The 136638-nt window shown below is 41.3% G+C and overlaps 2 protein-coding genes across 2 annotated transcripts; one reads left to right on the top strand and one right to left on the bottom strand.

Annotated features, from left to right (window-relative positions):
* Positions 1-61436: 61436 nt before the first annotated feature.
* NEMP2 (nuclear envelope integral membrane protein 2) lies at positions 61437-74908 on the top strand. Its single transcript, XM_063318064.1, has 9 exons — positions 61437-61651; positions 62411-62526; positions 64144-64372; positions 64492-64564; positions 65553-65646; positions 67394-67508; positions 69633-69858; positions 72843-73019; positions 73906-74908. The coding sequence occupies exons 1-9, from the start codon at positions 61510-61512 to the stop codon at positions 74138-74140; spliced, it is 1407 nt and encodes a 468-aa protein (XP_063174134.1). The 5' UTR covers positions 61437-61509; the 3' UTR covers positions 74141-74908.
* Positions 74909-76831: 1923 nt separating this feature from the next.
* On the bottom strand, positions 76832-118727 carry MFSD6 (major facilitator superfamily domain containing 6). The gene is made up of 6 exons (XM_063318073.1): positions 116871-118727; positions 92074-92171; positions 85662-85823; positions 82391-82489; positions 80800-81077; positions 76832-79181 (listed from the first exon to the last, which is right to left on the bottom strand). Exons 1-6 carry the CDS (start codon positions 118421-118423, stop codon positions 79011-79013), a joined length of 2361 nt encoding a protein of 786 aa, XP_063174143.1. The 5' UTR covers positions 118424-118727; the 3' UTR covers positions 76832-79010.
* Positions 118728-136638: the final 17911 nt, after the last annotated feature.

Genomic DNA, 136638 nt, shown 5'->3' on the forward strand with positions numbered 1-136638 from the left:
ACAGAATGAAGAACTCATACATGCATATACTGGTAATGTGCTATTTCTATGCTTTCTAGTTGAATGACTATAATAGACCTGATACTGAACCACCTTCTATAAAGCTCCTCCTCCTCGGCTGTAAAGAAATAGTCTTGAGGCTGTAAGTTCTCCCCTCTCCATGTTCCCATGAGAAAATGTGGTAATAGGCTGCTCTACAAACCATCATGCCCTTGTTATTTCCCATATAGACTACTGCAATGCGCTCTACATGGGGCTACCCTTGAAGAGTATCCGGAAGCTTCAGCTGGTCCAGAATGCGGGCGCGTGGGCTATTTTTGGTGCCCCTAGAAGGGCACCTGTAACACTGCTGCTGCGCGAGCTGCATTGGATACCAGTTTGCTTCCAGGTCCAATTCAAGGTGTTGGTTATCACCTTTAAAGCCCTACATGGCATGGGACCGGGTTACCTGAGGGACTGCCTCTTCCCCACATCATTAACCCATCCCACCCAATCATGCAGAGAGGGCATGCTACAGACCCTGTCGATAAGAGAATTCCATCTGGCGGGGTCCAGGAGGCGGGCCTTCTCTGCAGTAGCGCCCACCCTTTGGAACATCTTGCCCTGAGGTGAGATTAGCCCCATCACTCCTCGCCTTCCAGAGGGAGTTGAAGACCTGGCTCTGCCACCGGGCTCGGGGCAGGGAGGAGAATAGTCATACTTGGGGTTGGCTAGTGCCTTGGTGCCCCTCCTACATAATGACTGAATGAGACCACAGCCATCTGGATTTTATTATATTTAGTAGTTGATAAATTGTTTTAGAGTGTATTTTGTTGGAATTTTAATATATATTTATTGTTCTATATTGTAAACCTCCCAGAGTCCCTCGGGTCGGAGGAGATGGGCGGTGACAAATTTGATAAAAATAAATAAAATAAATAAGGCTGCTCAAGGGCTGTCTTCTCTTCTTCCACTCAATGCCCACCCCCTCACCTCAGATAGTACTGGTTATCTGTGTGTTTCTGGGTGTAATGCAAAGTGTTGATTGTCACCTTTGAGGCCTTTTGTGGTTCAGGATCTGAGGATCTATGGGAAAGCCCTCTTAGAGCTGGAAGAGAGGGCTCTCTCCTGAGCCTGTTCCTCAGGCAGTGTCATCTTCAGAGATCACAGAGTTGGCCCTCTTCTCTGGAAGAACACCAAGGATCTCCCTGGGTGACTTTGGTCTAGCTGTTCTCTTATAACCCAACCAACTTCATAGAGTTGTGTGGGGATAAAATGAGGGGAGATCTCCAATGTAAACTGCCTTGAATTTGCTGGATATAATTGCAAAAAATAAAATTATTATCATCAGCAACAATAACAATAAATGCAACATCCAGAAATCACAGGGGCATCAAGAGGGGAAAGGGAAGCACTGATTCAAAATTCTCCACGATCATCCAATAGATTAAAACATTAATTCAGAACCAGTTATTATTACAGTCAGAGAAAAGTAACCTATTTGAGCCAGTTAAAAGTATTGTAGGTTATGAGCGTTTAGACAAGGTAACTGCCAGAGGGCTAGGTAACCATGACTAACTACAAACCATCCATTGACCAGAAGGCAAAGTGGTAAGGTTGTGCCTTATCACTTCCCAGACCCACACCCAGAATACTTTTTATGGGCAGATGAGTACATTCCCAACAAAGTTATGGATTAAGTCCCCATAACCTAATGTGGACCCCAGAGACATTCTTGTAAAAGAATATGATGTTGGAGGCTAGCTCTTGGCTTGGCAACAGGCCAGTTTCCCATTTAATTGTTTTAAAAATACTGACTTATTTAAAGCCAGATAGGTGCCAAGGATGTATCTGCAGGTATTTTACACCATCTGCTCCTAATTATTGCATTTTCCAAAGAATGACCATTACAACCCCTAAAGAGACATTTTCCAAAGAGTTTTTTTCCATTTGATCCTGGAAAAATGGAAAAATTCCATATCCTCCTACCTATATCTGTGCCATTCCCACTGGAAGTGTTCTCTAGCCATGTTTGATTCAGACAAAAACCCTATCCTGCATGACATTTGCTGCCCATATTGCTAATTCCTATCCTACTTCTACCACATCTCTTCAAACTCCCTCCTGGAGATGCTGACCTGATTTTATGCACACAGCACATGATAAGTAAAGCAATTGATTGATTCCTCCAGCTTTGCTGTCCTCTCTCTTTTTGTTACCAGCCAGTGAGAGAAACATCTGCCAGTCTTGGCAACGTACCAGGAATGGGCAGAGCTGGCCACAGGACTTTGCCCATCATCCCTAGGCAGCTTCTTATTCCCCACCTCTTGTACCTCATTCTGTTGTAATCTGGGCTGAATAAAGAGAAAAGATGAGAAAAATCAGATTGGAGTCATGAGCAGAGTTGAGTCACAAGCAGCATTTCCTACTTAGGATTTCTTTTCCTCTTCATTCCTTTATATAGGCAATAAATGCCAACTTATTCTTCCCTGCTCTGTTCAGGAGGCTGGGGGGTGGGGTGGGGGAATGTTTCCATCATTTCACTGTTTTGCTAATAGGTAAGTCTGGTGGCCCACTGCCGCACCACTGCCGCATCCAACCCTTTGGAAGCCGACACTCGTGGTTATGTGGTGACAGCTGTAGATGGTGACAGTTGTTGACCAAGGGCCAGAAGGGAGATGATGTGCCCACATCAGACTGAAACGGACAATAAGCAATGTTCTGATCCCACCCACTACCAGTCACCTGACTTCACCTCTGAGCACAGGTAGCAAAGCATAACAGATTTCACACACTTTGCAACTGCCACAGAGTGCTGTTGGCTTATAGGGGAAAAAACTGCTTTAAACTGATTCAACTGAGGATGATTTATACCCACCTCAGTCGCGATGAAGGCAATGTCATGAGGACATGACAGAAAAAAGATGTTGCTGGGTATTGTTATGTCCTAGTTAAGTGAAAGTGGGGAATGACCCTGAGGTAGCACAGTACCTAAAGAATCTACTTTGAATTGAAAGAGCAGAATTTGCTGGAAGTTCTACAAATAGAAGACATGGTAGATTGGAATGCTTATCTATTATTTCCAAGGTTATTCAAAATTTGGAGTTACACTGACTACAAAGGAAATAGATTGTCCTGTGGTTTAAATTGTGAGCCAGCCATGCCCTAAAGGGCTTAAGAATATGTCTTATTTTCAAAAAAAGACATACATATGCACAAATGCAATTTATCTTCTTTTCCATTCCAACTGAGCATTCCTTGGTGCCTGGAGGCCACTAAGAATGTTGAATCTTCAATGTATTATTTCTTTGAGAGGGAGGAAGTTGTCCTCTTTTCTGTATAAGAACTTTATTGTTTTTCAAAGTATAGTTAAAATGCAAAGTATAGAATATAGAAAAGCTAGAATACAGAACTAAAGAAAAAGGAAAGACTATAAAAGTGCAGAATAGAGAGAAAATAGAAACACGGGATGACTTCCAACCTTCTCCAGTACAGGTATGAATACATTTACAAATATAATCTCTTGTTGTTGTTTATTCGTTCAGCCGCTTCCGACTCTTCGTGACTTCATGGACCAGCCCATGCCAGAGCTTCCTGTCAGTCGTCAACACCCCCAGCTCCCCCAGAGATGAGTCCGTCACCTCTAGAATATCATCCATCCACCTTGCCCTTGGTCGGCCCCTCTTCCTTTTGCCCTCCACTCTCCCTAGCATCAGCATCTTCTCCAGGGTGTCCTGTCTTCTCATTATGTGGCCAAAGTATTTCAGTTTTGCCTTTAATATCATTCCCTCAAGTGAGCAGTCTGGCTTTATTTCCTGGAGGATGGACTGGTTGGATCTTCTTGCAGTCCAAGGCACTCTCAGAATTTTCCTCCAACACCACAGTTCAAAAGCATCGATCTTCCTTCGCTCAGCCTTCCTTATGGTCCAGCTCTCGCAGCCATATGTTACTATGGGGAACACCATTGCTTTAACTATGCAGACCTTTGTTGTCAGTGTGATGTCTCTGCTCTTAACTATTTTTTTGAGATTGGTCATTGCTCTTCTCCCAAGGATTAAGCGTCTTCTGATTTCCTGACTGCAGTCAGCATCTGCAATAATCTTCACACCTAGAAATACAAAGTCTTTCACTGATTCTACATTTTCTCCCTCTATTTACCAGTTATCAATCAAGCTGGTTGCCATAATCTTGGTTTTTTTGAGGTTTAGCTGCAAGCCAGCTTTTGCACTTTCTTCTTTCACCTTCATCATAAGGCTCCTCAGTTCCTCTTCGCTCTCAGCCATCAAAGTGGTATCATCTGCATATCTGAGATTGTTAATGTTTCTTCCAGCGATTTTAATTCCAGCCTTGGATTCCTCAAACCCAGCATGTCGCATGATGTGTTCTGCATACAAGTTGAATAGGTAGGGTGAGAGTATACAGCCCTGCCATACTCCTTTCCCAATCTTAAACCAGTCCGTTGTTCCGTGGTCTGTTCTTACTGTTGCTGCTTGGTTGTTATACAGATACTTCAGGAGGCAGACAAGATGACTTGGTATCCCCATACCACTAAGAACTTGCCACAATTTGTTATGGTCCACACAGTCAAAGGCTTTAGAATAGTCAATAAAACAGAAATAGATGTTTTTCTGAAACTCCCTGGCCTTTTCCATTATCCAGCGGATATTGGCAATTTGGTCCCTAGTTCCTCTGCCTTTTCTAAACCCAGCTTGTACATCTGGCAATTCTCACTCCATCAATTGCTGAAGTCTACCTTGCAGGATCTTGAGCATTACCTTACTGGCATGTGAAATGAGTGCCACTGTTCGATAGTTTGAACATTCTTTAGTGTTTCCCTTTTTTGGTATGGGGATATAAGTTGATTTTTTCCAATCTGATGGCCATTCTTGTGTTTTCCAAATTTGCTGGCATATAGCATGCATTACCTTGACCGCATCATCTCGCAAGATTTTGAACAGTTCAGCTGGGATGCCGTTGTCTCCTGCTGCCTTGTTATTAGCAATGCTTCTTAAGGCCCATTCAACCTCACTCTTCAGGATGTCTGGCTCTAGCTCACTGACCACACCATCAAAGCTATCCCCGATATTGTTATCCTTCCTATACAGGTCTTCTGTATATTCTTGCCACCTTTTCTTGATCTCTTCTTCTTCTGTTAGGTCCTTGCCATCTTTGTTTTTGATCATACCCATTTTGGCCTGGAATTTACCTCCGATGTTTCTAATTTTCTGGAAGAGGTCTCTCGTCCTTCCTATTCTATTGTCTTCTTCCACTTCCGCACATTGCTTGTTTAAAAATAATTCCTTATCTCTTCTGGCTAACCTCTGGAATTTTGCATTTAATTGGGCATATCTCCCCCTATCACTGTTGCCTTTTACTTTCCTTCTTTCTTGGGCTACATCTAGTGTCTCAGCAGACAGCCATTTTGCCTTCTTGGTTTTCTCTTTCTTTGGGATGTATTTTGTTGCCGCCTCCTGAACAATGTTGCAGACTTCTGTCCAGAGTTCTTCCGGGACCCTGTCTACTAAGTCCAATCCCTTAAATCGATTCTTCACCTCCACTGCATATTCCTTAGGAATATTAGTGAGCTCATATCTAGTTGATCTGTGGGTCTTCCCTAATCTCTTTAGTCTGATCCTAATTGTGCAAGAAGAAGTTCGTGATCGGAACTACAGTCAACTCCAGGCTTTGTTTTTACCGACTGTACAGATGTCCACCACTGTCATGAGTGCCGTTGAGCTGAAGACATCAGCGCAATGGCACACATGACAATAACAAGGAAACAGGGGAAGGGGCTCAAGATAAGTAGCCATCAACTTACAAAGACTAAAGAACAAGATACAATGGATAAGCGGATTGCGAGGCACACCCAAGCTGTTAGCGCTAGCGCAACGGAGATCGCCCAGCTGACAGCAATCACCGGAGGAATAGGGAAACTGATGATGGGCGATCCCGGAGCGCCAGCGGGGCCTCGCAACCCCTCACCTACCGGCAAGACAGCATGTTGGACAAAGGGGGGGGGTGACGTAACCGCGAGTGAGGGGGCGCTGACCGGCGCGGGGTATTTAAACCCCGCACCGGCGCGCTCCTGTCACTCTCAGCTTTTTTCTACCACTGTATCTACACTACGAATAAACCAGAGCCTGCTTCAACGGAATCAGTGTCTGTGTGTTACTCGGAGGTAGGCAGTGCATGACAACCACCTTTGGCTGTAAAGGATGTAGTCAATCTGATTTAGGTGTTGTCCATCTGGTGAAGTCCATGTATAAAGCCGTCTCTTAGGTTGCTGGAAGAGGGTGTTTGTTATGCACATTGAGTTGTCTTGGCAAAATTCTATCAGCCTGTGTCCTACTTCGTTTTGTTCTCCCAGGCCATGCTTACCTCTAATTCCAGGTGTCATTTGACTGCCCACCTTAGCATTCCAGTCTCCCGTGATGAAAATAACATCTCTTTTAGGCATGTCATCCAGTAGGTGCTGCAGATCCTCATAGAACTGCTCTACTTCAGCTTCTTCAGCATCTGTGGTTGGGGCGTATATTTGGATCACTGTGATGTTAGATGGCTTGCCCTGAATTCGAATTGAGATCATTCTATCATTTTTTGGATTGTATCCAAGCACTGCTTTAGCCACTTTACTATTAATTATGAAGGCTACTCCATTTCTTCTGTGGTCCTCTTGTCCACAGTAGTAGATCTGGTGGTCATTTGATGTGAAGTGGCCCATTCCAGTCCATTTCAGTTCACTGACGCCCAAAATGTCTATCTTTAATCTTGACATCTCACCAATAACCACATCCAATTTGCCCTGGTTCATAGATCTTACATTCCAGGTTCCAATGGTGTGTTGATCCTTAGAACATCGGATTTGCCATTCACTACCAGCACCGTCGGCCGCTAGCCATCCTTTTGGCTTTGAGCTAGCTGCGTCATCACGTCTGGGGCTAGTTGAACTCATCCTCTGTTCCTCCCCAGTAGCATTTTGACCATCTTCCGACCTGGGGGTCTCATCTTCCGATGGTATACCGACATATCTCTGGTTGTACTGATCCATTTAGTTTTCACGGCAAGAATACTGGGGTGGGTTGCCATTACCTTCCCCAGGGATCGCGTTTAGTCTGACCTCTCTGTCATGACCTTCCCGTCTTGGGTGTCCCTTCACGGTTTAGCTCATGGCATCATTGAGGTGCTCCAGCACCACGACAAGGTTACGATCCTTTGCTGAAGATAATTGTAAGATAATCTCTTACAATTAGTTAAACCTTAATAACATGATTTCTATGTAAAAAAAAACATTTAATCACTAAAACCCAAAATCAAAGCTTCATTTTTTTCTAACACAAGCAAGTAATCTGAAACTGGTTGCCAAGTAAAAATAAATCCAGAAGCAGTATTTTCTCTTATTAACACTGTTAACTTAGCCATTTGGGCAAAGTTGTCCTCTTTTCTGGATGAGTAAAAATTACTGATTTTGGTTCAGGTAAGCATCCTGATAATGGCGTTCCTATTTCTCAGTGCCCCTGTTTAGCTACTGTGGTGTTGGCTCTCAACCACTTTAGTTTACTATAAGAATGCATGGGGACAATAGTCATTGCTAGGATGGGGAGCTTGATCCCATTGCCATCGGTGTTAACTGGCTCTTAGGCTGCAAGCTGAACACACTTCTACATAGACACAACGTGGGGTTTTCTTTCTAGTAGTCTTCTTTTGTCTATATTCCAGATTCAGTCAGTTCACCTGAAGATGACTAAAGACAGACAGTCATACAAATTCAAAGGTCTTTTCTAATTATTGTGAAGGTTTTGTAATCTTGAAAAAAAATGTAATAATGTATGTGAGAGGTTAGCACTTCTCCATTGGTGTCACCAAACATTTCCTAAAAATACTGATGATTCCTTAGAAGTTGAAATGCTAGGGGTTAATTTGGGGGATCGCTATTTGGCAAATAATGTGCTGTCAAATTGTAAGCAGTGAAGTTGGTGCTGTTTATTGTTCTTATTAATTTTTTGTTGCTGGTCATTGACCGAATAAACTATCTATCTATAGCAGTGAAGTTGGACATCCAAAACCCTACCTTGGACTCAAAGCAGGTCTCCCAAACCCAGTGAAGAGGCTTCCTTCCCCATCACTACAAGACCCATATGTGCCAAATGCTTGAAGGAGAGGAGGAGGAGGCAATGCTGTCCGTGTGCTATCCTCTACCTCATATCTGCATTCTCTTTGCCGGTTGTCATCCTTACTTTGCATACAACTCTCCTCAATCTGAACAAATGCCTCTGGCAGTTGCAGTTGTTCTTAAAATATAAGCTTGTGTCTAAAGTGTTCAGAATTTACACTAATTTAAAGAGAAGGGAAGGTGATTAAATTGTAATCAAGCAAAACATTGTAGTGGGGGAAGAAAAAAAGAAAGTTAATGACAAGAACCATGGTGGGAGCAAAGCAAGAACCATGGTGGGAGCAAAGCAATACTGAATATTTAAGGAGGCAATACTGAAAACATTCCAAGATGTAGGAAGGGACATTTAAATCTACCTAGTCCACTATTAATCTTTGTGATATTCAAGATCATTCAAAACAGCAATCTGCTTCTACTTCGAGCATGGCTGATGGCAATTTATGTTCGACTAGAAAAAGAATTTAAGAGAGTTGAATATGGTACATTAGAAGCAATATTCTCTCCAATACACACACACACACACATACATTCATTTCTTCCCATTAGTGAGTTCACTCAAATCTCCTTGTGTTAAAAGAATGTATGAAGCAGAGTCAGATTGCCTATTATTAATATTATAATTATTATTAATAATGCATACTATTATTATACATTTTTAAAAAGAAAGAAGCCTAGTATATAATTATTACAATAGAAAATGAACAGTAAGAAAATAATAATCAGGAAATTCTCTAGAATTAAACACATACCCAGCGCTCGTTAGATTTATAGAACACTTTTGTGGCAGACAAAGCATTTGATTTTCTGATTTTTTTTTATTTTTATTAAACTACATTAATGCAGTTAAGCAAAACATGTTTTCTGGGCTGCTGACAGAAGTAAAAAGAGCAAAATAATAAAATATCATGTCAAAACATTAAAAAGTGGCATAAAAATTGTTCTTCCTGACAGGGAAATCACACGATGCATATTGGTATATAATTAAATCCAAATAAACAGAGAAGGCCATGTTGCAGATATGAGTTCATTGAAGAACTTTTTTCTAACACTTAAAAGATGGTTCCAAGGAAAACTTTCTAAGGAAATTATTCCACTGTGTGAAATACATCCATAGCCTCTCTCCTTTTCCTTCTTTGGAAAAGACCTCACAACAGAACCTCTGAAGAAGATGTTAGGCATTAGGGAAGCATATAAGGGAGAAATAAAGACAGAAGGGCAGAAAAGGTTAAAAACGAATCCTTTAAATAGGGCCCAGAGGAAGAGCAACTCAATCAGAAGGGAGACTTGAGAAGGAATGAAGCTGTCAAGTTAAGTCCAGAAAGAACCATTGTATTACCACTGAACAGTTGTCAGTCTTCAAGACTGGGAAAAGAAGGGCTAAAATCTGTTAAGCAGTAAAGGGTGGAGGAAAAGGCTTAACATTTAAACCCTGGGTCTATCACACACACATATACATATACATATACACACACACAGTATATATATCTTTATTTCTTTTTTAATAGTAATTTTATAGTAATTCCTTTTTAATAGTAATTTTAATCAAACCGCTGAGCTGCCGATCGGAAGGTCGGCGGTTCAAAACCGTGCGGCGGGGTGAGCTCCCATTGCTAGTCCCAGTTCCTGCTCACCTAGCAGTTCGAAAACATGCAAATGTGAGTAGATCAATAGGTACCGCTTCGGCGGGAAGGTAACGGCGTTCCGAGTCGTCATGCTGGCCACATGACCCGGAAGTGTCTACGGACAACGCCGGCTCTAAGGCTTAGAAACGGAGATGAGCACCGCCCCCTAGAGTCGGACACGACTGGACTTTATGTCAAGGGAAACCTTTACCTTTACCTTACAATAAAGAACTAATACAAACTAAAAATATATAAAAGAATAAAAAGAAAAATAGAAGGTGCATAAAAAAAGAAGATAGAAAAGAAAGAAAAAAATAATATAGTAAAGAAAAAGAAAAGAAATATATAAAGAAATGACTTCCCCTTCATCACAACAAGTATAAACAATTTAGTAACTTATCACCATCTCTTCAAATACAACAAACAATCTCTTTTTTGTTAATATGTTTTCTACTACAGATTAAGGTTACTATGGTAACTAATCGTTTTGGCCGGGTGAAGAGGTTGAATTTAATTGTCCTCTTTTCGGATGTTAATTTTTGCACCTGGGGAGAAGAACTTGCCTGGACTTGTTTTAGTTTGTTTCCCTTCTGTGTAGGCATGTAGAGAGTTAAGTAGCTCTCACTGAGAGCCTGTAAATATGTTTGCTTTCTGTAAATAAAATTATTTTTATAGAAATGCCTGGTGTGTGACTTTTCTGATCTCTCCTGGGCCAAATGCTTTCCTAGCACTCTGCCAACAGGTTATAGGCCCAGTAAGCAGCCCAGTAAACCCACTAAGCCCAGTAAAACCCAGAGAGAATAGAGAGATCAGCTCTACACCACATACACAATTTAAAGGCAGGTAGCAAAGACCTGTGAAGATTTTCTTTGGAGCTGCCTGGAGATTTTCCAGCAACTGCCGGTCTACAGGACAACGAAGCCAGCTGAGGTGACTTGCAAAAGAAGGAAGAAGCCATGGCTACCTCCCAGCCCTCAGCGATGCCTCTAGAGCACCTATCAGAGACCAACTATTTGAATTGGGCCCTGAAGATGGAGATGTATCTTCGCAGAGGGAATCTTTGGCTGCCAATTGGTGAGCAACCCCCACAAAATCCCAGTGCTGAATGGCTTAGACAGGATGAGTAGGCTAGAGCCACCATTATCCTGGGAGTTGAGGACAATCAGCTAGTCCATGTGCGAGGTATGCAGTCTGCAAAGCAACTTTGGGATGCTTTGAGAGACTTGTATGTAAAGGCAACAGCAGGGAGTAAAATTACCCTGACAAAAAAGCTGTACAAAGCCTACCTTGCAGAAGGAGATAGCCTTCCTGAGCACCTGCATTATATTCAGCAGCTGTTTGTTGAGTTGCAGGAGAGAGGAATGGAATTTACACCTCTCACAAAATCCTATATCCTCCTGTCCTCACTGAATGAAACGTGGGACACACTGATTTGTACCCTGGAGGCTATGCCTGAAGCAGACCTCACCCCATCGTATGTTACACAGCGCTTACTCACTGAATGGGAGAAGAGAGAGGAAAGATCCCCCCCACATCTTTTCTGGAAAGCTGCAGTACCAGAAAACAAGGGAAAAGAAGGGAAAGGAAGCTGAGGCCACAGCACTAGCCAGCCAGTGATGCTTCACTTGTGGTTCAGCTGGACATTTGCAGAAAGACTGTGCCTTGAGACCCAAGAATAGAAAGACAGAGAAGAAAAACACAAGGACAACACAGAAGAAGGCTCTTCAGACAACCCAAATTGCACAGGTTGCTGAGAAGGGTAATTCTGATGTATGGGTGTTAGATTCTGGGGCCAATTGTCATTTATGTAATTGTAAAAGCTCTTTTGTGTCACTGTCTAAAACTGACAAAGTGTATCTTTGGCTGATGGGTCTGTGACCAAAAATTATGGGACAAGGTGACTTGTATTTATCCTGCTTGGGAGAAACTGTAAAAGGTGTGTTGTATGTGCCAAATTTACAATCAAACCTTTTATCTGTGGCACAATTGGCTGCAACAGGGTATGTCATAACATTTAAGAAAAATGGTTGTGAGATACGTAAAAATGGGAAATTGTGTGCTACTGGTATATTAAAAGACTCCTTGTACATTGTGCAAAATGCAAGGAAGCCAAGCTGCAAGGCTGCAGTTGGCAACACTCCATATCATGACCAATGTGTATGCCTGTTGCACAGGAGATTTGGTCATGCTAATTTCAAGTATATAGCACAAATGCCACAGCTGTGTGCTGACCTAAAGATAAAACCCTGTGACAAATACCTAGATTGTGTAGTTTGCAAAGAATGCAAAACACTAAAAGCTCCTTTGAATAAGCACAGTGACAGAGTTACAACTAGACCTTTGGAAATTGTACACTCTGACATTATTGGTCCTTTTGCTCCAAGTCTTGGACAAGCAAGGTATGCAATGACCATCACTGATGATTTCTCAAGATACACATTTATCTACATCTTAAAACATAAAGATGAGGCACTTGAGAAATTTAAAGGTTTTGTGACATGGGCAAATGGAAAATTCCCTAGGCCTGTATCTGCACTCCAACGTGATAGAGGAGGAGAGTACCTTTCTCATAAATTCAAAAAGTGCCTAGTGGAAAAGGGGATAGAACAAATTCTTTCTAACCCTTACACCCCTCAGCAAAATGGTGTTGCTGAAAGAAAGGGCAGAACCTTGCAAAATGCGATGGAATGCATGCTTAAAGTTTCACATTTATCTTTTAAGTATTGGGGAGAGGCAATATCTACTGCCTGTTATGTACAAAACAAATTGTATAACTCTGTGATTCAGGACACTCCATTCCATTTGTTTTATGGTGTGAAACCAAAGGTAAACCATCTTAGAGTGTTTGGTAGCACTGCATGGGTTCATATACAGAGAAGGAAAGGAGGCCCCACAACAAAGAAAGCCATCTTTGTTGGCTATGAACAAAGCCAAAGGAGCTACAGGTTCATAATGGGAGAGAAATTAATAATTAGCAAAAGCGCTTCTTTTGCTGAACAGAACCGGGGGAGATTAAATTCTAGCTCTCCAGTTGATCTGACCACCACAAGAGAACAGCAAGGACTTGCTGATGGTGATCTTTTGCCTGAGGAGGACATTAAATCAGAAAAGCAAACTGAAGATCTGTCTGATGAGACAGATGCTTCTCAGGAAAGTGATAGGAGTCAAAATTTAAGCCCAGTATTACCTCGCAGATCTCAGAGAAGTAATAAAGGCGTTCCTCCATCACATTTTCAGGCTGAAACAATAAAGGCATTTCACATATTCACAGAACCTGAGTCTTTAGAACAAGTGAATGCTTTACCACCTGAGATTGCACAAAATTGGCATTCTGCCATGCAACAGGAGTTAGCATCCTTGAAAGAAAATAAAACATGGAAACTGGTAAATCTACCTCCCAATGAACGCTGTCTAGGTTGCAGGTGGGTTTTCAAACTGAAAAGGGATGCTGATGGCAAAATCCAAAAATATAAAGCAAAGTTGGTTGCAAAAGGGTTCACTCAGAGGAAAGATTTAGACTTTGACAAGACTTTTGCACCAGTTATTAAAGGTGAATCAATTAGATTACTGTTAAAAATTGCTGCACTCGAAGGAATGTCAGTTCACCACTATGACATTCAAACTGCATTTCTCTATGGTGATTTAGACCACAAATTATACATGCAGCAACCCCCTGGCTATGAAAAAGGGGAGAATCTAGTCTGTGAACTGCAGAAGTCAATCTATGGGTTAAAACAAGCTGCTAGATCCTGGAACCAAAAATTAGTTGAAAAACTGCAGAATTTTGGTTTTGAAAAAGGAAAAGCAGATCCATGTGTATATATGAAGAAAGACAAACAAGGCTGTATATATCTGTGCATTTATGTTGATGATTTGCTGCTGTTTACATCAACAGAAAAACAAAGGCTTGATTTTGAAGTCTGCATGAAAAGCCATTTCACATTAAAAAGCCTTGGAACTGTAACAAATTACCTAGGTTTGGAAATACACAGGAAGAAGGATGGTAGCTTTCTGTTAAACCAAAGGGGAGATAATGTTAAAATAATATGAATGGAAAGACAGAGTTGTCAAAGAAAATTGGTTTGTGTCTTATTCTGTAGTATAAAAAGGAGAGTGTTAATATGTTTTCTACTACAGATTAAGGTTACTATGGTAACTAATCATTTTGGCCGGGTGAAGAGGTTGAATTTAATTGTCCTCTTTCGGATGTTAATTTTTGCACCTGGGGAGAAGAACTTGCCTGGACTTGTTTTAGTTTCAGTTTCCCTTCTGTGTAGGCATGTAGAGAGTTAAGCAGCTCTCACTGAGAGCCTGTAAGAATGCAGAAGCTTTTAAATATGTTTGCTTTCTGTAAATAAAATTATTTTTATAGAAATGCCTGGTGTGTGACTTTTCTGATCTCTCCTGGGCCAAATGCTTTCCTAGCACTCTGCCAACATTTTTCCCATATCCCATCTCTTTATAAACAAATCCTTAAAACCTTGTCATTTCAGTCCTGATCAGCAAAAGTTTTTATTTTTTATTTTTCTTTATATTATTTTTACTGTATTTTACTTTTTGTATTTATTGTGATGGTTTTAAATGATTGATGTAAACTGCCCAGAGTCCTCCGACAGGAGGAGATGGGCGGGGATAAATTAGATAAATAAATAAAATAAATAAAAGTGCATTAAGGGTTACCAGAGATAACAACTATCTATTTTAATTTTGATCAAATAAACCAACTTTATAATCCTTCCTTTTACTTCTAATAATCTTGATCTTAAGTCCCTTCAAATGATGTCCTAGAACTTGATTTCTTTTCATTTTTCTCTTGTCCCTTCTCACAAAATTCTTCAAAGCTTTAACAAGCCTCTGTTGTAAATCCAATATAGGAAAATTACCCAAGTCACTCTCTTGGTTTGTTATTTGTATATCCCTTTTAATTATTAAGACAGCCAGTTTCTTTTGTATGTCCAGTATAGCATTTTTTTCCGTATCATTCTTGTAGCCTGTCATTTTTAAATCCACTTTCAGATCAGTCTCAGTCTTTCCCAGTAAAACTTGTTCTTTTTCCATAACATCTTTTAGACACAGTCTATCTATAGAGGCAGATGCTCTTAAAATTAACTTCTGGGTCCATTGTTCAAAAATATCCTTCAATATGTCCAATGTTAAAATATTTTGCTTCATTCCATATTAGTAAGTTGAGTTTGAGTGTTCTTCTCCTTTAATTGTAATCTTTAGTTCCTTCTAGTTCCATCTAGTGTCCAACCTTCATAGTCCCATCCTATCATTTTTTCTTAAGAATTCAAAACAAAAGCATTTTCCCATGGGAAGGATTCTTATCATTAATTCCAAAATCTTATTTCAAATCCATCTGGACCCTTAGTCCATTTGTAAATTTCCAAAATCAAAGTTCTAATCACCCTTCTGCTGTTTATTCTTCCTCTCTCTCTCTCTCTCTCTCTCTCTCTCTAACTTGTATTTAAAACTTCTTTCACTAAGGATTTAAGGAAACACCCCCCCAGTGTTTTCAGATTTATTGATCCAAAGTTTCCTAATAGCTAAAAAGCAGTTAACCAGCAATTTCCTAAAGTGATTAGAAAAGGAATTATGTGAACCCAGTGTCCTTTTAAAGCTGCCGACTATGGTTTGAGCAAGATGGCTATTTCCTTGTCTCCCAGAACTCAAAACCCCCCAGACCTCTGTCTTGCAGTCTCCTCACAAGGAACAACTGTCTGGAGCACTTGTGGGTGATCTCAAGTCCTCTCCTTGTCCAGAGAGGAATTACAAAGTGCCGGTCTACTTGCTGGCTCTTCATTCCACCATGGTTGTAGTCTCCACTTTAGTAGAGCTGTCTTCAGTTCTCCATTTCTTCCCCAGAAGTCACATATATAATTTTATTCCTATGTTCTACTGTAGGCTGATCTTCTGTCCCTTCAGTATCTGAATTCTTTTGTATCAGCTGTAAAAACTATCTAGCTAACTGTGCCATGTCCTTGAAGTTTCTACAGTTAGCTACTGAATGCAGGTCAAATTTCTGGAGTGAGATTTATTGCTGGACCTGGAGTGAAGTCTGACAGAACATATTGATTATAGTTTCAAAGTGACTTTATCTGACCGTGCTGTAGCAGCATCTCTCCGATGTAGCCCAAGAGGCACTTCCAATTCAAGAAACCAAAGGAGGGTGTAGATGTCAATAGCATCTGAATTCCAAGAGGATGTTTCTGATGGGGAGAGAGGGAGATGAGGGAGGAGTGCAACAGGTGATCAGTTGATGTTCATGCTTTAGCTCCTCCATATCACCACCTCTGTCCTTAACCCAAGTGTGGACAATTAAGTCTCTTAGGTCAGACTTCTGGATTCTTCCCCAGGCCATTTCTCTTCAGCATTCTTTTCCATTTATTCCAGATTTGTACAATCTTGTGCCTTCCAGACTGGTTGAACTTCAGCTCCCATAGTCTCTAGCAATTATCCATGCTGGCCAAGGATTTGGGAAGCTGAAGTTAAACGTTAACTAGAAGGCACCAGGCTGGGAAGATGATTTGATCTGTTCCCCAATTGCACAGCTGATGCACCAATCAGGACAGGAGAATGTTTGGAAACAAAAGTCTTCTCCCTCCCCATCCCCATACTGACCTTGCCTGCCCTTTTGGGCATTTACCTTGACTGCAGTTGTTCATGACATGAAAATCCTCCCCATTCCTACAGTATTCACAAAACCCATTAGAATTCAATGGGCCTTACTTCTGAATATACATGTACTGTAGAACATTTCCCTGCCCAGAGTAGTAATGCTGGGGATGCAATGGCAATGCCAATTGATTTTGCACACATCTGGAGGGATTGTTTAAAATGATGGTTCCTGGATGAGGTTGAACAAGTTTAAAAGTTGTACGGCATTTGTTTCATTGCAGCAAGCATTCAGTTGGCAAACAAAACTATTATTTAATAGGATATAGATTGGTAATTGCAAACAGTTTGTTGCAACCAAGTGGAAATCTGCATTCCTGTTGCATTGTGTATTATTTTATCATTATTTTATCACTGTTTAAGTTGTATTGCCTTAAGTGCTCTCAGTTCTACTTCAAATAATCATAAATATTCTGCTGTACAAAGCATAACACAAGCCAATTAACTACATACAGTACAAAAGAGACAAAAATTGTTATTAACAGCAATCCTGTGGGGTCCTGCTTTTGGGGATAGATATATATTTATTCGGTCAATGACCAGCAAAATTTAAAAGAAAAAAAAGTACAATCAAGAAATATAATAATAAACCACAAACTAACAAAATATATCACATAATAATACAGCATTCACTCTGCCATTACTGTATTAATACATTTGTTACCTTATGGGGTGAGCCTAAAACATTAGAAATTATATGGTACGAAATTATAAAATGAAAGTAAAAATATATATCCCCTGACAATTTATCTATTAAAATATTTCAAATTTAAAAGTACTTTTGAGAATAGGGAGTTATTTCTTTGTCTGGATTTGTCTTATTTTCATTGCAGCAATGAATTGGCCTTTTGGCTAAGATCAAGTGTAGTACCTGCTTTCGGGGAGAATATGAATCATCATATTTTTAAAGCAAAATAGAGAGACCTTGCATTTGGACACTGTTCCTTTTTTATTATAATTTCCCAAGTATGGGTAGTCTACAGATCACCTACACAGCAATGCTTGAATTTTTAATCAGTAAACTGAAAATGACGCTGAAATATTTAATTTTTCAAGACTGTAGCAGCTGGCATTGTTTAGTGTCTGGTCTGTACACGGGTCTTAGAAATCATCAGGATGGGCTCAACGGAAGCAACAGGTAAATGAGTTCTCAGGGATTGTGCCTCCTGCAAGGTGTGTGAAATTAAACTACCAGGAATGCAGTCAGCATCAAGAAAGCTCCAGAGGCTGTTCCAAGACTGCAAACATAACAGCTGGTGTAGCTCCCTGTTGAGATTCTTTAAGCACATCTCCCACGACTTGCTCCTCGGTGTTTTTGACAGACGCCAGAAGTGGAGGAGGAGGAGGAAAAGGAGGAGGACGAGGAGATGGCAGTGAACAAGTAGATAGTGCCTCATCCACTCCGTACAGTCTGTTTAATTGTGCAGGCTTTTGACTACTGCATAAGGTTGCAACACAAACAGAATTATTACTTTAAAATATATGTTTAACCACATTTTCCAAAGATGCTACTGACATTTGTGAAGAAAACACTCCAAACTGTTTGTTTTTTGATGCAGAAGGTTGATGATTCTTTGCATATGTACGATATGTTCTCAGTATAGCACAGACATCTTATAATAGTTCCCAAGTTATTTTGCAGTTTATACAGTCTCATGGAATGATGGAAGCTGCTCAGGGGGAAGGCTTTCTCCCAGGGTAAATATATGCATGTTTGCAAGGGGCTTAGAAATGTCCTGGTTTGGAGACTACCAGGACTACAAAAAGGAAACTTCTACTTAGCAGCTGGTCAGTTGCAAGCCTGGCACTGTACGCTTCTGGGATCATGGAGCAGCTACAGAAGATCACTAGCCCAAAGAGGGTTGCAAGGACTGATATTACTGTCACCTTATTTTGGTTTTAAAATTAATGTTTTGTTTTTGGCGATGGTGTTCTGCTGCAGACACTGCCATCTTTCTTAATTCAAAATGCTTTTTGGTTCCAGCTGTGCCTCAAGGTTCAGATGCATTTAAGGGTAATAAAGAAAATGGAAATGCTGCCAGTTCGCTGAGCTCTTCTCCACTTTAGCCAGCCCTTGCCCAGGAAACTGCAAACTTGTTGCTTAGTAGAGGAGAGAAGTGCCAAGTAAAATGTTCGCGGCTTTCACCATAATCTACATTTCCCAGAGTGGACCATAGGATAATGGACAACATATCCTGAACTTACTGAAATCTGGCACTGGTCCCGATAGATTAGGACTAATTTATCAGCTGGGTGGATCACAATTTGTACAGGTCACATAGCAAATCATGAAGTTAAGCTCTATTTTTAGGGCTACCAAATTAGTGGATGGATGAATGCCTTGCTTAGCAGTAAGAAAAAGGATCTCAGAAGAAAACAGCAGCATAAAATGATATTGCTCATGGAAGGAAGCATGATGAACAGCAAAAGAGAAGCTCTTTGGTGGAGCTCAGGAATGTGGGAATCATTACATAGGCTAGTCAGGCCACTTCAGCATAAAATAGCCTTCCTGACACAGGTTTTCTCCAGATACTGGCTGGAGATAATGGGAGGTACTGTATAATCCAATATCTAGAGGGCAATGAATTAAAAAAGGCTGGTACAGATCATCCCATCCCAAATTAACCAGAGCACTGTTTTCCATACCAAAAAAGTAATGGTGCTTGCATATAGAAATTGCTGGGAATCTGACCTCAGCTCCACAAAATTCCCTTTAACAAGAGCTATGCTAGATCAGAGGAGAGGCCCATCTAGTCCAGCATCTGCTTCTTTGGTGGTCAACAGAATCTTTAGAAAGCCCAGAAATGGGTTGTCAAAGATGTTACTTTATCAGGTGGTATTGAGCAACAAACTGCTCTTGAACTTGAAGGCTTCCTACAGCTTTCTTACATTATATTATATATTGGAACTGGCATGCCGCAAAACAAAGCATCTGTTTTATGCCAAATTAGCTCCAGAAGCTTTCTTAGAAGATAAATGCAATGGGCAGTTGGAGTCATGTTTTGAAGTGTGCCCACATGCCTAGAAAAAAGACAGATGAACAAGGGTAGCAGGGTATATACTGGGGAGGGTATTGGACAGATGTAGTCAGACAGCATCCTGATAAATCAGTGCTTGACACTGGTTATATCCCCAAGGCAGCCATGTTATGAATGGGCAGTCCAGCAGCCATGTTGTGACAATGTCAACAACATATTATCAACACTGCAAATGACTCTACAGCCCTCAAAGGTTGGCTATAAACAATTCCAGTTAAGATAATGTGGAATCATTTATGGAAGAGATCCTTATGGGATTGTGCTCTACTTTCTATATTTACAAACTAATGGCTGATTCAAATAGCCAAAATTAGCTATAAAATACTTTCTCCAGTCTACTCACCCCTTTGGTAAGCAATCATACTCAATTATGCAAGGAAAGTCAGTTTTGGATCGTCCCAATTGCTCTAAGATGCCATCAGCTGTTGGCCAGTCTTAGCACTTCCGGTCATGCTTTTCAGTCATAAAGCAGGAGAAGATTTCTGCAACTGAGAGTGGGTGTGACATCGCAAGTGCAGTATTGGAGTGAGATTGGGGAGAATCAGGTTCAGGTCCTCACTCAGCCATGGATTCACAAAGTGCTTTGGGAGAATCCCTCTCTCTCAGCTCAATCCATTTCATAGTGTCACAGTGGGGACAAAATAAAGGGAGACCTCCCATGTCAGTTGACCTGAGATCCTAGAATAAGAGTAGATTTAAATGTAATAAAGGAGTATAGCTTTAGATTTCTACAGGCATCCTTTTGGTCACTCCTCCCCATTGAGTCACACTGGCCAAAATGTATGTTTGTCTGGCAAGGCAGTTGGTCTTCCTGTCATTCATGTTACCATTAAACATACACATTTCGCAACCTCAGCAATTGTGAGATGTGTGGACTTCAACTCCCAGAACTCCCCAGCCAGCCAAGAGGTTGAGAAACACTGCTTTAAGGTCTCTCATTCCACATATCATCAGGCTTATATGTGAATGGTTGTTTCCAGAGGAGGAGAATGGTAGATCTGGATCTATTTTTTAATTTTTTTAATTTTTTTAATTTATCTAATTTATCCCCGCCCATCTCATCCCGTCGGAGGCCTCTGGGCGGTTTACAACAACTCTATTGCTAGACTACTCAAGATTTGAAATAGTTAAGCAGAATTTCTGACTCCCAACTGTTTAACTGCAACAACAAAATGATTTCTTATTCCACTTCAAACCATAAAAGGAAGAAAATCTGGGGTCACTGGGGGTGTCTATTTGTATGAAGGGACTGCATCCATTTTCAGAAGAAATTCGTGGGTTCAGAAGTCTATTATTATAAGTGTCTATCTTGTAATAGGTACTGGTTTCTAATTTTTTTTTCCATGAGATTTTGCAAGGCTTAGGAGAGAATATGTAAGGTTTTATGGACTTGTGGAGGCTTTGATGGTGAGATCACTGAAATTTCATGAGATGTAAAGTTTTTTGGGAGATTTGGGCATTTTTTCAACTTTTGGAGAGGGTCACCCACCCCATGACCGTACCTGGTGCCTGAGAACACTGCCAAGGCCTGTTCTACTTAATGTTGGTGCTGACCCCGAAGGTGCCTTGCAGGCAAAGAGCCCCAGGCAGTTCCAATCCTTACCATTTTATAGGAAGAGCTATAAAAACATATTTAGAGAAGCTAAACTGTAGGTTAATGACGACAATCTGAATGCAACATGAGACAACTCCGAATCAAATGAAGTGTTAATTAACTGAATCCCACACATCCCTACCAATGCATTGCAGTTGGAATCTGCTCCACACCTTCCCACCTCCCTTTAGCACCCTGTGCCATTCTCACATGAAGAAAGGCAGGAACTCAAGGAGGTTGCAAAAGTAACACATTAATACAATATCTAACAGAAATGCCAGACTAATACGTGTGATGAGCAGATCCAGGAATGAAATTCAGTTATCTGCAGCAGTAAAACAGGAAATTCCAGGTCCACACCTGCATCTAAGTATGATGGATGCATTCTATGGGGATGCCCTTTTTCTGACCATCCCCAAACTGTAAGTAAGACAGCTATAAGTTCATCATTAGCAAAGTAGCATTTCTCCCCTTATACTGACACCACCCAAGGGCAGCCTCCAGATGTATAAATATGTTGGGCTGTGTCGCCTGTGGCCTGGGAGGGATGTCAGGGGATTGGGAACAGAGGCAATGGAGGCATAATAGGGATCAGCAACGGGGACGGCCAACTTCATGCCAATCTAGTTTTCGGATGCCTTAAGGATGATTTGGGAGCAGCACATCGTGGTACTGGGGGAAAATGCTCTGATCTTTAGAAATAGTGAAGGAGAAACGGAAACCAGTTTGACTGACAGCAAGTGTGACTTGGAGCCCAGAAGTAGGTGTTTGGCTTAACATCCAGTCACTGAGATCTCATCAGTACCCTGAGGATATTTTTTTTCAGTTTACAAGTTTAATCTTTTAATTGTTCTCTCCTCAAATGTGTGGGAGAGCATGTGAAATTTCTGTATCCTTTCCCCTGCCTGTTCCTTGTGTGTGTGTGTGCGTGCACCTGCAGAGTATACAATGTCTGTTAACTACTTAAAGATACCCTGAGAATACAAGGCCACATTGAAAATACAAAGCAAGATTCACACCTCCTTATGGAAGGCTGAGACAAAGCCTCTGAAATACTTTTGAGGATCTAAAATAAACTGATCAAAACTCCGAGGTAAACCAATTGACACAACCCTGGACACAGACGCAGACACACAGACACACACACATTATTTTAATTGTGTTCTTTTTTTAACGTGCTTCTGCCTGCTTGGAACATAGGGAACATCATATTTCCATAAAAACTAAATAAAATAATATAAAAATAACATAAAAACACACTATTTCAAGGACCTTGATACCTTCAGAAAGTTGCAGTTGTGAAGCCACTTGATATTTTATTTTTATTTACTGGTGTATTTATTGTAATTTATATTTTATGATTTTAATCTTGGTTTTATTGTAAACCACCCAAAGTCCCCCTTTCTTGGGGGAGATGGGCGGTAATAGAAGTTTGAAGAATAAATAAAATAAAGTATTATTTTAAGCCCCTCTTTTAAGCAAAGAGAAGGCATCTTGGATTCCAGCTTCTTCTCCCTTGGCAACCTTTTCAGTTTAGGCATTGGCCATGATCAGGAGGGGCCTCCTCCAGGTTACAGCTGGTAAGACCACCTGTGCTTATCGGATTCCAGCCAAGACAGCCAGCCCGGTAGGCCCACTTCTGAAGGACAGAGTATCCTAAAAATACACCACCAGGCCAAAGGAAAACTGGCAAAGACTGCAGGCTTATGCAAACTTCTCTGGGAATCAGGATGTTTCCAGATAGAGCTCTAGGAGTGCTCAAAAAACATATAGTTCTTCCAACTTTTTTCCCCTAATATTTTGGTGGTGGTGGGTGTATACAGAGAAAAATAAAACAACAGAGAAGAAAGGGAGCAGGGGCTTCTGCAGAGGGGTCAAAAAAATCAAGATGGTGACCACCACCATTTGATCAAAGCCCCACCCTTTTTTACATGCATCCTTAGCTTTAGAACTGGCATTGCACAGCTTAAAACATGTGGTGGATTTTTAAATTACTACTTAAAAGCTGTTTCTTGTTATAAAAAAATTGCATCATCCAGAGTGGCTTTGTGACTAAGTGATTGACCTTTATCCATATACATGCCATGAGGAGTTGGGAGAGAACAGAAATATGGTACAAGACCCAGGAATAACAAGAAAGGAGTCCATACATTTTTAAAGAGAAAACCAAGCTGCTAATAATGATCACACTGAAACTTTTTGAATGGCAGGCATAACAGCATGCTCAGATGAATGTGAGCGGAGAAGGCAATCTTTTTCTCTTATCGGATTTGTAGTATGCAAATCCAATCATTCAGGGCAAAAATGGCAATCACGTGACCCTGGGACACTGCGACAATCATAACTGTGAACTGGTTGCCAAGTGCCCAAATTGTGATCATGTGACTGCGGGAACACTGTGATGGTCGTAAGTGTAAGGACTGGTAGTAAGTCAGTTTTTCAGCACTGTCATAAGTCCAAACTGTCATTAAACGAACGGTTTTTAAACGAGGACTATCTGTAGTGGAAGAGAAGTCCAAAGAAAAATGCATTAATTATACAAGAATTCTGCGCTCCAACTTATGAAACATACATATTTTTAAGCAAGCCCTATTGTTTTTCTCCTTTTTTCCAGAAAGTGAAAGAAACTGTCAAATACTTTTAAACAGACTTATTGGCAGAACAGCACTATTTTACATATATATATGTTTTTATTAAAGAGCAGTGTCTTTTCCACTGCATTATGAAAAAGACTAGCAATCACAACTGTAATTTCTTTTTTCAGCTAAGTGCAAATTTTGGTGGGGAAACACAGGTGCCTTTAGAATCTGTCAAACCAGGAACATTAATGAAAAACTGACATTTGTTTCTATATATGGATTAATTCAAAAAGCATCCTTCAAAGTGCAGGAAAATGAAAACGTTACAACACTACATTGACTGATTTTTGCATCTAAAAAAAGCAACCAGATGTTTTGTGTCTTTGCTATTGTCTAGTTGGTTGGTTGGTTGGTTTCCTTGCAATATTAAATAACCTACAGAGGAATCCAGCCGTTATTATCATAGCCAATGACATTTCCCACATGTCAAACTGGCTAAGCAGAAACTTCTACCCCTCTGGATTATAGCCAAAAGTCAAGATGAAGTAGCATTCAGGAAGTAAAAGAGAGTTGTTGTTAAGAAGGCAAATTTGTCATGTATAATTCCCCACGACTGCTATATTCTAGGTCTGGAAAGAATTTGCTATACATCAAGATGAGGACCGAATCCGACCAAACACAGGTCAGAGCCGCTATCAAGGCCTGCCTTGTGGCGATAAGAGTGGCGAAGCATCAATACTTCTCCGCTCTTACCGCATCCGCAGAATGCCACCCAACAGCCCTGTTTAAAATTACTCAATCTCTTTTGGGGAAGGTGGGCCCAGTGACCCACCTACAGGGCCATGCAGAGGAGTTTGCTGAGCATCTGCAGGATAAAATCACTCGGATTCGCTCTAAGTTAGACTCTGTGAGGCACAGTCTGGGGAGATACCGGGGGAATGTACTTACCTAGCTGTCTGGGAACAGTTTGATCTGGGCCTGAGGAAGTAGACAGGATCCTCTGAGCTGTAAATGCCACCACCTGCCATCTAGATCTATGTCCATCCTGGCTGGTAAAAGCTGCTCAGGAGGTGACATGTGGTTGGGTCCAGGCAATGGTTAAAGCATCCTTGAGAGAGGGGGTGTTTCTGACTGCCTTTAAGGAGGTGTTGGTGCACCTCCTCTTCAAGAAAACATTGCTGGACCCTACTGTTCTGGACAATTTTTGTCCAGTCTCCCACCTCCCCTTTTTGGGGAAGGTGGTTGAGAAAGTGGTGGCGTTGCAACTCCAGAGGGTTCTGGATGAAATGGATTATCTAGACACCTTTCAGTCAGGTTTCAGACCCAGATATGGGACAGAAATGGCATTGGTTGCACTTATGGATGATCTCTGGCAGGAGTGGGATGGAGGCAGTGCATCCATCCTTGCTCTTCTTGATCTCTCAGTGGCTTTCGATACCATCGACCATGGTATCCTTTTGGGGCGGCTCAGGGAGTTGGGGGTGGGTGGCATGGTCTTACACTGGTTCACCTCCTTCCTCCAGGGCTGGTCCCAACTGGTGGTAATAGGGAGTGAGAGGTCTGACCCTCAGCCCCTTCTTTGTGGGGTGCCACAGGGTTCGGTTCTCTCTCCACTTCTTTTCAACATCTACATGAAACCACTGGGTGAGATCATCCATCACCATGGGATGAGGTATCATCAGTATGCTGATGATACTTACACATTTCCATCCTGGGTGAGGTAAGTGATGCCGTGACTGCCCTCTCTTGGTGTCTGGGGGCTGTAGGGGTCTAGTTGGGGAACAACGGGGTTCAGCTGAATCCTGGTAAGATGGAGTGGCTGTGGGTTAACAGCTCTTCCATATCTGGGACTTTGTCATCTTTAGTTCTGGATGGGGTTGCGCTGCCCCAGACAGACCTGGTGAGTAATCTGGGGGTCCTCCTAGACTCATGGCTCCTGCTCAAAGAGCAGGTGGCAGCCATGGCCAGGAGGGCCTTTGCACAACTTCACATTGTGCGCCAGTTATGCCCTTTCCTGGATCGGGAGGCCCTTTGAACAGTCACTCATGCCCTTGTTATCTCCCACATAGATTATTGCAATGTGCTGTACATGGGGCTACCCTTGAAGAGTATCTGGAAGCTTCAGCTGGTCCAGAATGCAGCCATGCAGGTTATTTTTGGTGCCCCTAGATTGGCACACGTAACACCTCTACTACGCAAGCTGCACTGGGTACCAGTCTGCTTCCAGGTCCAATTCAAGGTGTTGGTTATCACCATTAAAGCCCTACATGGCATGGGGCCAGGTTACCTGAGGGACCACCTCTTCCCCATCACATGAACCTGTCCCACCTGGTCATGCAGGGAGGGCATGCTGCAGACCCCATCTACAAGAGAATTCCATTTGGCGGGGTCCAGGAAGCAGGCCTTCTCTGAAGTAGCTCCCGCCCTCTGGAACACGCTGCCCCTAGAGGTGAGGTTAGCCCCATCCGGAGGAACCTAAAGATTTGGCTCTGCCATTTTGCTTGGGGCAGAGAAGGGAGTAGCTCCGCTTGGGGATGGCTAGCACCCTAGAGCGCTCCTCACGTACATGGCCTGTGTTAGATCTTGCCACTTGGACTTGTTTATGTGTTATGTTGCAAATTTATAGAGAGCCCTGCCCCCCCAAAATTACTCTGGCTCTGGTTTTCATGTGATGACTTCAATTTCTTTTTGAAACCATCTCCTTTAATTCTTAATTCAGTGTAAATTAAATAGCAAATCATATTTGCAAGTTAATGTAGAAAGAACAGTTTGGTGCGATAAGCAACCAATTTAACCAAATTTCAGACTGTTTCACATGACATGTTTTTTCAGTGCTGAAAATGTAAGACTGAATCTGTTTAAAATAACATATCAACACCATACCTTCATTATTTCCCCAGCTTTGTTAACTACAGCCTGCAGCTCAGGTCCAAACATCACAATCTAACCTTTGATGGAGTGCGAACAAGAACACAGTGTGACATGCTTCTATATTTACTGAGAGTTAATTGCTAATTGAGATTTATATTGGCCCAAATAGTCAGTGTTAAAAATGTCATGAGGAAAAGGTCACATGTGTGTTTCAGTAATCAGTGGAAACCAACTTGATCATGCAAAGAACTTAACATGCATAAAAGACTGCTACTAGATTTAGAGATCAACAAAAAATATTTCTACAGTCTTTCAGCTGAATTTGAAGTTGTTCCAGAACAGCTTTTCCCTGTAGAAAAGTAGCTTTCTACAGAAGTAGATGTCCTCCAGGATGTGCTGAGTTGCAATTCCTAAGATTCTTTGCTGATTCTAGAAATTATGGGAATGTTACTCTTACTATATTAGTCCCAAATCTAAAGCAGTTCCATCTTTGATCCTGATAGGAATTGCACTCTCCACTTCTGGACTGGTGGCAATTTGGGGGTCTTCTTGGGCTCATAAGTCCAGCTCAAGCATCAGGTGAAAGCTATGGCCAGAAGGTGTTTGGACAAATTCATCTAGTGCACCTGTTGCACCTATACCTAGAGCAGAAAACTCTTAAGACAATCACTTGTGTTTTGGTCACCTTGCATTTGGACTAATGCAATGTGCTCTACATGGGACCTGTCCTTGAAGACTACTCCAAAGCTGCAGCTGATCAAGAATGCAGCGGCATAGGCAGTCAAGGGCATGCCCCAGAATGTCTGTCACACTTCTGCTTGTGAGCTGCTTTGCTTGCCACTAGGCTTCCAGGTGCAATTCAAGGTGCTGGTTATCACCTATAAAGTCCCTCATGGCATAGAGGCTGGTTATTTGAGTGGCCACCTATATCCAGTATTTTCTGCCCTTCTCACATATTCTGACAGAGCTGGCATGCTCCAGGTCCCAGTGTCACAACTGGACTCAGGAAGTGGGTCTCCTCTATCATGGCACCTGCCCTCTGGAACATCATTCCCCCCAAGATGCATATGATCTCCACCCTGGCCCTGTTCAGAAGAACTCTTAAAACCTGGCTCTATCTCCTGGCCCAGGATCAGAGTGGATGATGGAGCTTTTTGTGATGTTTTGATCTTTTGAATAGTTGTTGGCCTTTTTCCAGACTTTCTTCTTTCAGTGATGTATTTCTTTTTGGTAAGCCACCCAAAGTCATAACAGATTGGGGCAGCCTATAAATTTCATAAACAAACAAACAAGTAGTATCTTGCTTGTTAGGAACATCTGTTTTGCAGTCTATATACAGGGTGTATCAAAAGTCAGATCCCATAGGCCAATCACAGTATGTTTTATTAATATTTTCTTTCAAAGAAAATGGTACTGCTCTTAAGAATGCTCAAGAGTCATGCATCAAGAAGAAAATGGCAACCAGTTTGAACATTTAATGTAATTTATACAATAAATTGCCTATGGGGCCTGACTTTTAGTACACCAAGTATATTCCATAGAGAAAATGGTAATTTTAGTGTCTGTGTAAAGAATGGCTTTGATGCTGAACTCAGATGAAATTGTCTCTCCAAACCAGCTTTCCATATATAGCACATCCTTCATCGTGATGTGGGAAAGTGTCCATATTTCTAATTTTGGAGAACATGAGACACCAATCATCATAACAGGAGCTCCAGAATGAGTTTTCCTGTGAACTCTGGTGTCAAGCTAATGAGACTTCATGTCCCCTTCTTTCTATGACAACCTTTATGATTACAGACCAAAGAAATACTTGACAGAAGAATTGAGGAAAGAATCCAGGATCCTGAGTTTTGTATATTCTGTCCTCTGAATCACCCAGGGATCATTTCTAGAGAATTTTTAAAGAAGAATTCTATTCCAATGTTGATTGCATCTTGTGTGAGACTAGTCCTTGTTCTCTTTGGGATTTGTGCACTTGGTAACTAGAGCCATGCATCCAAAGATGTGGCTGGTTATTTGAAATCAGCTTGTGAATTGCAATTTCCCCTGCGCTTTCCACCTAAGACGTTGTTGTTGTTGTTGTTGTTGTTGTTTTGTTGTTGTTCTGTATTTTCACTTACTTCCTATTTGCCTCTGGCAGCAATAGTGACATTGGCAAAGAATTTGAAGGCTTTCTTCCTTCGGACTTTTGCTACTGCAGCAATACAGAAAATGACGACAACAGGGAACGGGAAACTGATCTGGTAGCCTGAAGTCAGATTTTTGCTGCCACTGTTGAAGCAAAGGGGCAGGGGGTGAGGGGTGGAGCAGCAAAGGAATGAAGGTCCCCTGGAGCATGCTGTGCCACTCTGTTGGTAAAGGCACTGTAGTAATCAATGAAGTTTTTTTTTTTAAAAATGGCTAAATTTTAAACAGTGAGTTTTATTTATTTTATTTTATTTATTCAATTTCGATAGCTGCCCATCTCAGCAAGTGACTCTGGGCAGCTATAGAAGTAGACTGCTGGAACACTGGATCCTCAACATCTGCTTGAAGATGCCAGATGGTGTTGCTGACCTTGATCTTGACACTGCCTGGTGATCACTGCATCCTATAGATCGACATTAGTTGTTATAAGGAGATTTAGGCAAAATGCTTAGCTTTTCATGTGGAAAGTCATCTAAAAGGTTTGAGCGAAATCATGGGCTCCATCTGATAAAAGCCTGATAAAAAACATTAAATGCTATATGTGTTTATTCTAACTGAAGCTGAACATGATTAGTTCTTTTGTGATTCAGACGAAGATTACCACACAGCTTGCTCCACACAGAGGAATTCAACAGCTTCCTCTTCGCTTATGATCTTCACATTCTCCGCCTACAGAATGAATGCCCCTTGGAAAATGTTCTTCAGCATTACTTTTGGAGAGAGAGAGAGAGAGAGAGAGTAAAAGGCCAAGAAGAATTCTACTTCAAGCAAGTTTCATTCCACAAGCAGCGGACTACTGTGCAAATAGTTCTTAAAAGAAGTTGTGCTAACTAAACCAAATGAGCCACTTGACATATCTTATTGCTCCTGTACAGAAGATGATATTCATCTCTATCAGGTTTTAAATGAACCCCAGATTACTTATATTACATAGGGTATAATCAGCATACTTTGGAAACATAGTATAGGAATATCAACAACAATTAAATTACAGATTTTTATGTCTCATCCCTCTGTACTCATCTAGACATGGTCTTCCAGATGTTGCTGAACTCCAGTTCCCTGCAGCTGCAATCATTAAAGGAAACAGATTCTCATGATTCCTTCTGCCTTTAGAACAATATGCCAAAGTTGATCAAAAAGCTATTGTAGTGACATTATGGCTCCCAATAGCAAATCTGCCATTAAATTGTTTCCCTACTTGTTGCTTTCTTTAGTAACTTTCTGGATGCATGTCTGTTTCAGCAACTCCTATTATCTCCAGAGCAGGGTTAGAGATATTAGGATGGCAATCTCATCCACACAGACCTACACATAGCTCAGATCAGCTAAAGCAGGGGTGGAGAATGTTTGAGGGGTCTTGAGTTGCCTTGTAGACAGCCTGGGAACTGCAGTTAATTTCAAATTACAGGAGGTAGGCTGTTGAATGGGACCAAGCACTGAATGTATGCCTTGCCAGTGATTTAAGTAGCTACACTGATTTGTTTTGTTAGATTTCTCTATTCCACCTTTTATGTTCAGGAGGCCAAGGCGCTGTACACTGGGTTCCCTTCTCTACGTGGGGCTGCCCTTTTAAAGTACCTGGAAGCTTCAGTTGGTTCAAAATGCAGTGGCCCACATGGTTTTGCACAAGTCTAGATTTGTGCACGTGTCACTTCTTTTGTGGGAGCTGCATTGGTTGCCAATTTGCTTCTGGGTCCAGTTCAAGGTGCTGGTTATCCCCTTTAAAGTCCTACATGGCTTGGGGCCTGGCTAGTTGAAGGACCGCCCTTCCCCAGTTGCATCTATCTGGCCCACCAGAGCAGGGAGGCAGGGTATGTTGCAGGTCCCATCTATGAGGGAAGTTCATCTAATGGGACCACAAAAAAGGGCCTTCTGCATGGTGGCTCCCTCCCTGTGGAACATCATTCCCCCGGAGATTAGATTGGTCCCCACCTCAATGCTTTTCCAAAAGACCCTGAAGAAATGGTTCTGTCAGTGGGCCTGGGGACCCCAGGTTGAGACGGAGCCAATCAAGTGGCTGATCTGATCATGTTTGTAGCCACCGTGGGGGATGGGGGGTTGACAGGTTTTTATATTGTGGATTTTAATTTTATAAGCCGTCCAGAGTCACTGTGTGTTAGTTGGGTGGCCATATAAATTTGTTTAATAAATAAGTAAATAAATAAAAATAAACTCTACAGCTAAGGCATTATATTAACCTACCATAGAAATTACCAGAGAGATGCTCTTTCTATCTCACTGTTGGTGTGTTACAATTACAACTGATGAAGGAGAAGAGAGTCGTGCCAGAGAAGCTACTTAGACCTCCAAAGACAAAAATGAATCACTGAGCATCTTGTAGCTGCAAATGTCATCATTCAAGAGGATTGCAATTCTTCTGGAACTGCACCTACCACGACACATGAACCATTCTCTGGCATATTTATTGGGTCTCATTACCAAGCAAATATATTATTTTAAAGACAGATACATCTGGTGCTCTACTGCCCTGCAGGTCATATTATACTAAAAAACAGAGAGGAAGGAACAATCTAGTCTGCTTATAAAACTTAAATACAGCTTCCAATTGACCAGTGGGAAGGGAGACCCATGACAGTTAAATGGGGTTTTAGTGATTTTGAAAAAGCCATTAATCATTGCAGTCTGACGAAGGGCAAAGCTGCTAAGCCAGTTCATTCAAAGTTTTAGTGTGGATGTGTGATGACTGGAATACTCAACTTCCCATTAAATCCGACTCATAAGTAATTACGTAGAATTCTTTTTAATGGTGGTAGCATTCAGTACAGAAGAAAAAGTTGCGAATGAAAAAGCCCACACTTTTTCTCCATTAAACATCCTTAGTGACTTCAAACTTCCCCCCAACTCCCCTCTCAGGTATGCCCCCTCCCTCTCATGCCAGTTAGTGAAAGCATGTGCAGCTGCCTCCAACGTTCCTTATAGATGACCTTGGGAGTTCAACGATAGTCCAGACAAGATGATTCCCACTCCAAGATGTTTTCCCCTCCTTCTTTTCCACTCGCAAGAAGAAGACACATGTTGAATGAAATATGCCATGCGAGTCCAATCAAGTGTTCTGAGAACGTTTGAGATGAGAGCATGACAGGATGTGAAGCCAGAATTTGAAACAAAATGTGGTTAAGGAAATCTGATTGATTTATGGATCAGTGGGTTGTCTATACCCAAGCAAGTAAGTTGAATTACCAAACTGTGGGTTCCTTAACCATCACAAAACAGAAGGCTATTCTGTACAAAACTGCTGTGATTTTTAAAAGTATGTGTAATACAGCCACTCTGTCCTTCAGAACTGAAACAATGCTTGTTAAATAACATCGCTTCTCAAACGTTGTCACAACAGAACAATGGGTTTTCTGAACAAGATTCCATTGCCAAGAACCTGTTATACAATCAAGAATACATAGAGGCAGGGATGGATATTCAGAAATTGTTTTTTTAAAGGAATATTAAAGTTAACCACATTTGATACGGTAGATGGGCAAATAAGCTGTAAATCTGAAAAATTCCTGGTTCAAATTGTACCTTGGTTACAGTTTCAGTGGATGGCTTTCAGCGCAGCACTTCTTTCTCCTGATCTGCAGTTTCAGAATCCTAACACAGGTACAGATGTGTAGTTATGAGTATATTGCATTCTATATCAACAAAGTAATCCTATACATGTTCATAAATACCTAAAAATAACTGCCTAAACGTAATGGAGCTTGCTCCTATCTAAAATTGGGTTCACAAATTGTGTTATGCCATAACATGGTTTGGCTTAGTATGATTTACAAATCCCAATGGTGAAGTTTATAAACTGTGATTTATGGCATTATGCTACAGGTGAATATACCTAATTGTGATTTGTTCAATAAATCATGTTTCAGCAAACTTTTCTATGTGTGTGCCTTTGAGTCAATCTTCTCCTGACAACTACAAGTCCAGATGGTTTTCGAGGCCCTATTTTTGAAGAAGTTTGCCACTGCCTTCTTCCTAAGACAGAGAGACAGGTCTGAGGCCACCCAACTGGCTTCTGTACCTAAGGCAGGGCTAAAACTCAGCTTTCCCATTTCTAGCCCAGTGCCTTAACCACTAAATCAAACTGACTCTGGTTTACTTGATGTGCAAAGCCAGTCAGTAAGACTAACTTCTCAGTAAATATACATAAGAGTGCATTCTTAGTATTTCTAAATATTGTTAACTCCATAGACATACTCATAATATTGGCAGAGCCAGTACATTCAGCAGAGAAGCTAAAGTACAGAAGGCTATGTTCTGTATCTAATGATGCTAGTGTGCTTCTTACCACAAATACATCACTTGCAATTGATGTTACCATGAGACAAACTGGAGGTGAAATTCATGATAATGATGGCAATGACAGTCAGGGAATCAATGGTCATGATACTTTCAAAGCAGCAAGAAAAAGGAACAGATTCCTGTCTCAAGAAGCCAATAGCTTATGTGTTAACAACAGGGGAAATGTTTGTACGAAGGGGAAAAATATAGATGAATATATGATGACACAAACACAAGCTTAATTGTCATTGGCAGGTTTTGAAAATCAAGTACACATTCTGGTTAATTTAGATTGTCCATTCAATTCACAGATGTAAAAAAAAAAAGGCTCCCTTTGTGAAAATGCTGTTAAGCCTTGGTGAACAACAGTTAAATACAGCAATTAGAATCAGCGGCTAGCCTGTAGCATATTACTAGCTGGGTTCAGATATAACACAAAACCTTTGTTTATTTTAAGGTTTTCTCATAAGGCTGCCTACACACCAGGGTTCATACTTTTCATTCAGTTATAACATAGTTCATTGGGTTTTGGCATAGATATTCTGTGAACTCAGCCATTGCACTTGTAAATCATGGTTGATGACTTAATACATTGTGTGAACTTTGGCAGCAAATTTGCTTTCAGATTAGCCTGAACCTGGCCACTGCCTTGCCCAGCCTTGAAACTAAACCACAAAAATGTCTCTACCTGTCTCTACCCACTGGTTCCAGTGTCTACTGCCTCTGAAAAGAAATTCCTTTTTTTCTATGGCAAGCTAAGATACAAGGCTGGATTAACCAGAGTTGCCGGGTTCCTGGCAGTGTGGAAACAGAAGATTTCAAAGAAATCAGCAGATATTCAGTGGCATTGCTGCCAATTGAAAGGAAGTTGGGGAAATGGGTCCCTTCTCTTCTGCCATTGGCATAGGCACAACATTCCAGCAGTAATCCAATCTAAGGTGGTAATACCTGTTGGAGGCACTGCATGCAGATCACTGAAAGAGTACATGGAAAACTTTTTATGTCACAAACCATGAAATGCCAAAGAACCGATGCTGAAAATGAAATTCAGCATTTCTTTCCACTTCAACTGGAAGACAGCCAGATCTCACAAAAGAGGAAGAGAAGGTTGCAAATGCCAACATTACTCCTACTCGAGAAGACACCCAGCTTTGCAATGGCTTTATAATAAATCTTGTTTTATCCCATTTTTTTAAAAAAATGATGCTGATGCTTTGATAATTACAGACAGTATAAGGGTGGAATAAAGATCAGACTGAAGGCACACCGTCTTGCCATTGCAATAAATACATTTTCACACTGGTCAGTTCCAAAGTCTGGTGCACAGCTCATTTCCCTGCAAATCAAAAGAAACGGGAATGTGTTCATGGAGCACAGAGTTCCATAGGATGCCATCTAGTGAGGGAACAAAAACTACCCATAGAGTGCATGGCTGTGTCAGAACTTGGTTTTAGTTTTCCAAAGCTGTGACAAGAAGAAGTCTGTGCCGGAGTCTTCCTTTATTATATGCTGTGTGTCTGGTACATGAGTGAAGAAGAGCTGTTGTAGATTCCCCTAAATCAGCCCTTGCTGATCTGACGTTAGAGAGACAGAGACAGGAGCCAGTGTGGTGTAGGGGTTAAGGCACCAGGCTTAGACATGAAGCCAGCTGGTTGACCTTGGGCCGGTCAGTCTCTCTCAGCCCTGGAAAGGAGGAGGCAATGGCAAACCACTTCTGAAAAACCTTGCCAAGAAAACTGCAGGGGCTAGTCCAGGCAGTCGCCAGGAGTCAAGTCTGACTTTAAGGATGGAGAGATGGAGATGGAGATGGAGAGAGAGAGATGATAGCAAGAGAGAGGTATAATGTAGATGCAAATTTGAGGTGAGCAAGGACTGTACATCTTGTAGATAAGTCAGTTTGTTGTTAAGAAGCCCCAGCATGGACATAACATATTCCAGACATACCAATTTTTTTCCATGCATAATATTCTTTAGGAGAAAGGGGAAAAGTAGTAGCCTTCTCTTAAAACACTAAGATTAATACTTGTTTTTTTATTTGTCTCAGATCCTCTTTAAAGAATTTGGAGATGTGCTGGCATGGATATATGCATTCCCTCTAAAGAACTATTAGCAATTTTTCTTTTCTGCTCTATTAAATTGCCAGGAAATAATGATTTTCTTTGTGATTCTACAGATGAAGTGTGCTAATAGCATTAATACAATTTGCTTTAGGCTTACATACCTCTAACTTGGGTAATATGTAACAGATCTCAGATTTGGAGCTTTTCAAACAGTCCAAAATGATTTCAGAAAACCTCTTACTGAATGCCAGGAAAAATCCCATCCATCAGCAAAATAATCTAATGCCAGATAATGGGGGGGAAAAACCCTGAATTTTAATTTGTTTGCAATCTGTGTATGTGTCATGTATACACACAAACATATATATTTTAAAGCCTAGGCAACAGGAGTTTAAAGTGTGAAAATATTGTAGTCAAAATTATTACTACTATATAAGTAAAATGTCTGAGATTTGGGGGGAAATATATGAAAATAGAAAAGACCATCAGGAAGCTATTGACTGCTAGTTTCACCCATTACACTACACTTTGCTTTGCATTAACTATTGTTTGCTTTGTGGTGGTTTGTTTTACTCTATACATGCTTAATTTAATAAAAATGTATTTCAATTTTTCATACACTGAGGTGTGAACAAGTGACATGGCTCTCCAGCCTTTTTTCCCCCCGATTCCTATCTCCTTGTCTGAAGGGAAAATCTTAAATATGATGCAGAACTTTCTTCTGGCTTCACCCTGATCTTGCTGTTGGTCTGTAAGGTCCTCCTTGAATGACCCTACCTATTCTCAACAGAACAAGATCATTACAGGATAAAAAGTTAATTAAAATGTCTGTTTTGAAATATAGAAGAAGTGGTTTTATCTTCCCATCAAGACTGAACAAGCCATAAGCCATGATTTACAGACTACAGTGGCAAACATCACCACTGACCAAAGCCAAACAAACCATATTACAACTTAGGGCAATGGGTAAACCCAGCATGCAGTTTGAAATGAAGGGTTGGTTAGTATTAGAAGAATCTTCCCCCATCTGGTGCACTCAAGATTCCTAGAAGTCTCACTCAGTGTGGCACATCTGGAGGTCGTCAGGTCTGGGAAGGATGGATTACATATACTTGCCTCATTCAGTCTTATCCCCACATATAGTTTATCACAGCACTGTTATGCCCCAGCACCTCCAATTTTCCTTGATCACATGACATTGTCTTTTAGTGTGTCTCTAGCTCAAGTGTGAAAGTCACTGCTAAGGATACTGGAATAAAAACAGTAGTTTTTCCCTGTAGCTGATACCATCCCAGCACAGGTTGAAGAGGTGGGAAATCTGTGACATTTTGCCACCCCTTAACTTGGATTCAAGGTAAGAGGTCTTACTGTGGGCATGTATTGAGAGGCTGTGGAGAAGTGTGTTTGGGGAGCATTGGAAGGCATGGGTACTGCAGGAATTCTGTTGGGAGCTAGAGTTTGAAAAGCAGAAGTTGAGCTGTGGGAAAAAGAAAGGCCACAATTAACTCCCATGTGTATAAAAAGAGTCTCCCGGTTAACAGAGGGCAGTCAACTCATTAAAGTGACTTTATCCTAGAATGCAATGAAGATTCTTATCTAGCCTGCCATGTTATGTGTCTGGAAAGATATGAGTTTGCTAGCTTGACAGTACAGGTAGTCCTCACTTAACAACCATTCATTTAGTGATGGTTTGGACTTACGATGGTGCTGGAAAAAACGACTTACGACATATCCTCACACATATGAGCACTGCAACGTCCCCACAGTCACATGATCACAATTTGGGTGCTTGTCAACTGGTTCGCATTTATGACCATCACAGCGTCCCATGGTCACATGATTGCCATTTTCGACCTTCCCAGCCAGCTTCTGGCAAGCAAAATCATGGGGAACTGTGTAATTTGCTTAAAACCACATGGTTTGCTTAATGCCCAGGGCAATTCACTTAATGACCGCCACAAAAAAGGTCATAAAATTGGGTCAGATTCGCTTAACAACTGCTTCACTCAGCAACTGAAATTCTGGTCCCAATTGTGGTTGTTAAGTGAGGACTACCTGTATGCCCCCTCCCCTCTGGTCATTAGCCACCCTCAACTGCAACCATTTCTCTCTCAGTATTTGCCCTGTCTGTCAGACCTTTGTGTTCTGGATTTCTTTCATTCCAGGTATCTCCTTTCCTCCCCTTGATTTATGCCAGTTTTTTATGTTTATGTTTATGTTTATATTTTATGTTTTTTATGTTTTTATGTTTTTTAACATTATTTTTTAACGTTTTTATGCCAGTTTTTTATGTTTATGTTTTATGTTTTTTATGCTTCTATGCCAGCTTCTAACAAGATAGCAGAAAGGAGAAGAGAGCACCACCTTTATATTTAGAGAAGAAGAGGAAGCATATGGTGCTACTCTCTTTGGGCAGTACTCTAAAATGGCATTAGTAACCATCTTTAGATTTAGCAGTTTGAGCTGAATGGATATTCCATGCTGAAGGAGACCTGCAAACGTTAAAAGGCACAGATTCCACAGTGAGTCTTGGAAATGAGACCAGACCAGATTCCAAGGACTGAACAACCCCCACGAGCACTCATTCAAGTTAAGATCTGTGCAGCCCCTCAACTGAAGGCCAAGCCTCCCATTTGCTCCTACAGATCAGTTAGTCAGACGGCTTGTGACTCATCCCCACGCAGAAAGGGGATTTTTGCTTTCACCTGAAAAGTTCAATCTTCCATGCATGTCTCAGTTGCAAAGCTGGAACATTTAATAAGAGAACTGGAAAATTTTGTATATGCACCATAGAATAATTTTGGACCCAAATCCTTATTTTTTTCCTTATGATTGTGACTGAACCTCCAATGCCTAACTGTTACCTTTTCTTCTCAGTTTATCTAATGGCAGTGAAAATGTCATAGCTAGCTATCTCATAGCTGAGCAGGGTCTAATCTACACAAGCCATCTGAAAATACTTCAAAGGCTTCTGTATGGCAATTGTGCCATGTCCAATCTGAAACAGTGCCAATTACTTCCCAGGTAGATCACTGGTAGGAGACCCAGTTTTGTGTAGTGGTTAAGGCACCTGGTGGGAGACCATGAGTTCTAATCCTGCCTTAGGCATGAAGCCAGCTTGGTGACTTTGGGCCAGTCACTCTCTCTCAGCCCTAGGAAGAAGGCAATGGCAAACCACTTCTGAAATTTTGCCAAGAACAATAACTCAAAGGTGTGCACGCATGCACGCACACACACACACACACACACATCATTGGTACCATGTCATCACAAGCATTCACATCCCTAAAAGAACCCACACAAAACGTTTGAGTGTGGTAGGAAGATTCCATGTCAGCTGGCAATCCATGAGGTGAGCCATTGTATGTTTCATAGACACCGGCTTGGAGATTATCTTGCAAAAGCCATTTGAAGTGGCTTTCCCAGAAAATGGGATGGTGAAGGTCAAGGAGGAAATTAGCTTGCCAGCACTGCTACTCCTTTTTTTCTCTTGAAGTAATGTTTCCTAATAGGTCTCAAAATGACCAGTGTGCAGATTAAGCTGGCCTTTGAGGGTAGTGTGAGGCTGGACAATCAACCCATTCAAAGGAATTTAGGATGGTTCTCAGATATATTTAGCTGTGATTTGCCACAGACCTCATAAATATATATATACATATATACATATATAAATAAATATGACATTTTTAATTGAAGGAAAAGGTCTGTTTGTTGCAATACAGTCTTAGTTTGTTTATCTTAGCCTTGACAACTGTTCAAATTGATTTTGACAGCTTGTGTCTCGACTGGTGTATTCCATATTCATTTACTGAATAAACTGAAATAATTAGTTTGTTAATCAACAACACAGAGTTTGGTTTACTACCAAACTTCTTTCCTTGTTTGTTGCCATATCTGGTCATTCTCTCTCATTCTCCATCTCTCTCTTCCTCTCCTTTTATTGCTGCTTTAAAAATTTCATATAAATAAAATCGTTTATCAGTCAGATATAATGAACAATTACCTCTTTCAGGTTCCTTAACAGCACACTCCTGAGGCTTTTAATTTTTTTAGTTGCTTAAGAACTTAATGCACTATACATAAAAGATTTGATATCTTCTTTCTCAATAGCTTCCCTAAAGCAAATTTCCATTTTAATAAGCATCTTATTTTCAAACTCAGTCCCCCATCTTCCTATTTTTGTACCAGGTCAAAACTGGATCCCACACAAAGTTCCTAATGTGAAGCTAGAAATACAAAATAGTTTTGCATACTGATGATGGAATGGCTTATTCTCCCCACTGCCTATGCTTGCTAAAGTGAGATGTGTCATGATCACATCCTTAGACTTCTTTTTGTGGATGTGTCAGTTTCTTGATTTATATTAGGTAAATGTTTCTTGATTTAAGCAAGAGAAAATATTTCCACACACAAGTTCACACTCAATTCCACATACAAATGTTAACTCGACAGGCTGTCGATTCTCACTTTAACACTGGGGTCGCAGAACTAACCTGGGAATTGTGTGTTACCACTTCCTCCATCTTCCTCTAGGACAGTGTTTTCCAACCTAGGCAACGTGTGGACTTCAACTCCCAGAATTCCCCCCCTCCAGCATGCTTTGCCAAGGTTGGGAAATGCTGCTCTAGGACTTAGTTACCAATCTAGGTCCACAGCATTCCTGCCTTGAGCTATCTCCCTCTTCTTTCTGGTTGGTCAAATTCTGCATTTCAGAAGCTAAAGTTATAAAGCTACAAGCTTAACCTTTGAGAGAGGCCATGAACATTCCCCACTGAAGCCAGTTCAGTGGCCTGCTAGAACCACTGAAATGGAGCAGAGCTTATAACACAGCTGAGAAGCTGGCACAGAAAAAGAATATTATCTTAGATAACTTCAATGAGCATGTCAGGGAAACACAGGTTATTAATCTTACACACTCAGCCCTCCCAAGCATAAAGAATCACATGCTTAGACAAACTAGGTTAAGATAAGTAAAAAAGAGTTTTACTGACTTTATTGTTGCTTCTGTTACGTCCATCTTGGTGAAAAGATGACGTTTATTTATTTATTTATTTATAATATTTTTATCACTGCCCATCTCCCTCATATGGGGGACTCTGGGTGATTCCTTTGTCCTTCTTTTCTTTCTAAATAGTTTGCCCTAAACCCTCAGCCCTATTTTGCTGCCAAGGGCTGCGTGGAAGAAAGGGGCAGAATTCTTCATCAGGGCCCAAGCACATGGCCCTGATAAAGAGAGCAGCATCCATGCTGCCTGCTTGATCGGTGGAAGAAAGAAGGAACAGAGTGAAAGGAAGTGGGAGTGGAAACAAAACAGCTTCCTCAGAGTTGCATCGTGGGACAACTCAATTTACATGCTAATTCACATGCTAATGAGGCATGCTGGATTTGCCAGGACTTCCAACACCCACAACCCTGCTGCTCAAGTCTGGGGGTTCTAGTGGCAATGCTTATTCATGATTTAAATATTTATGTATGAATGGGGAACATTAGGCAGGAAATGTGGGTCTAATTGAGTATTCCTCCAGACAAAACAAGATTACAACCCTCCCTATAGAAAGAGTCCTTTGCCAGATAGTTGTTGGTATGGAAGGGATTTAGTATGTAGACGAATGTGTGAATGATTGAGTTATGAGAATCTCTGCCCAAGCTCTGAAAGGTTCAGAGAGAAAAAAAAACAGCACTGCCCATTTCTCTCATTTTTGGGGGTTCAGGGATGGGGATGGTTGAACTCCTTGAATGAAATCTCTCTTTGGTTGCATGCTGGTGGTGGGTGGGGCTGAAGCCAGCAGTGGGCAGGGCAGAAGTATCTGCAAACTCCACCCCTTTTGAGTAAGCACATGACGTAGCTGCACATGTAGAAATGGGGTGGGGCTTGTGTTATGATGCTGCAATGCTGCTTTCATTATTCTGACCCTGCCCCTTGACCATCTGCATGGGCAGGCTAAGATTTTCCTTCCTTCCTCCCTCCCAACTTCTAACAAGGTTGAATGGTGAGATAGTTTCCCATTATCGGCTTTTGAAATAAGACCAAGGTTGTGTTCGCCTTTCTTGGTCAAGCTGAATATTACTGGCTTGTGCTCACAGTGAGCAAAAATTATGTTTCCACAGTGGCTGTGCTGGCACAACATGCTTAACCATGGTTAACAACAATGGCTTATGGAATTAATCCACTTGAGGGATTTACATGATACCCTGAACCATCAACTAACCATATGGACTGCATTTTCAGAGCACAGTAAACCATAGATTGACCAATGACACTTAGGTTAATGTTTTGTGTTACCCTAGCCAGTCAGATACTCTCAAGAAATCAACTTGCTTTACTTTTCCATTTCATTCTATGTTATAGTATTACAACACACCCCCATCTGTCATTAAAATATATAATCTGCCTTTCCAATGCAAAATGTCACCAAAAGGTGGCTAACACATCTGAAAATACAGTACTCAAAACAAATTAAAGACAGAGGAAAAGAACCATAAGTACAAAAAGATCAGCAGAATCTGTTGAAAAGCTTAGCTGAAAAGGAACTTGCACTTAACATTAAGTTGTAGTGGCTGACTTCATACATGTTTATCACAACATGGCTTGATTGATTGTGATTAATGAGGTGCCATCAAATCAGTGTAAACTCTTAGCAGCCACATACATAGACCTTCTCCAAGATCATTTGTCCTCAACCTGAACATTATAGCTTAAGGTTATGCTATAGATTGAGCCTACAGGTATGAACTACAGGCTATAGCTTATATTCTCCTTTTCAAGAGACCTAGTCCTTCTGTTATTCTTAATTACAATATTTAATATTATTTTGTTTTAATCCATTCAATCATGTCTGATTCTCGGAGACTGCCTGGACAAGTCCCTGCAGTTTTCTTGGCAAGGTTTTTCAGAAGTGGTTTGCCCTTGCCTCCTTCCTAGGGAGGGAGGGACTGGCCCAAGGTCACTTGGGCTTCGTGCCCAAGGCAGGACTAGAACTCACGGTCTCCCCGTTTCTAGACCGATGCCTTAACCACTACACCAAACTGACTCTCAATTAATTAATAATACAATATTAATTAAATATTCTTCTTCACATGTTTAATTATACCTTTTTCAGACAAATTGTGGGTTAAGCCACAATATGGCCACTTTGCGTGTGTATTTATGGATGTTTCTTGTGCTCAGTCACATCACTGAGTCAGACCATTGGTTCATCTAAAGCAGTACTGTCGAAAAGGTAACATCTCTTTTGAGTTGAACTGACTTCTGGGAATTTTATGGACCTGGCCATGTAGTTTGCTTCTCAAAGATGGAAGTGGTTTGCCATTATGTTCTTCTCATATGTTTTTCTGGCTTCTTAGTCTAGCCTATAGTCCAGTTATTTTCTGGTGGTCTTTAACTCAAGTACTAACCAGTCTGAATCTCTTTTGCTGTTTGAGAACAGACAAGATTGGCTAGGTCTTGCCACTATTTAGGCCAATGCTACTTTGACTAAGTCAAATATGCAACAGAAAGCTAAACATTATTCTATAGTTCAGGTAAAAGCAGATCATTAGAAACAAAGCTGCAAGTGAAATTGGAAAGTGAAAGGAAGTCTCTGTCTTCGAGAATAACTCTTTGGAATAGTTGGGAATAAAATTAGAGAAAGAATTCCTTTGCTACCTACCAGCATTATCTATTGCTTTTCATAATTTTTGTCATCATTTCTATTGTTTATGACTTCGTTACCATGGCTCCCTTGGGTCTTCTCCACCAGAGTGTATCTTGATGAACCGACAACCCTAGTGATAATTATAAACTATTATTTTAAAATAATAGAAAATCATTATTGGAATTTTAAGAGCACAAAATAATAAAGAAGGCCTCCTTTCATCATAGAAAACTTGACAACCTCCTTTGATCACGCAGAGTTTAATTGTTAAGTTTCCTAAATGCTTTAGGGCTAAATTATAATTCTAAAAAATACAGGTGTTTTGAAAAAGAGTGATCTTCCCCACTTTTAAACAGAAACTGAATTCCTAAGTGTATAATTCCAAGTCCCTGAATTATCAATTGATTCTGCAGACATGACAATAGTAAGTACATGAACCTTTATGCAAATGCGAATCTGAAAGTGCCATGCTGGATAAAAGGCAGATTGATGTTGAGAAAAACAAAGTTAATGAATGACATTGATCCCACTAACAAGCAGATTTATTCTTTCATAACACTGCTTTTCATCTCATTGGGGTTATAGCTGGACCTGCCTGATCTCACAACCTTGTGTGGTTTTAGGAGCTAAATTGATTTATGTTTGATTCTATCCAATTCATTGGAAACCACAGCAACGTTGGTGTTTTCCTTTGAACTACTTCTCTAGTCCATGTGGGTGGTCTGTTTTTCCTTGGTGGACACTCTGGCCTCACCTTGTATCTTGACACCTGGACCCAAGCCAGCCATTACATCCTCCTGCCCACCCACCCACCCCATCCCTACACAGAGATTCAGTATCCTGTTCCTGGAGTTCATCTGGTATTCACTTTTTCGAACTTCTCTCCCCACTGCTCCAGTTCAGCCAGCTATAGCAACATGAAACCATCACTGGAATTATTGAAAAAAGGATTTGGTTGACAAATTGCCAACATGTTATCCTTTCACTTTACAAGACATAGTTTGTGTGTGTGTTTGTGTGTGTGTGTGTGTTTCTGTTGTTCAGTACAAGTGTCTTGGCAGCTTTATCTTTTTGCTCTATGCATTTCTTCACATTATTTACATTTGTCCTTCCCATCAACTATTCCCCCATAGCAAACACTCAGAATTTTTGGCAAAGCATCAGACAACATCTACTCTTTCTCTTTCCCTCTCCCTATCGGAGGGGGATGATGTAGGCAGTGCTAATGAGGGAGTTTTGTTATTCCATCATTGGACAGGACTCAGGGACAGGATGTTGATTGGATTATATTCTTTGCACTCTTCTATTGATCAGCGGAAAGGAATGGGGCCTCTTCCCTGTTGTGCCTAACTATGGTACAAACTTATTGTACTGTGGCAACATGCTATATATTTTGTCCTGCTCTGCCCTGTGAACTTGCCTTCATCTTGTCCCCAGGATCATGAGTGAGGTGAGCGTAAATCCCCCACAGCTGCATCAGCTTTACAGCAGTGTTTTCCTCTATAAGCCAACTGCATTCTGTGGCAGCTGAGAAGTGTGCAAAAACTGTTACGCTTTGCTACCTGCAATCAGAGGTGAAGTCAGGTGACTGGTGGTGGGTGGGATCAGAACATTGCTTATTGACTGTTTCAGTCTGAGGTGGGCACACTGCCCACCCTCTGGTCCCTGGTCAGCAGCTGACACCATCCTTGGTCTTGTCTCTTGAAGACCTGGATGAGTAAGCCAGGTCAGGTAACAGATACCACGACAATTCCAGGAATGTTATTTTATTGTTGTAGGGTATAATAATAGAAACTTGAAAGCTGCCAGAGGTTTCCCTTTTCCCCCTCTTACACCAAAGAATAAAGGCATGGTTATTTGAATTTCATTTTCACATTTCCCTTTTCCAGAACCAAGTTGTTGCTTCTACTTCCCTCAGGGTTCCTGAATTCCTTCGTCAAGGTTATCTCCACATTCCTCTATGCGGTGGGATTAGTGAGGGACATGGAGTGATAAATGTTACGCATACTTTGTTAGCTCCAAATGTTTTGTTGAATTCTGAATTTTACTTCATTAGAGCACCTTTTTAAAGATGTTTTTCAAATAAAATGTTAATTTTGTTATATTAGAACACTGTATATTATATTAGAATATTGTATATTCTAAACCAGAATATAGTTTATTTGGCTTAGCACATTGTGTGAACCAAGTCACTCTGGTCTGTAAATCATACTTTTGCTTTCCTCTGTGCACCTAAATCAGGCTTCACCAATCCAGGGTCCACCTGGTATGTTAGACTACAACTCCCAAAAGTCTATCAACAAAGGAGTACAGCATGCTGTGGCTGGAGATTATGAGGCAGTAATCCATCACATCTAGAAGGGCTCTGTTGATGGAGAGATTCTAAGATGAATGGCTATTTTAAGCTGCTCTCACTTTGGCTCAGTTCAAAGATGAGTAAGATAGAAGAAGCCAAATGGTTTATCCCATGCCCTTGCAGTGAGGGCACAGATATACAGGATATTTTCTGCAAATGGCTCCCAAGTATTAACATTATGCCCCAGTAACCACTCCTTTTATGCAGAGCTGCAACTAGGGTCTGTGTCACCTGGGGCAAACATGGATTCCACGCCCATTTTGGTGCCCCCCATGCCCATTTTGGCGCCCCCCCCAGCGCGGTGCCCAGGGCACATGCCCCGCCTCCCCTCCCCTAGTTGTGGCCCTGCTTTTATGTCATCTGCTCATAAAGTTGCCTTTTCTCATCTCTTGGGGAAGTGACCTTGAGCTGCTCCAGTTTTAAAGCAGCATTTTCTCTTTTCTCCTAACACAATTTTTTTGCTGTAGATGTGGTCTAGCTTGCTTCGGTGAAAGTGTACCTATGCCTCTTCTGCTTCACCATGCCACCCACTCAACACCTGTCAGAGGGTATTCGGGCTACTTTTAAACACAGGTTCAATGTTTAAGAACAGTTTGAATAGCCAGAGATAGATATGAGAGAAACAACAGTTGCAGGAAGAATTGGAAAGGAGGTCTTCCACTGCACTGAGAAACCTCATCAGCTGTTAGTTGGGCCACACTGAAACATGGATCCAGTGCTCTTCTGGAAAACTGCCAAACCCCTACTCAGAAACAACCAGAACCTGGGTCTAGCACTCTTTCAGAAGACAACTAAACCCAAGCTTAAGAGTAGCAAGAGTGTGTTGGTTGTTTTTCTTGCTGGCAAGCTGGTGCTCAGTAGAAGAGAAAGGACAACATGACTTGCTGGCCTTGTCGTGCTCAGTTATTCAGCTGCTTTTCTCTCTGTGATAGATATCACAAATATCATGTTGCCTGTCTGTGACTTCTTCTTTGTGTTGTTGTCAGCTCATGCTTGTACCACTGCTGATAAGTACAATTGTCTTGTGTTGGCCTTTTTATTGTCTTTGACTTTTCTAAGCATCAGGACCTCCTCCAATGACTTTTTGCTTTCATGTTATGCATTTAACATCCCCCACCCTCCAATACCTATGCACGAGTCACACTTTAAAACCAGCAAAAGGAGATTCAGTTCATAACAAAAGTACTTTAAACACATTTTGGCTGCTGTCTTTCCAGGATCTCTCTGCATTTCAGTGTGAACAGAGGAATCTGTAAGGCCCAAATTCTGAATTTTAAAAAAAACCTCGTCTTTGCACCTCTTCCTCTGATATTGGAAGTGTATGTGAATCCATGAAATATACAAATATCAGTTTTGAAATGTGGTAAATAAGTTCCTTGGGAATTGTTTCTGACAGATTTGGAGTTGCCCCAGGCACTTTCACACAATGTCCATGATGGTCTGTCAAAGCTCTCTGGCATGCCACATTGATACAATGGTTTCAAATGAGGGAAGCACTTACCTGTGTATAATTAAAGTGGCCTCTGAAGCCTGACCTCTGTCTCAGGGGAACAGCTGCCTCCAGTTTGTCAAATGGAAGTGCAAGTCCTGATGAGGCCCCAGGAGTCTGGAATTAGTGGTTTTGGTAGCTTCTTGCAATACTACTATAGATTGTTATAGGAAGCAGTTCTAGACTTGGGGACTATTTCAACACCTGCATCCTAATGTACAAAGGCTGGTGCTGCATCTCCTGGTGTGGCTGACACAAGATATATCAGTGAGGGATAGGTTTCCATCTAGCCCTGTAAAACTGTTGAGTTCAGCACCAGCTAGGGTAATTCAGAATGCCTGTTTGCTTTTTGTCTTGGCCTGCTCCACCTTAGAGACACAGAAAGCTATGAGTCACACCCAGCTACTCAGGATTTCAGGCACAAAGCTTCCCTAGATCTTTGTGGAGACATCATGGATTGAATTTGGCACCTTTAGGATAACACATAACTTGTTTTAACTTTATTTTATTTTATTTTGTTATTTTCTATCCCACCTTTATTATTTTTATAAATAACGCAAGGTAGGCAAACATATACCAAATACTCCTTCCTCCTCCTATTTTCCCCACAACAACCACCCTGTGAGGTGAGTGGGGCTGAGTGAGAGTGACTGGCCCAAGGTCACCCAGCTGGCTTTCAGGCCTAAGGCAGGACTAGAACTCTCCTACTATGCCTGACTGGCTCTTGGGCTGAGAGAGAGCGAATGGCCCAAGGTCACCCAGCCAGCTTTCATGCCTAAGGTGGGACTAGAACTCATAGACTCCTGGTTTCTAGCATACATGTTGAACTCATCAGCCACAGTTTTTTTTTAAAAAAAACAGGCAGTTACCAATCAGTTTACAGATTAGTTTAACTTTACTAATACTTAAATATTAATGCTTTCATTAGCTAAAATTTGGCACTGAGCTGACATTACAAAACTGAACCAATGACTAGGTTTTATTTTGCCACCGATCTAAAAAAATATGTTTTGGTTGACTTACTTTCCCAAAGCCCGTTTCATTGCTAGTATTAGATAAAAATACAACTGTTAGTCTAATCAGTTTATTTATTTTCTATCCCGCCTTTATTATTTTTACAAATAACTCAAGGCAGTAAACATAACTAATACTCCTGCCTCCTACGTTCCCCACAACAACCACCCTGTGAGCTGGGTTGGACTAAGAGAGAGGGACTGGCCCAGGGTCACCCAGCCGGCTTTCATGCCTAAGGCGGGACTAGAACTCCCGGTCTCCTGGTCTCTAGCCCATAGTCATCTCTTCGGTAGGCTAAGCATGCTCCCCATGCTTTTCAAGAAAAGCAGTTCCAAGAAGCTTTTGAAGCTGAATTTTACTGACATGTTTTGTTTCAAAATCTGGACAAATGCTGATTCTGAAAGTTCTGGAGCCAATTTGCTTGCTTCAAGAATAGATTACCTACCTGGAAAGCCAGGACTGATGGAAGTCACACACCTACGCCCTCAGCACAAAATCCACTAAGACCTCCCATCCAGGTTTTCTGAACCACTCTTGCACTGCATTGTTCAGATGTCTTCAGGCAAAACTACCAAAGAGAGAATTCTTTCCCTGTTTCTTGCTGCTATTGGTGGTCATCCAGATATTTCAGCCCAGGTATGGTAACCTCACTTTAGGATCCTTGAATGGTGGAGAACCCTTAAGAGCAGGCTGGCCCTGAGTGCAACTGTTGCGCGCATAACCAGGAAGCATTAACTTGGGGCCACCATCGCTCCTGGACATGTTTACCAGAAGCGGAAGTGGTGTCATTCATCCTTAGGAGCTGTTGGCAAATAGCAGGCTGGTCCATTCGCCATGAGAAAGCTGCTGCCACAGGCTGAAGGAAAAGAGTGAGCATCAGGGTCATGTGAAACAGTTTCCAGAATCAGCAAAAGAAAAGGAAAACGAACAATTACAAAAGCATTTCATGCATCAGGCTCCATTTCCATACAATTGCCACCAGCCTGAATAGAAGCTCCTTAAGCATATTGCTTCATGGGTTGCATTCACCATCAAAAAAGTCCTATGGCTAGGCTTTCACAAAGCCTCTGATTATTTTGCTCCAGGCATTCACCACAAAAGTGCAATACAAGCCCAGCATAGGTTGAGAATAAGTATTCGTATCAGTAGAGGAGGCTCTGTCATTTTTCAGTGTCAAGCAAAGCTTAACGTTAACGCATACAAGTATTATAATAATAAGCAATAATGCTGGTTTTCTTGCCTTTTTCCCCATTAGAAATACAACAATAAGCCCCACGTCGTTTTGTCAGCAAAATATTTCCTAGTAATGTCAGCAAGAAATGAACAATATCTGCTCAGATTCAACATGAAACATTTATAAAAACTGTATGTCCATGTATTTGTGTGTGTTCAACAGTGTATTCATAACATGAATATATTTGTATCCTTTTCTATCAATATGAATGAGCAAAGAAACACACACACAGAAATACACTTACTTTTTGGGAAGTACATTGTTAAAATGAGGAACTTCCAAAATGGAAGATTGTTGAGAGAAAGTTGCTTTTTGGAGAAAATAATTAAAACAAAAGAAACCCCAAAACAATGAAGCTTGATTAAGGGCATGCTAATACTATCTCATTTCCATTCTGTGGGCCAAGCTAAAAAGAGGCCTTCTGCAGCTGCCCACTGTTTTTTCTTTTTCAGGAAATCAAAGACAAAATACCTGGATGGCAACATTTCTCAGAAAGTCAAGCCCACTTCCTTCGACTTTGGCCTTGACTTAGGCATGAGAGACACACAATCCAACCTCCAGCCTGGAAGAAAAGAACAGCTGTGGGTGATCAACTTGCAAACTACATGCATTGTGTAGCGAGGTAGGAAAGGAAAAGGGAAGGGAAAGGGTAGAGGGGGAATTTTCAAAGCACAGTTCAGATCTTCCCAGGTCCTTCCAGCTGAAGCCCCCTGACGCACCTTGGCATTCAGCATGAGAATCATTGACCTCCAGACAACATCCTTGTAATGGCAAATATATTTGTGCCAAATCTGCTGCTTCCATTTAGGAGGAACCTATTTGTATAATGCGGGTTTGGTATTTTTAAATATGATTAAGTGGTGTGTGACTTGATTAAAGAAATCTCTGGTGTGGAGACATTTTACCCAGGAATCAGATGACACAGAATTATTTTGGTAGACCAACCAGTTGCAGGGCTCTTTAGTCCTAGATGCCAATTTATTAAGGCAGGCTTGCAGAGGCAAAGCAGTATTAAGCAGATATTCTAACCAGCTTGAAGAATTGACCCCCTTCAAAAGCTTTTTCTAGTTACTCTACCTTGTAATACAGAGAAGCAAGCTGCAGGCTACAGTGGTCATTGCAGAGGGGTTAAAAAGTAACTGAAACGTTTTACCGAACAGGACACATCCAAATAATGAAAGCATTGCATTGTCAAGACACAAGATCAACATTATGATATGCACACCAAAGAGGCAGAGCTTGCAGTGTGACTGTGTTTTGCGCCCTCTTGACATCCCCCCCCATATGGGTGCCTTGGTTACCAACTACCTCATAAATTATTAAAAAGATACAAAACCTATTACGGGTAGTCCTCAACTTACGGCCATTCGTTTAGTGATGGTTCAAAGTTACAATGGCACTGAAAAAAGTGACTTGTAACCATTGCAGCGTCCCTGCGATCACATGTATTTACGATGGTTGCAGCATCCTGGGGTCACATGATCACCATTTGTGACATTCCCAGCCAGCTTCTGACAAGCAAAGTAAATGGGGGAAGCCAGATTCACTTAACAACCATGTGATTCACTTAACAACTGTGGTGATTCACTTAACAACCACAGCAAAAAGGTCATAAAATGAGGTGTGACTCACTTAATTACTGCCTTGCTTAGTGATGGAAGTTCCGGTCCCAATTGTGGTTGTAAGTCGAGGCCTACCTGTAAATTAAACACAAAAGGCTTCAGAATGATATTTGTCCTGGAATAGCAGCTGACCTACACAAATGAAAAATTAAGCATTCTTGGAAATAAAGTTGATGCTGATGTGCAACACCCACAAGAAAAGGGCAGGATTTCAGCTGGGTGCTCATAGCTGCCATCTTGATAGTCTTGACCTCTCTACGCAGACACCCCTGCATCCTTGACCCTAAGCAGAAAAGAACCTGGCTTCTTGCTGAATTTTCCAATGTTAGAGGAACAGGGGCAGGCCTTCCAGCATCAGTCCTAAGATTTGAGGAGGTGGGTTCACATGGAAGAGAGATGACTGCAAAGGCCATTATATTTTCATGGGGATGCACAGATGAGCTGGAGGAGAGACCAGCATCCTGATCCCAGAGGCCAAGCTGGTGCCGGGGGGCAACCTAGGACATGAGTGCACGACTGTGAGTTAATCAGAATCCTATTTTATTACTGGGAGCTACCGTGATGCCATTTTTGTCAGAAATGCAGGAGTGGAACTCCATCAGTCAAAAGCATCTGCCAGCTCACTCCCCCAAGCGTTTGGAATTGTGAGATGCCCTGCCTCAGAAACTGGAGGCAATATATCACCATTATGATTAACAGCCATTAAGAAACTTTCATCTGTGAATGTCTCTCATTTCCTTTTAAACATCCTTTCAGCAGCCGTCATTGTTTCCTGAATAGAGTCCGGAAGCAATTTTATTGCTGATGAAAGTGGCCTAATGCAATTGGCCCAGTGTAAGTACTTCTCCTATTGGATTTGCCTGAATATGTGAACCTTGGCAGCAGGGCAAACCAAGCCTCCCTTCCCTCAACACTCCCCCCACCGCCCCACACACACAGGGTGCCTCTGCTATACCCACCAGCCCCACATTCACAAGAACACAGGTTTACCTGGTGGTTGTAATAGGTCATCTGCAAGCAGCTGTTTGGCTGCAACTAGAGCTTGATAAAATAGGGCAGCTACCTGGGCATTAGCAGAACTACAAGATTTGGGCTGAAAATAATCAGGATGACAACCAGATGGCAGCAATGAACTACATTTTTCTGCAAAGAAGTTCCTGCAGAGTTTCGGTTTTCTGTATTGCTTTACTGCCATCTGATGGTCAAATAGATTTTTGCAGCTTAGATCTCATAGCCCTAGCACTGCTCCATTATTCTGTTGTTACCACCAGTAACAAACCTAACAGGAAGTGGAAAGCTGATTAGTGGGCAGATGCTGAAAGGTAAGGCAAGCTTCTCAGGATCCATTAAACCCCACCTTGATATAAAGTTCCAGTCAACTGAAGAAGGCTGAAAATTGGAGAATCAAATCAAAACCGCTGAGAGACTCAGAACAAAGATGCTACTCTCTGATGCTACAACATCATTGCTTCTCTCACAGCTGCAGGAATACAGATGTTGCTACAAAGTGAATATGCTGAACAAGAGGACAATCCCTAGTTGATGTTCCAACCACTGTACAGTGTCAGCTATAAGAATCCAGCCTTCTAAAGCAATTTGGTTCAAGCTGGCTGGTGTTCTGAAATCTATCCAGTAGAGTTGGTCCATAATGCAAGAGAAACTAAAGAGCCAAAAATGAATAACTGCACAATTTTAAAAAATAATAAAAAGCAAAGCTTGTCTCTTCTCTGTGATTCTGACCTGGCTTTGTCAGCAGCAGAACATTTTTACTGTCCATAAAGCCAGCTTTCATTCAACACATCCTAAAATAAGCATTATTTTTTTGTGTGGCAGTATCAAATCTAGATATGTCCAACCATTTACTCATTAGAAGGTTTAAAAAAAAAATTATACAGCATATAAAAGCTCAGGGGAGTCATGTTTTTGCCATTTTATAATTGCACATTTAGCAAAAAGCTCTTGATCACCCTCAGCTGATCATGGAGGAACGATGCTGAGGCTCCCCCATTGCACTCTTCAGAGAGATGGCCAAAGGCAAAAATACAGGTTGGCTTCACATATTTATCATCATTTCATGCGACTTTCCCTGTACAGATATCCTTCAGGTACCTCATTCATAGATCCACAATTTGCCATCAACAATGGTGAAATTACTCCAATCTTATAAAAGGCCACAACTTGGCAAGATTATATCTATAATATCCATGCAGGTATAGTTTATGTCACACTGATTAATCTTCCTCAGTCAATTTGTTGGAACACTCTGTCTTATAAACTTTCTAACATTTATTATTTAGACATTCAGTGTCTCCATTTTAGAGAAGCTCTACCAAGGCTTGGTTTATAGAGTAAATTAATTCTGCACTGCTGAGTGTATCGAATTGATGAGGGCCTTGTGCTTATTTGCATTCATCCAAAGCACAATTGTCATCATTCTGAATTTTTGCATCCCTGGCATTTTTGTCCACTATTGAGTTAAAGTGCCATCCAATTCACCCTGAGACAGAACAAAACCATGTTGGCATAAAAGTCACTGTCCCCATTGCAAGTCCCTATTCTGCCTCTGTCGAATCTGTTCCAAGCCATTGCAGAAGGACACCGTCCTGATTTGTGAACGTGCCAAACAGTATAGGCATGGTGATTGACTTGCTCCTCTGGCTTTGCTTCAACATCTTCCTTCAACAGGTCATTAGCCAGTTGGGGAAATACCTAACAATGGAACAAGGAAGCATGACAGGGGAGGGTCTGGCAGGGCTCTGCTTGAGTTTGTCTAGCCTGGTTTGCCTATCCCTTGGCTGACACTCCATTTGGGCAGCTTCCAAGTTAAACTAATCAAAAGTAAGAAAAAAAGAAAGCCAGCGGGAGAGAAATACGGTACAGTAGCCCCAGAGAAGATAGAAGCAATGGTTCTTCTTTAATGGTTGTGCTACTAGCTAGAACTTACAGAGTGAGAGAACTGAAACTGGCTATCTGTTGGACAATCAGTTCTCTTAATTCAAGGGGAAAGGGACAGGGAAACTGAGAAATACACAGATGTGCAAAAAAGCAGCACAAGATCAGTTGGACATCTCTCCTTATTTTCAAGGACATCACAGTGAGGAAGAGCAGGGCTACTGCATTTACAGGGAAAGATCCCCAAAGGTAATTCAGATTACAGTAAACCCTTAATTTAATGGATTAACGGGGGGGGGGGGGGAAGGGGTGTCCATTAAAGTGGAATGTCTGTTAAATACCAATGGGCTTTTACATATGTATATATGTAAAATGCTGAACAGGATATGTCCTCCATTCAAATATTTAAGGATAGTTCCAGGACATTGTAGACATAATCAGGCTTTGTTGTTTGTCAATCATTCAAAAGCAAAGCAAGGTTTACCAAAGAGGGGAATTTCTAAAGCAAATCTCTCGTACTATTTTGGGCCCCAATTTTGGAAGCAAAACCAATATAATCTGCTGTTTCACAGGTCTGTTTTGAGAGTAAGAGAGAGATGGGAACATTATCAACTAAAAGCATTACAGATAGAGAGGTGAAGAAACAATTTCACCAACCAAATTTGTGAGTGTGAGAAGACAGAAAAACAACTTGAATATTTGGGGAATAAGTTATTGCCTGACTCATATAATGTACACCATTATGCTTTACGCAGATCAGATGCATAGAAGAATTTAGGGTAGCAAAGAAGCTTTTTCCACCAAAAGGAGCAGTCAACATTACTAAATCTACTTTGGGTTGAAGGTCGAGATAACGGATAGCTTCAAGCATCAAGTTAAGCCATAATGACTTCTGACTCGGCAGGTATGTCAACCCAGCCATGTTATGTGAAACTGGACAATAGTGGCTCATTAAGCAAATTATTGTTAAGGAAACCCAAGCTCTGCATGTTGTGTGATCCCAGTCCATGACATCAAATGCTCACTTAAAAACCTCAAGTGCACCATACCATAATTTCAATTTCCTTCCCTCTGAATTTGGCTCTTTAACTGTTTTTTCAGATTTACCATGTTGTGAAGGCCCAAAATGGCCACCATCCTGGCTTATCAGAAACAAGGTGCTATACCTTACCACAACGTCAGATACAGCACCTAGTTTATAATGAGCCAAGATGCAGGGAGTTGGGGGTCTGCGTGACACAATAAGCTATAGTCTCAGTTAAAGAGTTGGGCTTGGTGCATATGCAGAAAGGGGGTAAAATGATGCCAATGCACACTCATGGAGCCTTGTAGCTGAGCATGTTATGTGAAACCTCACAGCCACTATGCTTGACAATGGCAGAATGCAGTTTGCTGGGTTCATACAGTATAACACATTAAGCTTCCAATCACACTATAGCTTATCATGTGTAGTGCCAGATGCTGTGGCTGACAGCCCATGGTTTATACCTCCCAGAGTTGTGCAAACCTAGCCAACTATAGTTATCTAATAGAACAAAACATGGTTAAAGGAACTGAATCAGAAACCAGGAAACAGTGTGTTCTAAGCCTACCTTAAGTATAGAAGCCAGCTGGGCCAGTCACTCTTTCTCAGCCCTAGGAAGAAGGCAAGGGCAAACACTTCTGAAAACATTGTCCAGAAAACTGTGGACTCATCCATGTAGTTGCTAGAAGTCAAGGCTGACTTGGAGGCACACAAAAAAAGCAAGCCACAGCTTAGCTGTTACAGTATGTGAACTCAGTATCTGTCTCAGTCATTCAGTGAGTTCCACAGTCAAATATGGAACTGAACCTGAATTTCACAACCCAACATCCAAACTGCCAGACCTCATCATCCCCCAGTGATGAGAATCCAGTCTTCCCAAAGTTAAAGCAGTTTATGCAGCCAGGGGGGTTGGGCTAGGAGCCAAAGGCTTACAGCAGTTATTGTCATATGCCCTGCCCAAAAGAACTGAAAGAGTGAGAGTGGGCCAGCCAGGCACGTACAAGCTTGTTTCTGGGAATGGGGGGATGGTAACATTGGGTATCATATTCCATCATATCGTATCATTTGTTTGTTTGTTTGTTTTAATAATTTTTATTTAAAAATTTTGTTGTTGTTTATTCGTTTAGTCGCTTCCGACTCTTCGTGACTTCATGGACCAGCCCACGCCAGAGCTTCCTGTCGGTCGTTAACATCCCCAGCTCCCCCAGGGACGAGTCCGTCACCTCTAGAATATCATCCATCCATCTTGCCCTTGGTCGGCCCCTCTTCCTTTTGCCTTCCACTCTCCCTAGCATCAGCATCTTCTCCAGGGTGTCCTGTCTTCTCATTATGTGGCCAAAGTATTTCAGTTTTGCCTTTAATATCATTCCCTCAAGTGAGCAGTCTGGCTTTATTTCCTGGAGGATGGACTGGTTTGATCTTCTTGCAGTCCAAGGCACTCTCAGAATTTTCCTCCAACACCACAGTTCAAAAGCATCGATCTTCCTTCGCTCAGCCTTCCTTATGGTCCAGCTCTCGCAGCCATATGTTACTACAGGGAACACCATTGCTTTAACTATGCGGGCCTTTGTTGTCAGTGTGATGTCTCTGCTCTTAACTATTTTATCGAGATTTGTCATTGCTCTTCTCCCAAGGATTAAGCGTCTTCTGATTTCCTGACTGCAGTCAGCATCTGCAGTAATCTTTGCACCTAGGAATACAAAGTCTTTCACTGCTTCTACATTTTCTCCCTCTATTTGCCAGTTATCAATCAAGCTGGTTGCCATAATCTTGGTTTTTTTGAGGTTTAGCTGCAAGCCAGCTTTTGCACTTTCTTCTTTCACCTTCATCATAAGGCTCCTCAATTCCTCTTCACTTTCAGCCATCAAAGTGGTATCATCTGCATATCTGAGATTGTTAATGTTTCTTCCAGAGATTTTAACTCCAGCCTTGGATTCCTCAAGACCAGCTTGTCGCATGATGTGTTCTGCATACAAGTTGAATAGGTAGGGTGAGAGTATACAGCCCTGCCGTACTCCTTTCCCAATCTTAAACCAGTCCGTTGTTCCGTGGTCTGTTCTTACTGTTGCTACTTGGTTGTTATACAGATTCTTCAGGAGGCATACAAGATGACTCGGTATCCCCATACCACTAAGAACTTGCCACAATTTGTTATGGTCCACACAGTCAAAGGCTTTAGAATAGTCAATAAAACAGAAATAGATATTTTTCTGAAACTCCCTGGCTTTTTCCATTATCCAGCGGATATTGGCAATTTGGTCTCTAGTTCCTCTGCCTTTTCTAAACCCAGCCTGTACATCTGGCAATTCTCGCTCCATGAACTGCTGAAGTCTACCTTGCAGGATCTTGAGCATTACCTTACTGGCATGTGAAATGAGTGCCACTGTTCGATAGTTTGAACATTCTTTAGTGTTTCCCTTTTTTGGTATGGGGATATAAGTTGATTTTTTCCAATCTGATGGCCATTCTTGTGTTTTCCAAATTTGCTGGCATATAGCATGCATTACCTTGACAGCATCATCTTGCAAGATTTTGAACAGTTCAGCTGGGATGCCGTCTTCTCCTGCTGCCTTGTTATTAGCAATGCTTCTTAAGGCCCACTCAACCTCACTCTTCAGGATGTCTGGCTCTAGCTCACTGACCACACCGTCAAAGCTATCCCCGATATTCTTATCCTTCCTATACAGGTCTTCTGTATATTCTTGCCACCTTTTCTTGATCTCTTCTTCTTCTGTTAGGTCCTTGCCATCTTTGTTTTTGATCATACCCATTTTTGCCTGGAATTTACCTCCAATGTTTCTAATTTTCTGGAAGAGGTCTCTTGTCCTTCCTATTCTATTGTCTTCTTCCACTTCCGCGCATTGCTTGTTTAAAAATAATTCCTTATCTCTTCTGGCTAACCTCTGGAATTTTGCATTTAATTGGGCATATCTCCCCCTATCGCTGTTGCCTTTTGCTTTCCTTCTTTCTTGGGCTACTTCTAGTGTCTCAGCAGACAGCCATTTTACCTTCTTGGTTTTCTCTTTCTTTGGGATGTATTTTGTTGCCGCCTCTTGAACAATGTTGCAGACTTCTGTCCAGAGTTCTTCTGGGACCCTATCTACTAAGTCCAGTCCCTTAAATCTATTCTTCACCTCCACTGCATATTCCTTAGGAATATTAATGAGCTCATATCTAGCTGATCTGTGGGTCTTCCCTAATCTCTTTAGTCTGATCCTAAATTGTGCAAGAAGTAGTTCATGGTCTGAACTACAGTCAGCTCCAGGCCTAGTTTTTACCGACTGTACAGATGTCCGCCACCTTTGGCTGCAAAGGATGTAATCAATCTGATTTCGGTGTTGTCCATCTGGTGAAGTCCATGTGTAAAGCCGTCTCTTAGGTTGTTGGAAGAGAGTGTTTGTTATGCAGAGTGAATTGTCTTGGCAAAATTCTATTAGCCTATGTCCTGCTTCGTTTTGTTCTCCCAGGCCATACTTACCTGTAATTCGAGGTGTCATTTGACTGCCCACCTTAGCATTCCAGTCTCCTGTGATGAAAATAACATCTCTTTTAGGCGTGTTGTCCAGTAGGTGCTGCAGATCCTCATAGAACCGCTCTACTTCAGCTTCTTCAGCATTTGTGGTTGGGGCGTATATTTGGATCACTGTGATGTTAGATGGCTTGCCCTGAATTCGAATTGAGATCATTCTGTCGTTTTTTGGGTTGTATCCAAGCACTGCTTTAGCCACTTTACTATTAATTATGAAGGCTACTCCATTTCTTCTGTGGTCCTCTTGTCCACAGTAGTAGATCTGGTGGTCATTTGATGTGAAGTGGCCCATTCCAGTCCATTTCAGTTCACTGACGCCCAGAATGTCTATCTTTAATCTTGACATCTCACCAATAACTACATCCAATTTGCCCTGGCTCATAGATCTTACATTCCAGGTTCCAATGGTGTGTTGATCCTTAGAACATCGGATTCGCCGTTCACCACCAGCACCGTCGGCCGCTAACCGTCCTTTCGGCTTTGAGCTAGCTGCGTCATCACGACTGGGGCTAGTTGAGCTCATCCTCTGTTCCTCCCCAGTAGCATTTTGACCATCTTCCGACCTGGGGGTCTCATCTTCCGATGGTATACCGACATATCTCTGGTTGTACTGATCCATTTAGTTTTCACGGCAAGAATACTGGGGTGGGTTGCCATTACCTTCCCCAGGGATCGCATTTAGTCTGACCTCTCTGTCATGACCTTCCCGTCTTGGGTGGCCCTTCACGGTTTAGCTCATGGCATCATTGAGGTGCTCAAGCTCCAGCACCACGACAAGGTAACGATCCTTTGCGGAGATTTAAAAATTTAAAAAGACAATAATAAAAAACAATACAAACTAAACTCAGAAAAGAAAAGAAAAAAGAAAGACAGAATAGAAAATGCAAGAAAAAGAAAGAGCGAGAGAGAAATGAGAAAGGAAAAAAATAAGAAAAAGAGAAAAGAAATATTTAAAGGAGTGACTTCCAATCTTCATCACAAGTGCAAAGTTAGTAACTCTTCACCCCCCCCGTAAGGTTACATGCATCTTCTTCCCATAACCCATCCCTTATCGTCCCTTATCATAGTTGACCTGACAAAATTTGAGAAGTATGTTTCCCAGCCATGTATCTGGGAATACTGAATCAATGCCCAACTTGTCTGCTAATTCTTGAACATCTGAAAGAATTTCCTTGAAATGCTCCTCCTCCTTTTTCTCTGTGGCTGTGAAAGATGCTTAGGGGTCCTGGACGTGATTAAATGCTTTCATAATATCAAGCTGAATAGTCTGCAGAGCTTGAGTCCCAATTCCAACATTTCAGATAGGCTGAAGTTATAAGACAGAAAAAAGAAAGCTTGTGTACTCCAAGCAGATTGCAACTGATATGCATTCTGGTGTGTTTCACTGAGAAACTCTAATGGCCAGTATGCTTAACTGATTAAAAATCTTGTCAAAGTTGTTGAAAAAACTTGGGGGTGCACTTGTATTTTGCAACCTAATGTATTTCACATAGTAATAGCACAGTTGAAATAAGACCTACCTGCTCTTTCAATTAGCTTGCACATCACATTATTTTCCTAGAGCACTCGTCACTTCCTAAGCCATGTAATTTTTTTAGAGTTCAGCCAATTGTACACACTCGTCAATAACTGTATTGGCAATGGAAGTAGCATCCAAGTTAGTGTTATAAAGCCAAGGAGCTCCTCTTGAGTAACTATTTCACAATCAGCTGTATGAGCAAAATTGAGCAAAAGTGACCATTGCTCCTTTCAAGATACATCAACAGTTTTATGAGCACTAACTGAAACGTTGACCATAAAACTGTATCTTCACCAATGGCTTCTTCATGCTGCTTGAGCAGTTCATTTTCCATTTGGAGTGATATATAGCACTAATTGAAGAATTTTCCAAATGTTTCCCTAATATCTCTTCCTTCAGTATGAAACTCATGGAAGTTTTGTACATTTCCAATTGTACTGCTTTTTCTGTGTAAGGCAATGTTGTATGTCATAAAATAGCAGACAATATTGAATATGTTAATGATTTTCATTATTTAGATGTTTCCCAGCACCCACAGACCTTGCCTGTTTTATTCCTGGTGGATATGAATTTAGCTGCACCTGTATGAGGGGTTCTGTGCCAAGCATTTGAAATATGATTCCTTGAACTTTGGATGATGAAGGCAGTTTCCGAAAATGAACAGGCTGTGGGAAAATTGTACAATAGCTACAGATTGCTCCTTTCAAGTGAGTGGAGTTACTAAGCCATGATAAATACTGACTTAACTCTTAATAATGAAAAACAGCCTGGCCCCTTTGAATTTTTCTTGAAATCATACTTTGCTGCAGGTGTGCAGGCATTTTCAGATTATTTCTGATCATCTGTGATATGCATCTGTGAATACACATACAATCTAGTGTCATTAAGTGTTATTAACATTAGACACCATGGCATATGTAGATTCAGCTCTTGGTGTTGAACCTGAATAGGGGCAGCTACTGCTTTCTTCCTCATTTCTTATTGTCTTCTCTGATCTTTCCTCTTTATTTAATTTGCACTTTGTTAAAAGCTTCCCTATATTGATTCCTGGGGAGGGGGGAAGTGTGTGTGTCTGTAGTGGCAGGTACTTAGCTCATATTCCAAACCAACCATCCTTAGCTTGGGTTGATGGGCAGACCAACAGATAGATAGTGGCTGGATATTTTCATTGCTGAACACAAATTCCTGTTGTTTTAATTACTACTTAATATTACTAATAGTTTTATTAATTGACAGTATGAGTACAGATTGGCAACCACTAAAGATCTTCACATAAGGGAGTTTCAATCCTCCAAAGAAAAACAAACTTTATTTCAGTTTTAGATAAACTGGACTGACTCAGTAAAGTACTTTCCAATGCTGGGTCACAAGGAATCTTTACAGCATCACGTGCATAAACCACCCAGAGTCCCTCTTTTGAGGGAGATGGGAGGTGACGAAATTTGAAATATAAATACATAAATGAGTGAAAGTAACAGAAAAGACACAAACGTTTTGCACCTTTCCCACCACTATTTATTTATACCATTTTAATACCACCGATTCCTAAGATTCTGGACAATACAAAATAAACCAACATAAAAGCCATTAAAATCCAATCAGCAACTTCCCAACAAAATCCAATTCATATTAAATGACTTTTTTTCCAAAACATGCGGACATTTAGCTGGCGTGAGAAGTGGCAGTGCAATAAAGAGGGTTATTTCAGACCATCGTGAGACAGGCAGCGGCGGGGATGAGAACCGAGGCCTAAGAACCGAGGAAGGAAGGAGGCATCCACCTTTTCTGAGCTGCAAAGAGACACCGGCGGTGGGTGTCCTTCCGAGCTAGCCCCTGCCTTTCAACATACGCGGCGGCGCTTCCTTCTCCAGCGCGCTCCCTCCCACCTGCACCGCGACCCCGGCTTCTGACTCCAGCGCGCGCCTGATCGGACCGCCTCCTCGCTCCGCGCGGAGCTGGGCAGGTTCTAATTCTCCTCCTCCTCCAGCCCCAACTAGCCGATCCCGATTGCCGGTCCTGGCCGTCCAGGCTTCCTCGCAGCACGCATCGAAGCTCGACTCCCGCGCCTTCCTCCTCGAAGGAGCTGTTTCGTTCAAACAGTTGCCGGCGGCGCGTGGGGAAAATGTCTCCGCGCAGGGATTCACAAGGCTCCCGCCTGTTTGTGCAACTTCGGGGACAGTCTTTGGCAGTTCTCCTACGGCAACTGCTCGCCATAGCGCTAATCCAGGCCGTGAGGGGTGACAAAGCTTTGACTTTATTAGCAGGTAACTGGCTCGAAGATGCCATCTGAAATCAGTTATACTAGCCAGCGGTTGCCATTGGAAACAGCGACTTCTGAGTCCTGCAAGGGCAAGCGGTCAGTTGCCTGTCGGTTCTTTCGGGCTTCTCCCCCTAATAGTCCCTTGCCGCTGTTTCCCCGAAATATTTGGACGGCACCAGTTTGCCAACCCGTTCGCCTGCCTGCCCTTTGGCGCTCCAGACGGGTCAGATGGCAGCGCCTAGCAGCGGAGCCCCTGTCTGTCTTGGTTGTTAGGAAGGCAGAAGGTGTGCTAGGACCGCACACACGTTTGCAAACTAGTGTATGAAATCTCTGGCTCGGATTGCTTAGAGCAGTTTTTCTCAATCCTGGCAACTTTTAAGATGTGTGGACTGGCTGGCTGGGGAATTCTGGGAGTTGAAGTCCACACATCTTAAAGTTGCTAAGGTTGAGAAACACAGGCTTAGAGTAAAGAGGGAGCAAGCAAGAAAGTTATGCCACCAAACTGTTGCAGATGGGACAACAATAGCCCCAGGTATATATGGGGTGTGTTTTCCATAGGAAGAATTGGGGATTGTAGTGGTGGATTGCAGGGCTGATACACCAAATCCATCAAAGCAGGCCACAGGGAAAGGCATAGAAGGCAGGCATATTTCAATGTGACAGCTTGATTTGTTTTGTGACTGCAGTTGTAAATATAAATAGCGGAAAGACAAATTGCATATATCTCATGATGCTGTGATTAACTCTTTTCCTTTCTGTGTAGATGGTAACTGTGAACTGTTGAAGGCAACAAAGATAATGCATAGTTCAGAATCAGCTTGTTTCTGCTATATTCCAAATGGAGCAATACACTTACAAAATACTTGGTCCACTATTCAGGTATAGTCATGCTGTTGATACACTCATAAATAAAGTGACTAAGGTTTTTCTCAGCAAAAAAAGAAAAGAAATACTTATGATGAAAAATTGTATTGAAGGTTTGGGATTATGTGGCAGTATTAAAAAATGTCAAATGGAACGTTGCATAGGAGAACCCTGGAGAGATCAAGACATCTCTCCAGGTGGCATGCCTTCATTTCTGTTGGGTGTTGAAGCTTTTGTGGCATTTCTCAGACACCTCTTTGGTGTGGCCTCCTTTGCAAAGAAACAAACAAAGTCTGTGTGCTACCCAAACCCCACAAAACACCCACAGAGTAGACTTTATGTATACTGAAATAATTATAGGTATTTCTGCAACAAAATCAAGAATACCTCTAATATCTATAATCCAGGATTTTGGAAGAAACAGAGTTGTTTCTGTAAACTTACAGAAACTATAAGCTCCACTCACTGGGCAATTTCCAATGGAAATTTAGGAATCCTTTAAGCAACTCTAATATATAATCTTGACAAAAGTCGCAACTAAACACACAGGTTTGCTTCAGAGTAAATTTGCAGAGGATTGCATTGTATCTACAATAAAAGCCTACATGAATTTTGTGCTCAGTTAGGTCCCAAGGTGTTCTCCAAATACAAATCTCTCAGGGATCCCTAGATGGGCCACAAAGAGGAAAGGTGCCCACAGTTTTGTCAAGTAAGAGAATGACCAATAACTCAGCCTAAGCATATTTGTGCCCATCGGGAAAGCATTAGAGAGCTTTCTATGTAAATACCTTTTGGTCAAATATTGGAAAACATAAATGTCTGTTAACCAAAGGGATTTTTGTTCGATGTTCACTTCTGCCATTGGATTAAAAAGTCAGGTCAATTAAGATTAAGATTAAGAGGTCAGGAGTAAGCAGTTTGGAGCCTCTCAGATATTTGGGACTATAGTTCCATAAATCTTTGCCATGAGGTTGCTTACTTCCTATTGTAAGCAAAAATGGAAACTATTCTTCCTAAATCGAGAATGGCTAATGTATGGCCTTCCAGATCTTGAACTCCAGTTCTCATTGGCTCTTGTCAGCACTGATGCTCGTTAGGATCATAGATGTAGTTCTGGAGAGCTACACTCATCCTTGTTCTAAATAAACCATGTGGCCTTACACAGAATCTGACAGAAGTCCTGGTACTACATGTAGAGTTATTTTTGGGAAAGCAGTCTTAGGACTTTTCAGACAAACATCCAGTATTTGCCTCCTGCTTTTTCTTCCCACTCATATGACTGAGTAAATAAACCAGAATAAATAATTTGTGTTAATTGGAACCTGAGGTCTTAGTTTGTAGCTTACAATCAAGGCAAGTTATCAAGCCAGGAATTATTGATGGCTTGCAGGCTCTGCTTGACTTTGGAGCAACAGATCTGAGTTCCAAGTTCAAATGTGATAAGCTATTTATTTCTAGTTTGTTCACCTACTTGTGCAAATGGCCTGTGTCTGTGTGCCTCAGGATTCCTGACTGAAAGTGTTATGTAAACACAGCCAAACTTTAATGATGGAAGAAGTGCCATTGTTACTTATTTCATAGTTCTTTTTATTGTTTGAATATATAATTATGAATTATTACAATTTTTTTCAGGTGTCAATAAACAGCACCGGAATATTTAAAGTAGTATCTATCCCGGATGAACATGATTGCCAAAATTCAGAATATTTTTTTGATTTTTTGAAGTGCCTGATTAACAATATTTGGCAGCCTAGTGTGTCTAATCAAACTATCATAACAGTGGACCAGTATGTTGGCAAAACATGTTTCAGGATCCAGCCAACAAATAAATTGCTCTACACTGTGAATGTAGAACAAAACAGTGAGTAATATTAAGAGAAATCCATTTATAAAATATTTTTGTATTATTAGAAGGGTGCATATTAAATAAGTACATAAGTGAAACAAGTTTGGATTTCCCATCTTTTTGTTTTGTTCCAGTGTTGGATAGCAAACTCGTTCTTTTATTTGTTGCTGGTGGACTTCTTTTTCATTTTGCCTATAACTTGAGTAGGTAAGTGCTAGCTTTATGGAATCTGTCACTTACATGAACTTGCTAATTTTGAAAATAAAAATGGGCTGCAAGTCTGCAAACTTAAGAAATCACATTGATTTCAGCAAGACCTGAGGCAAGTTACCATGGGTAGAGCCGCCTTTCCTTCCAATCTTTAAAGAGTGTATTTATTCAGACATACTGTCTAAATCAGTGATCAGTAAGTTAATGGAATAAATAAACTAAAGACACATACTGAGGAATAAATTGAGTGACTATAGTGGGGCGGAGTAAACATGCATGGGATGGCACTATAAAACTGCAACGCCATGGCCTCTGGAATGTGTCATCAGGGCTGTAGAAGTTTTAGACCCTTCTCCGAATGGGAAGAGAAACATGTACTTTGAGAAGGGAGATCTGTCTTGGATGTCCTGTCCTGTATCTGTCATGAAAACTTCCATTGCCCTTAACTCTCTGACACTGATTGAAGCAGAAAAGGGTTGAGGGAGTGGTTATTCTCTGGGCATGCCCAGAACCCCAGCCACAGAACAAATTTTGCATGGCTTGGAACACACCCCTATGGATAGGTTTTGCATATACAGCCACTATACAATAAATGAGGTAACATGTATGAAGCCCTTAAAAAAACAATTGGATGGAGTTGGCAATAGCTGGCTTAGCCATGATGTATTTAGCAAACCATGACTGAATTCACCCATCACACTAAGCTATAAACCATGGTATAGAAACCAGAAAGGCTGGATTTACACATCAAGATAACCTAAAACTGAACCAACCACATTATAGCTTAACACAGTGTGTGAATCCAGGCAATATGAGGGCAGGGCATTCTCATGGTATGTTAACTGCAAGATAGAGGGGTTAGTGTTTAAGTAAATGAAGTGGTCTGTAGAATTTAAATAAAGCTGTATCTTTCCTTTTCTGCTTGCTTGAACCTGTTTTCCATGTGCAAAAGATTTACTAGCATTCATGTGTTCTTCCCAAACAGAAGTAATACCTTCTATTATTGTGCTGGGATAGCATTTGGTATTCTCACACCTCTAGTCTTCCTCGTTTTGATGCTTAAAAGGTTTATTCCCAAGGTAGGTTTATGACCATTAATATAAAGTAAGACAGCGAAGTATTTAATGCTTCCTCAGTGTTAATGACAAATTTCGATAAAATAGTTAAGAGCAGAGACATCACACTGACAACAAAGGTCCACATAGTTAAAGCAATGGTGTTCCCCGTAGTAACATATGGCTGCGAGAGCTGGACCATAAGGAAGGTTGAGCGAAGGAAGATCGATGCTTTTGAACTGTGGTGTTGGAGGAAAATTCTGAGAGTGCCTTGGGCTGCAAGAAGATCAAACCAGTCCATACTCCAGGAAATAAAGCCAGACTGCTCACTTGAGGGAATGATATTAAAGGCAAAACTGAAATACTTTGGCCACATAATGAGAAGACAGGACACCCTGGAGAAGATGCTGATGCTAGGGAGAGTGGAAGGCAAAAGGAAGAGGGGCCGACCAAGGGCAAGGCGGATGGATGATATTCTAGAGGTGACAGACCTGTCCCTGGGGGAGCTGGGGGTGTTGATGACCGACAGGAAGCTCTGGTATGGGCTGGTCCATGAAGTCACGAAGAGTCAGAAGCGACTAAACGAATAAACAACAACAACAGTGTTAACTGAGCTTTTAGTTCTGTGGGTGAATCAAAGGCAACTGAAGTGGTCTTATCATGGAATAAATAATTCAGCAGCAAGCCAGTAGTATGATCACTAACTAGTAAAGCAGAAGAATAAAACCTTAACATTACTGCAACTTGAGGTAAATAGTTTTGAATTCAACAATTTCTATAGAGACAGAGTCAACTGGGTATTGTATTTTTGGATAAGATTTCATTGTGGGAGGGACACCCAAAATCATAAGATAGGTAACAGGGTGGGCAAAGCATTACGGTATTTTCTGTCTCTAAAAACAGATTTTTTCAAGGAAACAGGGTTGGATCCAGCTTCTTTTTCTCTACTGGAAGTATTCCTGGAGTAGAGGTCTATTTAGAACATTCTGCTGGTGGAAGGCGATAACTGATCTTTGGCAGTCCTTCTTTCCTCAGGAGCTCCCTGGTGCTACCTCTTCCCATTGTTCGAGAGGTTCCTTGATCCTCCAGAGCAGTTTTTCTGAAGACATAGGGAGCTGCAGTAAAAGGAAGGAATCACTGAAAATTCTTGCTGGATCTAACCCAATAACTCTCATCTTTGACCATAAACCAGAAGGGTTGACTTTGCTTTCCATGTCAGTGAAACACAAATTTCAAGCTCCTAATGGTATAGCAAGAAATAACAGTCCTTAAAATTCTGTATTAAAAATGCCATGTTTTGTTCAGTTTTTTTGCTTGCCTTTGCTCTGTATAAATTTAGACCCTAAGTCATATTTTATGGCCTTCTGTTGCTCTACTACGTTTTTATCAAGCAGCAATATAAGAGCTTCCCATCCATATACTGTATTTGTATGTGTACAAAATCCTCCCCAGTGTCCGTTAGCAGTTCATCAGAGGAAAGGTATGTGCTGTTGTGATGGTGTAGCCTTCCTAATTTTACTTCAAATGTTTGTGCCAATTGTGCTGCAAATGTGTACCCTTGAGGTCAAGGGGTATACTTGGGCTTTTGCTAGAAGACCCTGTTGACTTTTAAATTCCAAAAATGAGATTATCATTAAGCTTTTCTGACTGTGAGCTTCTCAGTTTGGACTTGCTTCAGCTTGGGCGATTTCACTAACCCCAATTTTGTATACCTTTATGGACAAACATGCACCATATTCAAATATCATTCCTCTTTTCTTTTCCTTTCTAGCTAAGTACCTTCTGGATTTTAATGAGTGCGTGCTGGTTCTCTTCTCTGTATATGTTTTATGTTTCAAAAGAAAAACTGAAATGGATGTGGAACAATTCGACATATTATATACTGGGTATGAGAATTAATAACAATATAAGAAACTTCGAAAATGAACACTCCTCTTTTACAGTTACAGCTCTCTTTAGTCCTAAAATGGAAAGCTTGTCAAATAAAGTGCATTGTCACCCAAAGGCTGAAGACTCAGACTAACTATATTCACATTAGACATTCCTATTATAAGTAGCCTTGGATGCATCCCTGATGAATCTTACTTGGTTATATTTGAATGACAGAAAGACTACTCTAGAGAACCTTTGAAAAAGTTACCTTAGGGACTGTCTTTTCCCAGTTATTTCTACTTGTCCAATCTGGATGGGATGGGCGTGCTCCGGGTCCCATCAGCCAAGGAATGTCGGCTGGCAGGGACCAGGAAATGCGCCTTTTCTGCTGTGGTGTTTGCCCTCTGGAACATTCTCCCACCTGATAACCCGACCCTGTTGACTTTCTGGAAGGCCTTGAAGACCTGGCTTTGTGCCCAGGCCTGGGGCCCCAAGTGTGGGAAGGGCTCCATTTCATGGTTATGTTAACACCATGGCTTTTAAGATCTGTCAGCTGTATTTATATTTCTATTTATTTTTTGTTGTTTTATAGTATGATTGTTTTTATTGTTGTTAGCCACCCAGAGTCACTGGTTTGAGATGGGCTGCAATATAAATTGAATGAATGAATGAATAAATAAATAAATAAATAAAAACAGAGATTTTAATTTATTTTTTTTCCCAGAGGCTCCGGGGCACAGCAGCCTTTTATTATTTGGATGTAAAAAAGCTGTCTGTTCCCTGGGTGGGAAAGATGACATTTCAGATGCAGTCCTCCATCTGCAAAATATGCTGTCCAGAGGCTTCAAGCGCTGAGGCATATTACATGTGGGATAATGTGAAGTGATACAAATGCTCTTTACGTTGTGGCTTTTAATACATGACAAATTATCACTCAGTATTTAGTCATTGCTGGTTGTGTTTGTTCATAGCACTAAACCAGGATTTTTTATTATTATTACTATTATTATTATTATTATTTTACCTTAGTGGCCTGGCTGGCTCATAACACTAAGCCATTAGGGGTGGATTCACATACCTATGTGCCAGATTGGCCTTATGCATGAACTAAATAACTGAGTAAGAGATAGGCTTGTTTGACCCCTGCCATGTAGCTGCAATTATGCACACTCCTGCTTTAAAGTCCTCTTTAGCCAATATTATGAGACTTACCTCTCAGTAAATATGCCTAGAGGTTCGTGAATTTATATATTATTCTCTTTTTTACTGGAATCTTGAATCAGAAAGTTAAAAAAAAGTGTGTCCTTGAGTGTTACTTCAAATGATGCTATTGGAAAATGAGCACATTCTACCCTTTTTTTAAAAAGAACTTAATTGATTTTCAGAGTATAGTTAAAATACAAAATAATACAGAATATAGAAAAGATAGAGTACAGAACTAAAGAAAAAAGAAAAACTATAAAAGTGCAGAGTTAGGGAGAAAACAAAGTGACTTCTGACCTCCAATACAGGTATAACTGCATTTACAAATATAATCTCTTATCATTAGTTAAACCTTAGTAACATTATTTCTATCAAATCAAACCATTTAATCAAAACCCAAAATCAAAACTTCATTTTTTTCTAACACAAGCAAATAGTCTAAAAGTGGTTGCCAAATAGCGACAAATCCAGACATGGTATTTTCTCTTACAAACGCTGTTAACTTGGCCATTTGGGCCAACTCCATCAGTTTAATCATCCATTCCTCCACTGTAGGGATTTGTGGATCTTTCCATCTTTGTGCATCTAAACGTCTTGCTGCTGTAATCATGTATAAAAGCAAAGACCCATGTTGTTCACATTCTACCATTTTTTGAAAGTGCTGGGCAAATACATTTCTCGAGTAATTAGCTCACCTGCCCTTCAGATGGGCATGCATGGCATAACCGCAGCTTAAGGATGGAACATAGAAAACAGAAAAACAAAGCAGGAGAGGAAATAATTGGCTCCCAGCTAACTTAAATATCCCTGCCAGAAGTGAATGTTACTATCACAATTTAGCCCCAAGTGAGGGGTTAGTTGCAAGCCTGAAACCAAGTAAATGTATCACTTTTTTATCTGCTGATATTTTCATGGCTTGGTATTTTGTTTTTCAGGGTACATTCTCTCAGTTGGATTAGTCTGTTTTGCTATTTGCAAGAAGCATGGACCACTCGGCAGTGAGCAAAGTATGAACCTCTTGATGTGGGTGTTGCAGCTGAAAGGCTTGATCTTAATTTATTTTGGCATTGCAATCCCACAAGTCGCCTATGCAGTAATAACTGCTTTGCTCTGTACAAAAATCCTGCATTATCCTCTTCAAGCACTCTGCTGTGTTGGCAAGTTAGTAACCTTTCAAGTATTTAATCAGAATGAGATTCTTACCAAAATTAGATGAAGCATCTGTTATTGTACAATGTAGTCTCACATTCCAGGCAACTTTATACTGTCAGTGAAAAACACATTGTTGTGTTGTGTTTTCTCTCTGTAGTGGAGCTTGTGCATGTCAAAATGTCCCAGAAGTTGTTTGTTTCTTCCCCAGTAAGCCGTAAGCTATTCAAAGCAAAGTTACAGCCATCCTCTCAAACTAAGCATTGCACTGTATAGAGAACAACTTGTGCTTGAGGATGTCATTTTTGGCATCAGGCCACTTTTTCTAAAAGTTAATTGTCCTAGTGGATGGCTATGATATTTTTTGACAATTGGCTAATATCACTCTACAAATAAATTGGCTATGTTTGTATGGAATGCAAAGCAGGATTTATGTTAACTATGCTTGGTTAAGGAAGCTAGAATCATTCTTTGAAGATAAGCAAAATTTCCTGCTTTGGTTGCGTCCCATTCCCTCAAGGAAGCACAGGTTGGTCTGAGAAGCAGGGCCTGTTTAGACACCTGCCTTGGGATCTCTGTAGATTGGCAAGAGGCCTAGACAGCAACACAAAAATCAAGGAAAGCACTAGGGTTCTGGGATCAGCCCTAATGATAAAGCATGATTAAAACAAGTCAGAATATGTAACCATGGTTTCTGTTTGCTTTATTACCTGTGATGCATGAAGTGATTCAAGCAGTCTGTAGTTAGACAAAACCCTGGTTTAGCATTATGTGAAACCCAAGCTTCAGTTTTGTCATTCTTGGCATTGCCTTAAAAGCAATGATTCCAGGGAGCTTAAGAATGATCTGAGGCCACATTCACAGCCTTCCTTACAGATCATTAATGCGATTCATCTGCAGATCCCTTTCAGTTTATTGCACATAGAAAAAGATGCAATGAGCTGTGGATAGCCACTCTGTCCTAACCTGTCTACTTAAATCTTAACGTTCTCAGGAATTCATTTCCTTTGCAAAATGCCATGTTGTGCATGGTTGATGCTATTGTATTTGTGTTTTTCTTCTGTTAGTCAAGTATAATATTTTTTTTTAAAAGTTATTTAAAATATTCCCTCTCTTGAGTCTGAAAAGAGCAGAGGACTCTAGAAACATGGTTTGTTGTTGTTTCTGAAATAAGGGCCATTGTCTGGAATATTCTGTGTCATTCTGGAGAATTCTTTGCTTATAATGATAATTATAGGGCTTGTTGCTTCCAGAGAAAGTTACCCAAATGGCGGGTGCTATATTAAGTCCCTGGTATGTCTTTCAGTACGCCTTCATTTTGACAGTGTCCCTGTTACGTCTAAAGTACAGCTGCTTTCACAAGTTTCCAAGATGAGTTGCTTGATTCCAGTTCTGAGGCAGAGGCAGTATCTTTTAAAAATGTTTTAAAGTCTGTATGTCGGCTGTGGCCTTTGCGTTGTTCCAATAGGTGTGTTACCTTCAAATGGGTTGTTTTGCTCTCTGTTGGTAAAATGCTGTATGCAGGTAAAGGAGCAGAAAAATGCAGAAAACATTTTAAAGTGTAGGATTTATTGTTTGAAAGGATTGATTCTTACCCCTGATATCCTATCTCAGTCTTTTCTCTCGCCTCATATGACGTATGTGATGGAGTAACACCACAGTTAGACAGCCTTGCCCAGAATTGATTTCAGTGTGGATAAAAATAAATGAATGAATGTTCTGATTCACATTAAAAATTAACTGCGGTTGCTTCCACTTAGGGCCATTTCCCATGGAATGTAATAGCGAGTCCCAGGTTTGTCTGAAAATGCTTTGCCAAAATGGTTGGATCTCTGCTGGAGGAAGAAAGAGAAAGCTGAGATATTGGCACTAATTCCAGCAGTCTTTGCTGGGCATCTTCTGGATTCAATTTTTCCCCCTTTTAAAAGAAGATACTATGAATGTTACTGTACTTCCTCCCCATACTAGAAGAATCAATTCTGGAAAATAAGTTTGCTGTATTTGCACAGTGTTCAAAGGTTGTACTTCGAATGGAAATCAGGAATACTTTGGCACATGTGTGCGTGTGAGAGAGAGAGAGAGTGTGTATGTCCGTGTTTGGATGGAGAAAAGGTAGTCTGGAAAGCATGCAGCTGTAGTCTTACTCTATATTGTATGTCATTTCAGAAGTGGTAGCATTATTAGGGATTTTTCCGACATGCAGTTGTATTCTAGTATTTGTACTCCTCCTCCTACCCTTCACTTCAGCCCATTTTAGCATCAGCGCTATAGTAGACGCTACATGCAGATAGACTTAATTGTATCATTCTTTCAGATGAAGACATATAGTCAGATGTTCTGCTATATTTGCCAGATAATTCAGTATGTGTCTAAATACAAGTGCCTTCAAGCGGTACAGCTGTTCACCCATTAAATAATACAATGATATAAGGATATCTGTATGTTAGGGCTTTTAGCAACAAACTGAGGAACCTGGGGGGAAAAGGATGATCAAGAGCACTTTCTTTTAGCGTTTTAAATTCTAATCACACTCAGTTATGTTTGGAATCTCATTAAAGGGTCTGCAAAACTGCTTGGATATAAAATTGGCACCTTGTCAAGAACTCAAGTTTGGCTGTGCTTGGAGAAACCCTAAGAAGGAGACCTGATTCCAAGGGGCAGAGTTAGAAAGTCGCTTCTTACCTTTCTCCATTGTGAAGTGTTACAGCACAATCCTCTGTATGTTTGCTCAGAAAGCAGAGTCACTGGAATTTACTCGGGAGCAAACAGCCTAGCTAATAAACTCAAACTGCCTTGACTGTAATTCTTTGGTTATTTTACCTTGGTAGGGATCTTCAGTTCAGAATGCTGTAGTCAAGAGGCAACAGTCTGCCTGCCAGATTCAAGATACTCTTTTAAAAAATGTATTCCACACCCTTTGGGTTTCAGATCCATGCTGCAACATTTGAAGTGCCTTTTCCCCTTTCTCTCTCTCTCTCTCTCTGTGCCTGGTTTAGAAAAGCTTCTCAGTATTTCCACCCAGAAAAATTGGAGACCCGTTATCTGACAGATGATGAATATCGGGAACAAGGAGAAACAGAGACTGTGAAGGCGCTGGAGCAGCTGCGCATGTTCTGTAGGAATCCCACTTTCCCCTCCTGGGTAGCTGTGGTCAGACTGCAGTCCCCACAAAAGTAGGAGCATTTGTTTTCCTTGCAACGTTCTTTTCTGTATCTTAAAGCTTCATTTAGGGTTTTAAATAGCAAAAGCTTATTTTCCATTGGGGGCTGCTCTTCCACAGGAGTCATCTCTGGAGGGCTACATTTTATGCCTTTGTGGGTGAGATCAAAGGAAGGTGGGGCTGGGCCACTGTTTTCCTTCTTGACATCCCTCCCTTTTCCCACCACTTTTTCTTTCTTCTTATATAAAACCTGCAAAGGGTGGCCATAACAAGTCTTTCAGCGTGGCTTGATGAGGTAGGCAGCATAATGATTAAGAGAATGAGCTATGAGCCCAGTTCAGATTTTTCTTAGTTATGAATTCATTCAGTGGCCTGGGGAAAGCTTACTACTTTCTCGACTTCAGTTCTATATACAGCAGGGGGATGTTAATGCTTATCCTTTTTTTAAAAACAAAATCGTGACCCTAGAGTGCTCGTTGCACGCAAGGACTGAGTTAGATCATCTGCCATTTGGATTTTATTTTTATTTATATTTATTGTCTACTTGTAATTGTATTTTTATATATCGTATTTTTATATATTAATTATATTGTGTATTTATTGTTTTATTGATTACTTTGTTGTAAACCGCCCAGAGTCCCTCTGGTGGAAGGAGATGGGCAGTGACAAATTTGATAAATAAAATATAGTAAAAGAAAGCTCTAGTAGGGCAAGTGACAAATATTAAAGACTAGCAGTTGCTGCTGGCTGTCCACATTTGATTGGCCTCTCAACTAGACCCAGTACTGCTATGAGTGTTATTGACATCAGGAATGCTGGCAATTTGGGGGAGACTCTCATTGTTTTTTGTATATTGCTTTCTTCTGCTTGGTGATCCCTCCTCTTCCTCCTTTCTCCAGGTTTGCAAATTTTGTTCTAGGATTTCCTCATGTATCTGCTGAAGAAACGGCAGCCCATGAGACACAGTATGGCATCGGAGGAGCCCTCCTAGAGGAACAGCTTTTCCACCCAGAGACTGAGGCAGAACCAGAGCCCCAAACTGCTTCCCCTGAGGTAGAGGAGAGTAACACAGAGGAGAGACTGAGGCTGTTACAACCAAATGTCCTGCACTTCCACAGCAGAGAGTTTCTTTGAACTGCTGCCCAGGCCAGCAGAAATCATGTAACAATATGCTGCTCTTTAAACTGTAGAGGGCAGTCAAGACTTTTTGAAGGACTTACAGTGACTTCATTGGCTTCCAGGAAGCAGTTCAGTTTGCAAACCCATGACTAGGGTTATGTAAGGAGAGAATCCAAGATACCTGATTTAGCCAACAGCTCTACTTAGAGCAACAATTTGTTTAAAGATTGAAGAGGCAGCTTGTGGAGAGAAGGGCCGAGGAATTCCCTTCAGTTGCTCTGCCAATTTACAAGGCTCACTTTATAGCAGTATCTTTTATTTGCCTGATCATGAGTTTCTGAGTTTGCACATTAAACCATGGTGTGCTTAGCTGTCATTTGCTGAGTTCATGCAACAAGTTAAGCCATAATCTTTGGTTTGCACAATGGCATGTGGAACCCAACCCAACCACATTACTTGGGACAATCCAGTATAGATAACTGGCGTTGGGAGAATGAGCTGAGAAGTTGAAGCCACTTGTGATTAACCACTTTATGCTAATGATTTCTCTCCAGTAAGTGGGATAAGCTGAAGTTATTTTATGGAGTCCTTGGTGCTCTCTGAGCTTGGTTGTTTGCTTGCAGACGTTTCATTACCTGACTAGGTAACTTCATCAGTGCTAGTAAGTGTGGGGTTTGCTCCATTTAGCTACAGGAGCTTGCCCTGCCAGTGTTGGTGGGGGTGTGGTTTTCTCCTTGGTAGTTCCTTGATTAGGGTATTGTTTTCTACTCAAACAGACTCCCCCCCACCTGAAATAGTAAGCACATAAATTAAGAGAAGGCTTAGAAGCACAAATCTGCAAGGAAAGGCAGTTGAGAGTTGCTTTGGCTCCCAACCAGCTGGTTTAGGATGGAGGCCTGAAGCTTAGTTCTCGTTTAGTTTGGAAGAAGCTTAATTTTGGGGGAGGCAACAGGCCACGAAAGGAATTGTATAACCATAGGTTACCGGGACTCTGATATTCCTTGTATCACATCCTGACTCCTTTGGATTAGGTAGGCATGCTATGATTTCTATAGCAGTTCAGGATTTGGGATGTAGAATCTTAGTCTCTAGTCCTAAAAGAATTCACCTGAATGTGTGTGTACTTAACATGATCTTAGAAACATGGAGAGGGAACCGAGGAGATCCTGTTCTTTAGTACACTTCATAATTAGTCTAGCTTGCAAGCCTCCATGAAGTTTGCTGTATATAATCATGATCTCTCAGATTAACCTATCTCACTGGACAGCTGTGAAGATTTAAAAAATGGAGAGACCATCATCATATGCCTTGAAATTTTAAAAGAAACTTGAGGTATAAATGTACATAGTAACAGAATGTATGTGTGTGTAAATTGGTGGATTACTGACAAAATGCACTGTGGAGTTAGAAGGGAACTTCATGGATTTTTAAAATCCCACTGTATTTTGAATATTCAATTTCAAATAAGCATTGTATATAGAACATGCATTCAAATGAATTAATAAAGTAACTTAATTCCTGCACAAAGCCCACAAGTTCTAGATAAGGAGAACCTTGCTGAACAGGGTGGTTGATAATGTTGATGGGATGTACTCCCTGTTGCTCAATACCTAGTTCAATTTTTTACTATGAACCCCTTGATGCCAAAGATTATGCGCAAAAATAAGGAAAGGGATATAATTAACATCCTCCAGGCAAGGAAAAGGAAAGGCGGGGGAACTCAGTTATGAACCCACAAGGGGACAGTTAAATTCATCCTTTGAAAGGCAGTTCTTGGACCAGCCAGACTATCATCGATCAGTACTCAACTGCACACAAGGAATTTTTATGCTTCACGTGCCAGTGAATGGGAATTATTAGAGTAGGGAACAGTTTGATTGCACCCTAGGTGCCAAAGAAGAAAATGCTGCTTTGTCACAGAAGGTGGCCGTGCCAAGCCAACCTTAGCTAATCTCAAAAAGCCAAAAGAGCTGGCACTTGGCCTGTACTTATATAAGAGACCTCAAAGAAATCCCAGGACTGCAGGGAAGTTGAAAAAGCAACATTGAAGAAGGCAGTGATAAGTCACCTAGTTACCAGAAGTCAAGCTCAATTCAGGGAGGTTATCAAGAGTAACTGATTGTAGGGCAAGTGCCATCACAACCATCTTAGAGCCATCATGGTTATGCCATCTAAAGGTGCCCTTAGAGCATCTTTCCCCAATCATGGGGCTGCAATTTCCAGCATGACCATTATTGGGCTGGAGGCTTCCTTGGTGGTAATTTAGAGAGAGCTCAGCTGTGTAATGACTTGCAAAAAGTTGAAGGTGAATCATTTTTCATTGCATTCAGCAGGAGACTAGCGTAAGCCTTTCTCAGCATTGAGTCCCTCATTACATCCAAGCAAGTCACAGGCACGCTGAATACCTGCCTTCGTCCAACAGCTGAATGAGCTGAGTCACCCACTTGCCCCTTCTGCAAATAGAGCAGTCAGATTAGATCATAAAGTCTTGTTAATGCTTTTCATCCTGTACTCAAAGATCACAGCCCTACTCAGAGCCATTGGCTGGAGGAGAGAGGCGTGACTGGCGAGCTGGGAATGAGGAGCGCCGTTTGTGAGTAATAACTATGTCATAACTATGATAAAAGCACAGAGTATTTAGTAAATGCAGAAGCTTGCTAATCTGCCCCCTCCCATGGCGTTTCATATTTTTAACAGGACATGACATTTTTTGACATATACGTGAAATTTTATTTATCTCACTACATTTTAACAACTTCACAAATATGAGAGCTGTCTACAGCCCCATTGCCCACATACAAGGAAGGAACCAGTTTGACAGGCAGATTGGAGATGTAAACATAATGTGTAAATTCAATGCCTCGACTCAGGTATCCAAGATTAAAGGTTATTACCACAGCATTTACCACACAGAGTTCAGATAAGTTCATCTAAAGGATTCATTGTCTGTTTCTTTTTTAAATAACCATTTTCAGTCTACCGTGTTTTTTTAAAAAAAATCCTTCCTTCCCTCTGCAATATAGACATATAATAAATAGATTTCTGATTGTTTTTAAAGGACACTTAAACAAGTCAAGAGAAATTTACAGTACATTTAAGTTGAAGTGCAAAAAATAGCTAGTTACTACTTGCCAGTATTTGGTCCCATGTACAGATTCTGTTAGAGTCCCTTAAGGTGTATGTAAGGAGAACACCCTTCACATCTATCTTAAGGTATTCTATATTCTGCATTCAAAATCAAGTATATCTGAAATCTAATTATGAACTACACCAGCCCCTGGGGCATAAATGGCATCCGATTGGCTGCCAGAAGCCAAAAACCATCTCGGCGAAACTGCACATGAATGGGAATCCCCTAATGGAAGGCTAAGCTTGACATATGCTTGAAGCCTAAGCACTACAAACTTGAATCTAATACTTCCCCTCAGCTATAATTACAAAGCATGTAAGGGAACTGGGTTCAATTAGGTGAAATGTAAAACACCAGATCTGAATCTGTCAATGTCTTGACAAAACTTGACAAAGTTGACAACATGATCAATATTCTCTATCCATTTTTCTTTCCTTCCAACTGCTTTTATATTAACAATATTTTCCTTTCCTAATCTACAATAATTAGGATTTATACCCCTTCCCAGTCCACAGGCACTTTAAATATATTCTATAAAGTTTAATTCCCTTCCCCCTTAAATAAACGTATTCTATCATAAAATAAATTATATTAGCCCTGCTAGGAAAAACTCTCGAGAAGCAACTGATATATATGACTGCTGCTGAGCATCCTCTCATTACTGGCTTTCAGAACAGACTACAGACATCAGTTATGGAAAGTGCTGTCAGTATCCCCACTCCAAAAAAGTAATAGTGAGCCATTTCTGATCCTTTGCTGCTGCTGTTGTGTTGTTATACAAGTTGGGTAGGAACTTCAGGTCTCAGATCTGCCTGGAGGAAGGAGTGCTGTTCCCCATCACACACCAGAGAGGTGAAAAAGAAAATCCACATAGACTGTTTCTGTGGGAAAAGTCCCTGTCAGTGATTAGGGCAAATCCATCCCGCATAAAACCATTATTACCTTCCAACTGTATGATCATGGTCCAGGTCTTTAAGCACAACACCACGCATCCCAACCTGTATCTTTGTTCTTGAAGGGCTATGAGCAACTACGTTTTTCTGTCCTGGTTCTTTCTAAAATGCCCTTACTGATGCTCTATGGCCTGGCCATAGCAACATAAATGCAATTTGTCTGGTTAGAAAGGCTTCAACAGATGTTTCATGCAGAACTTAACCAGCCAAAAGCTCTGCAACATCTCTGAAAAGTCTTTACAAAAGACAGAATTCTACATGGCTCCTTCCTTCATTTCAGTATTTAACTACTGTATTTTCTCTGAAGTTTTAGTAGATTATGCAACTGTTCTAGGGAAGCCGCTGCATGACATAACAAACAAACACTAGCTGAGAAAAATTGCTATGAGTTCTTCCCTTCCCCTAATATTGAATTAAACCGTGAATTGCATTAAGCGAAAGGAAATGGAACTGAATGGGGGTTTTGTTCGTGAAAATTAATCACAATCCAGAAAATTATCAAGACAATCAGATGTGTTTGTTTACAACACTTCCATTCAGGTGGAAAAAAAAAAACTTCAGATGAAATAGTGTGCTCCTTTGCTCATTATTATCCCAGCCGCTTCTGCTTAGCCTTCTGAATTGTTCCTGCAACAGGCCTGTCAGGTTCTGTCGCAGAAAAGGCATTAAATATTTTAAAAGCTTTGGCTGCATCAGGTTACTATTTCCAAGAGGAAGGGAGCTGAGGTCTCAAACTCCCATGTCAGCCTTTTTCTGGTTGTGACAGCAGCGTTCAGTGCTGTGAGCCGGATTCAACCATGTCCTATTCGTGCCCTGCCTTGGGAGACTGAGCTCTGCTCTCCGAAAGAACCGGGCAGTCCAAATCGGGGTGGGTTTCAAGGGTAGCTGTAGGTACCAGAGGTCCTACCGCTGTACCATCATGTCTTTCATCCAGAGGGCTATCTGGTGTGGAATCATGATTACTGGTGGCATTCTAGGAAAGAGGAAGGGAAAACCACAAGTTAACAACTGGCTGTGTGGATTTGTTCAGAAAATACGCATAGCCTGTCATTCCTGGTAAGCCAAGGTAGCTTCCTCTTAACAAGGATCACAAAATCATATTCACAGCACAGCACACAAGCATTCAAGCAAGAGCAAAAGCCATCATATGCAGGTAATACATCAGATAAACTTACCTGTCCTATATTTTCCTAACTGCTCTTCCCCAAGAAGCATGTAGAAAAAAGACTTAGTGTATTTTAAGACAAAATAATAATAATAATAATAATAATGAAATTTTGTGTAGGCAAGAAACAACATTCCTCATAGCTTAAACATTTCACGCTTCTCTTTATGGAGCTGCGCATATTTTCCCTCATATACATTCTATGTAATACTTCCTACTAAAATGTCAGCAGTATGCTATTTTGGGAGAAGAACTATGAATATTTCAGCAGACAAAGAAGCAGGTTATCTTTCCTAATAATCACGAAAGGGAGTAGGACAGGAGAAACACAGCTACATTTTGTAATAACCTAAAGAATGTATTGTAAAAAATGCTTCTCCAAGCTATGCAAATAAAAATGGTAAAGAACAAGATTAACTTTGTATCCTGTGCACAAACCAACTGATATAAGAAAGCAAGCTTATGCGTTCAGATCTCTTTGCCAGATCTCTTCAACTGCAAAACACTGATGTTTTGCTTGTCACAACCAAGCCAAGGCACAGGATGAGATACTACTGTAGGTCTGAGATAGCTGTGGATTGACTCTGCAAAAATATTAATGTCAACAGCCTCTTTTTTCCTTGGTATTTTTAAGAGATGCTGATTCTTCTTGGCACCCAGTGAGAATCAGAAGTAGCCAAATGCTGCTTAATTTTTTTGATGCAAAATCAAAGTTATCATATGGTAATTCCAACAAATAGAATACAAGTTTCTAGGCACATGATGAAAAGGAATTTTAAAAACTCCAGAGTCCAATTTCTAAAGAGCAGCAGAGTTAATAGGTCTCAAGCTGTGTTCCGTGGCACCTTAGTGTTTCATGAGAACTCGATGGGGTTCCCTGAGAGACTAAGTGGGAAAAAGAGTATTTGAACACAGCTTTGTCTCTTGATCAGGGGTTCTAGGATTTTTTTTACCTAACAGATTCTGCAGCCTGAGAAGGTTTGACTACATATATATATTCCCCATAAGATTACAACACTGTAATTCATCTGGTTAGATCAGGCACAGAGAACCCCCAGATTGCTAGCTGCTCCTTCCCTCCAATCGTGCTCTGAATCCTTTCCCAATTCCCAAGTTAAACAACAAATGAACCCTCAAGCTTTTTTTTCCCCAGTGAAATGACTTAACACTGAATCAATCCAATGCAAGGCATAGGGGCTCACCCACATCCAGCTGCATTACACAAGCAAAATCTATGTTACAATTTTTTTACCTCTGCTACTGTTTTAACAGCACACATATTAAATATCTGGAAGAGAAAGAATGTCAGGTACTAATACTGTAGTTTTGGGGGATTAGTTCTGTTTTAGAAGCCGAAAGCCTTGAGTATCAGGTATGTACAGCTTTTTGCCTGGAAATACCTTTCATGCACCAAGGCTCTGGTTACCTGCAAAGGCTGGTTCTCGAGTGCCTGATTGGTTTTGGAGAGCTGAACCATCTCTTTTATCTGATAAAGAGCATAGGCTAAGGTGACCCAGGGTGAAGAACTGACACCCCAAGCAGGCTTGTGTACATCTTCCTGCTCTTCTTGGTGCTTGGTCTTCTTGGCGGGAAGCCTGGGCACGGGGCGAGGCATAATATCTTCAGTCTGTTGTACAAGATCAATTGTGGCAATAGGCACCGGACTCGAAGGCACTGGGATCCTTTCGGCCAGCATGGCCTTTTCTAAAATTTCAAACCACAGACAAGATGTTCACTTCAAAAGGACTCACCATCAAAGAGTTAAATGCAGGCACTTTTTTGAATCCAGCATTCCGATCCTAGCTTCTCTCTGGCAATAGTAGGAACCCATTCCCAGATTTCGATAGCAAGCTCCACTCCCTCAATTATGAAGTTGGCACTCACTGGCTGCTAGCTACTGTGTTAGCACTGGAGAAAAATCCTTATGCCAGTAGCACCTCATACCCAACATAAAATAAAAGGGGCAATGGGTCTTCTCTCAATCCACTGCAAGCCTGCTTTTCTTTTCTTTTTTGCAAGAGGAAAAGCCAAGCACCATATAAAACAATTATCAATAATGTTCAATTTCCAATCTTATTTTTCAAAGAGAATAGCACAGAGATGGCAAAATGAAGCCAAGCTTTCAAACACCTCATATAACTGTAGATCACCTAGGTCTCCTAGATGCAGTTCAGACAAATACATCGAAACAGCTCTTTCATTTCAATTACCTGCGTTTCTACAAAACCAATTTTTAAAACAGACTTGAATGATTACATAAAGAGGTACAACAAATTCAATTATGGAGCCAGGCTTATTTTTAGCAAACTTTTAGCTTCTATGTGAGTCATCCCACATTTCTCCCCTTTCTTTATCCCTCTGCACAGCCAGAAAAGCTCCAGAGACAAACTCCAGATGGATCTGCATAATGAAAATTACAGATTTATGGGGTGAGGTCATGGAGAAATTGCTTCACTAGCAGATACCGTTTTGTTAGTGAACAGATGACACTGGATTTCACCCCTTTGTTTCCTGGGATCTTTTTCCTGAAGACATCGTTATAGGTCCACATGCCTGTCTTTCCCTTACTTTTCAATCATTTTGTATTATATGAAGAACAGAAATTAGATTTAATCTTGCTTTATTCTGACAAAATGAAAAAAAAAACTTCTCATACACCCAATATATAGGCATATATAGTAACAAGACTGCAAAATTACAGATGCCCACTAGATGGCAACAAAGAATTAAAGTGTTCTGTGTAGGCTTGCTGCCATTAGAGGTTATTTGGATTCCTGGAGCTCAGATGGATAGAGCTGCAATATGCAAAGCTGTGTCGTAAACAACACAATATGCCATATGAATTAAGAATGAATCCAATCCAAAGTCATAAAAAGTCATCACTCAGGCTAGTTGATTAAAGAGGCCAAATAAAAAAAAAGCAATAAAAGTCTTCAGGAATAATGCAAAAATAAAAATCACCCAAAGGAGAAAAACCAGTCAGGTGATGTTGAATCCCTAGGGAATAAGCAGTTTACCTTCTTTCTCATCATGAACTGCCACCCACTGAATCAAAGCAAAAAGCAAGAGGATGACAAGAAAAGCCATTCCTATCCCTCGGAATGTTGACGCTGCTCCTGTGGGGAAAAAGCACACGGAATAGGGTCTCATTCAGTTGCATGAGAGCAATTGACAAAGCTAGGTATATGTTTACTGAAGCCCTACTGGTTTAAATGAGGGCCAGTTTGGGGTAGTGTGTACAGAGCCATGTGGAGGAAATAACTTTTGATAATGAGGACCGGGACACCAAGAGTTCTAGTGCCCCCTGAGGGCCAGTCCCTCCCTCTCAGCCCTGCGAAGCAGGCAAGGGCAAACCACTTCTGAGAAAACCCTGCCAAGAAAACTGCAGGGACGTGTCCAGGCAGTCACCAGGAGTCAACACTGACTCAAAGGCACAAAAAAAACTACCCCACCCTCACTTAAATGGAACTGTCTCCCCAGCAAAAGCATACAAGATAGTTTTCATGAGACACAGCTTCAAGGAAGCAGCTCCACTAAGAAATGGCTCTTCGCACCATTTTGTTTATTCTCACTCAAAAGAGAGAAGATGGATTTGTGACATGAAAGTTGAGAACACAGAGACAGGTGGAGTTGCATTTTAGTTGGACAGGCAAAGAGGGGTGCCATTTTTTAAGAAAAGCAGAAGAAGCTGTCTTAATTTAAGAACACTTTTCACTAATAATAGCTAAACAGCTATGACCTTACAACACACTGAGCAAATCACTATAGGTAAATTACTTAGGTTTTATTTATGCTAGAATAGGAGAGGCTTTTTAATAGTTATTGTTCTTTAAGGACTCATTAGAGGTCTTAGACTTCATTAGAAATGTGCACACTTGTCTATTCCTGCTTATAACTGGAACTAAAATGAAAAGTATAAGAGGAATAATACGTTCCTAGTAGAATTCTGTATTTAAAAATCAGTTTAATACTAAATATTTGGTACTCATTGGGTATTATGCCTAGCCTATTTTCCCATTTCCTTCTAACAAGACTACATTTCATCTAATGCACACTCTGAAGAAAAAAGACTATAGTTTTGCTTCATGATTTCTGAATCTGCAAGCTTTCAAAAATATGAGTATTTCAGAATTGGGTAGAAGGTAGAGCTGGGTAATTTGTAGTAAATCAGCAAAGGTACCTGGCACTTATACTGCTGCTTAAAAGTTTGTGAGCCCTTTTGAATTTATAGTATTTCTACATAAATATGACCTAAAACACGATCTGTTCTCCACCCAAGCCCTAAAACTAGATAAAGAGAACCCAAAGAGCTTTGGAGATACATTTCCGGCCACACGGATAAACTCTTAACTACAGCATTGGGGTAGAGCACTGGCATGATTCAAAAGGGCCCTTTTTACACTCATTCATAACTTTGTTTTTTTTAATTTTGATTTTTTTTTTTTAAGAGTATATGTTTGAGCAGTATCACGAGTGTAGGGAAATTCCATTTCAAAACATTCAAACACTGAAAGAGTCAAAGGGAGTACAGTACAGGTAGGTCACAATTAGTGTGAGTTCAAATAATGTGACGTTTGATTTAGTGAGAATTGTAAATTGATACCAGGTTGCATTTAATGTAAGCCAAAATTCAGATAATGCGAGGCTAGTGTGCACACAGTTGAGGCTACGGCATGCACAGTTTCTGTGGGGGGTTTAGACGCTAATTGTTATGTGTACAAAATGGAGAAAAGGGAGGTTCCATTCGAGGAAAGTTCAAAAAAGAAGAGGCTCGATTTGAAAAACTACAGCAGAATACAGGAGATAGCAGGCACGCCTTGGACATGGGTTTATCCTTGTCCTTTGTTCACTTGATTTATATATTTTAAATACTTATGAGATCTATCTATCTAGAAGATAGATAGGAGTTATATTTAGAATTTATTATTTTGCTTTCTATAACTATTCTGTGACTTTGTTAAAAATAAATTGAAGTTGTATTTCTTTTAACCATTTACTGTTATATTTCATTAATGTACATATAAAAATTTATGTTTAAAAATTTTCATTGCCTATTTCCATTGAGCTGGAACCAATTACCCTATTTTCCATAGAAATATCACTTTGAATAGTGCGAATTCAAATAAGGAAACCATTTTGTGGGATTCATGATTAGCACTAATTGAGACCTACCTATAGCAGCCCTGTCAGTCCAGGAAATGAGTGGAGAAAAGGGAAGCCTAGGGAAATCTAACCCTGAGAAGCCAATCAAGTGACAGTGAGCATGGCCACCTCCAACTGGCCTTTCTCTTGTGCTTCTAATTTTCCCTTCTTCAGGGGTGGCTGCACCAGCCAACAACTACCCTTCTGGAAACTAGTGAATCTGAACAGTAAGCCAGGATCAGTGAAAATTGTTGCAGTATACAGCAGATCCTGTTTCATTTTATGGACTGAAATCCATAAATTTGTTCTGGTGCACATATGAGAGAGAGATCCTGGGCTGGAAGGAGCAGCTGACTGAGTTCTACCTCTTGAGAAAGCCATTTTTCATTTTTTTTTCTTAGCAACTTCCTTCTAGATCTTTGACTTTGCTATATATAATAAAAAGTCAAAATTCTTCATGAGTCAGTGGTGCTCATTCTGGGAAAAGATTCTGACCTTTAGTGTAAGCCTTCCACCAGGTCAGGTTACTGAAGGAAGTGGTCCCACTTGCCTCCTCCCTAGTAAATCAGGGACAGAGAGAATTTCTCTCGGGTAAAGTATCTGTTCTCAGGACACCTAATTGGGACCCCCCAGCTTTTTGCAGGGAGGATGTAGCAGGGCTGTGAGTGAAACACTTGGAGATCAGCAGGGCCCAAAGCAGCATATATAAAAGGAGGGAAATACTACTACTACTACTACTAATAATAATAATAATAATAATAATGATAATATCATCATCATCCCATGGTTGTGTTAATGCATACCCCATTACTAGCAGAAAGGTCTAACACTGCATTCTTGATGTTCTTTGAGTCAGTGCAAGAACCCTGCAGGTTACACATCACAATGTTATTTCTATTTTTCTTTTAAAAACAGCAGCTTGAAAAGTTGATTAGTTAAGAACCACTGAGGCCAACAGGATAAATTAATTACATTTAATATATTTGATTTCAATGGGACTAGACATGACTTCCTCAGACTATTTACGTTACTGTAGTCCAAACAGCTGGTTGAATCTGGTTCAATGCCCATGGTGGTTGAGGAAAGGGCTCTTAAAGCAAAATTCCAAACAGGTGAAAGTCGTATAAATGGCTATGTTTCCCTTACCAAAATAATTGACCAACACTCCACCAATCATTGCTCCACATCCTCTGCCCAGGCCAAGGTGAAGACCCTGCAAGATCCCTTGGGCTGATGTTCTCAGTTCCGGAGGCACAGCGGCACTTAGATAGGAAATGCAAGCTGCCCAGATGGCTGCATGAGTCACACCTACAAAGAACGGACACATGAGACCACGTATTCCAAAGATGATCTTTCTGCAGGAATATTGGCGTTAAACAAATACTGTTCAAGGCAAGAGTATGTAGCCATTTTAGGGTGCAGGTGCACTTTGAGCCCTGTGTACTCTTCAAGAGCTATAAAAGTGAATGAGACTAGTGGTAAAGAGTGCTAAAACACATACATACATATAGCACTTGTCACCTCCTTCATCAGGGTCATACCTAGGAGTAGTAGGGAAACTGTGAAGAGTTTTCTTCATTTTCCCAGTAAACTTCCAATCATAGCCAAAGAAACAACAGGTCTTCCAGAACCCTGGTAATAACTCATCAGCTGAACAGCAGGGAAAGTAAGCAAAGTAGGAGTGCTATGGACCACACAGAAAGCAACAGTGAGCCTCAAGTGGTCCATGAGTTGCCCACATGTGAACATGTGGGGGCATCAATATGCTAGAAGACTTAGAATCTGGGCTGTACCTTTTGCCTCTGAACTACAGATGCACAAACTCAGCAAGATAAACCTTTACTTCCAGAGTCTAAAAAAAAATCCCATGAAAATAAATTTGGCTGGTCAATCAACTTCCTTGTAAAGACTCACATTTAAATTAAATAAAGCTTCCATACTTTTGTTAGGGTGTTGAATGTAATTTTTTTAGTATGATATATCTTGCAACTAATCTAGAGTTTTCTTCTTTTGTAAAAACAAATTACTTCCTACATAAGAAGACAGCAAAAACAAATAAATTTCAGAAAAGTAACAAGCTCAGATTCCAACGGCATTGCTGAAAATCTAGTCTTACTGCAGTCTTTATTACGTATGATGCATACAGCTACAAAGGAAACCACAGTCATTTTAAATGCAAATTATCTGCTAGCTATGGACAAGCGGATACTTCAGAGAATTCCTAATGCTACTAGTAAAAAAATACCATATAGCTATTCCATCTTTTGCTCCTTAGTGCATACACATTTGGGCTATGCATTCTTCAAAGATTTTTGGAAAAGTCTCTTTAGGGTGTTTGTGAGTGCAAATGCAGCCCTTCTTTAATGCAACTGCATACTTTTTCAGTTTCTGTGTGAACCTGACAAATAACAGTGGCTGCTTTAAGGAGTCAACTCTTTAAAGCAAATATATCTTTCTAATGACTCCTTAAAGCATACTGAAACCTGCAAAATAAGAAGTGGTTCCCTTTAAAAATGTATTCTTTGCCATCTCTTTCTGAATTATCTTTGATGCATGCCCAGCCCTAGAAGACATCATCTTCTGGAAAAGCCTTTATAAAACTCCATGTATGAGAAGGAATGACCACATGATAAAAATTTCATCTGAAAGCACTCCAAGTTTCACATTCATCTTTAGGTCAGGATGAAGGGAACCACACCGCAAAGTGCATGATGACGAGCCATTCACTCTTAACAGCACCAGTTAAAATTGTACATACTCGAATCCACAGATAAAGCTTTAGCTGATTCATCTACTGTACTATTAAAGCTTCCCATCCAGTCTGAAACCACATTTTAAGAGCATCATTATTACTATACAGTGTATGAATTGAAACATTACCCATCAGTTTTAATAGCTGTATATCACTTTGTATGTCATTTTAATTAGAATGTATGTACTGCATTATGATTTTGCATCTATAAAATGCAAACAGAAGACCAAAGAAGTGCAATAAATACTTCAAATATGCTTTTTAATAGAAAAAATTATAACCCTTTCCCTATGTATTATGCAAGTAATCTCAGAAATGCATCCAGGTTGTTGCTTTAAATCAAACATAACAAAAACTTGATTCACTGAATGAAACTTGTTCTTATTAATCATGCCTTTATATTTTGTTTTGAATAGATCTGGCAGGTTTCAGACACCATCTTCCCCACCCTAAGATCTGGCAGAGGTCCAAGATAAATTATTGCTACATCCCCTGGTTGATCCAGTCCAATTATCAGACTTCTGCTGCTATTTCTAAGGCAGAATTATCATTATTAATAACCTCCAGATAGATGATGGACGTTAGGTGAGATCAAGAGAAGAAGAGTCCACTGAACCATTAGCTGCTTTGGCTAAACAGATTAAACAGAAAATTCACACATTTTTAGCTAGGAGAAGTGGAACAAGAGAAATATGGGATTTTGGGCATGAAAACCACCTGCAAAGAATAGAGTACAAAGTTACAAAACTTCAGGGGTATTTACAAATCACAGGGATGGCATAATCTGAATTTTGTGGGTATTAAATTATGTTTTATAGTCTTATGATCTCTGGGAAACAGATTGAACCTGGAAATAAAAGGAGGAAGTGATGAAAAGAAACTGCTGGGTCTTAGACAGCAAATAAACTCATTCTACAAATAAAAGAAAAGCAAAGTCCCACTGATTTGGAAAGCAGCTGAAATATTGTACTCCATGAATATAGGAATAAGCAGCAACCAGCCACTCAAGCGGACATTATTTAAGAATTTAGGAACAATGTTGGAGCCATATGCTTATTCTCAAAACTTTCATATGTTCCATTTGAAAGAATGTGTGCCAAACCTAGAAGATTATTACATCAGATTCATTCAGATTGTGCTTCCTATTCTTATGTTTCTATTATTAAAGTAACAGCACTAACTGAAGACTCTCAATGCTAATTAACAAGGAAAATCTTAGACTTTGATGTGTTATCATTACATAAGACAGTATGAGTTTTGCTCTGGTAAGTTTTACACCGATGCTGCAATATTACACATTCAAGATACTGGTATGTCATTTAGAACAGGGAGGGCTACCTGCAGCAGCTATAACTCCTTTTTAGTTGCCCTCAGAGTCCTCCATAGCTGCATTGCCAAATTTTGATTTCCCACCATTTCAGGCAAGAAACTGCTAGAAATAGGAGTTCAAGTCTAAAATGGGCTTTTCACTGTTCAACAAAGAACCCACAAAGAGAACAGTATGTTCTACACGGGGCTGCCCTTGAAGATCACTCAGAACATAACAGATGGTCCAGAATGTGTTAGCATGGGCAATGACTGACTGCACTGGTTGCCAGTTGACTTCTGGGTGCAATTCATGGTGCTGGTTATCACCTTCATGGCATAGGGTCTGGTTAACTGCAGGGTCACCTATCTCCAATCGTTTCTACCTGCCCAGGGGGCAGAGTGGGTGCATTTCAGATCCCTTCAATGAAATGTCATCTAATGGGACCCAGAAGGTCTGCTTTCTTTGTCGCAGCATCTGCCCTTTGGAACAGCATCCCCACAGAGATCTATATGGCTCTCACCCTAATGTTCCAAAATCTTTGGAAAGCCAGCTTTCCTCCCAGAGCTGGGGGTGAAGTGTTGTCCAGTCTTTTGGTTTTTCTTTGGTGTGTTGTGTATGTTTCTTCCAGACATGCATGATCTTTTTTCTTTTATAGTTCTTTACTTTTAAAGTATAAGCAGCCATGGCCATTTGGAGTCAGGGGCAGCCTTTAAATTTAACAAAACAAAACAAAACAAAACAAAACAATGGTGTTTGGCCTTTTCCTGCCTTGTCATCTCTTCCATAAGTACTTCTACCAACATATAATTAAAACATTCACTGAAGTACACCTTATGCCCAAATCTGGGTGTGCGCGTACATCTGTTCCAAGTAAGTATAGATGATTACCTATATGTTCTGCAATTCTGCACAATGAGCCCTTCCTGGGCTAATTAAAACGTGTCACTTAGTTTGTGATGCTATGCCATGCCAGCCATTCACAAATGCAAGATATCTGCAGCTGTCAGGCAAAAGTATTCCAAGACCATTTGTCAAAAGTTTTTTTTTCCCAAAAATTTCAATTGAAGAGGAGAATTTGGAAGCACAGGGCCAAACTGATAGCATGGTGGGCAGGAAAAGATTAAAGAAAAGATTCCTACAGCCCAACTGTTTCTGTGGGATGCCAATTTCCTGCAACAAAGCCCTTTCTTCTTTCTTATCTCATTGCTTTAACTCTTCCTTCTAGAGACTTCTTTTGAGGTTCATTAAATTGCTGCATTTAAGAAAATGGATAATAAGAATGGGAATGTCATCTACAGGGACAGTGCAGTTGAGCTTTCGCAGTGGTGGCACCCCTCCTTTCCAAAAGTCTACAGCCTTGCTTTGACATTTTCAAAGAGCTGTGAAGACATGGCTTTTCAGGAAGACATGAGGGAATCACTGAAGAACGGGCTACTCTTGAATGACAGCACACTGAATCTGTTGTCTTGTCACTGTTGTTTTTCTGTCACTTTTGACTCTACTGTGCAACATCATGTAGGTCACTTGTAAGTCTTAAAAATAAAGTGGCATATAAGTTGAAGTAATAAACTGATAAACAAATAAAGGTTTGCTTATTTAATTCTAGGCCCACATCTACTCAGCAAACACCTATTTTTATTTTGAAATGAATATTAACCGATTACGGTTCTAGTCCCATCTTACTGAAATCAGAGGGAAAGCTATTAACAGAATCCATGCTGAAAGCTGGTATTACAATGCATGTAAGTTTTAGCCTTTAAGGTAACATGAGATTTGTTGTAGCTGACAGATTGCAAGTCTACTTCTCTAATTTTGTTATATAAAATGTGTGTGTGTTTGTGTGTTTATTTTCCCCACAGTTCTGGTTCTAGATTCCAGTCAAGATGGCTGGATGACTGAGGAGGCAGAGGAGAACAAAATGAAAGGGAGAAGCAGTAAGAAGTGATACAAAATGGAGAAAGCAGATCAGCAGGAATTGAAAGAGCAGTATTTCTCAAAGAAATACGTACTTTCTTGCATACTCATACTCAACAACTATTTTAGGAATAGCCATCATCCAGAAGGTAATTATCTGTCAGTATCTTCTTCATTCATTTAGCCCTGACTTCAGTGTTTGCTATTTCCCCCCACTCCTCACCCAGTTAAGGATGTATACATATACCTCTCTTAGGTAATATTCTTTGCAGCAAGTGGAGTGCAGTCTCCATAAACCTGTACTGTACTACACATCTTTATCTTTTTGTAGCGACACACTAACAGAGCTACATCTTCAGAAAGCATTAAATGTATTCTAGGCTCCAAAACAACAAAAGCCCAGGAACTCAAAGTCAACAAAGACTAACAGGTTTGATGAACTCTGTTAACATATGTGCAAAAGTCTCTCTCAGCCATTCTGCTTGCTAGTACTACAAATATTAAATAGTACTACTAATAGTATTGTGAATATTGAGAACCAATTTGGTGTAATGGTTAAGGCGCTGGACTAGAAGCTGAGAGACTTGAGTTCTAGTCTTCCGTTAGCCACAAAAGTTACGACTTTGGGCCAGTCACTCTCAACTTTCAGGCCACCCCACCTCATACGGCTGCTGCTGTGGGGGAAATAGGAGGTGGGAGCATTACATATGCCTCCTTGAGTTGTACAAATAAAGTCAGGATATAAATCTAATAATAAATAAATAAAAATATTCTATTCACGCTGAAAAGAATGTCGACCTAACTTAGGGAAGAGGCTAAATGTAGTTTAAGTTTCATGGGTGAAAATGCCTTATGATCTTAAAGGCACAGCTATTCTAACCTATTATACAGGCCAATCTGCCATTCTATTTTCCTTTTGCAGGCCTGAAATTTTCTCAGTGTGCAACAATTCCCTCTTGGACTCAGAGGTTTCTCTTTCCACTGCCTCCCTTCTAATCAGATGGCATTAATCCACAGGCTGCCGGACGCATCTCAGCAAGTCTTGCCTAGATATCAGAACCTCTACCTCTGCCCTCCCACAAACCCAATACCAGCTGTTTGGTCTTCAACTTTCACCTCAACCACAGAAAGTGACTGATGTTAACAAACAGAGAACAAAACTGGTTCTGCCTGAATGTGTAGTTTTAAAAAACAATGTTTTCCTTTCAATTACACCTAATAGGATATTAACAGGTTTAAGAGATTAATGCCTTGTAGATACAACCCTGCTAGCCACTAAACCTTATCTGCTGCACGCTCCATCAGAAGTCTCTTGTTTGGTTAAAGGGTGTGTGTCTCACCAAGTTGCTTGCTTAGATCACATGGTAGAATATTATATCAACTGTAGAAACCACTTCCTGTCATTCACTTTTTTTCTCCATCTGCCATAATAAAATTGTTATAAAAAGAAAAGGATCCCTTTGGATTAGTTTCTGACAAAAGTGGAGGTCTGGGAAGACTTGTGCTTAACTATGGGTCAGCAGGCAATACAAGTAAGAATCTGGATTGTACAGCACAGACACACTAGCACCCTGTTTTCTTACCCTGAAGGACTTCCATAGGCAGAACAGTCCAAGCATTTTCTAGATAGGAGATGTAAATATAACGAGCTGTATTGCAGGCAAGACCGATATACAGGACTCTGCAAGTAAATGAGAGGAGAGATCGGTGATTACTTTAACATTTGACATGCTTTGATATACTTACCAACAAACTATCTGTACTGCTTTTAACCTGACCTACTCCAGTTTCACAAAAGATTCAAATTTAAATTTGAAATGTTTTGCCTACCTCTACTCAGCAGATAAAACCACTTTAGTGTAGTGGTTAAGGGACCAGGCAAGAAACTGGGAGACCATGAGTTCTAGTCCTGCCCTAGGCACAAAGCCAATTGGGTGACCTTGGGCCAGTCAATGTCATGTTCTCATTTCAATGTCTGGTTAACATTGTAACGTTTCACATGTCTTTTTCTGTTCCGTGTTCCTTCACCCGGGGTTTTTCCATTCCTTTGCCCTTCATTGTTTTCAGGGCTTGGAATGCATGTTTGGGTTTGCGCTCCTGTTCAAGGTTACTTTCCCAGGCGCGTCTAACGGATTCTCGCACCTGGGAGGGGGAGCGTCCTGACGGGCGATAGGGCGGGACTTGATCGCAAGCAAGGCTTTTAAGTTTGTATTTGGCGCGCTTTTGCTCATTCTCAGCTTTCTCTGTATTTGCATACTATTCCTTTTAATAAATCAGTTATCTTTGGGCCCGAGCTTGTGAGACTGAGTATTTGGGATTAGGCAATCATTACATAAAGCTGAGAATCATTTTATCCATTTGCCGCTAGCCCCATCCAATCCTTGGATAAGAGGGAACGCTAGCGATGACAGAACCTCAACTTCGCGCAAGTGAGGGAAGCGAAGAGGAGCGGGAGGCGGCCAAAAGCCGGCCAGCGCTAACATCGAGAGCGCAAAGAGCAGCTCGTCGGGAGTTGCGAGATATCCAATTGGACGAGCTGCTGATATCCATGCAGGAGAGTCTCAGGAGTGAACATAGAACTGTCATGGAAAGAGCACCGGGGAGGGGGTCTCCACAATTGTCCTGGGAGCACGAAGTCCCCTTGTCACCGAGGGTGGTGGTAACCAACCAACCCCAGGAGGAGCCGGTCACTCCGGCCCGTATGAGGGCATTGGAAGATAAAATGGATTTAATAGTGACGATCCTCAAGGATCTACCCAGAGAGGATCTACCCAGAGAAGCAGAGCCCACCCCAGAGGATTGGGAAGAAGAGCCGTCACAGTACCCCAGGCACAGTACCATGTCGACCCGGGGGAGAAGCAAGACTCGATCAGCACGTCAAGGGGGGGAGCGAGAGGCAAGACCCCCTAGGGATCGACCACCCATGGGGGCTCGGCGTACGCTGACATTCGCGGCACCGCCACAGCCAGCTGAGCCGGCAAGAACCTTCCCACCATTTGGAGTGAAGTTCGATGGGGATCCCACAACGCTCTCCTTCTTTATTACTAATGCCAAACATTACATAGAAGATTGGGGTCGAAACTTTCGGTCTGAACATGGCAAGATCAATTTCATTGCCAACAAGCTGAGAGGAAGGGCAGCGGATTGGTATGTGCAACTATGCCAAGCGGAGGCAAATGAGTTAGAGGACTTCGATGACTTTTTGTGGGCACTTAAGGAGCATTTCGAAGACCCCCTAGCTCAAGAAACGGCCAAAAATGACCTGCGGAAACTCTACCAAGGGTCCCTCTCAGTGGCCAAATATGCGTTGGAGTTTAAAGCTTTGGCAGGCAAAGTGGAAGACTGGTCTGAGCCAACAATCATCGAATTGTTCAAGCAGGGGCTAGAACCCGAAATCCTTCGATGGGCACTAGGCAGAGATGATCCCAAAACGCTATATGGGTGGATTCAGTTGGCGGGAAGCGCAGAAAATGCCCTACAAACCTATGCCCATACCAAAGAGCTTAGACAAACACGTCTTGCTAGAGGAGCGCGCACATCTGGACTTGCCAGCCGCCCCAAACCGAAAACCTGGGAAGAGGAGAGGGAGCGACGGTTCTCCAAGGGTCAGTGCCTCAGATGTGGGAAAGAGGGGCATCGAGCCACGTCGTGCCCGAGACGCCGTCCAGAGGAACGACAGACGAAACCCACGGTAAAGTCGCCTGCTCCTGCTCCACCGCGAAAACTGAAGGCAGCCCTCGCGGAACTGGACCCCTCAGACCTACCCTTCGGAGATGAGGAAGAAGAGTTGCAATTCGAGCAGCCGGCGGGAAAAGCCTACCACCTGCCCTGAAGGGCGCCCTAGGGCAGGTGGAAGAAACCGGGCGTAACCATGATTCGGTGAGTGGAAACTTCCCCACACTGACTGTTAAAGTTAAACTGAGTTCAAAAACCAAAACGGTGGAAGTGTGGGCCATGCTAGACTCGGGTTGCTCCCGTTCCCTAATGCACCCTGATGTCGTAGCGGCTCTGGAACTGCCCACGTTCCCGTTGCCAAGACCCATGATTTTCACCCAATTGGATGGAACTATGGCGGGAGGGAAAGCAGTCAATCTTTCCACGGAACTGGTCGCCTTGCAGATGGGCTCCCATCAGGAAAAGCTGCCATTTGTGGTAGCTCCAGTGGGGGGTCCTCTGGTAATCTTGGGGATGCCTTGGTTTGTGCAACAAAACCCTTTTATCAACTGGCTGCATAGAACTGTGACGTTTGCCGATGGATTTTACAAAGTACCAGAAAAGGACCTACTGGAGGACATGGAGGGTGGAGGGGTAGCGTATACTACTATGCAAACGCTTCAACCTCTTGAGGGACTACCCAATCAGTATCAGGATTTTGCTGAAGTATTTGGGGAAAAGGAAGCGGATCGCTTGCCACCCCACCGAAAAACGGACTGTGCCATTGAGTTTTTACCAAATGTAAAATTGCCTCACCCAAAAATATACCCCATGTCTCCCAAAGAGCTTACCACGCTAAGGGAGTTCATTGACAAAAACCTGGCTAGGGGTTTCATTGAGCCGGCAAATTCCCCGGTAGGCGCTCCTGTCCTATTCCGGCCAAAAAAGGATGGGTCATTAAGGCTTTGTACCGATTTCCGCGGGCTCAATGCGGTCTCAATATTAAATAAATATCCTTTGCCCCTGATCAAAGATATGTTATCACATCTGGCCAGAGGAAAAATTTTCTCAAAACTGGATTTGAGAGAAGCTTACTTTCGCATTCGAATAAGGAAAGGGGATGAGTGGAAGACAGCATTTAACTGTCCTCTTGGGGCTTTCCAATATAAAGTCTTACCATTCGGTTTGTCTGGGGCACCTGGGGTCTTTATGCAACTAATCAATGAGGTTTTGCATGACCACCTATTCAAGGGGGTACTAGTATATTTGGATGATGTATTGATTTATACTGAAACCATGTCAGAACATATCCACTTGGTGCGTCAAGTACTGGCTAAGTTGAAAACAGCAGAGTTGTACGCAAAATTGTCAAAATGTGCATTTCATCAGTCGCAAATTGATTACCTAGGCTACCGAATTTCAGCTCAGGGCATTGAAATGGACCCTGCAAAAGTAGAAGCTATTGTGGCATGGGAGCCTCCCCGTACCAGGCGACAATTACAAAGTTTCCTGGGATTCTCTAATTTCTATCGGGCATTCGCCCAAAATTTTGCAGAAATCGCCCTCCCCCTTACTGAACTGTTAAAAACTAAAGGACAGGGGGATACGCGACGTTCAAAGAACCCAGGCGCGCTCCTTAAATGGACTCCTGCTTGTCAGCAAGCGTTCGAAGCGCTCAAACAAATCTTTACCACAGAACCAATTTTACAGCATCCAAACCCCTCTAAACCCTTCGTTGTACAAGTCGACGCTTCTGATTTTTCCATAGGAGCAATTCTGTTACAAGCCGACCAATCAGCCGCTTTAAAACCCTGTGCCTACCTCTCTCGCAAATTCACTGAAACAGAGAGAAGATGGCACGTTTGGGAAAAAGAGGCTTTTGCTGTAAAAACGGCGTTAGAAGCATGGCGACACCTATTGGAAGGCACTTCAAAACCTTTTGAAGTCTGGACTGACCATAAAAACCTGGAAGCTCTAAGCACCAGTCGAAAACTCAGTCCCAAACAGCTCCGCTGGGCTGAGTTCTTCAGCCGCTTCGACTTCACCCTTAAATTTATACCAGGCAAGAAAAACTTTTTAGCTGATGCGCTCTCGCGCAGACCCCAAGACGCTGGCCCAGGGCCAACGGTCCAAGGTACCGTCTGGACCGACAAACAATTAAGTTTGGCAGCAGTGACTCGCAGCCAAACCCGAGCTCAATCAACTCAGCCTCCAGCCGCTCTGCCTTCCAGCCGCTCGCCGCACTTGTCAATTCCTTCCGATTTGCAACAACAGTTGCTTTCCCACCTTAAAACAGACACTTGGTTACAAGCCAATAGACACATTTTAACTTTCACCGATGATTTTGCCTGGCGCAACGATCGGCTCTATGTCCCCGAGGCAATGCGAAAAACCATACTCCAGCGCTGCCACGATGACAAGCTAGCTGGACACTTTGGCTACGTCAAAACTCTGCACCTCGTTCGCCGGCAATTCTGGTGGCCAACTTTGCTTAAAGACTTGAAGGAGTATGTCACTGCGTGCCCGGTATGTGCGGCGATAAAGCGCAAACCAGGCAAACCCCAAGGGCTCCTTCAACCTGTTGCCACTCCATCTGTCCCTTGGCAGGACATCTCCATGGACTTTATCGTTGATCTACCCCCTAGTCAACGCAAAACTGTCATTTGGGTCGTTAAAGATTTTTTTTCCAAACAAGCCCACTTTATCCCATGCGCTTCTATCCCCACCGCCCAACAGCTGGCACGCCTCTTCCTCATCCACGTGTACCGCCTCCACGGTATCCCCGCCCGTTTGGTGACAGAGGCACACAATTTACGTCACAATTTTGGCGGGCGTTTTTAAAACTTTTGGGTACAAAACAGTCCCTTTCCACTGCCTGGCATCCGGAAACGGACGGATCTACAGAGGCGGTTAATTCTACATTGGAACAATACCTCCGGGCTTTTGTTAACTACCAACAAGACAACTGGGTCGATTTACTCCCATTTGCTGAGGTTGCTTACAACAATTCCGTTCATCAAACCACTGGTCAAGTTCCCTTTAAAACAGTTTTTGGACGTGACTTTGTTCCTATTCCTGAACTTCCTCATCCTCAACCGCTACCAGCCACCCTTGCTGACTGGGCAGAATCTCTCAAGGACTCATGGTCTAATATTCTACTCGCTCTCCACCATGCCCAGGCTACCTATAAACGCCATGCCGATGCAAAGCGTTCCCCAGAACCATCCTTTACGGTCGGGGATAAAGTCTACTTATCAACTAAGTTTATCAAGTCCCCACAACCCTCTAAGAAACTTGGCCCTAAATTTGTCGGACCTTTTTCAATTGTTGCTCAAATCAACCCTGTTACGTTTAAACTTGATTTGCCTCACAACCTTAAACGTTTACATCCTGTTTTCCATTGTAGTTTACTCAAACCCTGCCTGTCGTCGGACCGTTGGCATCCGCAACCCATTCCTCCACCTCCCCTCATGATTGACAACCAGCAACATTTCGAGGTGGCATCCATCCTCGACTCCCGCCGCCAGCGCTCCGCTTTACAGTACCTCGTCCGCTGGAAACATTTCCCTCATCCTGAATGGGTTGCTGCTCCTGACGTTCATTCCCCTCGTCTCGTAACCCAATTCCACTCTGCCTATCCTGACAAACCGGCTCCCTAGTTTCTTTTGAGGGGGCAATATGTCATGTTCTCATTTCAATGTCTGGTTAACATTGTAACGTTTCACATGTCTTTTTCTGTTCCGTGTTCCTTCACCCGGGGTTTTTCCATTCCTTTGCCCTTCATTGTTTTCAGGGCTTGGAATGCATGTTTGGGTTTGCGCTCCTGTTCAAGGTTACTTTCCCAGGCGCGTCTAACGGATTCTCGCACCTGGGAGGGGGAGCGTCCTGACGGGCGATAGGGCGGGACTTGATCGCAAGCAAGGCTTTTAAGTTTGTATTTGGCGCGCTTTTGCTCATTCTCAGCTTTCTCTGTATTTGCATACTATTCCTTTTAATAAATCAGTTATCTTTGGGCCCGAGCTTGTGAGACTGAGTATTTGGGATTAGGCAATCATTACAGTCAATCTCTCTCACCCCTAGGAAGAAGGCAATGGCAAACCACTTCTGAAATCTTGCCAAGAAAACTGCAGGGACTAGTCCAGGCACTTGCCAGGAGCCACAAACTGACTTGAAGGCACGCACACGTGGGCGCACACACATTCAGAAGATACAGAACAGTATTGTTTGTTGATGGGGAAAATGGAAATGTAGGGTGGCGCAGCAAGAAATGACACAGAGTAAAAAACAACACTTTGCAACATTTCACTGCAGAATCCTACTTACCTGTTCAATCTATTTTCAGTAAATATGTTATGCACAATAGCTGTTGCCCGTTTCTTTACAGTATTTTATCACATATTCCTTGATTGTATATAAGTATGTTATTTGATGCATTTATTTATAAGCTGATTGCTTTAAGTATTTATTGGTATTGAAATTTTAAGATAGCTTTCTTGTTGTTCATTCTGAGTTCTGTTGCATAAATCCAGTAGGATTTTTTTTCCAAAAAATGAATAAATATAAAGTGTATGCTATATTTACTGAATCTCAAGTATCAGGTACAAACCCAATGGGAATAATATTCAAGAAATTACCAGAAATGATTTCTGGCTTATATACAATGTAAAACTATATAAAGTAAATAATACAAACATTTATAAATGTAACTGGCATAAAAGAAGAAATTTATTGTAAATATGTCTTGCCTTTATCAGAATAATCTGTCTTTTGAAGTTAAGCATTCTAAACACATATTGGAAACAAATACATTTCAACATTAAGAGAGCCCATATGGATTCCCCCCCTTTTTATAGTAAATTTTATTAAGTTTCAAGAGAAGAATAAAAACTACAAAAAAACCCACAAAAAACTACAAAGGAAGAAAAAAGAACTAAAAGGTCCGAAAACACAACAGAATTTTTTTCAAATTTACAAAAGATGTGGCTTCCGACTTTTAATAGCAAGGAGATACAAAAATTTCCAAAATCAATCTCTTACTCTATATTAATATAGAGTAAGAGATTTCTATAAATCATTCCACTTTAGCACATAATAAAGATCACTAAGTACAGCTACTCCTCCCCCTTACATTAAAATAAAGAAAAAAAATTCATATAAACTTCCTAAACATCTTTCTCCCCTCCAAAAAATAAAACATATTTAATTATTCCCTTCTTACCACTATTCTATACCTTTCTGTCTACTATAATAAGAATCAAATTAAAAAGCACATGCTGTAGGTTGTCTGCTATTATACTCGATAATACCACAATTTTAATAATCCTAATCTCAATAAACCCAGAAAACAAAGACAATTCAAAACAATAAATCCAAATCTTTAAAAGCAAATAACATCAATCAAATCCTTAAAGCAAACCTGATGAACATTCTTCCACCCTTATCCCACTTCAAAATAAACCAGAGCATTTACATATCCCCACAATGTGCACAGAGCTTTTCTCCTGAAAGAATCAAACAGCCCAACTGCCCCCTCAAAGATTCCAGGTTCTTTCCATGGCATTCCACCAGAAAGTCAATCTCACTCATGGCTTACAGATCTCTCTCTCCCTTAAATTTCTATTTAAGTCTATTATCCAATCTTCATCCAGCATCTTGATAAAAATCCCATCTCACTCTTAAAAGAAATCTTTCTATTGCTGTTGAATTCCTCAGTTTCATCTATCACATCCCCAACCTGATGGCACATTTTAGATCTCATATTTTCTACAATGTCCTGAATATCTTGCATAAAAGCTTAATAGAAGTCAGAAGAAATCTGTTTAAAATCTTGGTGGAAGTCAGAAAGAATCCGTTTGAAATCCTCCATGTCTCACACAGTAGATTATGGCAGCCCCTAGGAGCTTAACCAGCAAACGTCAAAGATATGAGAAAGTTCTGAAGTGTGTTTACATAAAGTGAAAGTGAGATAGCAGACAGTTCTCAAGGGAAAGTGAAAACAGAAAGCTGCAGGCTCAAATCAGCCGATTCAATGTGTAGGAAAATGCTAATATCTTCAAATTTAATACAAAAATAATACCAGGAAGAGAATTATTTACTCTCAATCCTCCTTTATATTTGGAAGGAAAACGAAATCCAAAACTTAAAAACTTTTTAAAAATCCCAAAAATAACGATAAGCGCCAAGAGAATCAGCTTCTCCTCGCTGTAGAAAGCCTCTCTTAGGGTACATATACTTAAAAAAAATAGAAATTGATGATTTAGAAATGGGGTGGCCGGTCTTAGTGTCCCTTTAAGGCTACAGCATGTCTTGGAAAGTGATGACGTCCCCGCCTCCCAGCTAGCTCTTACCAGTCGAACGTGAAACGCTGTTTGCGATCTTCTGGCTGCAAGCCGCCATCCAGAGGGCAGATGGGATGATTCCAGGTATTCTCCTTTATCCGGAGAACATTTCTGGGCTTCAGGAGAACCTGCCTGAGCCCTAAAAAAGTTGCTGCATTGTCAGCTCCGCCTGCTGAGCCCACAGGCACTGCCATTCAGTCCGCCATTCCCACCAGAAGCCCCGGATTCCCTGATATTTAATGTGTTCTTGAATGTCTGAATTCTGAAATATGTTCATAATTATGTTTATTTTGCCAAAACTGCATATGCCTTTAATTTATACTTCATTAGACAACATTTCCTTTCAACCAATTGCTTTTCATTGGGGCTGTGCAATATTTGTTTTATTTGGAAACAAAACATTCTAGAGAAGTCTGAAATGTGTGATTTCTCCACTGGTTCATGCTGAACCTCCTTTGGACCAGCCTGGGCCAGGAGCAGTTTGACCATTTCAGGAAATAAATTCTCCAAAGTGGTAGATCAGGGAAGGGTTGACCCTTCTTTACAGTCTCCCTCACCACATTGAGGTTGACAGATAATATTGAATATGACCTTCAAATAGTTTTTGAAATATTACACAGTAGAAATGGTAAAGGTTGGAATGGATTATTTGTATGAATATTATGTTATGTTATTATTTTCATGTTAAGGCTATGGCTAAATTAAGAAACTGAATTTGTAAGAATACACATTTCAATTCTATATGCAGTGAGTCCTATGTACGTTAAAGCCTATCCCTATTTCAAGTGAGCAAGTGAGCAAGTGTTTGCAGTGTTGTTGTGGATAACGTAATAACTGATATGGCTTTATTTTTCAGTTTTTCTTGCCATGTGAAGTGATGAGTTCTCTTTCGTAGGAGGCCCTCAGACAGAGGCTGGATGGTCATCTATCAAAGATAATTTAGTGGATCCTGCGCACAGATTAGATGACTTCTAAAATCCCTTTCAACTCCATGCTTTTATGATTCATAAGGAACACCTTTTCCTAGCTTGTTGAACTGACTTCACGACTACCAAAAAAGGACTACTTTGATTACAGGAGGTAAATTGTTTCAGTGGTGTTGACATTACAGGTAGTCCTTGCTTAACAACTGCTCATTCAGCAACTGTTCAAAGTTACAATGGCACTGAAAAAGGAGATTTACAACTGGTCCTCCAATTTGCGGTGGTTGTGGCATCCCTGCAGTCCAGTGATCGCAATTTGGGCACTTGGCAACTGGCATGCATTTACAACAGTCGAAGCATCCCACAGTCACATGACTGCCACTTGAGACCTTCACAGCCAGTTTCTGACAAACAAAGTCAATGGGGAAGCCAACAGGAGGTCACAAATGGCGATCATGTGACGTCACACTTAATGACCGTGGGTGATTCGCCCCTTTGCATGAAGCTGGCAAAAGCAAGCCCCTTTGCAAGTGGCTTCTCCAGCAATCAATTCCTACACTACACTGCTACTGCTTCCTGCTTTTCACCCAATGGGAAAGACACCAGGGGTTGGCTGAGGGAGCCATGTGTAGGAATTGGTTTTATTTATTTTATTTATTAATCAAATTTATCACCGCCCATCTCCCAAAAGGGACTGGAGAAACCACTTGCAAAGGGGCTTGCTTTTGCTGACTTCACACAAAAAGGCTTGCTTTTGCCAGCTTTGAGCCAAGAGGCTTCTTGCGCAAAGGACCAGGTCGGCCAGCTCAACAGCAGCGGAAGCAGCAAGACGGCAAGGTGGTTGGGGCGGCGGAGTGCAGGGCGTCAGTAGTCTCGGAGTGCAGGGTGGTGAGGGCGACTGCAGCTGGGACTGGGCTGGGACGGCTGTGGCTTCCCGGGGCGTGGCAAGCAGCCCCAGAGCTGCGTGGTTCTGGGACTGCTCACCACCCTGCAAGGCAGGGTGCAGGGCAGCCAAAAGTGCAGAGATAGGGGGGAGATAGGTGAGTATGGGGAGCTGAAGCGCCCCTGTGGTTGTAAGTGCAGGCAGGCTGCCAAGCGCCCAAATTTTGATCATGTGACCATGGGGGCGCTGCAACAGCCATAATTTCAAGGATTAGTCGTAAGTTACATTTCTCAGTGCCATCGTAATTTCAAACAATCTCTGAACAAATGATCGTTAAGTGAGGACTACTTGTAGTACTGCCTGATGAAGGAAAAAAGGAGATGGGCACAAGATATACTTTTACTGAAGAGAGAGCCTCATTGTTACAAACATAAGAGCAAAAATTCAGTAAACCTGATACTGCAAGTGATAACAGCTGTTGCCAAATCAAGTCCTTATTTCCACTTAGATGTAGGAAACCTTTGAGGACATCTTCTGGACACTGTTGAATGGTTGTAGAATCATATTCTCCAAGCTGTAGGGTGAAGGAATCAAGCTCTGGATAGAAGATGTGGCCCATTATGTTGGAGAGGATATCAGGTTGGCTCAAAAGGCAGAAGTATTCCCAAGAGATAAGATGGAGCAACACAACGAAGCACTGAAATGTGGTGAGAATGCAGTTGATCAACTTCCTGTTGATCTTCACTATGACTCTGGTCCAGTAGGAAAATAGGCAGAAAAATATAAAACAGGACTTTGTTTCAAGAAAAAAGAAAGCATAAATGAGAAACTGGAGATCTACCCATGATCGAAAAGATTAGAGTGCCTGTTGTCCCGTGATATAAGACCATGACCAACAAATATCATCCTGAAATTAGAGCACTTCAAAAAGATCAATGATGTGCGCTAAAAGAGTGGGATAGCATGGAACTGACTGAATCAGAGAGAGATGCGCAGAGGGGGCATGGGTTGACCAAATGCAATCTCTTTGTACTTGACACAGCTGAAGGGAGGATCTTGGTTTCAGTGATACTAATGGATAAGAGGGCAGTCCAGAGGAAAAGATCTCAAGGTAGATTTGTTCCAAATTTCCCCTCCCAAAATCATCTCCCATGCTTGAAGAGCAGATGAAGATTAAACAGGATGAACTGATGAGTCCACAAATAACTAGTGGTAGCAGAGCTAGAGAAGGAATGGAATGTGAGGCCATTGGAACCAGAACTGAAGAGGGTGAATTGAAGAGGGTAACTAATAAAGACCCTTTATGCTTTTGTTTCTATTTCTTTTTCTTTCTGCCCTGACTGGAATCAGACATGGCAGGCCTCCTGGAATGCTTTGAACCCTTAATGGTTTATATACTTGATGACAATAATGGCACAGTAGAGACCTGAGCATCCTCTGCAGGTGTCAGGGTCAGCCCCGACTCGCAATAAGACACAGACTCACTTAATGGGTATTAAGGATTTCTGGTTTATTGGAACGATAGCTGACAGAACGAAAAACGGGAACGGGGTAGGTGGTGTGGGGGTGCCCCTTTTATACCCTCCTGTATTGCCCCGGGCTTCCCCACCCTTCTTTGACCCAATCCCTCTTGATGGGACCCTTGATGGCTGCCTGGGCGTTTTCCCGGTGTCTTCTTTTGTCTCCCAGCGACGGTTGTGTCCTCCGGGGCACCAGGTGCGGCTTATCTCCGTCCCTCTGACGTCCTTCTTTTCAGCTGCCTATGGGTCCATGGGTGTGGGTGCTTTTGGGTGCTTGTGTTAATCCCTAGTTTGATTATCTCCTTCCTCTATTTCTTAATGATCATGATCTACGTTGTGAGGCTCTTTGTGCCTTGCAACGAGGTCATGACAGCAGGTGATGGTAATTTGACTGATCCCTTATCACTCTGAGCCACCAGAGAATTTGGGGGACATGACAGGAGGTTTGGAGGAAGACAAGAGCTTTAGTCTCCTCGCTCCAGAGATGGCTCACCAATGAGAAAAACTGCAATGAGTTACAGGTACTTGTGAAATGGGCCCTTAAGCTGGGTGCTATCAATGGAAGTACAAGGTATAATTACCAGTACAAAGTATATCGATCAATAAAAATCAGAGGGAGCCTGGTAGTACCTGGAAACATCCAACAAACCCCAATCAGGCATTTTCTACCTACTTCCCAAAATACACAAATCAGGTAATCCTGGCTGTTCCATTGTCTCAAGTATTGGAACCAGCACAGCTGCAATATCAGGTTTCATAAACTTTATACTCACTCCTTATGCTACCAGCACTCTCAGCTACGTAAGAGATACCACAGGCTTAATAAGAAAATTGAAATTCATTGGCAACTACCCTAATGGCACCATTTTAGCCACCCATGGATGTTGAGGCACTATACATAAAACCCCTCAGAAACATGGACTTCAAGCCATCAAGAACACCATCACTGATGTCAATATGGCATGCCTCGCCACCAGCCTGGGTGATTTTGTACTTAGCCATAACTACATCATCTTTGGCAATAACAGGATAGCTCCCTCTTTATAGATCTTTTGAAAGTTCTTGAAGACTGACTTTGTCAGAGAGCCTTCCTCTGATTTGATTTGATTTGATGTTGCCACCTTTTCATTCTATTTTCTTTTGATGTGTTTTTATTTTTTGTTCTGGGTATGTTTTATATCATATTTTTTCTATGTAAGCCACCAAGAGTCATTTTATTGCAACAGCATAGAAATTTATTTATTTATTTATTTATTTATTATCCCTTTATTGTTTTTATAAATAACTCAAGGCAGCAAACATACCTAATACTCCTTCCTCTTCCTCTTTTCCCCACAACAACAACCCTGTGAGGTGAGTTGGGCTGAGAGGGAGGGACTGGCCCAAAGTCACCCAGCCGGCTTTCATGCCTAAGGCAGGACTAGAACTCTCAGTCTCCTGGTTTCTAGCCCGGTGCCTTAACCACTAGACCAAACTCGCTCTCCTGCAAATCAGTGACATAGCCATGAGCACATATACGGCTGCATAATATGCCAGCATCTTCATGGCTAACCCAAAACAATGCTTTCTCATCATTTACCCCCCAAAACCCTTCCTTCAATTCAGATTCATTGATGACATTTCCATCATCCGGACCCATGGAAAAGAATTATCTCATTAAATGCCATCAAGACCTTAATACCTACCCTTAGTCTCAACCTATCTACAGAACAAGTTCACTTCCTTGATGTCATGGTAATACTACACAATGTACACATAAATACCATGTTACAGAGGAAACCTACAAATCACTATGCATACCTACATTCTTCTGGTTTCCACCCACAGCACACCACCAGTTCAATTGCCTATAGCCAGGCTCTATGCTACAACTGCATTTGTCTGACCCAGTTGACAGAGATGTTCAGTTGATGGAATTAAACCACACATTTAGGAGACTATCTACCCAATGAGATCAACAGACAAATCAATAGAGAAAAATCAGTTCCCAGGAAGCACCTATAAAAGACAGACCACAAAGACAGAACAGAACAACAGAACACCACTGCTTGTCACCTACAGCTCAAACCGTTCAAACACATTATTAATAATCCACAATCCATGACACTTTCTGGGTGGCACTGGGTGGCAACCCCATACTTGAAACAGATAACCACCCAGCCTGAAGTAGATTCTCACAAGCAACAAGAAGCAGCAGAACAATGATGTTAATGTGAGAACCAGACCCTGCAACAAACCCAGATGTTTACTTTGCCCCTGCATTTACATCAACAGCACAATCACAGGTCCCAACAACTTCACACATAAGATTAGAGATACTTTCACGGGCTCTGTTGAGGTTTTCCTACTAATAGATTAAGACTGCTATTGTATCAAATCATTTTGGCCAGGTGAAGGGGTTGTATTAGATTGTCTCCTCTCACGTGCTTCATGCAAAATAGCCTGGGGGGAGGAAACCTGCCCGGACTTGTTCTCACTTCCTCTTTCTTTTTTCTCTCTGCCGGCAATGTAGGCAAGCAAGGCTTGCTCCAAGGGAGCTAAGTCCTTTAAATATGTTTTGCTTTCTGTAAATAAATTATTTTTATAGAAATGTTTGGTGTGTGACTTTTTTGACCTCTCCTGGGCTAAAGGCTTTCCCAGCATCTGCCAACAGGTTATGGGCCCAGTAAACAACGCAGTAAAACCCAGAGAGAAAAGAGAGATCAACTCCACACCTCATGCACAATTTAAAGGCAGGTAGCAAAGACCTGTGAAGATTTTCTTTGGAGCCACCTGGAGATTTTCCAGCAACTGCTGGTCTGCAGGACAAAGAAGCCAGCTGAGGTGACTTGCAAAAGAAGGAAGAAGCCATGGCTACCTCCCAGCCCTCAGCGATGCCTCTGGAGCGCCTATCAGAGACCAACTATTTGAATTGGGCCCTGAAGATGGAAATGTATCTTCGCAGAGAGAATCTTTGGCTGCCAATTGGTGAGCAAAACCCCCCAAATCCCAGTGCTGAATGGCTGAGACAGGATGAGCGGGCTAGAGCCACCATTATCTTGGGAGTTGAGGACAATCAGCTAGTCCATGTGCGAGGCATGCAGTCTGCAAAGCAACTTTGGGACGCTTTGAGAGACTGATATGTAAAGGCAACAGCAGGGAGTAAAGTTACTCTGACGAAAAAGCTGTACAGAGCCTACCTTGCAGAAGGAGAAAGCCTTCCTGAGCACCTGCATTATATTCAGCAGCTGTTTGTTGAGTTGCAGGAGAGAGGAATGGAATTTACACCTCTCACAAAATCCTATATCCTCCTGTCCTCACTAAATGCAACGTGGGACACGCTGATTTGTACCCTGGAGGCTATGCCTGAAGCAGACCTCACCCCATCGTATGTTACACAGCGCTTACTCGCTGAATGGGAGAAGAGAGAGGAAAGATCCCCCCCCATCTCTTCTGGAAAGCTGCAAGACCAGAAAATGAGGGAAAAGAAGGGAAAGGAACCTGAGGCCACAGCACTAGCCAGCCAGCTTCACTTGTGGTTCAGCTGGACATTTGCAAAGAGACTGTGCCTTGAGACCCAAGAGTAGAAAGACAGAGCAGAAGAACACAAGGGCAACACAGAAGAAGGCTCTTCAGACAACCCAGATTGCACAGGTTGCTGAGAAGGGTAATTCTGATGTATGGGTGTTAGATTCTGGAGCCAGTTGTCATTTATGTAATTGTAAAAGCTCTTTTGTGTCACTGTCTAAAACTGAAAGACAAAGTGTATCTTTGGCTGATGGGTCTGTGACCAAAATTTTGGGACAAGGTGACTTGTATTTATCCTGCTTAGGAGAAACTGTAAAAGGTGTGTTGTATGTGCCAAATTTACAATCAAACCTTTTATCTGTGGCACAATTGGCTGCAACAGGGTATATCATAACATTTAAGAAAAATGGTTGTGAGATACATAAAAATGGGAAATTGTGTGCTACTGGTATGTTAAAAGACTCCTTGTACATTGTGCAAAATGCAAGGAAGCCAAGCTGCAAGGCTGCAGTTGGCAACACGCCATATCATGACCAATGTGTACACCTGATGCACAGGAGATTTGGTCATGCTAATTTCAAGTATATAGCACAAATGCCACAGCTGTGTGCTGACCTAAAGATAAAACCCTGTGATAAATACTTAGACTGTGTAGTTTGCAAAGAATGCAAAACACTAAAAGCTCCTGTGAGTAAGCACAGTGACAGAGTTACAACTGGACCTTTGGAAATTGTACACTCTGACATTATTGGTCCTTTTGCTCCAAGTCTTGGACAAGCAAGGTATGCAATGACCATCATTGATGATTTCTCAAGATACACATTTATCTACATCTTAAAACATAAAGATGAGGCATTTGAGAAATTTAAAAGTTTTGTGACATGGGCAAATGGAAAATTCCCTAGGCCTGTATCTGCACTCCAATGTGATAGAGGAGGAGAGTACCTTTCTCACAAATTCAGAAGGTTTCTAGTGGAAAAGGGGATAGAACACATTCTAACCCATACACCCCTCAGCAAAATGGTGTTGCTGAAAGAAAGGGCAGAACCTTGCAAAATGCGATGGAATGCATGTTAAAAGATTCACAATTATGTTTTAAGTACTGGGGAGAGGCAATATCTACTGCCACTTATGTTCAGAACAGGTTGTATAACTCTATGATTCAGGACACTCCATTCCATTTGTTTTATGGTGTGAAACCAAAGGTAAGCCATCTTAAGAGTGTTTGGTAGCACTGCATGGGTTCACATTCCAAAACAGCAGAGAAGGAAAGGAGGCCCCACAACAAAGAAAGCCATCTTTGTTGGCTATGAACAAAGCCAGAGGAGCTACAGGTTCATAATGGAAGAGAAATTAATAATTAGCAAAAGCGCTTCTTTTGCTGAACAAAACTGGGGGAGATTAAATTCTAGCTCTCCAGTTGAACTGACCACAAGAGAACAGCAAGGACTTGCTGGTGATCTTTTGCCTGATGAGGACATTAAACCAGAAAAGCAAACTGAAGATCTGTCTGATGAGATAGATGCTTCTCAGGAAAGTGATAGGAGTCAAAATTTAAGCCCTGTATTACCTCGCAGATCTCAGAGGAGTAATAAAGGCGTTCCTCCATCACGTTTTCAGGCTGAAACAGTAAAGGCTTTTCACATATTCACAGAACCTGAGTCTTTAGAACAAGTGAATGCTTTACCACCTGAGATTGCACAAAATTGGCATTCTGCCATGCAACAAGAATTAGCATCCTTGAAAGAAAATAAAACATGGAAACTGGTAAATCTACCTCCCAATGAACGCTGTCTGGGTTGTAGGTGGGTTTTCAAACTGAAAAGGGATGCTGATGGCAAAATCCAAAAATATAAAGCAAGGTTGGTTGCAAAAGGGTTCACTCAAAGGAAAGATTTAGACTTTGACAAGACTTTTGCACCAGTTACTAAAGGTGAATCAATTAGATTACTGTTAAAAGTTGCTGCACTGAAAGGAATGTCAGTTAAGCACTATGACATTCAGACTGCATTTCTCTATGGTGATTTAGACCACAGATTATAGATGCAGCAACCCCCTGGCTATGAAAAAGGGGAGAATCTAGTCTGTGAACTGCAGAAGTCAATCTATGGGTTAAAACAAGCTGCTAGATCCTGGAACCAAAAAGTAGATGAAAAACTGCAGAATTTTGGTTTTGAAAAAGGAAAAGCAGATCCCTGTGTATATATGAAGGACAAACAAGGCTGTATGTATCTGTGCATTTATGTTGATGATTTGCTGCTGTTCACATCAACAGAAAAACAAAGGCTTGATTTTGAAGCCTGCATGAAAAGCCATTTCACATTAAAAAGCCTTGGAAATATAACCTAGGTTTGGAAAAACACAGGAAGAAGAATGGTAGCTTTCTGTTAAACCAAAGGGGAGATAATGGTAAAGTAATGTGAATGGAAAGACATATACAGTTGTCAGAGAAGATTGGTTATGCATCTTAATCTGTAGTGTAAAAAGGAGTGTTGAGGTTTTCCTACTAATAGATTAAGACTGCTATTGTATCAAATCATTTTGGCCAGATGAAGGGGTTGTATTAGATTGTCTCCTCTCACGTGCTTCATGCAAAATAGCCTGGGGGGAGGAAACCTGCCCGGACTTGTTCTCACTTCCTTTCTTTTTTCTCTCTGCCGGCAATGTAGGCAAGCAAGGCTTGCTCCAAGGGAGCTAAGTCCTTTAAATATGTTTTGCTTTCTGTAAATAAATCATTTTTATAGAAATGCTTGGTGTGTGACTTTTTTGACCTCTCCTGGGCTAAAGGCTTTCCCAGCATCTGCCAACATGCTCTTCCTCCAACGTGATATCGTCATCTGGCAGCAATGCCCCTCTGGACTCTACATAGGACAAACAGGTCAGGTTAATGGATAAAAGTTTGACATCAGGACTCAAAACAAGGACAAAGTAATATCAGAGCATTTTAATCTCACAGGACACTCCATTACAGATCTCAAAGTAGCTGTTCTGGAACAACAACAACAAAATCACCAGCACAATCAAGTGAGAATCTGCTGACACCACATACACATCAAAAGGTTTCAGGCCACCTCAGAAGGTTTCAATAAACATAATGAATTTTTAACACAACTGTTAATTGATGTTTGTAATCTGTCTCATTGGTAACCTGCATCTGCATAACCATCTTATCTTCCTCTCCTTTTTCAACTCCACTTCATGCCAATTTAAATCCTACATCAGTTTAACCACTCCATGGAACTGAAAAGTAGGTTACAGCCACGAAAGCTTACGCCTTTTAATAAAATCTGTTAGACTCGAAAGGTGTTACCAGATTCTTTCTGATTTTTGACTTCATATACTAATATAGCTCTCTTCCTACAATGATCAACAACTAGAGTTTTGAAGAAAAGTAGAAAGGATTAAAAGGGTTTTTTTTTTTTTTTAAAGTAAAGGATTTTGATAAAGCAGATGGATGATTATCTTAAGGATGGAAGTACTACCACTGTGACAGTCAAAAATAAATTAAGTGGGTTTAGCAGGAGTTGTAGTATGCAGCATATGTAGAAGGCAGGATTCCTACAGAGCAATGGGGCTCTGTTCGGAATGTAACGCATGGGTGAGGACCATAATGAAGACCTCTGTGATTAAACCAATAAACCTAAAACATTTAACAAAGAATTCTGTTGTCTAATGTGCCATAGTTCCGTTACTGTGAGAAAGAGAAAATTCTTCACGCTTCTCACATTGCCCCACCATCCCAAATTCTTCCTATGTTCAATTCCATTATACTCCTGGGTTGCTCAGTCGCAAAAATCCAGAAAAAAAGCCTTCCAAAGAAATCATTTGTGCACAAGAAAGAGAATTCAGACACTTGGCTAATATTATTCATTGTTTTCCCTGGAGTAGCTCCAAGAGTAACTAGGTGGGGGTCAAAAAAATCAAAATGGAAGCCACAACCATGTGATCAAAATGCCACCCTTTTTATGTGTGTCACATATGCACATTGATTATATTAATATTTATGGTTCCTCAGCATAGGAATATTTGGCTATTATTTATTTTTACCCTGCCTTAAGCTTAAAAGACTCCAGGCAATGCACAAAGAGCAACAGCTAACAGCCAGTGCAGCCATAAATACAAAGAATATAATAATACCAACATCTTATTAAATTATATAAAACATTTAAACATCCAAACATCTGGTTCTGGTCATTCCCACCAATCAGGACTTAAAGACCATCTGGAACAGCGATTTTTTTCACTATCTTCTGGAATGCCATAGTAGTGGAAGCCATACTTGGCTTCTTCCAATTTCCACTTGGTTCTCACCCAATTTGGGGCACTTGGAGGCAGGGGGAACCCCTTTTCTCCCTCCAAGGAGGGCCCTTTCCACCAGCTCCCTGCCTCTCATTCAAGGCGCCAGAAGGTCTTCTCCTCTTCTCGCTGACTTTCCCACCAATTTGTAGTTCCATTTACTTTCCCCTGGCTAATTCCAAATAGCTCACAACTTAGCAACCACATTCAATTTGGTATAACTCTAGGTTTTTCTGTCTTGCTTTGAGACAGTTCATCCTCTCTCATTCTCCTCTAATCTTTGTTTTCAAGTCTTTTTTAAAATCCTCCTGACTATATTAATGCTAAAAGGAGGTGGAGGAGCTCAATTATAGCATCAAAGACATGGCCAGATGCTGATTGTGGAACTGCTCATGTGCATGCTCCAAGTTAAGCTAAAGAAGAAGAATAAAGCCAGTTTCCATGATATGAACATATACCCACCATTTTCAAGAAGAACACCAGGAATTGCTTTGAAGTCCTGAACCTCATTGATAGAGAACCAGAGGAACTATGAAATGAACTTAAGGAAATCATTAAAGATAAATGTGAAAGGAGACTGTCAAAAATAAAGAAAGAGGAGAAAGCAAACTGGATGTCAGAACAAACATCCAAGAAGAGAAGCCAAAGCCAAGAAAGACAAAAATCTCAAAAAAGAACTTAACAAAGAGTTTCAGAAAGCTGTTAGAAGAGACAAGAAGCAACATTACAACAACATCTGTAAAGACATTGAACAAACAGATATGGAAAAACAAGGAAATTCTTTCAAAAGATCTCTGAACTCAGAAAGAGGTTTCAACCTCGAATTGGTATGCTAAAGGATGCTAATGGACAGATAGTAACTGATTCAAAGGAGATCAAAGGAAGATGGAAGGAATATACTGAAACACTGTACAGTAGAGATGTCAACATTCAAGATACCTTAGAAAATATTCCCTACTTACAAGAACCTGTAGTAGTAGAAAATGTAGTTAGATCAGCACTCTGCTCATTACCAAGTTGGAAGGCTACAGGAACTGACAGAATACCCACTGAAATATGGGAAGCAACAGAAGAAGAAGCAGTCAAGGTTCTAACCAAGCTATGCCAGCAGATCTAGAGAAAGACACAATGGCCAATCGATTGGAAGAGGTCAATCTACATTCCAATACTAAAAAAAAAAGACTTAGCAGCCTGTGCAAACTATTGTACAATATCCTTAATTTCACATGCTCGGAAAATAATGGATCATCCAACAAAGATTAGAACCCTACATGGAAAAGGAGATGCCATATGTTCAAGCTGGCTTTAGAAAAGGCCAAGGAACATGAGACATTATTGCTGATACATGCTGGATAACTGAGAAAGTCAAAAAATAGCAAAAATAGGTCAGCATGTGTTTCATCAATTATAAAAGGCATTTGTGTCAATCACGTCAAGATGTGGAAGATGCTCAGAAAAACAGGAATCCCAGAACATCTCATTGTCCTCATGAGAAACTTATACACAGGTCAGGAAGCCATAGTATGGACAGTACATAGCAAAATAGACTGGCTCCAGGTTGGCAAAGGAGTACCACAAGGCTGTACACTTTCCCCTTATTTGTTCAACTTATATGCTGAGTATATATTAAGGGAAGCTGGATTGGAAGAAGATGAGTATGGTTTTAAAAATGGAGGAAGAAACATCAATAACCTGTGCTATGCTAATGACACTACCCTGATAGCCAAAAATGCAAAGGATCTGCAAGCTCTAGTAATAAAAGTTAAGGAGCAAAGTGAAAAAATTGGACTAAAATTAAATATAAAGAAGACCAAACTAACAACAATAGGTAGAACAACCAGCCTTAGAACTGGCACTGAAGATACCAAAGTGGTGGATAGCTTCTGCTTTTTAGGATCAACCATCAACAGTAAAGGAACAAGCAGTCAAGAAATATGCTGCAGAGTAGCACTTGGAGAGCAGCTGTGAAGGTCTTGAAAAAGATATCAAAATGCCATACCTACAAAGATCACGCTCATGCAAGTAATGGTATTCCCTGTGACACCATATGGAAGCGAAAGTTGGACCTTGAAGAAGCAGGATAGGAAGAGTACTGACTCCTTTGAACTCTGGTATTGGAGGACACTCTTGAGAATGCTGTGGACAGCCAAGTAAACAAACCGATGGATCATCAAACAAATCAACCCAGAGTTCTCACTAGAGGCACAAATGATCAGGCTCAAATTATCCTATTTTGGACAAGACCTAGCTCTCTGGAAAAGGATCTAATGCTGGGAAAGGTGGAAGGAAAAAGAAGAAGAGGATGACCAGCAGCAAGGTGGATGCACTCAGTTACGGTGATGAGGAGTGCACCGTTAGGAAAGACAAGGTTAGGGATAGATCATCATGGAGAAAATCTATATGATCACTAGGAGTCAAAAATGACACACAGTCAACCTCCTCCTCCTCCTCCTCCTCCTTTGCCTTCCTTCCTCCCTCCCTCCTTCCTCTAGAATTGACTGTTTTGGTTTTCCACTGTCATCACTACTGCTCCTCCACCCACTCTCCAGTCTGATCACATAGGTTTCCACACTGGTCAAGGGGTGGAATTCAAGCAAGGGATTCAGATAATGATGCCTGCAATTTCCATGCCTGCCCCTGGGCGCAATACTAGCACCAACGGTATCCTGGACCACCAAAGTTTGGATTTATTTGTTCCTCCAGGCTGTGTTCTCAGTTCTCAACTCCCCCCAATGGAACACAGGCTCCATAGGATAGGTTCCCCAACTTTTATTATTTCTCCTTTCTTTCTTTCAAAATCAGATCTTTAAATATACTCCTTTCTGATATTTTAATTCAGTCCCACTGATCTATCAGCTTACTTTCTTCCTCTTCTTCCCTTCTCCTTCCAAAATATAGCTCACCTCAGTTAAATAACTATTAACACCCAAACTGACACAGCTTTGCAAATACACCCACCCTCTCAGACACCATAATCTGCTCTGGAATCTAGTGATGTAATGAAAGATTGATCAATATTAATCCATTCGATCAAGATTTAATTCTATGCTTAAAAATTGTGTTGAATGGTTTTCTATAAGCAGTAACTATTAGTTTCTTTTTCTTTTTTTGTTTGTGTGGGATTTTGTTCTTTTTTAGTTCTCTTTTTTCCTCTTTTCTCTTTCTTATACTAAAGCAATAAAAATAAAAAATGTAAAGCAGGCATACATGTAGTAAAGTACAAGCAAGGGATCATCCCACATGCTGTTTTTTAGGCACACTGGAGTCCAACTTCTGCAAATAAATTCTGAGCAGGAAATATGTATTTTGTGAATGAAGCTTCAAGAGTATTTTGAAATCATTTGCTAAAACAGAAATGAGCATAATAAATCAGTGATGAAAGGAATAAGATTACACATCTTTCCAAAAAAAAAATGAAACTGCCATCTAGCATTTAGAAACTAGAGCAGAGGTAGACTAATTTACAATATTTTGCATCAAAAATCAGAAAAATGTTATATAACCCTCTAGATTGGTGGCTTCCCAACAATGATATTTTCAAGCTCTATTTGCAAGAAATAGAAGCTTACCAACAATTATTCCAGCATTCTCTTTTGAAATGTACTCAGTTATTTTACAGCTGTAAGGCAAGGAGCTATTAAGCAGATGTGGCATTTCTCCATTACAACACTGCACCAGGCAAAGTCACAGCTGCCAAACATTAACTCATGGAAGCTAGTGAAAGATCATCTTTTCATATTATATAATCATGGTGGAAGCTATTACTCAAGCACTAAAGAAGAATCTCACTGAAGTAAACTCAATCCATTTTAGTTGTATTTCTTCTCAAGCAGTTGATAAGAATTGCACCTTTATCCTTAAATAATCCAATGGATCTACTCAACGTCTTGCTTTAACCTTTCCCAAGCAGGTGTCCACTAAATGTTTTGGGGCCACAACTTACAGAATCCCCAGCCAGAATGGCCTGGGGATGGGATATATCAGCTTCAGGACAGTGGTCTTTCCTCAAGAGTAGTTGTATGTCTTTCTTGTCTGATTATTAGACCTAAAAGGCAAAAATCTACCCCCTGGAGAGAGAGAAAAAAATCCATCTCTGTTCCTCTGAAGACTGACATTATTACATCACTGTCCTGCTTCCATAGCCCTTCTCATAATCATGATGCAAAAAGGTAATCCTCCCCTACTATGAGTCAACACATACTGTACTTATTTTCTATAGAAAACTTTCTCCAGTAGTGCTTAGTTCATGTCATCCAATACCTGTCCCCCCATAACAGCCTCTCTATTTTCAGATGGTTTCTTAAAGTAATTTCAAACATACATACTTACAGTTATCCTTAAGACTAGCTGAGACCAAATGTTATTGGGATAGGAGAGAAATGAAAAAAGAAAGTTCAATTTTGATTTGAAGCCGTTTGTGGCGTTGGACCTGATCCAGCCCCTGAAAGAACCCTGTTTCAACTGGAACACCATTAACTGCCTCCAGCTCAAGGGTTAACTGTTAGAAAACTACTAGATCACTCTCTGAATGGCTGGATCAGGATGATCAGGAGAAGAAATGGAACATCCAAAGCGCTGGACTAGAATCCGGGTGACCACGAGTCCTAGTCCTCCCTTAGGCACAGAAGCTTCTCTCTCTCTCTCAGCCCAGTCCACCTCACAGGGTTGTTGTAGTTAGGAAAATAGGAGGAGAGACATTATGTACATTGCCTTTGAATTACACAAAATGAAGGTGGAATATACATCTAATCAACAAGTCATTCCTGCAATGACAGATGCTGCACATAGTTAAAAACAGCTATATTTTAATTGAACTGTAATGGGTAAGAGACTGAATTCTTCCATTAACTTATTAGGTAGCATTAAGCAAGATACTCTTTCCATATCTCACCCTCATCTGAGTCACAAGGGGGATTAAAGATTTGGGGGATTGAAGATTACAGCTAGAAAATCCATGGAAATTGCTTTGAATAATTAAAAGTGATTTATAAAGGATGACTCCACACCCTTATAAAGGATGACTTCTCTTCCTGGAATGGCTGATTTTACAGATCCATGACTTATAAGAAATAATTGTTCCGCTTACATGAACAGGACACAGAAATATATACAGTTCTTTGTACAGTACTTGTTCAGTGTATGACACTGGGCAGAGTTTTTATATATCGTTACTGTATAAGAATGTGTAAATTGCTTAGATGGTATTGCTTAGACAGTACTGCCTATTGCTGTTCTAGCATTCTTATGGCTTTGGCTTACCTGATGTGACCAATCAGCTCAATCAGCTTGTGGCTGAAGAAATACGCCATCAGTTCAGAGACATGACTCAAAACAGAGCAAACTCCAAAGAGCGTGGTGGTGCCATTCAGATCCTCCAGGTGCCAATAAAGGAAGGTGAACACAAAGCCATATCCAAAACCCATAAACCAAGCCACAAACAGCACCGAGCCATACTGGATACTACAGAGCAGCTTAATCAAGTGCAAAAAATTAAAGGATTGGGACTGGCTTGTGTCACTCTGTGCATCATGGGAAGAATCTGTGGAGGAATTTCTGTCTGCGCAGGAGCCCTCTGCCTCTGTGCTTTGGTTTTCCTCTTGCTTGTAGTGGTTGTACCGGAACCTGAACTGGGTGGCCACAATCAAAGAGAGTGTCATCAAAACCCCGAAGACTATGAAAACAATCCTGTAGTTCTTGTACTCTGGAGCCTTACAGCCTTGGCCTTCAACAAGCACATCAATACGGGTAGAGTCAATGCCAATGCCCACTGATAGCATGGCCAGTCCCCAGCCCAGAGATCCCCACATTCGCTGTAGCCCGTAACGGTCCCGGTGTTTGCCAAGATACTGCAGGGTCACAGTGTCCACTATAGTGACTGAGGAGGCACTGAAAAACTCTCCTACAATCACAACAAGGAGGATGAGCAAGAAGATCGCTTCAACCTCCTGATGATCATAGACAAGAGCAACACGGCCAGGAAGGGTTGTTTTTGTGGTGCCTGTAGATGACGCTGTTGTGTGGGTGGTATTTCCCAACAGACCCGCAGTAACACTACCTTTTGGAGTACTGGCAACAGTTGAACTTTCTTCTTCTTTTAAAGCATGCTTCCCATCTCCATTTTGAATAGTTGGAGAAAAGGTAGATTTAGAATTCATGGGCAAAGCTGAGCTCAGAGTTGGCAAGTTGTAGGTCAACAAATCTCTTTTCCCTTGGCCCTTTGTTAATGTAGTTCCCAGAGTAGGCAAGACAGAAGAAATGGAGATATTTTGTGGGGCTACTGCTGAAAGATGACTGGCATTGGTAGGAGGAATGGGAATAGGGTTCTTTAGCATACATCTTAAGGTTGCTGGTTTAACAAACCCAATTCCCAAGTTAAACAGCACCCAGCATAATAGGGAGAAGAGAAGAACAACTTTCCCCTTTTTAAAGCGATCTGCTACCACTCCCCAAAATGGAGCACTGCAAAATTCAATGAAGTATCTAATCCCTACCAGGAGTCCACTCTGGCTGGGAGTCATGCCTAGCTGTTTGTAGTATATAGGAAGCAATGGGTACAGGGAACCATAAGCAGCGTAAAAGAAAAAATAAAAGACTTTTGAGACCAGGAGATCATTATTCACTTTCACGCAATGTTGTTCAAGCCAATCAAGCTCTTCGTCTGGAATAGTAGTGGTCTCGGTTGAAGGGGTATCACTTTGGACTTGGAGATCTTGCTCCTTGGGAATCCCACTGAAAGGATCAGCAAGCACATATTTTCTCTTCTGCTCTTCTTCATCATCAGTTAAGATGGCTACTTTATCATTGGTTGCCATGATTTCACTGTAAGCATGAGATATGCATGTGATTCTCCAGACTTCAGTTCAAGGAGCCTGTAGACACACAAAAATCAGCAGTTATAGGATGACAGTATTAAATATTCAAGGGGGAGAATGCTGTCATTTCAAAGAACATAATATTTCATTTATCACTATGGCCTATATACGTATGAACTGAACTAATCTGAGATCAGTATCACTCCTAGGTTCCCATCATGTTATGTGGCATCTGGAAGTCTTGGCTGAGCCAGTTGACTTCCAACTTAGCTGATCCTCCAGAGGAAATATAGTGAAGATATTAATGCAGAGTTCCCTTCAGAAATGTGGTGTAGATAGCGGCAGATCAGTAGAGATTCCCTCCTTGCCCCACCTCCTGGGATTTCTCCAGTCTAGTCTCCTTGAGTCCAGCTACTGTGTGCCTTGCTATCCTTCCCCCTTTCTGTTGATTCTGTTGAGTATTTTTTTTCCAATTCCACATAGAGTGGCTGGCTTACAGAAGCAAAAGCACTGGCTGGAGCATCACTTTTTGCATACCCCACTGGCCAGCTGAAAGGGGCACTAGTGGTGAGGAGATCTGGGTGGGCCGAGTGCAATTCTGAGACTATGGAAAACAGAAAGTATGTGGTAATTGCAGAGATAAGCACTGAACATGAACTCATTCACCCAATTTCTTCTTGAAGCAAAATAGTAGCAATAAATAATCAGCATCTTGGAGTTTGCTAACATTGTCTCCTAGTAACAGACCCTTGCAATATCTTAAAACACACGATCTCTTAATAAAATTTAGCTTAGCTTGTCAGGAGATCAATTCCATTTTTCTGCTATACTGCTAGTACCTTATTCCTTCTTAATAAAAACAAAGAATTACGTGCAGGCAGAAGTTCAATAGAGCATAGATGGGGTAGAAATGAGAATGGGAATGACTGCAAAGCAAGTTATTTAAAAATGCTCATGAACACTGACAATAAACTGAATCATATGTGAAGTCATGTGCTCTTTTGATAAAAAGTGAAAAGTCAGCCCTCTGGCCCAGAGCCAGGGAACCTTTCATAAATCTACTCTTATTTAAAAACTTTTGGCCACTTTCTGGATGATGGTACTTTACACAAAAGCAGCATCCCTTTTCTTGGCTCAGCAAAAGGATATACTGCAAAGCAAAAAAAAAAAAGACAAAAGAAATCTGTATTATCACAAAACCAGTTCAGACCAGTTTGATATTCCAAATATAACTGTATTATCCGATAAGGCTTAGTGAAAAAAGCAAGTTAATTCATATTTTAAAATGATCACATGATAAGCTATTTCTCATTGAAACTGGTCTGTTATTCCTTTGAAATGTTCCCCTGCTAGTTTTGGAATATTATCATTCCTGATGTCAGATCTGCTGAAGATAATTGTGCATAATTCATCAAATATAAAGTTATTTATAAACTGATATACCCATAACTGAGATTATTTTAGCAATTTTCATACAACCATTTGGGTGGATACAAATAATTGTTTCAGCAGCTATTTTACTTTGCAGCTGTATAGGAGGATGGAGGACTCTCTTTTTTGTGCTTGGCAGGAGAATGCAACTGAACTTATTCACCATTTACGGAGAGCTATAAATTATATGATATAGGACACTATGCCATGCTGCGGTGAGTGAGGCATACAGTACACAATGTCTTTTTAGGTTATACCTGTGTTTTAGGCACTAGAACATCTTCCCAGTCCGTGTGCCCTGCAGTTTACCTTGGACCGCAACATACACAACTCTTAGATAGCATAGCCATGTTGACTAGAGAGTTCTGGAGTCCTTTTTAAATAAGCTGATCAATCATGTGTGGCTAAAATGCTGGGCAGGTGCTTTTAAAGCATTTGCCTTATTAGTACCACAAAAACATATTTCAGTCAGGAACAATTTTCATACTTCGGTTACAAAAGCAAATTAACCATTGTTGTAATTATTTTTAAAATGTTAGGAATATTGCAGTAAGTATGAATGATCCACTGAAAAGTGCTTCTGCTTGCTTTTATCCTGGTATACCAAGCTATGGCTGCAAAAATATGTTGAAGGTATTGCTTCCCCCCCCACTTAAAAAAAAACAGAAATAAAGCAAAGAATGATGACTATTATTATTGTGATCCACAAAGGTTATGTAAAGATAAATTTGTTCATCTTCAAAAAACCAGAGCTTATGTCAGCTGCTATCTACACAGCAACTTCCCTGGCTTTTTATATTGACCACAGGAAAACCTAAGTGGTCAGCTAGCTGGTCTACAGAAAATTAATCAATAAATGGATCAGTAAGACAATAATTTTAGCTAAAAAGTCTATTAGAAAGCTGAGCTACCATATCAATTGTTCATTTTTCTTGGGTATTCATTATTCCAGGAAATCAGATTCTTTTTATTTTTCTATATACATCCCAGCTGTTAATGATAAAGCGCTAGCTTTCTACGTATGCTGCAATAAAAATGTGTAAAAGACAGATGCATTTTTAGATGCTTGTCTACAGAGATAAAGCTGACTCCAACCAACGATGGATGCTGCTCTGATAGTTAAAGAAAATGATGGCATTTAGCTGAAAAACACTTGGTGCTTGAAAAGAGACCCCCAGCTTACTCTTTAGTGTCATTATGGATCTCGGTGAAAGAATACTTGCTGACAAACCATGTCAGGAACTGTGGTGTGAGCTACAGGCTTGAAATCAACCCACCACTTAGCTGAAGGGAAGGGAATAAATCTAGAAGTGCTGAAAGCCATTCGCCATTAGAGCTCCCATTAGGGAGAGATGGATTGCATCAGAGGGCCCTTTGAATCCCAGGAGGGAGTTCGGGTAGGAGCCCCTCCCTTTCCTGGGCTTCTCTTCTGAACTGCTACTTGCACAAAGGCAGGGAGACCAGGGGCAGCTGGGGGCAAGCGCTTCTTCAGTCAGGAGGTCCCACCTCCTGCTGATCCCATGTAGAAACCTCATGTAATTAAAGTCACCTATTTTATTATTTCTGTTTCAAGAACCTAATACATGGGACGCAGTTTGCTCAGCCAGAAATAACGTGCTTTGCTCCTTGGGCGCCCGCTTTTTCTAATGTTGTCACTGCCTGGTGGTACAGTTCATGATTCTCCACGGGGAATGAAGGAGGGGAGCCAGGTGGCTGTCACAACTATTCACTGAAAAGGCTTAGTCCCCACCGGATACTCCTTTGCCCCTGTGTTTCCCAATGACCAGACCCCTTCTATTTCAAGTCACAGCACAGTTCCCTAAAGGCATCCTTTCCATTTGCTTGCTAAAACTCACTTAACTGGTTGGGAGCTTTAGTAAATGCTGGGAGGGATCTTACATAATGGAAGTGGGAAATCAGTATTGAAAGGAAACAAGCAACAAAAAAGAAACGCTGCAAATACAGAATCCTCTTACATCAGCTTAACGCTGCCCGTGAAATTATCAGGAGTCAAGTTCAACCTGAAGGAGGCTTTATGGTTTGTCATTGTACAAATTGGAGCAACAGAGCTGTGTTAGTTGATGGTAGCCAAAAATTTGAAGGAGTCTGGGAGCCTCTTTTCAGACCAACACACTTTATTAAAAGGTATAAGCTTTCATAAGCTTACGCCTTTTAATAAAACGTGTTGGTCTGAAAAGGGGCACTCAGACTTCTTTGGATTTTTATTATTTCTGTAGCTTTCCCAAATTTTGCTACACAATGAAGAAGGATGTAACATTTGCCTTTTAGAACCGGTGTTTATTTAGCTGCATTAATACAGGCTGTGTAAACATGTCCCTGGATTAAAACTTTGGTTTAATGCAAGTGCAGGATTCTGCAGAGAGAAGCCAAATAAGTACTAAAACTATTAAAGAAGAGGCTCTGTCTCACCTTATTAACTGCAGCCACAGAGATAATTAAAAATTTGACACTTTTAATCAGAAGAGATTAGATACTGAACAGTCTTTTGTCAAAAAAAAGAGGAAACCTTTTTTTCCCCTCAGTAAAGATTTGGGGAGCATGAGTATAAACTAGAGGTACACTGAAAAGTTTAAAGGAAGTCTACAACTGACATGTAATAAAACATTAAACAGAAAGATTAGAAAAATGAAGGCTTGAGAAGAAAAGTGTAAATTTGGAGGGAAGATGGAGAAAAATCCACAAGATGGTTTGTTTGTTTGTGAAGAAAGGGGAACACTATACAGTGGGGGATATGTTTAAGAAAAGGCATCACAACATTTTCTACGTAGGATTGTTGAGATTCCCATCCTGAAAACAAGGAGTACTTGGAAGCCTAAGATGCGTTCCTGCTTCCTAGAGCCGCTGCTGCATTCTTGAGAAAAGGAAGAAAGGATTCAGCTGTCTTATTCAGCTCTACAGATACTGGCAGAGTTGTTCTTATCCCCTTGACAATCTGACCAGGCCTCAAAGGGTCAAAAAATACAGAATAATGGGTAGCATCCCTTTATTCATTCAAAACAGGAAATGACTGCCCTGAGGTGCTTGTCCATTCACAAGACAGGTGCCAAAGGGAGGGTCACCAGCCATAAAACATTCACTTACCAAAAAGTAAACAGTTGTTCCTTGCTATCCCTTTAGTCTGTGCCAAATGTTTTCCAAATGTTCTACTTTTATTCAAAAATAAAATAAAAACAGTATTGCCCTTGCATCACTAAATAACTGGAACATTTACGTTTCTAAGCAAGACAATCAATGGCATGTTGTACCATACGCAAATTAGGCATTTGCCTAGGACCCCCCAAAAGAGGGGACCCAAAATCACATTTTTGGAAAACTGGTTCTGCTGTTCCAGCATTTCTGTCTGGCTGCATGGACACCTCTGACAAAGATCTCCAGCTTTCCCAAATCAACAGGGTTGGAAGCAACTTTTGGGGCCTCAGGTTAGGGCGTGTGCCAACTCTGCCCTCCTACCATTTGAATGTTTAACGGCTCAATGACCAATAGAAGATTCACCCGCGTTTTGTGTGGACAAAAAGGAGAGTCTAAATGCAAAACCATACTGGTGTATGCACATACCAAATATTAAATATCTATGCACTAAAGTGATAGAATTCTAATTCTCCATGATTTACTGTGATTTGATGTCTTCTGTAATCATGGAGTACATACTTTTTAAAAATATAAACAGCACTGTTTGTAAAGACATGAACAATTTATTATTAATAAGACGTGCAATTAACAGGTAAACAATCATTTGTTGTAAATTGTTTAAATATTATTTGTGATACATTATTAGTGGAAATTAATGAACTTGGGGGGGGGGCTAAATTTTATGTTGCCTAAGACCCCATGCAGGCATAATGCACCACTGAAGATAATATGAAGCCTGTTTACCTGCATTCCTACTTGTTTCTTAGTTATATGGTTTCTTGTTCACTCTTGTTCAGAACACTTTTTATTGATGAATTTCCCCATCATCACTGACTTCTCAGGCAAATAATGTTTCCTTCATCAAGTCCACTGATTTGAACATCTACCAATCCGCCCATTTAAGTAGACCCAAAAAAAACCCAGCTTTAAATATGTACTCAGTTACCAAGCAGTTTAGCTAGGTTTACGAGTTCAGAAAAAATGGCGACAGGCGCTTTTCCTGTCACACAGACCATATGGCGCCAACATCTGCTAAACTTTCCCCATACTCATGAACTACACAGTTCATGTGGCACCAACAGGTGATTCAGCCCATGTGCTTTTTGGAGCTATTGCCAGACTGGAACCCAAAAAGCTACGCATATAGTGGCCCAAAGCCACCCATTCACACAGGTCGTGCTGTAAAGCTAGCAGCTCAGGAGAACTGTTTTCTGGAAGAGGAAACTAGCAATGAAAGGGGATGAATTTCCTCCTAAAAGAGAAAAGGGACCAGTACCATTGCTACACACAACAGCAGTTATTCACCTTACGAGGCCCAGTGATGTCAGAGAGTGCCTCCAAGGAGTTGAGAGGCAATCAGCCTTGTTTACGCCAATGGAAAGTGTTCAAAGAAGCTCACTTGCTCATGTGTACTCCAGACTAGCTGCTTACCCAACAGAAACTATAATAATAATTAACTGAAAACATTTAAAAGGCTGCCTGTGCTTTTAACCTCTGAAAAAAATGAAGTTCCAACCTGACCTGCTTTCTAAACAGTTTACATTATGAAAGCCCTTAATTAACTATCTCAATTTTGCAGGCCCTTCTAAGCAGCATATATCAACCCCCATTTTAAGTGCTTTATGAAAATTTACCTTAACTCTGACTTCTTCAGGCCCCCACTGACTGAAATTAGCAATTTGCCAATTGACTACTGTGACATCCCTGAGGTCCTTCTATTATTATGTCACAGCTCACCAGGTCACCCCATCTGCCTCTGTCAATGGTATAGGGGATTTCAGGGTGGACACTCAAGTTGGTGGCAGGGTTATAAATTGGACCTACATGTACCCTAAGCAGCCTTCAGTTTGCCTTTAAAATATACTAGTATATTTCAAGATATCTTGAAACAGAACATGGCAGCTCATCATATTTTTAAGGACTAAAGATACCCATATGAAAAAGGTCTTGAATTAAAAAGGAGACAAAAAATTCTTCACTGCAAGCTTTCATCATAGATGAGAAGCACCATCAGATAGGCCTGTCTACACTAAATTTTTCCCCTTGGTTAGTGATAACTGGCTTACTCATATAACCCACCACACATTTCACAATGTTCTCCTGAAGAAATTTTCCTCTGAAAGTATCACGCTCTCAGACTGTTTTAGGGCTGTTTTTTGTTGCCATTGGTTGAAGTACATTGAAGGGGTATGGTGCTTCAGCCTAGAAATGTAACAAGACTGAGTGTTATTTATGCCCGAGAAATGTCTGGAAACTTTTTTTTCTCACCTTCAACTGCAAACCAGAACTGGTGGTTATCCTCTTACTTCTTTTCCTTTGACTATGGTGACAGCCACTTTTTTCCAAAAATAATTTTCAGCATGCACCCACACAGCTGCACAGTTGTGAAGGTAAATGTGCACATCTTTACTTTTTTAAAATGGGCATAGCTGCTCAAAGATAATTTGCTGAGCCTTTTGTTTTAAAAGAGGCCCTGAAACAACCAACATAACCTGTTCTGTCTTCTGTACTCACCACAACGATTTCCTTTCTTAAACTTTACAGTGTTTATTAGATTCTTAACTTACATATGGTTATACTTAATATATTGTTGTTATGTAATGGTATGTGAGAATGACCTTGGGAGAATGGCCCAAGAGAGCTGCCTAGGGAATGGTCAGATAAGAGACAGCATAGCCTGCAGCTGCATAGTGGGCAGGGCAAGAGGCTCAGAAAGGACCCTCCCTAGTTTCATGAGCTGTAAAGGGGACCAGGGGGGGAATGTACTTTCATACTTGCAAGATTCTTTTAATGTAGCTTTACAGTAAAGCAGAATTAACTCATCTGGTTGTGTTTCCTGTCTGGTCTACCTAGTAAGGCTGACATATTATTTTCATTTGTCCAAACATGTTATTGCTCCTTAATTGCTGCTTTTAATGGGGATCAGTAAGTTTTTAAATGTTATTTTATGCATTGGCTATTACTGGAGAAGTTAAACCAGTGTCCCCATGCTGGCTGGGGAATTCTGGGAGGTGAAGTGTACACATCTTCAAGTTGCCAAGGTTGAGAAACACTGAGTTGGACAATGGGGGAGACAAGGTTAACCACTTTAAAATATTGATTTGCAAGCTAGAGTAAAAGGTATTTAACTAAAAGACATCAAGTATCAACTATTTATATATGAGGATTGCTATGGGAGAGGGACAGAATAGGGCAACCAAGGAAACAAGGGAAAAAAGCTATTTAGCCAAAACATAAAGAAATAAGGAAATATAAGAAGCTGCTTTATACTGTATTGAATCAGACTATTAAGCCATTGAGCTGTGTATTTTCTTATACTGACCAAAAGGGACTTATCAGATTTCCAGAAATACATTATCTAGAAATGATGGGATCTGGGATCTTCTGCACATATTCTACTACTGAGATATAACCTTCCTTAACCATAGGATCCTTACTGGAGGATGAAAGCATGTTTGGATTAGATTTAATAGAGAAATACAATTATTACCTTTGACAGTGTATTACAGGAGAAAAAAAGCCTAATGCAAATCTCAGTAACCAGTGTATTGCTTAAATATGATGAGCACCTTCATGCACATACACTGTGAAGATATACCCTCCACAGAGATTTACAGAATAAGCCCCCACACATGCTTAGTAAATCTAATATTGTAACCTAGACTTTATTGCCAGATAAATGCAGACAGGATTATAACTACGGCTGCTAGACAGGGCCAAATTTCCCAAGACAGGAATTGTCGCACATGTGCATTCAGACAAAAAGTTGTGGATAACAGCTGTTATCTGACTACCACTGCTAGGCTGGAAGCTAAAGGAAATTATATTGGAGCATCAAAACAGTGAATGGTTTCTGGAATGGAAACATCTCAGAAACAACCAACAGATTATTACAACCACACGGCATCACTGCAGCACACAAACCAACTAAAGCCCTCCAAAACATCTTAAATAAACCAAAAGACCCAGTAGCCCAAGAAGATAAAAGAGGAGTCATCTACAACATACAGTATAAGGACTGTAACAGCCACTATGTAGGATAGATAGGCAGAAGACTAGCAGAGGGCATCCATGAACACCAACTAGCAGTCAGAAGACACAATGAAAACTCCTTAATTTCACAACACGTGGATGGACTCAACCGTAGTTTCAGCTGGGAAACTGAGCATCCTAGACCAAGCTAAATCCAAAAAACACTGGGGATTTCCTGGAAGCGTGGCATTTAGACAAATCAGCCAAAAACAGATACACAGAGATAAACGATATTTACACATCATTCAAGAGACAATAAAAAACTAAGAAGGAAACAAAAAGACCAGAACACTCCCTCTCCAGCAGCCAACACCCAGATAAGCAGGGATTAACACCAAATATTCAAGCAGAAAGCAATACCCTAATCAAGGAACTACCAAGAAGAAAATCACACCCCCACCAACACTGGCAGGGCAAGCTACTGTAGATAAACAGGGAGCAAACCCCACACTCACTAGCACTGATGATGTTGACTTCTGGTAGGGACACGGCAGACTGAACAGCTGTGCCCACGAGCTCCGCCAGCAGAACTGGCATCATGGCAGTTTTTTCGGGCTCAGGCTGGTTTCTCCTGAAGCCCAGGAGCGTTTTTCTGGACCAAGGAAAACGCTTGGAATTGACCCATTTGTATTCTGAACAGTGAGATCATAAACAGCATTCGCAATCGACAGATAACATTTCAGGAGGCTGGGATGTCATCATTTCCAAGCTGCACGGCACCCTTAAAGGGGAATTAAGTCCAGCCACTCCATTTCTAAAGCACCCAATTTATTTTTTTAAAATATTTCCACCCTAAGAGAGGCTTTCTACATTAAGGAGAAACAATCTCTCTTGGTGCATATCATTATTTTTGTGATTAACTTTTTTTTACATTTTTTTAAAGCTTTGGATTTTGCTTTCCATCCAATACTAAGGAGGATTGAGAGTATATTATTGTCTCCATTGTTATTTTTGTGCTAATTTTGAAGATTTTCACATTTTTCCTACACATTGAATCTGCCATTCTGAACTTTTACTTTCCTGCCGCTACCTTCTCTGGGAAACTGTCTGTTTTCTTATCTTAACTCAGTTCAGAAATTTTCCATTCCCTTTCACTTTTGCCGGTTAAGTGTCTAGGGGGCAGTATAACTTACTGCCTCAGACATGGAGGAACTTAACCAGGCTTTCTCTGGCTTGCATCGAGATATTAAAGCAGATATTAAGCAGATTTTTTTCTGATTCCTGCCAAGTTATTATGCAAGACATTCAGAGCATTGTGGAAAATATGTGGTCTAAAATGTGCCATCTGGTTGGGGATGTTGTGGATGAAAATGAAGACTCTAACAAATGGAAATGTCTCTCCTAAGAGTGAGATTTGGGCTTCTGTTGAAATGCGGGATGAAATTGACAGTGCTAAATTGAAGAGCTTAAACTGCGAAATTGAGCTACAAGACATGAGTGAATTTGACTTTCTGATGGAATGTTATGGAAAAGAAGGGGTTACTATGTATGGGAGGTTTTTTGAAGAGAAGTCTGTGTTTGTGAGGGGAGCAGTTGGGCTGTTTGATTTCTTTAAGAAAATACCTCTGTGTTTATTATGGGGATATGTAAATGTCTTGGTTTATTTTGAAGTGGGTTAAGGGAACAAAAATATTTATCTGGATGGGCTTTTGGCTCTGGATGATTTTACTTATAATGATTGGGATTATGGGAGTATTAAGGTTTTTTTAAAAAATAATATTAATTCATGTTTTTTGTATTATTAATTATAATGGTAGACAATTTACATGCTTTTTTATTTTTGATCTTTATTATAGTAGACAGGAATGTACAGAATAGTAGTAGGAAGGGAATAATTAAGTAATTGTTATATTGGGGGGGAAGTTGATTATGTGATTTATACTTTTTCTTTCCTTTTAATATAAGGTGAGGGAGCAATGGTATTTAGTGATTTTTATAATGTGCTAAGGGGTTGACTTGTAGAAATAATGGGATTTTGGTTTAATATAGCATAAGGGATTGATTATGGAAAATTGCTGTATATCCTTGATGTTTAAAGTTGGAAGTCACTTCTTTCTATAATCTATTTTAAAAAATGTATCTTGTGTTTTCACACTTATTTTTTGTAGTTTTTTTTGTTTTGTTTTTCTGTATCGTTTATCTTTTTCTTAAATTTGATAAAATTCTTTTAAAAAAATATAGCACTGATGATGTTACCTAGCTGGGTTAATGAAATGTCTGCAAGCAAACAACCAAGCTCAGAGAGCACCGAGGACTCTACAGTTCAACCCTGAGCTACAGATACTCTCTTCTATTGCAGTGAATGTTTTTTTTGGATTAGACTACAGAGAAGCAGCCTTAAGAAGAATAAAGGAGAAGGGCCATAACTCAGTGATAAGGTACATGCTTTGCATACAAAAGATCTAGGATTCAACCTTTGATGTTTCTAGGTATTGCTGAGAAAAGAGCCTGTCCAAAATCCTGGAGACCGTAGCTTAAGCATGGTCAATGTTTGTCTCTTCCACCATATTTTAACTCCAGTTCCCATCATTCTGGCCAGCAGACCAGCAGTGAAACACAGTGAAAGCTGCAATCCAATCCTCAAATAGCAACAATATCTGAAGTTGAATGTTCCCATCACAGCCTGAATAAGGCTCAGATGCTAACACCAAACTATTATTTGGGGTGAGGGTGGTTAGCTTTAAAGACTAATCATTTCCCTTTGAGTGCCTGCTCGCTCGGCACTCCTGCTCAAAAGGGGGATCTGCAGTAAATGATCTCTGCCTAAAGAAACCAACTCTGTAAGTTTTATTCATTCAGTAAAAATGGAAATGCTACCCAGTATTTGGACAGTTTTGTCATCTTCTCAAAAGAGGCTATTCTAATAACATTGCAACAAATATTACAATGTTTTAGGCAATTCAGGATACCCAAATTGATCCTTGCCATAGCAGAGTCAAAGGGCTTTCTAGCCATCCTTAAGCTGGAAGAAAACTATTCAAACGTGACATTTGCTTTCGTCACTGCAAATTCCTATCCTACCTCTATTTCCTCTATTCTCAGTCATGGCTAATCACCTGACTTCCCCCCAAGATAATGGGTAACAAAGCTTAACGGATTTGATATATCTCAAAGCTGTCTTTGGACTGTGTTGACTAAGGGGAAAAATATTATTTTAATACTGGATACAACTAAGGCATGCTTGCACCTGCCTCATGCTTAGGCTGTGGCAAAGATGAAGGCAACATCACGGGAATATGGGAACAGATGTTGACAAGGCATGACTGTGCTGTGATTAGCTGCAAATGGGGAAAGGCGTTTATGACCTAGCGTCATCCATCCATCGTTATACTGATACAACGGTAATAAAGAGAGGCTTTCTAGTGCTTAAATAATGGTTGTGTGGCACTAGAAGACAGAAGTAAGCAATTGAAGGATCAATAATGGGGCAGCAAACTTCATACCAGTATAGTTTGTCAAGTATAGGTAGAAAGGCCTTCAAAGTATTGGAGAAGGCTTTTCCACATAATCAAGTGAAAGGGCTACCCAGGAGTCCTTCAGCCACCAGAACTATACCAGCATAACATTTGCTCCCCTTGCTTGTGATTAATACCTTGCCACAAGCACAATGATGATAAATGGTGCTGTCCTTCTTCACAGTGTCCAGAGCATGATAAGGACAGAGATGGCGGATTCCCCCAACTTTGTTTCCCTCCACTCTTGTTTGGTGGATCAGCATCTACCAGTCCCTTTCCTTGATGTGGGGCAGGGCTGGGGAAGGAGGCTGACAGATTGGCACTGCCAAAACCTGTTCTGGTTTGATGCATGGGTGCATCTAAAGTGTTTGGGAAAGAGATTTAGAGAGAAGGTTTAGTGCTTCTCTGGAGAAGTGCTAATCAGGCTTTCCAACATGAGAGCTGCTTCAGAAACCTGAAAGTACAGGGCAGAAGCTGGTTTGAAAAAAATGATTTTCTGCCCAAAGCAGAATGGATGTTGCCCAGTTTGGCTAAAGTGGCCGAAAGAATCTGAGCTGATCCCATACCTTTGGGATCACCTGGCTGTAACATCAACCAAACAGGATCCAAGGTGTATCAGACTGTGCCTGTAGCAAAAACTGTTGCGGCTTGTGGTCTGTTTATGGTGGAAAGCATTGACGGGGGAACTAAAGATTACTTTAAGCTGCCTAGGTAGGGCATGGGGATGAGATGAAGGCAACTGGGACAAGGTAGGAAAAAGAGGTTGCCAGGGTATGTCTGTTGATATTCTAGAGGTGACGGACTCGTCCCTGGGGGAGCTGGGGGTGTTGACGACCGACAGGAAGCTCTGGCATGGGCTGGTCCATGAAGTCGAAGAGTCGGAAGTGACTAAACGAATAAACAACAACAGGGTATGTCTTTGTCCTGCAAGAAGGTGCAGGGGAGGAAACGCCCGTAACAGCTAATGGGGAAATCTGTTCATCTTCCTAACCTTGCGAGGATCCTGATCTATTGGTTCCTAATTGTTAAAATTGAGATCCAGTTTGGTGTAGTGGTTAAGGGACAAGGCTGGAAACCTTGGCACAAAGCCAGCTGGGTGACCTTGAGCCAGTCACTTTCTCTCAGCCTTAGGAAGGAGGCAATGGCAAACCACTTCTGAAAAACCTTGCCAAGAAAACTGCAGGGACTTGCCCAGGCAGCTGTGGAGAATCAGATACGATTGAACGGATTAAAAAAAAATTAAGAGCTGGGCTCACTTGACTGATTAAAATAAACCCAGGCATCCTGCTTTGAACCCCAGGAGATCAACACGCTGAACTGTCTTGCAAAACAAAAGCGGGAGTTTGCCCGGCCATAAACTGATGAACACCAACCGGTGCCCTTCTGACATTAAATAAAGCCGAGGCGTACAGTAAAAAATGACGGCGGGCGCGCCAACGCCGCGAAAAGGATGCGGCCCTTCCTTAAAGGACTCCGAGTCTGCTCGCGGTTGGCCGCCGCTCGCTCGGCTTCCAGACCGACTCCGAGCCCTCCGCTTTGCAACATTTCCCTTTCCCCTGGCCCTGGGGCTCTGCGGAAGTCACCGCCCGGGAGATGCCGGCTCTTTGGCAAATCGCGAAAAACAAACGAGACGGACTTCAGCCGACAGAGGAGGAGGATCTACGCCGACGCCTAGCCGGTGCTCAATAATATCCTGTTTTCAATGATCCATTTAAAACGTTCTTGGAACGAAGCTTTCGCACCGAGGAAGCGCAAATTACAAACAGCAGCAGCAATCCAGTGTCAGCCTTAGCACAGTGGTAGTGCCAGTATTCTCACTTCTTGAGAAAAGTACTCCAGGACCATCATCCAACCTTATCAACTCAAGGGATTTATTTCCTGGTAAACGTGGAAATAAAAGAACGGCAAAGATCATTTTGATTTCCCCCGCCCGCACGAGTCACTCTCCTCCAGCTCGCAACTGAAACCCTTAAAGACACTTTTAAACCCGTTTTTCAATGCGTTCCCGGGAGATGATTGGCAGCCCCTGGCAAACGCTCGCGATGTTGACGTTGGACGCGGCGGCTGCTACGGCGCAGCCGGGTCTTTCTCCAAAGCCCGGGCCGGGACTCATCCTAGAGTTCGCCGGTCCTCCCTCCGCCTCATTCCAAGAGCGAGCCCCGAGTCAGAGTGCTCTTTCGCTCCTATGGCACCCAGGATGTCCACGGGGAACGCTTCGGGTTGCTGACGCCACGGCTCCGTATTGCACATTCATATTCATCAGTCCCGGGGACCTCACCAAAGCAACGCTTCCCCGCCGGCGACCCACCGACCCCGGCCTGCCCGCAGCCTTTTGTTCTCCGCAAGGTGGGAGGGGCGCGGGCTTCGCCGCCTCTCCCTCGCGATCGCTTCCCGGGCGGCGGCTGGGAGAGTCTCACCTTGCTCCCGTGCAGAGGCCACTTCTCTGAGGCGGCGGGCGCAGCTACTGCAGGTGGCGGCCCTGCCGGCCGCGCTCCGAGGGAGACTTGGCGGCTGCCCGGCTTCGCGCACCATCGCCCGGCCGCTGCCCCGGCGCGGCGTCTCACCGGGCTTTCTGTGCAAGGCCCGCCTTCTCGGGTTGCAAAGCGGAGGGCGACGCTCAGCCGGCCTCCCGGGGGCCTCCGGAGCCAAGGCACTTCCCAGAGAAGGCAGGACCCAGCAGCCGCCAGGTGCACCCAGCAGCCCCGCCTCCCCCAACGCCGCGCCTTTCTCCGCCCACCCGGTGCGGTTGCTCCTTCTGTTTCCCGTTCTCCCCGCCCGCTCTCCCTTAGCTGGAAGTCACCCTTCTCGGCCGCTCGGAGGTGCCCTGTTGCTCAAGCCGCAATTGCTCGACGATCAAGAGCCTGGCCGCTTGCGGCGGGAACGAAGAGCGCCCGAAAGCGTGTGCAGAGTTTTCATATGCATGTTAGGAGAAATAGTAACAGATCTTCACAAGGTCACCGAGCACCTTGGAATAATAGGAAATTAAGAGTGGCGTCTTAGAAAACTTTGTAACACGATAAAAGCAACCTAGAACATTATAAGAAGGTGCCAGCTAAGCTTTTAGGAGAAGGTATCTCAGTTTGGGCAAGCTGCAGGAAGCCCCAGTGCAACTCTCAATTGCACCTGGCCACCTTGGTAGGGACTCTGCAGAGTCTGATCTGGTTAGACTTCCAGGCTGTCAGGGAAGTCAAAAAGCGTCTCTGAAGAAGCCTATCGTTAACATACTGACCTCAAGGCCATGGCACTGGTGTGTCCAGGTAGTCATCGGGAATTGACCAGGGCCATCTTTTGTGCCATTTTTTAAAACAGTTTTCATTGCACCTGAATTCTTTTTAAAGTGTAATGGCTAAACTTGGACACAATGCTCATGGTGGATCTCATCAATTCAGAGTAGAGTGGAATTAATGCATTTCATAGTCAGTTGTGCCATTATCAAATAAATTAATATAATGCCTTAATTTGGTAGTCACATCAAGAAAAAGTGATAATCAATTTCTGCATAGTATGAATGCTCTCTGGTTTTATAAAGGCTCCAAACACCATTTGCAAATTGCCTTTAGAAACATGTTGCTTACAGCTCTCTGTAACCCAATGGACAATTTTGTCTGGATTCTCTCACTACTCTCCTGAGTTCTTCATGATATGCACAACATATTATCATACTTCCCCACAAATAATTCTTCACATAAAATTTGCAACATCTGACCCATCAGTATTTACCGAATCGAACTAGCTGGAGTGTTAACAGCTCATTCTTCATTCTTAATGAGAACATGGTTTGGTTTATACATACGATTAAGGGTGAATGATGGAGAATGGGAGCAGAACGTAACTCTCGGTGAGGCAGTCCTGGCAAACCTGCCCAGCTGTTTTCTTCAAGCCATGTTCCGGTCATGCTTAAGTGTTGTGTGAAGGCCACTAAACAGATATGAAGGCCACTAAACAGTGGTATGAAGGCCACTAAACAGAGCTGCAGGCTTGTTACTGCTATGGCCCTCCGGTCATACACGCTGCATATGTTCTGCAATTATATCCAATGGCTGAATTACCGGGATGGTTTTGAAAAATAACATCTTGAAAAAAGGAAAAAGGGGCAGAAGAACAACTGTAGACCACACCAGCTGGTTGCTGTGATAACTGGGATGTAAAATATGCTAAGCACAAATCTCAGGTGGTTGAGTAAGTCAAAGCTCACCTACAGCACCCAAAGGAGTTGCTTCAGAACAAATCAGACTTTCTCTGAGGTGAGGCGCAGCTTCTCTGAAGCCACTCAAGGAAACCAGATTGTTTCCAAATTCACATCCAGATTTAGAAGGAAGATTGCACAGAGAAATCATTCCAAAATTGTTATTGTCCCCCTGCTCCCACTCGCCAGGAAAGAAAAATGCAAGGAGAAAAGGAAGGGGAGCATAATGCAATGTTTCCCAAACTTTTTCCTTCATTATCTAAAACCACTTATGAGAAAGTCCTTTTCACCCAAAGTGGGCAAAACACTTTTAAATCAATTTAAATGTCCCTGTTGTGATTGGGTAATGGGTTCATGTGTCGCTACCCAAAGAAAAACCACTTTTACCCAATTTTGGGTAATTTACCCAGGTTTCAGAAGCACTGGTGTGATGTAAGTTCATGACTGAAACCTGTCATTTCTAATCTGAGACTTCTTTTTTTATTTCCAGGCGGTGCTTGGTGAAATATAGGAGGAACCTGCCAGTTGGACAGAAAAAACACATCCATCCTCAAATTGTTTTTCAGTCAACATAATTACTCAAGCCCTGTCTCTATATTTCTCAGAAGAGATATCAGCATATATGTAAGGAATAATTAGAAAAACCTTCAGTGTAACTGTCCTTCAGGTCATTTTACTTAAATATGATTGCCTGCACAGGAACTCTGATTCAAGCTTAGATGCAGCCCTTGAAGAGACTTCAGTCTATACAGTAGGTGCTCCTCCCAATCCTTTTTGTTTGGAGATCTGCACCTCTGCACTGACATTAGATTTTAGTATTTTCATGGGGTATGCACTTATATTTAAGGGCCATATAAGTCCTTTCTTCTTCCCCAGGTCTGAAAGGATTCTTGACACAATGGTCCATACCAGGAGCTTTGTTACAACAGGAAAAGAGTGGGAAACCTGACCTGTGGCTTAGGTCCAGTCACTCAGGGCAGGACCCCAAACTGGTCATCAAAGCACTGGAGAGGGAAGAACACCAGTTGGTGGTGGTTGGAGCAGAGCCAAGCCAAGCCAAGCCAAGCCAGCTTTATGGAAGATAAACCAAGGCAGAGCATCAAGGGATTTATCTCTGTGATCCTTGGAAAGCCATTATGTCCAAGAGTCTTGAGCTGATAATAGCAATAGGTCTATGTTTGCTTAGCAGCAGCATAATAAACTTTAAAAATTATACATTTGCTATAATTTTATATTGTCATATTTCCAAGGACGCGTGGCAGAACTAGTGCAGGAACTAATAACAATAGTGCTAATCCTAAAGAAGCTATTCATAGCATAATACCCAATTACTAAAACAGCACAATTGCAAATTTGTGCAAAGTTACTGGAAGGTAAATTCCATAATGCTCCAAGAAAGACTTCAATAGGATCAGAATTAAGGCTTCCATCTTTAAAGGACAACCATAGTATCTCCAATGCCTCCTGGGCAGAGGATAAGCTAGTGATCTCTTTGGACTCTTGCAGTCTCCAATAATTCCTTCCCCTCTTACATGTCACAGAAACCAGCCAATTAAGGCTCTTAAAAAAAAACCTCAAAAAACCAAAACAGAACTGGTTTCTTCCTTTCCTTTAAGAAATCAATTCTGTTGTGGTTTTTTGAAGTTTTTTTTAAGGCCTTAAAGGAAAGGAAGTGGAGCCTGAAGTGGGATTGCATCAGTCTGTTTTTGTAAAGGTTGATATCTGTTGAGACAGCACTCTTGCTGGGAGTTTGTCAGGGTTCTAATTTTAATTTATCTATTTGCTTTGACACTGCGGCCTTAATGCTCAACAGAACAGGATTACAGTATCTGCAAAACACACCTCTTTACTGAGGGCTCTTTATTCAACATGCCGTACGGCGACCTGTATCAATTAGAAGTGCAAACAAGCTTGCTAGGAACTGTTGCCTTCCAAACTACTAGATGAAGACTCCTAAAAAG

This window comes from Candoia aspera, chromosome 1, assembly GCF_035149785.1.
Source record: "Candoia aspera isolate rCanAsp1 chromosome 1, rCanAsp1.hap2, whole genome shotgun sequence".
NCBI classification, from domain to species: Eukaryota; Metazoa; Chordata; class Lepidosauria; order Squamata; family Boidae; genus Candoia; species Candoia aspera.

Excerpts from the sequence above, each read along its gene's own strand:
- NEMP2 (XM_063318064.1), top strand. The coding sequence starts at position 61,510 with ATGTCTCCGCGCAGGGATTCACAAGGCTCCCGCCTGTTTGTGCAACTT. Across the intron at positions 65,647-67,393 it reads TTAAAAGGTTTATTCCCAAG|CTAAGTACCTTCTGGATTTT; the intron begins GTAGGTTTATGA and ends TTTCCTTTCTAG. Across the intron at positions 73,020-73,905 it reads AGACTGCAGTCCCCACAAAA|GTTTGCAAATTTTGTTCTAG; the intron begins GTAGGAGCATTT and ends TCCTTTCTCCAG.
- MFSD6 (XM_063318073.1), bottom strand. The coding sequence starts at position 118,423 with ATGGCAACCAATGATAAAGTAGCCATCTTAACTGATGATGAAGAAGAG. Across the intron at positions 92,172-116,870 it reads GAGCTGATTGGTCACATCAG|AGTCCTGTATATCGGTCTTG; the intron begins GTAAGCCAAAGC and ends ATTTACTTGCAG. Across the intron at positions 81,078-82,390 it reads AGTTCATGATGAGAAAGAAG|AAAAGGCCATGCTGGCCGAA; the intron begins GTAAACTGCTTA and ends TTGAAATTTTAG.